We start from the raw sequence: 144179 nt of genomic DNA, 5'->3' as shown, positions 1-144179 counted from the left end.
ATTCCAAGTTTACAGCTACATGCTTCTGTGTCCTTCTTCTCTGTCAGCTCCCTCCAACTCAGCACACATGTACAACCTCGTTTCCTGGCTTCTAATTGCCACTCTCTGCGTCCTTGAGTAGCATGCTTATCTGGCATGATGTAGCCTTTATGACTATATGTGGCCTATTGGCCACCAAGTTATTATCTAAAGCATCAGTTCGCCATGCCTTCCGTAATGGGATGGTATGTTACAACAACGTTTTGGGACCCTTTCCTATTGTTTTCATTATGCTTCCCCTCATGCTGCCCCAATATCTAGCCATTAAGAAAGGGAAGGTGGTCACACCTCCTCCTTTTTACCTGTTTGCAAATCCCCATGTTAGGAAGCCCTGGTCTAAATGTTTACAGATCAATCCCTTTTATTATCTGCTCTAATATTTTACCAGGTATCGAAGTGAGTCTCAGTGACTTTAACTCCCACCACCGTTCTCATTTATTACCTACTTAACTGATAGTAATACCTTTGCTGTCCTTCAGTCCCCGGCACCTCATCTGTTTTTAATGAGTTGTTAAAAATGACTGACAATGGCTCTAGTCCTCTCTGCCTGTTCTTTAAGAACCTTTGGCCGAACATGAGCTGACCTTGGTGATATGTAAGTATTTAATTCAACTATGGATTCATTCACCTATTGTTGTCTCAATCCTTTCCACCAACCTGACAGGCTCTTATTTAAGTATCTCACTGTCCCTCCTACTGGTTTAAAAGTGCTTTCATTAAATACTAGGGCTGTCTACATTAAAGATGTCTGCCACTGTAGCTGTGTTGGTCAGGGGTGTGAAGAGGTATGATTCTTGACTGACAAATTGTGCTGGCAGAAGCACATGAGTAGATGCAGCCGCACTTTTACTGTACAGCTTGTTTTGTTTGGCAGTGGTGGGAAGATTTGCTGGTATAAGCTGTGTCCACAATGGAGAGTTCTTTGCTGGTATAAAGTACTGGTATAGCTATGCTGGCAAAGTGCTCCTAGTACTGACATGGACTAAAACAAATTCTGTGCTTACACTGCCTCTTCCCCCATGAAATCCCACTGAGGTCAATGAGATTGTGCAGGGCAAAAGTCAAAGCAGAATTTAGTTTTAGTGAAAAATAATGTGTGTGTGGTTCACTGAAGGCCCAAGGTGAGCTTTGATCTGGTGCTTTCAACTGATGTGCTAACCTCTGGGTGTAACCTGGTGCTCCTACTGATCTCAATTGGAGCTCAGTTTAAGTATAGAAAGGCAAAATCCATATTTAGGATGAAATAATTGGTGGTTTGGCTGCTATGGAGCATTGTACTCAAATGAAGAGATGCAGTTATTTGGTTCCAGTATAACTAAGGGAATTCATGGGTGTGCATTTTGTGTTACTTAGGAGGAAATATCACCAAAGTTCTGTGAGTTCAGCTATATCGCTTCTGATTCAGTCAGGATCCTGAGAAGAGCTGGTTGAAATTTTTTGGTTAATTTTCTTGTTTCAACACAATTTTTCATCAACAAATTCAAACTTTGAGGAGAAAGGTAATATATTTTTTCATGTTCCCCTGCTGTTGAATTGTTTGAAATTTAAAAAACACAACAACGTTTTTAACCACAAAAAAGGGCCTGGTATTTAGCTTGCTGTGGTTATGAGTTAGAAATGCATCTCAGAAACCCTCATTTTTCATAGAATGCATCAAAATGACAGCTCACTGGTTTGTTCCAAATGACTGGAAAGGCCTTAAATCAAGCCACTGAGTCTCAGCAATAAGGTACCTGTGTACCTTTTACTAAGGACCTCAGCCAGCTCTCGCTGAAGTCTCTGGGACTGTTTTCATGTAGTTTAATGGGAGCTGGATCAGGAATCTATCTGCTTATGTACCTACCTAGATAGGCATTTATACCATGCTCATCACCATGTTATTAGTGAAAAATAATTGGGTATATTGATCATGCCTGCACTATCTGGATTCACAGAACATTGAGCTCCCAGAGTCTGTCTTACTATGCACATTGTTTAGTGTAAAACCTGGAATGGAATATCTGGAGGACGGGCTCTTTTTTGTCTATTCCAGAGTCGTGGTCAGAGTCTGGAGGGGACGTTGTCCTGATCATCATTGACCTTCTGCTGTATTTCCTACATCTGTGGGAGAAGAAAGTAGCTTTTAACTGTGTGAGATAACTATATGGTTGCTAATACTCTTGTTGCCCTTCTAAAAGGGGGGCAAAAGTAGAGTGCATGACTATTCCTGACCTTTTTAGCAGAGCTCTTTAGAAAATGATTCTCCCAAAACCTACATTTGAATACTGTTGCATGGAACACATTGTCACTGCTTTGCACTTTTCCTTAGAAATTGCATTGTGTGAATTGTCTCTTGCATTTTCTAAGCATGTCACCAGATAGCCATAAAATATAAAATACTAGAAAAATAAACATGGCACACCAAGAAAATCTCTGAAGTACAATAAACTAACAATGCAGAAGGTGGTTCAAGTTTTTATCAACAAAAATGCAATAGACTTTAGAAGATCCGTTTCGATAGTTCAGATGGAGCCATGTGAAGAATATCTGTACACTCAGTTCTATTGATTTGGTCACATAGGGTCAAATTCACCCATCCCAAGAAACTGGGCTTTGTGTGTGGATTGCTGCAGAGGCTTTTGGGGAATTCACCACCTACCCACAGACATGGCATGGGCCTGCAATGTAACCACTTTACCAGTCTATGGGACAGAATAGTGGTTGTTCCCTCTCCATACCTACTACATGTGTTGGTTTGGCCTCTGTAACCATATAATTCCACACGCTGTGCTTCTGCATCAAGCCCCTCACTAAATCACCCCACCATGCCAGCCGAGTCCCAGAGCCAGCACAGAGTGGCACCCAGCTTCCTCTATCTGTGCATTCCTTGGGCAGCCCTATTGGGATGCTTTAGTACAGATGGCCTTGCATGTACACCTAATGCCAGTGTGAATTTCATTCACAGATTTTTTCCTCTGAATTAGGTGTTACCTGGAAAAGCACATTAAGATGCTGCTGTTGCTTGGCAGGGTGCCACAGAAACAGTTTGCCAGATATGTAAACCATTTGGCATAAGCAGGAAGAACTGCCTGAAGTCATCAGCCTCCTATTTTGTCATTTCATGAAGATGAATTTCACTATCGTTATTCACGTGTAAAACTCACACGAACATGCATATCTAGCAGTTTTTCAGGGCACCATTGCTCTTTATTAGTACAAAGATATATCTAAATATATTTCAGGTACATTAGCTCATACACATAGGATATTTAAGTGCAGACTTATTTCAAGCACTGTTGTTTCGCCATCAGATTTTTTTTTAAGTGCACTGTTGTACAAATGTGCTGTGAAATTAGTAAAGCACATAGTAATGCTTTCTTTATTCATTTAAAATATTGGTCACGAACTTAGTAAGTTTTTGTTTTCTTTTTGCATGTGCAGATTTTGGTAGGTTATGAATAGATGAAATTAGAAATGGCACAAATCTACCAAAGTGAAACTTTCCTGAAGTTAGAAAATGTTGGGTAAGTTTTCATTTTCTTAATGGGGTTTGGTGTCTGTTAGATTTGGCAACAAACAAACAAAGCTGGAATGAAGAAAAGATAGTTTAAAAAAACACCCAAACTTTGGATAATTTTGATTCATTTGAAGTCAGGAAACTTGTAAAAAAGCCAGTACTTCTCAGATACCCAGTTTAACTTCCAACCCAAAATTCTCTAAAGAAGCATTTGAAATTTTGGGTGATTTTTCCAAAAGACTGTGGTTCAGCCATTGCTAGCTGAGGCTTGTAATGGTTTCAGGTTCCATCTTCAAGATTTCAGGTCATTTTATTATATTGTGTGGCTTTGTTAAAAGGTATTTTGGACAACTGAGACGTCTATAGGGAAACCCAGTTTAAGATTCTCTGACTAAAATAGGAATGCTCAAGATAGTAACTCTATTTTCCCTCTGAACCAAAGATGTTTCCATTGGAAAACAATGACTTTTACTGGCACCATTTTAGCAGAGTGAGTCACTGAGACCCAATGTGATATTATTAGAATGATTACCGTTCATGTATTGTGTAAGGCATTGTTCTCAGGAAAGTATCTAGTGGCAGAGGGCTTCAATGGAACTATGACAATTTACAGCTGAGGAACTGCCTCTTTGTCTATAGGTTAGCCGGGTCTCATTGGATATTAATGAAGCCATTGACACATTCACTTTAAGTCAGATATTTTGGAGGTGATCTCTAAAACTGTTATGATTTTCTTGTAACGGATTATAAGAGTTGTTTAGGTACGTTGGGCTAGCTCAAGAGGTGACTCGTCTACAAGTGCCTACACAGGGTAAAGATTTCTGACAATAGAGGGCTCTTTAATCTATCAGAAAAGAAGTAATGAAATCCTGTAGAAGCTACAGAAATTCAAATTAGAAATAAGGTGCACGTTTTTAACAGTGAGGGTAATTAACCATTGGAATGACTTACCTAAGGACATAGATTCACCATCACTTGAAGTTTTAAAAGACGGTTACTCACCTTTGTAACTGTTGTTCTTCGAGATGTGTTGCTCACATCCATTCCAGTTAGGTGTGCGCGCCGTGCGTGCACGTTCGTCGGAAACTTTTTACCCTAGCAACTCCAGTGGGCCGGCAGGTCGCCCCCTGGAGTGGCGCCGCCATGGCGCCCAATATATATCCCTGCCGGCCCGCCCGCTCCTCAGTTCCTTCTTGCCGGCTACTCCGACAGTGGGGAAGGAGGGCGGGTGTGGAATGGATGTGAGCAACACATCTCGAAGAACAACAGTTACAAAGGTGAGTAACCGTCTTTTCTTCTTCGAGTGATTGCTCACATCCATTCCAGTTAGGGGACTCCCAAGCCATACCTAGGCGGTGGGGTCGGAGTGAGAAGTCGCGGCACGGAGCACTGCAGTTCCGAAGGCCGCATCCTCCCTCGACTGCTGGACCAGGGCGTAGTGGGAAGCAAAGGTGTGGACCGATGACCAGGTCGCTGCCCGACAGATTTCCTGGATGGGCACACGGGCGAGGAAAGCCAGCGACGACGCCTGCGCCCTGGTAGAATGCGCAGACACACGGCCCGTAGGGACATGGGCCAAGTCATAACAGGTCCTGATACAGGACGTAACCCAAGAGGATACCCTCTGGGAGGAGATAGGAAGCCCTTTCATACGATCTGCTACCGCCACGAAAAGCTGGGGGGATTTTCGGAAGGGCTTAGTCCTCTCTATGTAGAACGCGAGAGCCCTACGGACATCCAGCGAGTGGAGCTGCTGCTCCCTGCCTGAGGAGTGAGGTTTTGGGAAAAAAACCGGAAGGAAAATCTCTTGGTTGACGTGGAAGGCTGAGACCACCTTGGGCAGAAAAGCAGGGTGTGGTCTCAGCTGCACCTTGTCCTTGTGGAAGACCGTATATGGGGGGTCTACCACAAGAGCTCGGAGCTCCGACACCCGTCTAGCTGAGGTGATAGCCACTAGAAAGGCAGTTTTCCAAGAGAGGTAGAGCAGGGAGCAAGTAGCTAACGGCTCAAAGGGGGGCCCCATGAGCCGGGACAACACCAGGTTAAGATCCCAGGTTGGAGCAGGGGGACGGACGTTAGGGAATAAACGTTCCAGCCCTTTAAGGAATCTCGACACCGTCGGGTGAAAAAAAACGGAGCGACCGTCCGCACCCGGGTGAAAGGTGGAGATAGCTGCTAGGTGGACTCGCAACGACGATAAGGCCAGACCTTGCCCTTTGAGGGACCAAACGTAGTCTAAGATTTCGGTTATCGAAACTTCCATAGGGCGGAGATTTCTCTCTACGCACCAACAGGAGAAGCGCTTCCATTTCGCCGAATATGTGGCTCTTGTGGACGGTTTCCTGCTGCTCAAGAGCACCTCTCTCACAGGCGTGGAGCAGCGCAGCTCGGAACCAGTCAGCCACGCAGGAGCCACGCCGCTAGGTGCAGCGACTGCAGGTCTGGGTGACAGAGGGTCCCGTGGTCCTGGGTAATCAGGTCCGGATGAAGGGGCAGGGGAACTGGGTCGGCTATGGCCAAGTCCAGCAGCATGGTGTACCAGTGCTGCCTGGGCCATGCCGGGGCCACCATGATCACGAGAGCCCTGTCTCTGCGCACCTTCAGGAGGACCTTGTGGACCAGAGGGAACGGGGGAAACGCATAGTACAGGTGGGTTGACCACTGGATGAGGAAGGCATCCGCTATCGACCCCGGCTCCCTGCCCTGAAAGGAGCAGAACGCTTGGCACTTCCTGTTCCCCTTGGACGCGAAGAGGTCCACCAGGGGATAACCCCACCTCCGGAAAATGGAGAGAGCGACGTCCGGGCGAAGGGACCACTCGTGTGACAGGAAGGATCTGCTCAATCGATCCGCCAGTGTGTTCCGTACTCCAGGGAGGACGGAAGCCCTGAGGTGAATGGAGTGGGCTACGCAAAAGTCCCAGAGTCGTATCGCCTCGTGGCACAGGGAGGAGGACCTGGTGCCGCCCTGCTTGTTGATATAGTACATGGTCGTCGTGTTGTCCGTGAACACGGCGACACAACGACCCTGAAGCTGATGACAGAACGCTTGACAAGCAAGGTGGACCGCTCTCAACTCCCGCATGTTGATGTGTAGCCCCACCTCCTCCTGGGACCACAGGCCCTGTGTCCGCAGGGCCCCTAGGTGGGCCCCCCAGCCTAGATCTGAGGCATCCGTTGTCAGGGATACCGAGGGCTGAGAGGGGTGGAAGGGAAGACCCGCACATAATACGGACTGGTCTAACCACCAGCCAAGAGAATCTAAGACCTTCTGGGGGATTGTGACTAACATGTCTAACGGTTGCCTTGCCGGCCTGTAATGACTGATAAGCCACAGCTGGAGAGGCCTCATGTGGAGCCGAGCGTAGTCGGTCACAAAGGTGCACGCCGCCATGTGGCCTAACAGGGTTAGACATGTCCTCACTGACGTCAATGGGGCTGACCGCAAACGTTGAACGATCGCCGCCATGGTCTGGAACCGTTGCAGAGGCAGCGAGGCCCTGCCCACAGTGGCATCCAGGACGGCCCCGATAAATTCCACCTTCTGCGTGGGCCTCAGGGTGGACTTGTCTGTGTTTATCAAGAGGCCCAGACTTGCAAACATGCCGGTGATCACACGGACATGGCTGTTGACTTGCTGTTCCGACGTGCCCCGAATCAACCAGTCGTCCAGATAAGGGAACACGTGGACACGGTTGCGCCGAAGATGTGCCACGACAACTGCCATGCATTTTGTAAACACCCTCGGGGCCGTGGACAGGCCGAATGGGAGGACTGCAAACTGATAATGAAGAGCCCCCACAACGAAGCGGAGAAAGCGTCTGTGGCGCGGCCAAATGGCAATGTGGAAATACGCGTCCTGCATGTCGAGGGCGGCGTACCAGTCTCCCGGATCCAGGGATGGAATAATGGTCCCCAGGGATACCATGCGGAACTTCAACTTCACGAGGTATTTGTTGAGTTCTCGCAGGTCGAGGATAGGCCTGAGGCCCCCCTTGGCCTTGGGGATCAGAAAGTAGCGGGAATAAAACCCCTTGCCTTTCTCGTTTTCCGGAACCACCTCTATAGCTCCTTTGCTGAGGAGCGTCTGCACCTCCTGCCGAAGGAATTGCTCGTGAGAGGGGTCCCTGAAGAGGGACGAGGAAGGAGGGCGGGAAGGAGGAAATGAAACAAACTGCAGGCGGTATCTCGTCTGTACCATGCTTAAGACCCAGCGGTCCGATGTTATTTGGGACCACGCCGGGAGGAAAAACGAAAGGCGGTTGGAAAACGGGGGGGGAAGGATCCATAGGGGAAACTGTTACCGCGCCCTCGGGCGCACCTTCAAAATGAAGGCTTAGGACCAGGCGGGGGTTTTGAGGAGCCTTGGTTCTGCCCCCCTTGGTTCCCCGACTGCCTGCGCCTTCCGTTCCTGCCGCGGCGCCTGTAAAGGTCCTGCCGCTGGCGGAACTGGGAAAACGGCCTACGTTGTTGCTGTTGTTGCGACCTAAAGGGTCTACGCTGCGTCACGGGGGTGTGCATCCCGAGGGACCGCATAATGACCCGGTTGTCTTTTAGACTCTTGAGTCTGGGGTCTGTCTTATCAGAAAACAGGCCCTGGCCTTCGAAAGGAAGGTCCTGTATAGTATGCTGGAGCTCCGGCGGAAGGCCGGAAACCTGCAGCCAGGATATGCGACGCATCGTAACTCCTGATGCGAGGGTACGGGCAGCCGAGTCCGCAGCGTCCAAGGAGGCTTGTAAGGCCGTGCGTGCGACCTTCTTGCCTTCGTCCAAGATGGCCGTAAACTCTTGGCGAGCATCCTGTGGCAGCAGCTCCTTAAATTTGTCCACTGCCACCCAGGAATTAAAGGCATATCTGCTCAGCAGGGCCTGCTGGTTGGAGACCCTGAGCTGCAGCGCCCCAGCCAAATACACCTTACGGCCAAGGAGGTCCATCCGCCTGGCTTCTCTGGATTTGGGGGCTGGAGCCTCCTGGCCGTGACGCTCCCTATCGTTCACTGATTGCACCACCAGTGAACCCGGAGTCGGGTGTACATGGAGATATTCGTATCCCCTAGAAGGGGCCATGTACTTCCTCTCGACTCCTTTCGCTGTCAGAGGGATGGAGGCCGGGGACTGCCAGATGGTATTGGCGTTGGTCTGGATGGTCCGTATGAAGGGCAGGGCGACCCTGGTGGGAGCATCAGAAGAGAGGATGGTTACAATTGGATCCTCTATCTCCGAGACCTCCTCTGCCTGCAGACTCAGATTTTGAGCCAATCGCCTGAGGAGGTCTTGGTGCGCCCTGAGATCCAGCGGGGGGGGACTGTTGGAGGAGGTACCCGCCACCGCCTCATCCGGGGAGGAGGATGATGAGACCCCAGGCACGAGAGTGTCTAACTGAGGGTCTTCCTCAGCCCTCGCCTCTGCCTCCGGAGCCGCAGCGGAGTCCTGCTGCTTGGACCCTTCCTCCCCTTCCGGGGAGGGAGGGGGGCGAGACAACGAGGCTTCAGGGGCCCTACGCTCCGCAGTCGCCGGTCTAGCAGGGAGCTGCTGGGGGCCCTGGGCCTGATGGTATGCCCAGAGTGTCCAGAATCCCCACTGTTGTGGGCCTTGGTCCTGCAGCGGCGGATCACCGAACAGCGCCACCTGCCGGTCGGTGCCCAGCGCATACCCGCTGTCCGTCTGGGAGGATACGGACGGCTGTCTCGAGGGCCATGGTGGGGCCGACCCTGGATGGTAAGGGTCTGCGCGGGCCGGCACGGAGGATCGTCTCGGTGCCGGGGACCGGTGCCGGGAGTCATATCGGTGCCGAGATCGGGATCGGGACCGGGATCTGTCACGGTGCTGGGATCCTGATCGGTACCGGGCGCCGCTTCGGTGCCGGGACCTGCCACCAGCTCGGTGCCGGGAGGTCGACCGGGACCTACCACCAGCTCGGTGCCGGGAGGTCGACCGAGGCCGGGACCTGCCACCAGCTCGGTGCCGGGAGGTCGACCGGTGCGGTGAGTAGCGTCGGGACCTGCTCCTGGAATCGCGGTGCCGGTGTCGACGACTGGAGCCTGACCGCGACCGTCTCGATGCCGACCGGTGCCGCGAGTGCGACCGGTACCGCTGAGGGGAGCGGTGCCGGGACTGCGAGCGGCGTCGGGATCTGGAGCGCCCAAGACGTCGGGACCTGGATCGTGAACGACTGTCTCTGGGCGGTGCCGACATCATGGGCTTGCCTCTGGACACGACCCGCACCGGAGGTACCGGGGGTGGCAGCCGAGTGGGCTCAGTCAGGGCAATAAGGTCCCGAGCCGAGGCGAAGGTCTCCGGTGTGGATGGGACCACTATCTCAACCCCAGATCTCATGGGGGAGCTCGGCGGCACCGGACTCAACGGACCCGCCGGGCCCGGAGTCAACGGTGCTGACAGTGCCAGCGGCGCCGCGGCCGATGTCGAGGCCGGGCGCTCTAGCCGGGTCTGCCTGGCCGGAGTATCAGACTTCGACGGCCTTGGCTCTGACTCCAGTGCCGGAGAGGGTCGGTGCCGAGGAGTCTTCTCGGTGCCGGAGCGATCCGGTGCCGGTGCCGATACCACGGCCTGCGAAGCCGTCGGGTCAAGTGCCGCCTCCATTAGGAGAGTTCGGAGCCTTTGATCCCTCTCCTTCTTTGTCCTCGGCTTAAAAGCCTTACAGATGCGGCATTTGTCGGATCTGTGCGATTCCCCGAGGCACTTCAGGCACGCTTCGTGGGGATCGCTGGTAGGCATGGGCTTCTTGCAGGCCGCACACTGTTTGAAGCCCGGCGAAACAGGCATGAGCCTGGCGCCGGGTGCCGGGAAGGGCTAAGCCCCCGGCGAAGAACTACTTAACAACTATTTAAGTTAACTATCTACTTAACAAACTAATTAACAACTATAATGGAACTAGAGATGAACGATAGATAAACGATAGATAACTAGGAGAGCTAGGGACGTGGAGGACAGCTATGCCGCGCTCCACAGTTCCAACGACCGACACGGCGGTAAGAAGGAACTGAGGAGCGGGCGGGCCGGCAGGGATATATATTGGGCGCCATGGCGGCGCCACTCCAGGGGGCGACCTGCCGGCCCACTGGAGTTGCTAGGGTAAAAAGTTTCCGACGAACATGCACGCGCGGTGCGCACACCTAACTGGAATGGATGTGAGCAATCACTCGAAGAAGAAGAAAGACATACACTCTTGATTCAAAGACAAGCTCAAGCACAAATTATCGGCTTGATGCAGAAATTACTGAGTGAGTTTCTATGGCCTGTGCTTTGCTCAGAGGCAGCTGTAGCCATTTCGCCACCTCAAGCATGGCGGCACGCCGCGGGGGGCGCTTTGCCAGTCGCTGGTCCCGCGGTTCCAGTGGACCTCCCGCAGACGTGCCTGCAGAGGGTCTGCTGGTCCTGCGGTTCCGGTGGACCTCCTGCAGGCACGCCTGCAGATGCTCCACTGAAGCCGCAGGAGCAGTGGCCTCTCCGCAGGCACGTCTGCGGGAGGTCCACCGAAGCTACCTACCACCCTCCTGGCGACCAGCAGAGCACCCCCGGCAGCATGCTGCCCCAAGCACACTCTTGGCGTGCTGGGGCCTGGAGCCGCCCCTGGCTCTGCAGGAAGACAGACTACATTATCATACTGACCCCATCATGCTTAAAATCTATGAAATCTTGGGCTCTGGTACAGTTCCTATACTAGAGGGGCAATAGACATTAATATAAATTCTGGTAGCACATGTCCAGAACAAAAAATATATTAAAATAATTGAAATAAAGATGATGAAATATTCTGGACTAGTTTTCTTAATGAACATGCTCCTTTTGGGGCACAATTCTGCAAGGTGCTGCTTAGTACCCTCAAGGCTCACTGAGTTAATGTGAGTGGATGGTTGTGTTCAATGGAACTTGAGGGTGCTCAACCGCATCAAGCGTAGTTCACCACCAGCAGAATTGAGCCCTCAGTAAATTATTTGTGCAACAATATTTTTTTTCCTGTGTGCAAACTCCAAGTCTTCCTCTGCTAATTGCAAATTGTTTTTTAACTTTTGGCAGATTGCTGCTACTGTGATTTTGCGAAAAAAGACTGGAAATATTAGCAGAAAAGTAAATATTGCTGAAAAGGCAACTGTGTTGCCATGAAAGGACAGCATGTTATTAAACTATTTGCGTGACTGAAGTACTGTTGAACTCCAGCGCTTTCTTATTTAATTAAACTTGCCCCTTTCAGCTATGAAGCGCAGTGATAGAAAGCAATTATTCAGATTTGCTGACTAGAAAAAAAGATTTCTTTTTCCATTCATCTTACAGTAAACCAGTCAGCCAGGATAAGAAGCAGTGGTGAGCGTGAGGGAAAAGAAATGCAGTAAGTGAGTAGCTAACATGGTGGTATTGCTAGTGCAGTTCCTGGGAGACATAAGAAGACAAGAATGGCCATACTGAATTAGACCAAAGGTCCATCTAGCCCAGTATCCTGTCTTCTGACAATGTCAGGTGTCTCAGAGGGAATTAACAGAACAGATAATCATCAAGTGATCCATTCCCTGTTGCTCATTCCCAGCTTCTGGCAAACAGAATGGCCTTCAGGTAGCCCAGGAAGGCTGGAAAATGACAATGACAAGCTTTCTCTCAGAAGTTCAAAATGATCTTTTATTCCTGTGTTATGATTATCACAGCATGATAGAATATCTGGGTTGGAAGGGACCTCAGGAGACCATCTAGTCCAACCCCCTGCTCAAAGCAGGACCAACCCCAATTAAATCATCCCAGCCAGGGCTTTGTCAAGCCGGGCCTTAAAAACCTCTAAGGATGGAGATTCCACCACCTCCTTAGGTAACCCACTCCAGTGCATCACCTAGACCTTCCCCACTACAACTTGAGACCATTGCTCCTTGTTCTGTCATCTGCCACCACTGAAAACAGCCAAGCTCCATCCTCTTTGGAACCCCACTTCAGGTAGTTGAAGGCTGCTATCAAATCCCCCTCACTCTTCTCTTCTGCAGACTAAATAACCGCAGTTCCCTCAGCCTCTCCTTGTAAGTCACGTGCCCCAGCCCCCTAATAATTTTCGTTGCCCTCCTCTGGACTCTCTCCAATTTGTCCACATCCTTTCTCTACTTGGGGCCAAATTGGACACAATATTCCATATGTGGTCTCACCAGTGCCGAATAGAGGGAAATAATCACTTCCGTCGCTGGCAATTCCTGCTGGCAATGCTTCTACTAATGCAGCCCAATATGCCATTAGCCTTCTTGGCAACAAGGGCACACTCTTGACTCATATCCAGCTTCTCATCTACTGTAATTCCCAGATCCTTTTCTGCAGAACCGCCGCTTAGCCAGTCAGTCCCAAGCCTGTAGCAGTGCATGGGATTATTCGATCTTAAGTGCAGGACCCTGCTCTTGTCTTTGTTGAACCTCATCTGATTTCCTTTGGCCTAATCCTCTAATTTGTCTAGGTCACTCTGGACCCTATCCCTACCCTCCATCATATCTACCTCTCCCCCTAGCTTAGTGTCACCCGCAAACTTGCTGAGGATTCAATCCATCCCATCATCCAGATTAATGAAGATGCTGAACAAAATCAGCCCCAGGACAGACCTCTGGGGCACTCCACTTGATACCGGCTGCCAACTAGACATTGAGCTGTTGATCACTACCCACTGAGCCTGATAATCTAGCCAGCTTTCTAGCCACCTTATAGTCCATTCATCCAATCCATACTACTTTAACTTGCCCACAAGAATACTGTGGAAACTGTGTGAAAAACTGTGATGAAAAGCGTAATGAAGCAGTATCATTAGCAGTTTGATTATGGAATGTTGTCATGTCCTCTCTCTGCTCCCTAATCCAAAGCCCAGTGAAGTTAATGAGAATCTTTCCATTGGCTTCAGTGAGTCAGGGCCTCTGACCAGATCCTCTAGGAATGAATTCTGAGAAACAGGCTGTGATTCATAGTTCAGATTCTCACCCTACCTTTGGGATTAAGCTGTTTATTTTGGGTGAGACATGACTGTGTGAACATGTTCTTGTAGCTATGAACCTATGAGCATGTAAGGGCTATTTCCCATCACAGATGCAGAGCAATTGATGATTTAAACTGGGCTGGTTGATTTTAAATGGAACTGGGGGAAATGTCTTGTTGGAAGACTTATATTGCAACATGCATATGCAAGTGGTGGACTTGCAGTTCAGAGAAATCCTAGCAGTTAAAAGTATTGCTAAAGGATTTCTTTAATATAAATGTCTACTGTGTAACACTATAGAGCAATCAGAAATGATATACTATTCCTAGATATGTCAATATTGGTACAGTACTTCAAGTTCTCCTATTTTAAAGCATGATCCAATGAGGCCCACAGCTGTCAATGGGAACAGGATTTTGGGTCACAGAATAATAATCTATTTTATTCAGGCTTTTAAGCCATGCCCGCCACCAAGGTATCAAAGCGCCAACTCTGTTTGGGGATCCAGACAAATTAGATTTAGGTTTGTAGTAGCTCCAGCTCCATCGTGGGTTGTAACATGCAGAAATGAGTGGGGCACAGTCAAGCAGAGCCAGGCTTTTAGCGTACGCTGGGGCCTTTTTTCTGGCTAAGACAAAATAAAGATGAACCAGCGCTTTGCAGAATCCTACTCGACTTCTTAATAGCATTAAATGTAGTGCAGCCAGTGCACGGGTAGTAGTCACGGTGATATCCTATTTCAAGAAGAGTCTATTCACCACTTAGCTCCCTGATAACTCAGATGTGAATTCCTTCGGCAATATATGTAAAACTAGTCACCCCTCATGATAACAAGTCTAGTTTTGCACTGACACAGGTGCTTCATCATTTGTTTATTTTTAAAGGATAAAAATACAAACAAACAGTTCTCTAAGAAGAAAACATTACATTGCACAAGTATAGTCACCTCCTACAACATGTGAGACAAACAATAAACAGAGAAGAGGTCAGATGATAAATAATAAAGACATCGCCCCAGAATCCCGTTTCAGTATTAATCAAACTCTGCACACTGGAGCCTGTGAGTTCTAGATGTTCAAATCTGATACTGTGGTCTGGATTCTCAAAACTGAGTCTCTTTGAAGGTCAGATGCCCACTATTTCATGCCCCACTGCATGCCTCTCACATGGCAGGCCAGTTCTGCTGGCAGGTGATTGGGACCGGAGAACAGGCCATATCCCTGACTGCTTCTCACCTCCTTTGGCACATTTCCCTAGGGAAATAGGGAGTAGGGGAACAGAGTGGTGCAGCCCCTTAATGGAGTAAATTCTGCCTGTCTTTACATGGAACACATGAGCTAGGATTTGGGAGGAGAGGCTCTTTATGTACTTCCCAATCACTAGGCGTGTGTGTAGGGGCCAGGCACAATCCAACCTACAGTAAATATTTGGCTTATTTGGCTAAGCTAGCTCTTGCTTGCACCGTATTTAAAATGAGAAGACAACTTGCCATTAGTGATACTTACATTTTGAACAGGCTCTCTTGTTTGCTCTGTGTTTGGGGTTTTGCTCTGGGCACTGATCAACCCATCTAACGGCATATTTCCTTTGGTGATCAGTGCTCCATCAGTTATCCCAAAGGGATCAAGGGTCATAAACAGAAATTTTATGTTAAATCAGGTAACATTGGAATGAGATGCAGTTAGAATTAATGGCATGAAACAGAAAGCAGTTACTGTGAGAAGCATCCAGAAAACAGTAGAGACAGGAACTCAGAAGAGATTAGGATATAAATAAAAGGACAGGTGTTCTCTTTGGTTGTGTAATGTGATGGAAACTCAGTAATTGATCTATAAATAGAAGAGAACAAAGGCAAAACATTCAGAAAAGTACACTAAGGGCCAGATCTTCAGCTGGTGCAAATCCAAGGACATCAGTGTTATTAAGTGATTTACCCTGGCTGCATATATGACCTTGCAAAGGTATGGTAAGCAGGAACAAAAATAACATTTGTCAGAAAACATTCACCAAAGCGCCTAATGTTATGGACTACGCTCTGTGGACACAGTTGTGATAAACTGATGATAAAGGAAATAAATGCAGACTATACCTGGACGACTAGATTCTTTAACAGTTTCTTAATTAACTCACGTATTCAGTGTCTGTGTCACAGTTACAGACAATTCTAAAAAAAGAAAGGGGCCATCTTTATATTTTGCTTCATGGGTGTATTTTGGGAATGCCAGTAGCTAAATCAGTACAAATACTGAAGTCAACTAAGCTCAGCCTGAGAGATATCTGATCAGGTTACAGTGGTCACCCTTCAAACTTGGCCCGTTTTGCTGTAAATATAGTTACCTCAGTGTTTGCAGTACTACTGAAGGGATGTTATTTAGTTTTTGATGGCAACTGGCAAATTTTTAACAGTGACCATTCTACATGTTGTGTACAAAAATGAACCAAAATGTCAGAGTTAAAAATCATACTTCAACTCTAAAACCATCTGAGTCTAAATTTTAGCTTCAGTGCTTTAAAGTGAAATGCTAGTCTCAATTTTTCCTGTTTTCAAGCCCCTCTTCTTTCCTTTTTACTGAGCTGAGGCTGGGCAATTTTCAATGAAGTGATTAATTCAACAGTATCTTTTTAAACACAGAAAATGAGGTGATCTAATTTTTTTCTTTTGGTAAAGCATTTACTCCAGTGAGCAGTTTGAAGACGGACTCCATTTGTGTTCCAAGATTAGAAAGAAAAGGCGTATGAGAGAAAGAGCACTTCCTCGTTTTCCTAGGCCAACGTCATTGTTGAAGCTTATGCTTTAAGAGCTGACATTTCACTAAGCAGTTTAAAGGAAAAACTGTGTTTTCATTTGAAACTTATCATATAAAAGCTTTGGATGCTGTGTGCAAGTCAGTTTAAATATTAATGTCTATTGAAGGGAGTAATCACAGTCCTGGAGTTTTTCTGCACAGCCCACTTTCATGCAATAGCTGTTATGTACATATCACAGAGCCAGTCTCAGTGTTATCATTTACCTTATTGTCAAAGACTAAGGGTCCGAGCCTCAGCAACTATAAATCAGCATAGCTCCATTGACTTCAAAAGAATTACACTAATTAAAGTCTGCTGAGACTCTGGCCTTAAAACTCTCCCTTAAAGCAGGATCTTTCCACTTGTCAAGTGGTACTAAAATAACTGCAGTTGAAAGTGTTTTCCTCCCAGTGTCACTAAATCTAAAACCCTGTAGAGGAGCTTGCTTCAGATCTATTGGTGTGTCTCAGCATCTGTTGCTCACATTCACAGGTGAGCAGTCTCCTATAAGCCTAATCTTTGCAAAGCTTTATATTTTAGTACAGCACAATAGTAATAAATAGGAAGATCTTTATTTGTATTGTGGAATAGTTCTACTTGGCTAAGGAATGATTTCTACAGCACAGACAATACACATTGTTTAATTTAAACTTATTAATGGCTTTGGAAACATGTATATTCACAAAATTGAATATCAGTAACCTTCCTGAGGATAACTGAAAGCCATGTGAGTGTATTATTTCTGAAAGACTAGCAGAGTCAGAAAGAGTTACATCACTTTAAACGGTATTCAATTAATTTATAAACCAGCTAAAAACCACCCCTTTGGTACATCCTGCCCGTTTTGGAACTGTATAGACTAAAAATCCAGTAAAACTAATGTAAACGTCTTACAGGTTAGTAAACAGAGCCGGGTCCTGACTACGGCCTCTGATGCTAGCCTACTACACATAATAATAATCTGAGGATCTCACAGTGCTTTGGAAATGTTAATGAATTATATTTCACGGCAACCTGGTGGCCTGTGTAATTATTATTCTAATTTTACAGATGGGGAGTCTGAGGCTTAGAGAAGTGATATGCGATTAGAGGAAGTCTGTGGTGGAGCCAAGAATAAAATCTAGAGTGGGGCTGAAAATTTGTCAATATTTTGATAAATAACAAAACAAAAAAAGTTACTAAAATGGTTGCAAAACACTTTTTTTTGTTTTCCACTCAGTTCTATTAGTTTCTGAAAACAGGAGATTTGATTGATGGCTAGGGTATTCTCTTGTACTGAAAGCATTATAAATAATGCCCCTGAGTTGGAAATATTTAATTCTGGCTAGTGGGTCTTGCCCACATACTCAGGATCTAACTAGTTGCCATATTTGGGGTTGGGAAGGCATTTTCCCCCAGATGTGGCAACCAACTGGCACCATTAACGCATGTATTGTTTAGAATGCAGTAGCACCCAAAGCGCATGAAATGTTTTCCAAACACAGATGGAGATAGTGCTCTGAAGAGCATATAAAATATCTGCTGATGTGCAGTAGTTGTTTTTGATTGCACGCAAAGCATGCTACAAGCTTAGCTTCTGATAGGAATTCTTGACAGCTCCCCAGCACTGATCTGCATTATACTTAGGCCAAGGGCTTCAGATTCCCTATCTTCAGGGATTGAAAGCAGACTGACAGAGGGAAAAAATTTGATCTCCATAATAAAAGTACAATATGAGTAGTAGTTATAGAACCCAACTGGGGTTCACTGTGTGGAAGCTAACACTTGGCAAGACTGAACAAACTACACAGAGCCTTGCTGCCTGGTGTGCAGAGATTGCAAAGGTTGCACCTCCTACCCCACCATCCCCTTACACTGGTGGACTCTACTACTCCTGTTGCACTGAACAGATGAAGAGGGGGAATAGAGCTGGGGCTTTGCTATCTCCCTGCCTGCTTTAGTGTGATATGAGCTCCCATCAGTGCAGGTAAGGAGCAACCCCCATGTGCTCCTAAAGGCAGAGACTGTGTTTGTGATCAAGCTTCGGCAGCATATTGCAAAAGGTGGAGAAGGCTTCCTGGGCAAGCCCCACTCTCCCTATAGACTTAATATTTTTATAATGGAGGTAACCATAAAAACATATACCACATTTTAAGTGGCTTCACTTCCCACTGCAAATGTTATATTACAAAGGAAAAAAAGTAGCCCCTTGTCAATGTATGATAAGGAATTTCAAACCTCAGGCTAGAAGTCTTCAGATATTCTTCATTGTTTCTAAAATAATTTGGAAGTACCTAAAACATGATGCAGTGCGAAAACCAAAATGTTTCTTTTTAATTTAAATCTTTTGATTACTGCACATCTGCCTGCGTTATGTATTCATTTTCAAATTATCTTAAAGACTTAATTTAGACAATCTGAAGTTCTTTAACCCAGGTTTTTAATTCCCAACAGTTTCAAGTTGATTTGAGTAATCCATCTATAAGTCTCTGTATTAGGACCAGATTTAAAGTACCTCAATCAAACTTAAAATCTGGTTCTAATACAGAGACTTAGAGCTGCAATTCAGATCAGCTTGAAATGCTTGGGACTTCAAACAAACATATGTTCAAGAGAAAAAACTTCTATACAAAACATTCCTTCCCTTGAAGCTGACCTGCAAAGAATTGCTTCAAAAGTGGGAATTGTGTCCTTTCCCCTCTTTTATCACATATAATGTGAGTGATATTTTTTAAAAAGAAATTCCTGATGGTTATTTACATTTAGAACTACCAGAGAAAGTTTAGTCTTCCCTGGTTTTGCTGAAGAACTACTGAGAGGGCTCTGGGATGTTTATTTTGAGCTTTTAACTGAAGAAGAAAGGGTGCTGAATCTTTAACAATAGGGCTCCTTTACCAAATATGTCGATTAGTCATTGAAGGAAAATAGATGCTAAAAAACAAACCCCAAAGTATAAAAGTCTGACTAAAAATCCCTTTTCCCCTTAATTGCTGATCATTCATTTACTTGGCTTACACTATTGCACTACTTCTCCTGCCATGAGGATCCTGCAACCTAGATGGGATCTGAATTTCTAGTGTGAAAAAACAAAAGGAAAACACAAAACAAAACTTTTTTCAAACACTTTTCCAGGCATCCTTTATAGATCAAAAAGAAAAAAAAGGAGGGGGGGGCGAGAACAGGCATAAACCTAGTTTATTTTCCTTTGCAGCGGACCTTTATCAAAGTATATTTACTTAAAAGGTAAGCACCTCTTTTTGAATGTGCTGTGTCTCTCATTTTACCAGGAATTTCACATTTGTTGTTGATGTCATATACGCTAGCAACAAGACTTCACATCCATGAGATTTAAGTTCAAGGGTGGCAGGTTCCTAGAAGAGGCTGTTTTATAATTATTTCTGGTCTGTCCTCCATTATATTTTCAGGGACTCCTGTAACAACAACAACTTGAGACAGACATTTATCTCCTTGACAATAAGCATCTCAAGCATGGCGAGCCACTCTGTCTGACACAGGCTAGGTCATCATTGCAAAAAAAAAGGGATGAAGTTAGCTCTGAGGATAATTCTGAGGATCTGGGCTTGTACTTTTACTGTCAGAAGACTAGGCAAGGTTAAGCATGGGCAGTATTGACCTTGCCTAGCTACCTCACAGTAAAAACGACATGTCCTTGTCTACACTACGATTTTGCAGCAGGATCGCTAATGGTGTGTTAGTTACCTGTGGTTAAACCAGTTAAAAATGCACCTTTTTTTGACAGAGAAGACAAAGCCCGAGAGAGCTTATGAAAGAGTCTATGATGAAATATTGCTAAGACAAGTGTCCTGACACCCTAAGAATTGCAACGACTGCCAGTGAGGGTATGTCTTCAATAGACTGTTGTATCTAGCATTAACTGATTGCCAGCTAACTTGAGGTAGCTAACACATTTATAAAAGCTAGTATGGACATTCCTCACAAACTTGATCCCGGTACGAAGGTTGGTCTTTTCCCCAGGGTAAAGACACGCGTTAGCTACCTCAAGTTAGCTGGCAGTTAATTCATAGATTCATAGACTCTAGGAGTGGAAGGGACCTCGAGAGGTCATCGAGTCCAGTCTCCTGCCCTCATGGCAGGACCAAATACTGTCTAGACCATCCCTGATAGACATTTATCTAACCTACTCTTAAATATCTCCAGAGATGGAGATTCCACAACTTCCCTAGGCAATTTATTCCAGTGTTCAACTACCCTGACAGTTAGGAACTTTTTTCTAATGTCCAACCTAAATCTCCCTTGCTGCAGTTTAAGCCCATTGCTTCTTGTTCTATCATTAGAGGCTAAGGTGAACAAGTTTTCTCCCTCCACCTGATGACACCCTTTTAGATACCTGAAAACTGCTATTATGTCCCCTCTCAGTCTTCTCTTTTCCAAACTAAATAAACCCAATTCTTTCAGCCTTCCTTCATAGGTCATGTTCCCAAGACCTTTAATCATTCTTGTTGCTCTTCTCTGGACCCTCTCCAATTTCGCCACATCTTTCTTGAAATGCAGTGTCCAGAACTGGACACAATACTCCGCTTGAGGCCTAACCAGCACAGAGTAGAGCAGAAGAATGACTTTTCGTGTCTTGTTTACAACACACCTGTTAATGCATCCCAGAATCACGTTTGCTTTTTTTGCAATAGTATCACACTGTTGACTCATATTTAGCTTGTGGTCCATTATGACCCCCTAGATCTCTTTCTGCCATACTCCTTCCTAGACAGTCTCTTCCCATTCTGTATGTGTGAAACTTATTGTTCTTTCCTAAACGGAGCACTTTGCATTTGTCTTTATTGAACTTCATCCGGTTTACCTCAGACCATTTCTCCAATTTGTCCAGATCACTTTGAATTTTGACCCTGTCCTCCAAAGCAGTTGCAATCCCTCTAGATACAAGAGTCTAGTGAAGACAAGCACCCAGAGACTATGCATGAGATGACAGAAGCACTTGATCTCTGTGAGAGGACAAGAAAACATGGATTCACTAAAAATTACAGCGGGCCTAATGCTGATATGTGCTGATCTCCCACAATTCTCAGTGACTAATCAGAGTTGTGTACTTACCCTTACCCAAGGGTCAGATCTTAAGGCCCTAGGTGTGACTTTTCCAAATTCCCCAGAAATATTATAGTTTACCTGATGCCTCTTCTGAACAATGTGAAGTTGTAGCCTCACCCTTCCTCCTTGGCCAAGGCAGAAATATTAAAGGAATGAGAAGAAGCACTAAAATGTCATAGGACTGGCAAACATGGGTGACAGGCTGAGACTTAGGGGAAATGAACTGGACTGGGACAAGTACCAACCTTTCCATTTTAATTTTCTATGATTTGTTTACTTTCTTAAAATTTATGTAGTGAGAGATTGCCACAGGAATTCGCTTAGCAACAATTACTTTTTCCCTGGTAGAGGCTTCTAGGCATTGCTGAAATACAAATAATTACTAATCACCTGGGCTAAATGTTGCTCCCAATAGCTCTGGTCATTTTTTGCTTGTAGAACTCAGTCAGAGGGTGCTAGAGCCCTCTATCTAGATGCAGTACACTAACCCTACCACCTTTAGGACATGCAATCAAACTAAAATCAAACCTGGGTCAGATCCTCAGCTGCTGTAAATTGGTATAGTTCTATTGGAGCTGCAGTGATCTACACTACTTGACAATCCAGCCCTTTATGGAACATATCCAAGAGGACAGTGCTGAATGAGCAGCTTGGTTTCAATGCAGCTGAACATTTAAGAGGAGAGAAAGCAAAGGGAGAAGCAGGAAATGATGTCTTCATTAGCACAGCTTACACCCCCTTCCCTACACATCTACCCTGTGTTTCTAAAAACACAGACAACCAGTTTAACACTCTGCTGCTGGAACACTGGAGCGTGAACATTATTCTTCTGAGCCAGAGATTTTAAAACAATGCGGAAAAATATCACCTCTCCTAAGGTCAGTGAGGGAAGAGACTGCTGCAGAAGTAGTGATGTGAGGCAGCTGATTAGCTGGGGCCTTTGGAGTAACTCCTGCTTTGTTTAAGCACTAAGCAAGAACTTTACCTTCCCTGCCAAGTCTGAGGCAGGAGAGCTGCTGAGGCATTTACTGTATTACAGAAGCCTTGGATTCATCACTCTGCTCCTCAGAGAACCAGCCTAACAGTTGGGTGGGAAAGAGCAGCAGCAGCTGGAGTGTCATTTGCTGGAGTGTCAGCCTTCAGGCTTGAAGAAACCTCACAGTTGCCATGCTGGTCAATGGAGCCCTGGCCTAATCACCACCTAGGCAAAGTTGTTCAGAGAAACCAGCACTGTTTCAGTGCTAGCGGGGAGGGGTTGGAGCTGATCTGCCCAAAGAAAGGCACAAATCCCCCATGTACATAGGGAGCGGGGCTCACAGGCTGAAAACACTCTGAGGTACATACAGACCAATGAGCTTGTGGGTCAGTCTTGTTAGCCATGTTGAAAGCCTCCTTGGCAGCTGAGCAGCTCTGCTAAGGTGCCTAAGGAAGAAAACAAGGCTCTCTAACTTCAAGTGCAAGACATTGGGGCAGTCTAGGAACTGAGTTAAGTAAAATGTCAGGTGCTCTAGGGCTTGTGGTAGGTAAAATTACTTTTCGTTATTCTGAGATGTCACATGTTCTGGATTGGGTATAATGTTCTCCTCCCGCATTCCCATAGCTGTGCTGTAACCTCACACATGCTGCAGGGACTTCCTTGTAATCACTCCTCCCGGCCACTGCACTGGATTGCTGGACATCTGAACTCTTGCGGGCAGACTGTGGACATGACATGACAAGACAAAGTTTTGCCAGCATAGCTATGTCAAGTTCGGCATGTGAAAACCATGCCCCTAAATGACACAGTGATGCTGGAAATCCTGTTCTCTCAACCTTCCCCCTCGGCACAGCTTATCCTAGCAAGACCGTTCTTTTGGCAGCACAGCTGATGTCATACAGTTTTAACTATACCAGCAAAAGAACTCCTTTTGCCCATATACACTGTGTCTAGCAGGGAATGTTGCTGATATAACTGCACCAGCAAAGCCTTTCTAGGATATACTAGTGCAGGGTCTCCTCCTCCTTCTGGATCCAACAGCATGCTGCAAAAGTCACTCTTTATCATGGGTGAGGAGCAGATTGGGGGTGGAGGGAGGGTGAAATAGGGCTGAAGGGGGACTGCTACAAAAGGGGATGGGTGGGGAGGCAGAGATTACTCCTGGCCTTGCTCAGCCCATCCAATGACACTGGTTACGTCCTCAGACTCTTCTGCCCCTTCTCCTCTCTCTCAACCCATAAAGCTTCCAGCTTACCTTCCCTAGGGGCTGCCTAGATTCCCTCCAATATATCTTGATTCTGACTGACTTCCCCAGTCAACCCTGGCTCTCACAAGCTGCCCCTCCTTCTGCCCAGCTGTCTGTATGAGTTACAAACTTCTGCTAGCCCCTACCCTGTCCAACTGCTTGGGAGGCACAGTGACTGAAAAATAAGTGACTATTTCCCACTGATGGGAAATGTTGTACCTGGAGCTGCACAAAATTTGGCAGATTTAAATTTGAGTGGTTTAGAAGGACCCTGTTGCCATGATGGAAACAAATCTGCCAGTGATCTAAAGCAGGATGATTTAGCCCCCAAGATAAGAATAATGGGTTTGGTTTTAGAGACAGATTACTCCTGTTTAGAACAGGCAACCATGGCAAATTTGCTTGCCTTTTGGTAGCTGAAGCTATTACACAGTGCAGGTGGAATAGCTTGGCAGGCTGAAGCAGAGGCATGACATGCAAAACTTGACTTAGCAACTGAGTACCTGTGTGTTCCAGGAATGTTAGTAATGGTTTCATTTCCGTGCCACCACTTCCACCTACAGAACACATTTCAGCATTACAACATTAATTAGAGAGCATGAAAAACAGATTTATATTGGAATATCTAGAACAGCTTAAACCACTACAAGAGTTTCAGGCTTTTGTACTTAGTATACCCAGCTTTCCCTCCCTAACACACCTCTCTCCTGGATCCCACTACGTTACTGCCACCCACCTCCTCTTCATTTGGACACATACTAATCCACGTTTGAGGCTGCTTGGTTCCCAAGCTCAGGATCGTAAGACAAGTTGCATTGTTAGACACACAATTGAATGAGAGGATAGAATAGCTGAGGGCTTAGTCTGGGAAACCAGTACAGTTCAAAAAAAAAAAAAAGGAAGAAGTTAGGAACCACTGTCAAATGTTCGCTAGGAGCAGCTCCATCAGGTCTGCTAGTAGGAAATGCTTCTCCAAATCCTTGGGCTAGGTTGCATATGTCCTTTCATAGACTTCTGTTTGTGCTGCATTCTGAGTCCACTTCTTTGGGTTTCAATCCAACACCTACAGCAGAAAGAGCATGTGTGTCAGGCACCTACTGTTGTACTCAAATTTTATATAAAAAGCATCTGAATAGTCATAACCCTTACACTTTTACCAGCTAAAAACTGACTGCTGTTCATGCCTGCAATCATTCCAATGTTGTTGTGTCACAACAAATCTAATGGTATAAGAAAGAGAAGCAGTTCAGTATTGATTCAGGATTTACCCTGAGGATTTTACAAATATAAAGCATTTTTTAAATCATTGCAAGCTTTCTCTCAAACCAATCATCAGGTATTGAAGGACTCACTCTTCGAAGCCAAAATGATGTGGTCAATGTTCATGTGCACATGTGATTTATTAATGCAATGAATGTAGTTTAGCTGAGGGATTAGTATCTGGGTACCAGCTAGCTTCAGGTTTGCAGTTCAATCCTTCTGCGTATTTAATTTTACCTCATCTTTGCTAATTAATTTTAACTAAAATGCAGAGGTTATGATGAAGGGTTGTCTCCGTGCAACTTCCTCTTTTTCAGAGGAAAGCTTGAAAATACCAGAGCACATTCCTTCAAAGGCAAACTGTGCTGATTTAGCTCACTCCAGCAGTATGTTCACAAAAAACAAACAAACAAAACCAAAACCAATCCCCTGCTGCTCAGCAGCAGTGACTGTGAAAAATACTGGAGACTACAAGTATTTAAAATAATAATGGCTGTTTTTCCTAGTCTCCTGCTGGCTGCCACAATTCTACTGAAAAGTGACTGTGTGTGAGCTGCTGACTAAACATGCTAGAGCCTTCTGAAGAAAGCTCTTTACAAGAACTGCCTACATATAACTGTAATGTCAGTGAGTACTACCTACCGAAAGAGCAGAATTTGTCCCTTATTATTTATGCACTGTTTAAACTGTACACAAATGAAGTGCTATCATGGTTATCTATTAGAATATTGAGAAGTAATCGCTAACTCCTAGTCTAGTTTTCCAAGAGGGCATGTCTCAAACAGCCTTTTTCTAGCAGGCACAGAGTTTTCTAAGCATGAATCCAGTATTAACCTCTTAATTCCAGCATGTCACCAGAAGCTCTCTGAATACATCTTGATACAACTTATTTTAAAGAGCACATGCTGTGGGTGAAATCCTGACCCACTGAATCAATGACAAAACTCCCATTGACTGCAGAGGCGCCAGAATTTCACCCCCAGGTACTTTTTGTAACAAAGTACATTATGATCAGTGTACCTGGTACATCTGGCAACAGCACTGTGATAAAGCTGAATTGACACTTTTTTTCAAGAATCTGAAATTGAATGTGCAGTTTCACAAATGATGCCTAAAAATGAGCTGCTGTCTGCTGGAGTTTCAGGTTTGTCCTTTCTAAGAATAGTTGTTAAATTATGAACTTTTAAACTGATGAGTTAAGTAGGTAAAGTTTTCTTTCATATGCAGAACATTAAATTAAAATACAGTCAGTTTCATCCAGCTGTTTTAATTCAGTAAGCATTCTGCTTAAGAAAGTTTCAGTGTGTATGCTTCAATTTATTTATGGAATTTAATGTATCATCTGATATAAAGGCCATGTAAAAACTCAAAAAGAGAAGGCATCAAATATAGTTTCATTCATTTACACATTTCCCAATAAAGTCCATCAACAGAAACACAAGAAAAGTGATTTTAACAAATGAGAGACAGCTGGTCGAAGATTAAATATGTGGACAGCTAAGAAAGTTAAATTAAAAGGTTATACAACTTAAGTCATCCAGCAATACTAAATACCAAAAACAGATTAAGGCTATAGTGCGGTTGGAATTAGTGGGGCTGGAGGGGTGGGAAACAACTCCTAAAATACTTCAGGTATAGCTGACAAACAACCTTAACCAATGTGTTCATTTAGACTGGCTGAGAGCCAGATTCTGGTTCCCCACGATTGCTCTGTGCCAGTCTGATGATGCAAAACAGCCTTAACATTGGCTTAACTAATTCTTAGTCACAGGGAAAGCCCTAGGTGTCATAGCTGGCTCCACGCCATCCCGTGCACTCCTGGATGTAGAGAGCATAGCCAGGGACCTGCAATCTCCACCCAATACCTGAGGTCAGACTGGCCCATGGAGCCTAGAGGCAGCTATAAAAAGACAGTCTGTTTCTTTCATGCACTAACCTGACCAGCACCTCTAAGGTCAGGGCTGTGCAAAGATGCCTCCTCTCACCTGCCTGCCCCCCAATCCAGAAGCAGCATGGCCAATTCCCACAATCTTCTTGTAAGCGTCTAAAACTTTAGCATGTTCATAATTCAAAAAACATAATTTCCTTCTTCAATACATTTAATTACTTAACAATATACAGTATAGAAATATCACCAGCAAAAGAGAGCTCATTCGTTGGCTTCATAGTTACATTTCATCTATCAGTTTGAGTCACTTTGGCTAAATCCAGAATAAATGGATTCTCTTCTACTAGTACAAGTAAATGCCGTGTAGAACTACATTTATAAGAGCCTGTCAAGTTTCCTTCCCCACTCTGAACTCTGGGGCACAGATGTGGGGACCCACATGAAAGACCCCCCCCTCCAAGCTTATTTTTACCCGCTTAGGTTAAAAATTTTCCCAAGGCACAAATTTCACCTTGCCTTGAACAGTATGCTGCCACCACCAAGTGATTTAGAGAAAGAATCAGGGAAAGGACCACTTGGAGTCCTATTTCCCCAAAATATTCCCCCAAACCCTGCACCCTTTTTCCTGGGGAAGGCTTGAGAATTATATCCTCACCAGTTGGTGCAGATGAACACAGACCCAAACCCTTGGATCTCAAGAACAATGAAAAAATTAATCGGGTTCTTAAAAGAAGAATTTTAATTAAAGAAAAGGTAAAAGAATCACCTCTGTAAAATCAGGATGGTAAGTACTTTATAGATTAACAAAAGTTTCAAAAACACAAAGGATTTCCGCTCTAGGCAAAACTTTATGGTTACAAAAACAGGGATAAATCTCCCTCTTAGCACAGGGAAAATTCACAAGCTAAAACAAAAGGTAATCTAACACATATCTTTGCAACACTAGATGCTTAGTTCAGATATGGCTTAGGGAGATGTATTTTCCCTGCCCTGTTTCCTTGACGACTCCAGGAGACACAGACAAAAAAAACCTTCCTCCTCAGATTTGAAAGCATCTTCTCCCCTTATTGATCCTTTTGGTCAAGTTTACAGGTAAAAGAAGAATTAATCCTTTACAGGGTAAAGAGGGATTTTATGCTACCCTTAGCTGTATGTTTATGACAGAACCCCTAGAAAAAAATGAAAGCAACTTTAAGATGAGAAATAAAGCACCCATAAGTCAATAAATGTGGTGTATAGGATAAAAGCTCAGCCTCAAAAGGTGACCAGCAATATGATGTATGTGTAAGCAGGATCTGAATGAATGCTTCCCTGACAGCTAGCCAGGCAGGGGGGAGAGACTTTGGGTATGTTTAAGCAGGTCAGGAGCAAACTGGATTTACATAGATATTCAGCAGATAGAGCGGTGTCAAAGTAATCAACTTTGGCTGGTGTTGGGTTACAAATTACCTTAGTACTGGAATGCAGGGGTAGTGAAATATGGTTACCAATGTTGTAATTATTGTAGGAATACAGGAAAGCAGGACTGTGCTTAACCTGTCCCGAATAAGGGGGTCCCCCTCAGTTGAAAGAACCTCATTAAGCCACGGGCTCGAATGCCAGAGCCCTGTGAAAATAAGAGGGGTGGGGGGTAGGTGTTCTAACTAGGAGGCTGAACCCTCCCCAAGGGTTCTTCCTGGACTAGTTAAACCTGTTCCTCCCCACTGTTTAAATAGGCTTCATTAGGAGCCTCTTTGTTATTTTAAATGCTCAATCAGAGCTGAAACCATGTTGTAGTAGGACTGTGTTTCTGCCCTGCTTTCTAAGGCCATGTCTACATCTAAAATTTTGCAGCGCTGGTTGTTACAGCTGTATTAGTACAGCTGTATAGGGCCAGCGCTGCAGAGTGGCCACACTTACAGCAACCAGCGCTGCAAGTGGTGTTAGATGTGGCCACACTGCAGCGCTGTTGGGCGGCTTCAAGGGGGGTTCCGGGAACGCGAGAGCAAACCGGGAAAGGCGACCAGCTTCGCCGCGGTTTGCTCTCGCGTTCCCGGAGCCACCCAGCAAACCGCAGGGAAGGAGACCTGCTTGCTCGGGGTTCCGGGACCGAGAGAGCAAACCGGGGAAGGAGACCAGCTTCGCCGCGGTTTGCTCTCGCGTTCCCGGAGCCACCCAGCAAACCGCAGGGAAGGAGACCTGCTTGCTCGGGGTTCCGGGAACGAGAGAGCAAACTGGGGAAGGAGACCAGCTTGATTACCAGAGGCTTCCTCCTTCCACGGAGGTCAAGAAAAGCGCTGGTAAGTGTTTACATTGGATTACCAGCGCTGGATCACCAGCGCTGGATCCTCTACACCCGAGACAAAACGGGAGTACGGCCAGCGCTGCAAACAGGGAGTTGCAGCGCTGGTGATGCCCTGCAGATGTGTACACCTTCAAAGTTGCAGCGCTGTAACTCCCTCACCAGCGCTGCAACTTTCTGATGTAGACAAGCCCTAAGAGCTTAAAAATCACTGAGAGCTGAAATCACTTGAGAGGGGGCTGTGTCTATCCAGCCTGCAAAGAGCTGAAAATTACTAAGAGACAGATGTGCAGAGGTTACAGCATAGAGGCAGGTGGCACCAGAAGGTGACCGACAGTCAACTGGCAAATGAGTACCTGGTGAGGCACAGCATGCAGTCAGCAGGGCAGCTGGTGGAGAGGTGTGCCCAGCAGGAAGAGCCAGAGCAGGACCTCGCAGAGAGGGGTGGTGAGTAAGTGCTTGAGCAGTGGAGGGAGTAAGGCGCTTTACCTCCCCCTCCTCCACCCCAGGTGGGAGGTGATCTCTGCAGATGCACATCTGAACTCTGGGTCTGCACTGCCCAAGGACAGAAACTGTGAGTGGGGTGCAGAGAACAGTCAGGCACATGAAAGGGACTTTTGGGTTGGTGAACTTGAGGGGAAAAGGCTACTGCCCAACTTACTGGTGGGTGCGGTTTTTGCTCATGGTTTACATTTATGAATCCCGTTTGCAGTGTTTTCCCAACTTAATGCCCAGTTACTTGCCTCCTTTTATTAAAAGTTTCTTTTCTACACTCAGACTCTGTGCTTGTGAGTAGGGAAGTATTGCCTCTCAGAGGCACCCAGGGGGTGGTGTGTCATTTTCCCAGGTTACTGGGTGGGGGATCAAGATGGTTTTGTATTGTATCGATGGAAAGGAAACCCTAGATATTGAACCCAGCCCTGGTTGCTGCTGGCTCCACCTGGCAGAAGGGTTATATAGGTAGAATGCCTGAAACATCTGGAGTTTTTTTCCTCCTAAAATTTTTCCCTGCTGGTTTTTTTTTCCCTATTACAAGTTTACATTCTGTTGTCCACTTTGAAGAATGCTGTGGCCTCTAAGGGAAAAAGGTTCACTTTCAACATGTGTTGAAATCCTTGCATAGACAAAACAGCTGTAGTTTAACATGTTATCTGGTTGAGGTAAAACCTATGGGAGAGCCTCAGGTTCACCTTGACCAGCTCACATGTGTTAAAACTACAATTGCCCTGTGTACAGTAGGATTTTAATGTTTGTGTTAACGTTAAAAATAAACAACAAAAACCTACCATTTCTCCCAATGAAGACAAGGCCAATGATTACTTGAGAACGCCTCACATGATGACATCACAAGAGCAAGACTAACAAGCTGAGCAGCTCAGAGGGGTGGAGATATTTAGATAGACTACTTAAAACTCTGATTTTTTTGTTTTTTCTCAACGTTGACTTAATTCCGTCACTATGATATGCTGGGGACTAAAGATAGCTTCAATAAAAATTCAAGTTTACTGATTCAGTTAAGAGAATGTTCACAATATGTATTTGAGACCTCAAATACATCTTCCACACTAAGATTCAAAATCTTCAACTACTTGATCATTTCTTAAATTTATTTGCAGTGGGAAGGACCTAGACTCTCACCTCTAGCATTCTAGAGCTTGTTGGGTTTTGTCCTTTTAAATTGTGCTGTATACCTCGGTAATTCAGAGCCATCGCAAGAAAAACCAACATCCAAACTATTTTTACTCCCCCAAGAGGAGAAAGGAAAGAAAATGCATAACATCTTACAGTAGATTATATCACTGAGTAAAGAACTCATGTAAAAAAACCTACCCACTGACAAATGCAAAGAAAAGAAAATTAGTCCACAGATACTATTCATAAATACATTTTCACATCCTTGAGTTTTCATAAGTAGGTCCATATTCTAATTATTTTTTAAATTAAGTTTAAAAAGGGTCCATACATTTCACCTAGCATTTTTCCTTCTAGTAAGTTGTGTGCCTCTTTTCAGAGCAGCAGTAGTATTTGGGAAGCTCTCCAATAATTCAGCAAGATGACTAGAGGGCTGAACTCAGGGACAGCATAAGCCATGCTCGTGAACCTGTTATTTTTCATGGCTCAAGCAATATGTCCAGACCATAGGAGGGCAGTCTGAAAGGATATAGATGGAAATGTACTAGGTAGAACAGCTGCATGCATCATGTTTACAAAGCAAAGTGGTTCCAAGATTGACTGGAGAAGAGAGAAGTTCCATGGACTATCTAGAGTGGTTTATGTCCTGTAGATATATACAGTAACCAGAGGTAAGTATTAAGTGTAGATGAATGAATGAAATAAGTATGTATGTATGTATGTTTGCCTATTCAGACATGCACACAGAAACACCTTCGGTACAGTATATACATAGTGCTGTATATACAGAATATAGCCTATACTCATTGATTTGATTTGACTGTCAAGCTCATTGACTGAAGTACAAACAAAACTAAGGACACCTGCATATTTTTCCATGACAACTGACAGAAGTACTCATACTCTTTCTAAATCATCGTTTAAAACTCAACAATTCCCATTTTCACTAAAAACATGCATTTAAGCAAAAGACATTTCCTTGTGAAAAACCAGAACTTTATAAATACATATAGACTCCCTCACTCTTTGAATGGACCATAAACATGGCCAACATGAGTGATAAAAATAAAGCTGCAACATCCCATGTATCCATGAGGAGGTACATAAGTAACCTTGTCATAGTGAAGTCATGAAAAGAATGCAGCCATCGTATCAGTGGTAACTGATAGTGTTTTTCCCTGTAGTTAGCACTGTGAATCATTGAGAACCCACTCTAACCACAAGATGCCATGCTGCTGGCCCTGGGCCTCATGCCCATTCCACCTTTTTGGAGTCTCCTTGTCCACCAAAAGATCTGCTGCTGCTTCAGGGGGAGAGAATGAGGCACAACTGTTTCACTTCTGTTTCTACCAGGAGACACCTCTTCTCACTAACAGTGTGGTCTGGGAAGTGAATTCTTTTCACTGTCAAAAACGTTAGGGAGAAGGAGTGGGCTGGGGTGGAATTAAATTTAAAACAACCACAAAGCCTCTCACACTGGCAAGAATCTAAGCTGTATCACCATGCCTCCTTTCAGCAGTACCAGTGCCTTTACAACCACAGCACTGGTCAATTAACCTGCCCCTTGACAGGCTCTCATCTGAGGGGCAGGAAATCAGTTACTAGACATCCTAGCATTCAGAATGAGTGTCTCTCTAACATTAATATTGTCACATCCAGCTGCAAGCTGCACAGTAAAGATGAGGGGCAAATCAAGTTATCAGAATTCCATCCACTTAAGTAATATATGCTGTATGGTCCCCTCAGCCAGGGAGGAACTCAGTCAGCACATACCACCTCGTAACTCTCCCACCCACCACTTGCAGGTTGTTTTAGCCAACTGTGGAGTGACAGCGCCCCCTCTGCTTGTGACCTCACGGCCACCATGGAACTCAGCTGGAGCCAACCAATAAGGGAGTATTTGCATCGAGCCATGTTTACAGTACAGAAAAAGTTCCATAAGCTAGAAATAGGAGGATTTTTTGGTGTAATTGTTGGGTATATGTTTCCGACTTATGCAAAATTCGAGTTACACAAGGCGTTTTGTGTTTCTTTTCAGTAAAGTAACAGTTGTGACTCAAATTTTTAGCAAGACTTGCAGAACCTGGCCTATATGGCTACTGAAGAGTGACCTGGATACTTTTCCTTGCCAGCTAAATTGTAATTGCAATAAATTGTGTGTTAGTGCAGTGGTCTAAGAGGCAGAAAAAATCCTGCTTTATTTTTAGATTTTAAGCAGAGAGATTGTGCTGTGCTGGCAGTTAAAAGAAATCACCCATTTACTTGTAACAAGACTAAATTAAATACAGAATCAATTGAGGGTGTATGAATATGAGATTATCTGTACAAAAATCTCTTCTCAAAACACAGTTTAACTTCATTTACAGAGGTTTGGGTGGGGTTTTACAAAAAATGAGCCAGATCCTCAGCTGGTATAAAAATCATTGTAGCTCCAGGATCTATAGCACAGAGCTTTAGTTGTACACACTGGAAAAAAACTGAAGAATAAAAAGATTTGTTTATTAATTTATTTGGGGGGGGGGGGAGAGATAAAAAAAGTATGATTCCAATGTGCAAGAAATGAGGGACTCTGACAATTGCCAAGGAGACTTTCTGCTGTTAAAATCATATCTAGTCATAGTCTGTCTACATTGTATAGTATATATTTATAATTAAAAGTAGAGCTGAACAATGTATCAGTTCTGTGTCTGCAGTCCATTCCTTTTTCCTCTCCAAAAAGAAATAATATATGTTTTAGGATCCAATATGCTGCTTGGCAACACAGTAATAGAAATATGTCGAAAACTGGTTCCTAGAGTAACTCTACTGAAGTCAACAGAATTACACCAGGACTGAATTTGGTCCAGCATATACAAAAGGACTACAGATGGTGAGTCTTATGAAAGACATGTCCTATTTCAATGTATTTTTGTATGTTGCTGCTACATTATATAATTTTATCTGTTCTCTTCAGATTCTTGATTTAAATTTGACCCCTCTCATTGGAGGCTGTTTCTAAAGTCAACACTAAGAATTGGTAGCAGTGTTGGGGGTGAGAGTGGAACCTTTGAGTAGTCTGGAGTCTTTGCAAAATGTTTTCTGAAGAAAGAAACCAGTAACATCTAAATGCAACAGGATTCATGCACATTAACACCATCTCACTCCCTAAAAGCCTTTCTACTTGAAAATCCATTGAAGAATCAATTTCTTTAGCTCAACAGACAGCAGTTTAATCTTTTGGCCAAAGAGCAAAATTTAGAATACCTAATAATTCTATAGCAAGACAAGGTGGATGAGGTAATATCTTTTATTGTATCAGAGGGGTAGCCGTGTTAGTCTGGATCTGTAAAAGCAGCAAAGAATACTGTGGCACCTTATAGACTAACAGACATTTTGGAGCATGAGCTTTCGTGGGTGAATACCCACTTCTTCAGATGCATGTGGTGGAAATATCCAGGGGCAGGTATATATATATCTGAAGAAGTGGGTATTCACCCACGAAAGCTCATGCTCCAAAACATCTGTTAGTCTATAAGGTGCCACAGGATTCTTTGCTGCTTTTATCTTTTATTGGACCACTTCTGCTGGTGAGAGAGACAAGCTTCCAAGCCATACAGGGCTCTTATTCAGGTCTGGGAAACTCTCAGCATCACAGCAAAATGCAAAGATTGTTTAGCATAAAGTACTCAGCACATATTGTAAGAGACCATTCACGGCAGAGGGTATGGCTACATTTGGAATTTCAAAGCGCTGCCGCGGCAGCGCTTTGAAGTGTGAGTGTAGTCAGAGCGGCAGCGCTGGAAGAGAGCTCTCCCAGCGCTGCATGTAAACCACATCTCTTACAGGTGTAGCGTGCCCTGATTACACTGACGCTTTACAGCGCTGTATCTTGCAGCGCTCAGGAGGGTGTTTTTTCACACCCCAGTTGCAGCGCTGTAAAGTGTGAGTGTAGCCAAGCCCAGAGAGGCCTGTCAATACCTCTGTAGTCACAGGACAAAAAGAGGGGGTTAGTGGGTTATATACTGTTGTAATAAGCCACAAATCCAGTGTCTCTGTTCAGCCCATTTAGCTGTGACAGTTGGAGTTTCTTTCCCAGACCTGGAGAAGAGCTCTGTGTAGCTTGAAAGCCTCTCTCACCAATAGCAATTGGTCCAATAAAAGATGTTACCTAACCCACCTTGTCTCTCTAATATCCTGGGACCAACATGGCTACAACTGAACTGAATATAAAAATTCTTTAAAATAACTTTCCAAAACTGTTCCATTAAAGAGTACCTAAAATTTATTAGACCAAATACTGTGACTTGCAGAGTCCATGGGAGTAGCAGGTACACAGCGATTGGCCCATAAAGATCACACAAAAAGCCATTCTTACCCACTTTCTGAATACATTAAAAAGAACTAGGAGATCTTTTCTTCATTTGGAATGCATTTTAAGTGAATCATTTGGTCAGCTTCTTGAGAAAAGACTATTCTCAGTAAGTGCCCAATCAAGAAATGCTTAAGCTGACAATGGACTTTGATAGACGTCAATCCACATCTGAGCTTTCCTGGGAATGTGCTAACATGTGAGCCAGGGCATCAGCCTGTAAAGAATGGAGTCATGCATGGACACATGACTTGCTCCTGTGACTCCAAAACTCCATCTTGTAGCTGTGATGCTGCATAGGAAAACACAAAGGGTTTCCACCCACAAGAGAGCGACTATATAAAGCCCTGCGAAATCCCTCCATTTTGTCTTCAGCTGGCACAAAAGATAGCCTCTCTACCCCAAGGAGATGCCTGAAAGAAACTGGAACAAAGGACAGTAACTACAGGGGTGTGAGTGATTGCTGGACCCAGACTAGGAGGAAGTCTAGTCTGTCAAAGAAGCTTATTGGAACATCTCTGAGGGTGAGATTTACCTGCATTTAGTTTCTTAGTGTATTAGGCTTAGACTTGTGTGTTTTATTTTATTTTGCTGGGTAATTCATTTTGTTCTGTTTGTTATTACTTGGAACCCCTGAAATCCTACTTTTTGTATTTAATAAATAAAACTTTTTACTTATTAAATTAACTCAGAGTAAGTATTAATACCTGGGGAGGGGCGCAAACAGCTGTTCATATGACTCCATCAGTCTTATAGAGGGTGAACAATTTATGAGTTTACCCTGTATACGCTTTATACAGGGTAAAAAAGATTTATTTGGGGTTTGGACCCCATTGGGAGCTGGGTATCTGAGTGCTAGAGACAGGAGCACTTCTTAGGCTGTTTTCAGTTAAGCCTGTAGCTTGTGGGGAACATGGTTCAGACCTGGATCTGTGTTTGCAGCAGGCAAGTGTGTCTGGCTCAAACAAGGCAAGGTACTGAAGTCCCAAGCTGGCAGGGAAAACAGGCTCAGAGGCAGTCTCAGCACATCATGTGGCAGTCCCAAAGGGGTTTCTGTGACCCAACCCATCACAACTATACATGTGCTTTAACAGAACTAACTGATGTCCTCATAATTCTAAGAGATTATTACTATTTTAGTTTTTTTTTTAAATTCTTTTTTGTCCTTTAACCCTTGCCTTTCCAAAGCACCTGTTTGTAAATACTTAATCACTAAGGCCACAAAATATTCCATGCTCAGTAAAACTGAATCTATATGGATTCCTAGACAAATATTGTTTTATTATGACATCAGAAATGCATTCTGGTCCATTTGTTCAATCTGAAAAGAGAAAAACATCCTGTTTTTAAAGATTATGGTCCCTTAAAATTTTTAATTTATGTTAAAGACAGTCTATCTGATTTTCTTATTTTTCATACACATTTATTAATAAAACCACCTAAAAAAAACCCATCAGTCCAATATGTAGGACACGCGCTATCCACACAATCACTTATATTGCATGTCCTTTAAACACCATGGCCAAAATTTTTATTCAGTGACATTTGCTTTACAAAAAAACAAATCATTTTTCTTTAAGTTCCTAAATATAGATTTAGGAACCAAACTTTACATATTCAAGTCTGAAAATTTTTGCCATTGCTATCGGGATAGATTGATTTAAATCAAAGTAATTTAAATGAGCAAGCAGGAATTCTTGATGTATATAACTGGTTTTAAATCCTTGATGTAAATAACTGATTTTAATCTTCTTTTGCATTTATAGTTTTTAGTTATTTTCCTAAAGAAATGTTGATTCTCTTTGGTTGGTTGAATGACCAACCGTTAAAACAGGTGGATCTTCAACTAAAGATAGTCTTTATATCGACTATGGTACTTCTTTGTTGCTAACCAGGATACACTATATATATATATATTTTAGTAATTATATGCCTTAATGTACATTTATTCAGATTTGAATTTTTTACATTTTTATCATATATTACTGAATGAAGAATTATGCATTTCTTATTTACTATCTGAGTAATTTTTTTACTCATGATTTGTATCAAGCTGCATTTGGATGAAAATTGAAATTCAATTAAAATGCACAAAAAGTTATTTTAAAATTGTTATTAGTTAAATAAAAACTACCTTAAATACCTAAGAAAAAATAAGTCTATCCAAACAATTATTTATATCTAAAATTAACTGATTTATTAAACAAAAGTATTATCTGTAGTTAGTGAAATGAACTGATTGTTTTTGGTCACCATGTCCGTCAAGGTTTTAGAACTAGTAGATCTCATCTTCTCAGACTTTGTTTTATTCATAGATTGGAAGAGTAAAAGAAGGTTTCCTGCTTTTTCAAATCCAAATGTGTTTCTCAACTTTGAATGAATTTGTCATTGAACTGATCTGGTTCAATAAACTAAAATGAAGATAATATTCTCTCTGTATGCAGAAGAATCTATTACTGGTCCAGCACTTAAACAAACTCTGGCTTCAGGTGCTTATCCAGTGACTACTACCAGCTCAACGGTTTGACTATCCTTAAAACTGGCAGCATACATGTACTGCTTGAATGTTTTAATTTAATTTATATATATTAATATATAATAGTAAGTTTAGGACATATAATATAATTTTAAATGGGTTTACTTTTTAAAAGAAATATTTAATTTAAAACATCCAATTACATTAAAAATCTGAATTTTTTAAAATCAATTTTTATTCATTGTACTAGATTTTCTACATTTTCAAATATATTGATTTCAATTACAACACAGAATGCAAAGTGTACAATTTATATTTATTAAATATTTGCACTGTAAAAAACAAATTCGTATTTTTCAATTCACCTAAGTACTGTAGTGCAATCTCTTTATTGTGAAAGTTGAATTTACAAAAGTAGAATTATGTACAAAAAAACCTGCATTCAAAAATAAAACAATGTAAAACTTTAGAGCCTACAAGTCCAGTCAATCCTACGTCTTGTTTATCCAATCAAACAAGTTTGTTTACATTTGCGGGAGATAACGCTGCCCACTTCTTGTTTACAATGTCACTTGAAAGTGAGAACAGGTATTCACATGGCATTGTTGCAGCCGGAGTCGCAAGATATTTACATGCCAGCTATGCTAAAGATTTGTATGTCCCTTCATGCTTCAACCACCATTCCAGAGGATGTGTGTCCATGCTGATGAAAATTTCTGCTCGATAATGATCCAAAGCAGTGCAAACCGATACGTTCGTTTTCATCATCATGAGTCAGATGCTACCAGATGCTTTCTTTTTTTGGTGGTTTGGGTTCTGTATTTTCCCACATCAGTGTATTGTTCTTTTAAGATTTCTGAAAGCATGCTCCACACCTCATTCCTCTCAGATTTTGGAAGGTACTTCAGATTCTTAAATCTTGGGTTGAGTGCTTTAGCTATCTGTAGAAATTTCACATTGGTATCTTATTTGCTTTTTGTCAAATTTGAAGTGAAAGTGTTTTTAAAATGAACAACATGTGCTGGGTCATTATCCGAGACTGCTGTAACATAAAATATATGGCAGAATGCAGGTAAAACAGAGCAGGAGACATACAATTCTCCTCCACAGAGTTCAGTCACAAATTTAATGAACACTTTTATTTTTTTAAATGAGCATCATCAGCATGAAAGCATGTCCTCTGGAATGGTGGCCAAAGCATGAAGAGGCATCTGAATCTTTAGCGCATCTGGCATGTAAATATCGTGCAACACCAGCTACAACAGTGCCATGCAAATACACCTGTTCTCATGTACAGGTGACACTGTAATGAAGATGTGGGCATTATCTCCCATAAATGTAAACAAACTTATTTCTCTTATCACTTGGCTGAACAAGAAGTAGGACAGGGTGGACTTACAAGAAGTAGGGCTGGGTGGACTTGTAGGCTCAAAACAACGTAAAACTTTAGTTTTCGAGTGCAGTTATGCAACAACAAAAACTACATTTGTAAGTAGCACTTTCATGATAAAGAGACTGCAATATAGTACTTGTATGAGGTGAACTGCAAAATATTATTTTTTTTTTACAGGCAAATATTTGTAATAAAAAATGATGTAAGTGACCATCATGCACTTTGTATTCTGTGTTGTAATTGAACTAGCTATATTTGAAAATGTAGAAAAACCTCCAAAATATTTACTAAATTTAAATTGGTATTCTATTGTTTAACAGTGTGATTAATCACAATTAATTTTGAGTTAATCGCGTGAGTTAACTGCGATTAATTGACAGCCCTAATTAAAATATGATATGTCCTGCATATTATCACAATTGTGTACAAACTGCATACTGTATTTTGGGTGGTTGTAGTTGGTAAATGAACTATTTTTTTCCAACTATTAGTGAGAAAGTCTGCAGACCTGTGCAAGTTAGTAAGTGGGTGTAAGGTTTAGATTACTTCCCCAGACACACTGGTTTAGATTTGCTGGCTGGAGTGTGGAGTGGAGCAGAGCAAAGTCTTTGTCTATACCCTATCCCGATCTGCCCGAATGCACAGAAAAGAGATTAGCAGCCCTCAGAGGCTGCTCAACTCTTTGCACCTTCATGAAATGCAGGTAGCTTATCAAAGGGAACAGTGGGCTTCTCAAAGTAACAATCTGGCTCCTGGTCTGTTCCTGCTACTCCTTGCTCAGGGGTCATGACAAAACCATAACTGAGCCCTTTATCTTCAGGCTTTTCAAGACAAGGACCACATCTTGTCTTTTTCACTTGGCAAAGCAACTAGAATACCTGTGGAAACAGTACACATGCTCAATAAGGAGTATGAAAATATAGACTGCAGTGGTTACAGGTTTATAAGCGCATGGTTTTTCAGACTGTATTCCTGCTTACATTTAAATTCATTTTATCAATCCTTAAGGTTTGGTTTGACACTATTATTTCCATATCTCATTGGTACTTACATATCTGTCCAATTGGCTGTGGCATCCTGAAGTACAGGCTTCCTCATGGCTGCTGCTCCTTAGCTCAGTTGAAGTGCTATTCAGAGCTCCACCATATCTTCTGTTTCTTAAGCCCACGGGAACTTACTGCCTACCTGCTCTCCCAACCTCCACTCCCCTTTCCTTTTGAAAGGCAAACAACAAAAGGGCTACCATTCAGCAGCTCTTCATTTGATTTCCTCCAAGTAAATCAGGAGCAGCCCCTGGCTGTGAACTGGAGTTCCCAGGACTTTATGAGTGTTATGACCCATGGGATTACTACTATTTTTAATCTCATTAATATTCACAAACCAAACAGGTTTAGTCACTAGACAGATTTCCGATCAATAAATTACTCTGTTTAACATGGTTCAAAGTTAAGCTTTTATTCGGTTTTAAATTAAAAAAATAAATTTTGTTATTAAATGGGTCTAACTAATGTTTACATACTAGTTTACTTGCTTTAGAATACCACCAGAGAAACAATTAACATATACCACCCAAACAAAAACCTTTGTTAGAAAGATCAACAATGGCATAATTCAGTTAAACTGAAAAAAAAAAGTCTTAAATGTTTACTTATAACATTCATTGTAAACCTCTGGTTTTAGTGCCATCCAAATCTAATTGCCATCTCAAAGTCAGTTGTATTCAGGATACTATACCACAGTGCTAATGTCATCAGCTTCTTCTGGTTTCTTCTGCCTGCTTGGCAGGGATTTCAAGTACTCAAGGTGCCTTCTTGCATCCTCTTGATTTTGCCGCACATAATAAACTACATAGGATATCACCATGGTGAACCAGCCAAACATGGTGACTAGCATGGCATAATCAGTAGTCTTTTTAGGAAGGTTACAAAGATCTGCATCATTGGCAGCATTGAGGAATGGTCTCCCAGCATGTTCATCTAACACAGAAGTCTTACAGATGACGTTGTTGGCAGTTTCATGGTTGGACGCCATGCTCCTCAGGACCTGCTGTAGAGTACAGTCACAGTGCCAAGGATTGTTTGCAATTCTGGCTCTGGCTTTTAAGTTATTGAAAGCATTTTTGTGCACACTTTGAATTCGGTTGTCAGACAAGTCCAAAGTCTGCAAGGTTTCTGCCACTCCTTTAAAGGCATGTTCATCTATAAATTCAATACCATTTTTGGATAAATTGAGGACTCTCAGTTGATGCAAGTCCTTAAAAATTTCATTTGGGATGGATGTTATCTGATTGGAGTCCAAATAAAGTAAGACTGTTTCAGGAGGAAGATCTCTGGGTATTTCCTTGAGATTTGCATTGCTACAACTGACATTTAAACCTCCAGAATGAGAACAAAGGCAGCCTTTTGGGCACATACTGGCAGAATGAAAGCACAGTATCATGAGGACAAAACTTTGTAAGAACAGACACATGGAGAGGGAACGAGTTAACCACAGGTCTACCAAATGCATGCTGGGATGTCAGCATAATCACACAACCACTTCTCATTTACCCAACAGTGGTGGTAAAAGATTCTGTACAGCCAAAGCGTAGCTTCATTTTCTTCAGCAGAATTAGCAAAAGTGGACTAATAAGTGGACTTCCTCATGGTCAGTATTCGTCTTAAAAATACACCTAAGGAGAGAAGAAAAAGGTTCCTTAGATCGTACAATACAAGACAAATTAGTTCATTTCAAAGGAAATAAACGTAATCTAATTGAAAAGTATTGCACAATGGCCTATTATCCTATCAGCGCGCAGGGGATTTACTCATCTAACTCCTATTAGCATTAATCTCAGTTTAACACTAAAATTGCAGCACATTTTTAAAATGATAGACTACAACAGTTCTGAACTGCAGAGGTTTGGGTTTAATATCAGACAATTATTACAAGAAACAGTAGTTTGTTTTTATCACAGGCTTACTAAAATAACAGCCATAAAATGTAATTACATTTTCTGAGTTACAATAGAAGGCACATTAACAGGATTTACAGTTCAACACCACCAACAGTGACAAATACGGCCAATATTTTTGTAGTTAATGACCTCAAAATGAAATACTTCCTATTGTAAGTCCAAATTAGAGAATTTCCTTGAGGAAACATTTTTCTGAATGAATACACTCATTATAAAACAACGGAAACAAATATTGCTGGAAGGCACAGTACAAATCCATATTTCATGTGTGTATTTCCCCCCTCGATTCCTTTTTTGCTTCTGAATGTTTTGAGTCTTCCAGTTCACGAAATGTTGCTAGATATTTCTGGAGAGTTCTAAAGAAATAAATTTCATCTTCCATTTTCTGCCTAAAAAGATTTATTGTATATAAGTAACATACAGAAAACAGCAATAAAGCAAATACAAAAGAGACCATGTCTGTGCAATAAACAAAAACTCACTCGAGGTATACTATATCCCAACGGAAGATAAGAAAATGATTAATCTCTCTTAAGCCATCTTCAGAGGGGAAAAGATGGAAATATGCAGAAGCATATTACTTTAACAGAAACACAAATGCGGACTATGATATGTTGACCTATAAGGAGTCACAGACCACCTCATTATTCCCCCCCGCCGCATTATGCTAAATCATGAATTGCTAACCATTCCAACCCATTTGTTTTTATTCACACACTTTCTAGTCTTTTAGTAGCTCAGACATTTTCAAGCCTTCTGAGTTATATTTACATATACATGATATTTAACATGCAGGGGAGTCCAATGAAAACTGAAATCCCTATAGGGAGGGATTTGTGAGATTCCATGGAGAACAGAGGATATTTATATTGCAATCTCTTCTGCCTGCAGTTATGCATCCTGCAGAATCCATAAACTAATCACACTTTCCGGCAGCTCACCACAGCATTGACTCTCTAGATTACTGAATATTTTTAACCCAACACATATGGAGTTTTAGTTAACCACTGTGCTGCTGCAGTTACATCAGGACAAAACATGCCTTCCGGTATTGCTTTGTGTATCAGGTATATTACATATGGAGCATTCCATTGCTGCTTCAGTAGAATACTGGAACTTCTGAAGAATTCCACAGTAGCCTCCTGCAGAATATATCTGCAAGACAATTAAACACATTCACTTTTGCACTGGTGAGCTGGGAAAGGGCTTGCACAAGCCGCTTGTTAACAGAGCTGGCATTTGGGCTCCATGAACAGGAATCTCAGTTTTCATTAGAAGAAAAAAAGAATTCTATCCCTTTTTCTTGCTATGCTAGCCATGAAAATGTAAAATGAAGGGGGAAAAAAAAACCCCTGCCCCTAAAAAAACACTAAGGCTGAAGAAAGCAGTAGCTGGGCTCTCAGTCTTCAAAGTGAGGCTTAGCAGAACCTAAATGACCAGACAAACACAAACACTTTATGTAAAATAAGTCTATTATGTTTGGGGTGTATCCTTGAGAATCATCTTGCTAAACCTCCCTAAAAACCTTAGGTCAGTCCTGTGCACAATGCTGTTATCATGGAGGGCAGAAAACACTTATGGGCTGCAAAAAAAATGTGTTTCATTAGCCTGCCCAGAAGAGCTTAGTGCTGATTACAATGTTGAGCCGTTTCTGAGGCTAAGGCCTTGGCTACACTGGCACTTTACAGCGCTGCAACTTTCTCGCTCAGGGGTGTGAAAAAAACACCCCCCTGAGCGTTGCAAGATACAGCGCTGTAAAGTGTCAGTGTAAACAGTGCCACAGCGCTGGAAGCGCGGCTCCCAGCGCTGCAAGCTAAACCCCATCAGGATTTGGAGTACATGCAGTGCTGGGAGAGCTGGGCCAGGACAGCGCTTTGAAGTTTCAAGTGTAGCCATACCCTAAGATAGAACAGGGAAGTGCTAACGTTGGCAGCTCCATAGTGTGGGTCTGCCGCCATGCCTGTGGTGGTGAGAGCTGCTGCAAGAGGATCTCTTCTCCACTAGATTAGTCAGGGCCAGCTCTGGCATTTTTGCTGCCCCGAGCGCAAAAAAAACAAAAACAAAAACAAAAAAACTGTGGAGCAGCCGGAGCAGCAAAGCAAGGGGGAAAAAAAAAAAAAGCAGGGCAGCCGGAGCCAGGGTGCAGGGTGACTCCCTGCACTGCAGACGTGCCCCGGCTAGTGGAGGGGAAGGGGAGGGAGCGGGGAGGAGAAAGAGAAATGGGGCGGCCAGGGCTTGCTGCAGACCTGGCACTGGCTGGGGCAGACGGAGTGCACAGCCCGCTCCCAGCAAGGTGCTCCCCTCCTCTGCGCTGCCACTCCCTACAGGGCAGCCAGATCGGCAAACCAAAATAAATAAATAAATAAAAAGCAGCCGTGCCCGCCCTAGGATTGGGCAGAATGCCGCCCCACAGAATCTGCTGCCCCAAGCACGAGCTTGCTCGGCTGGTGCCTGGAGCTGGCCCTGAGGTTACTTAACAACCCCATGGTCCCTGCCAGCTATTCCAGCAGCACATGAGGAGGTGCACAAACTACTACTGCACTGAATAACTGCAGCCCTCCTCTCCCCACTAGAGCCTGCTTGCCCAGCTCTAGCTTGGAGCGTGAAGAGTTGACACAGGCCTGCACATTACTAAGGGAAAATCGGCTGCCTTGACCTTCCCTGCCCACCCAGAAGTCAGGGCAGGCCCATTTCCCCACCACATAACAGGTAGGAGAGATTTATGTTCCTTCATTTTTTTGTCTCACCATTTGTAGAATTAAAACCTATACAGATAATTCCCATCACAGCAGTATTTGGGCTCAAATTAAATTCAGCAGTGCAAAAACATTCTCCAAAAATGGGGAACATGTGCTGATTCTTAGAATACACCCCACTCTTCACAAAGCACCTCACCCCTCACAGAAACAGGAGGATGCCAAAGAGAACCCTATAAGCAGTGGACACTAACACACACAGTTTCACCATGAACTTGTCCCTTCCTGCCATGTATTTCTTAATTATTAAAATGACTGTTTCGTCACTCCTTCCTGTGAGGCATACCATGTACCATAAACAACCTACTGCTCATACACTGCAACTTTTTACTAATAAGTAATACTGGAATCCTTACTACAAGAATGCCCAACAGCAATAAAACTCCCCCCTCAAGCTGTTTCAAGTGGCCTGCAGGCATCTCAGTTGCTGATTTCACAGCAACATTAAGTATTGTCATTGCCTAAGCCTCAGGCCCTGGTGAGGAGGACAATGCATTTATTAGCCTACATTGAAATGAGTATTCAATATATCCTGGTGGGAAAACAAAGCAGAAATTGATTGCCAGTATATACCTGGATGTACAGCTAAATCAGTCTTTTCCATAACGTGAGTTAATATCATTTATGAAAGTGCAAGAATTAACTTTATGAACTGTGAAGCATTTGATAGTTATCAATCCAACGAAAAATAATTTGTCAGACAACAAATGCATGGCACCAAATTTCTAAGATGATGTTATCTGACTACTGTTTAACGAATGAAGAATATTAATTATAATGGGAATAGTCTGTGAGCAAGGCCACTTACATAGCTCTCCAAAAGGATTCCTGCTGTGTCTCCATATCTAAGATCCTGAGAGTAGTATACAGGAAAGGAAGAGGTGAGTGACACATTTCTAAGAGAGCTGGAGTCCACCCAAGCAAACAGGTTCACAAATGCCATGCTGAACTCTAAGAACACTGATAAGCATCATGGTGCAGAATAGCAGGAAATGTTTCTATCTTTCTGCCCATTGAACTTTACTCTATAGTGACTCTGGCCAGAGTGGTCACAACCGTACAAATTGCAACTTGAGAAATAATGTGATCGTTATTCTAAGCTCAATGTACTCTTGACATTGCTGACAAAGGTTATACAGGAGGCTCGTTATGACTACTACTCAATGTGCTAAGACGGGGTGGGCAAACTTGGAGGGCCGGGCAGGGAAGGCTGTGCTTCCCTAAACAGCCTAGCCCCCACCTCCTATCCAACCCCTCCCACTTCCCGCCCCCTTACCGCTCTCCTCAGAACCTCCAACCCATCCAACCCTCCTGCTCCTTGTCCCCTAACTGCCCCCTCCTGAGACCCCCCGCCCCTATCCTCCCCCTTGGATCCCCACTCCCTATCCAACCCTCCCTGCTCCCTGTCTCCTGACAGCCCACCCCCTATCCACACCCCTGCCCCCTGACAGGCCCCCCGGGACTCCCACGCCTATCCAACCCCCGCACCCGTTCCCCATCCCGACTGCCCCCCAAACCTCTGCCCCATCCAACCACCCCCTGCTCCCCATCCCCAGAAGCCCCCGCCCCTTATCAAGCCCCTTGTTCCCAGCCCCTTTACCATGCTGCTCAGAGCAGCATGTCTGGCTGCCACGCCACCCAGCAGGAAACAGACACGCAGCCTCGCACTTTGCCCACACGGCGGCGTGGCTGCAGGGGAGGAGGGACAGCAGAGGAGGGAGAGGGGGCTAGCCTCCTCAGCCAGGAGCTCAAGGTCCAGGCAGGACCCGTAGTTTGCCCACCCCTGTGCTAAGATATCCTTGTTTTTAACTTTACATCCTCCACACCTCTTCCCTCACCACTTAACCCCTCATTAGTCCATTTCATCCACCAGTTATGTTCTTTTGTAACCTACTTTGTAAGCTCTTTGGAACACGTCCTGACTTTTTAAGTATTCTGCACAGTGTCTAGCATTATGGAGTGATGATCTCTGATTGGAGCCTACTGGTGCTACAGAAATGCAAATAAACAAATAATAATAAAGAGAAAGCATTTAATCCAAGTAGCTGACTGATGTAAAGAACATGAATGCCTTAGAAATGTCCTAAACTTATTAATTCTTATTACTTTATTCATACAAAGAATTTTCCACATATTTGTGTTATTCATTATCAGCTAATAAAAGCAACAATCAACAATCTCAGTGAATGGTATTTCTTAAGATTTAATGACTAGCTAGGGATGACAGTACTCAGCTGTACCTTTTCCTCCCCATTCTCTTCTATACAAATGCTAAAAGTCTAAATACTAAGATGGGTGAACTAAACAGCCTGGCATTAAATGAGGACATTGACATAATAGGTCCATCACAGAAACTTGGTGGTACGAGGATAATCAATGGGACCAGTAATACCAGGGTACAAAATATATATGAATGACAGAGCAGGTCACATTGCTGGGGGAGTGGCACGTTGAAAAAATGTGAACAAAAGCATAGAGTCAAATAAAGTAAAAATCTTAAATGAATCAAACTATACCACAGAATTTCTGTGCTTAAACAATAAGAGTAGAGCTGTAGGAATATACTTCTGACCACCTGACCAGGATGGTGACTGACTGTTAAGTGCTCAGGGACATTATAGAGGCTACAAAGGCAGAAAACACAATAATGGGGGATATCAGCTATCCCCGTATTAGCTGGGAACATGTCACCTCAGGAAGGGATCCATAGATAACATTTCTAGCCACCATTAATGACTGCTTCTTGGAGCAACTAGTCCTGGCACCCAAGGGGAGAAACAATTCTTCATTTAGTCCTAAGTGAAGCACACAGAATGTAGTCCAAGAGGTGAATATAGTGGAACCACTCCGGAAGAGCAACCATAAAGTAATTAAATTTATCATCCTTGTTGGGGGAAAAATGTCAAAGAAACCCACCTTAGCAGCATTTAATTTAAAAAAGGGGAACTAAACAAAAATGAGGAAGGCAGTTAAATAGAAATTAAAGGAACAGTTACAAGGGTGAAATGCCTGCAAATTGAATGCAGATCATTTAAAAACACCATAATAAAGGCTCTAATTAAATGAATACCTGCAATAAAAAAGAAAAACGGTACAAGGATCAAAAAATGCCACCATGGCTAAACATAAGAGTAAAAGGGGCAATTAGGGCAAAAAGGCATCCTTTAAAAGCTGGAATTCAAATCCTAGTAAGAAAAATAGAAGGGAATATAAACTCAAGTATAATAAGAAAAGTATAATAAGGCAGACCAATAAATAATTTAAAGAACAACTAGCTCCGGACACAAAAACTAACAGCAAAAAATTGTTAAAATACATCAGAAGCAAGAAGCCTGACAAATGATCATTGGGGCCACTAGTCATTTGAGGTGCTAAAAGAGCACTCAAAGAAGACCTGGCCATTGCAGAAAAGCTAAATGGATTATATACATTGGTCTTCACTGCACAGGATCTGAGAGCGATTCCCAGACCAGAGTGTGGTGTTGAGAGGTTGCTTGTCATTATTAGAACTGGGAGCACTGGCTGTTGGGAGTCTGAAAGGACCAGAAACAGGAAGGAGGGGGGAGGAGTTGAGGAGGCAGAGAGAGAGTTAAGAGGGTGCAGCAGCAGCTTGGTAAAGAAGTTTCCACTTTAAAAATAAAGGTCTGTTGAAGTTTGTTCGTACCTTGCCTGGTTGATACAACATTTTGGTGACGAGGATGGATCTTCTGCCTCTGACCCACCTGCACCCTTTCTGCAAAGCCCAGGTGAGCCTCCAATTGCTTTTACTGCCTGTATCCACAACACCTTGCAAGCTACACAGGATGTTCAGTGCAAAGCAATGCACATTGAAAAAAATAATCCCAACCATATATACAAATTGATGGGGGTCTAAATTAGCTATTACCACTCAAGAAAGAGATCTTGGAGTCATTGTGGATAGTTCTCTGAAAACATTTGCTAAATGTGCCGTGGAAGTCAAAAAAGCTAACAGAATGTTAAAAACCAGGAAAAAGATAGATAATAAAACAGAAAACATCATAATACCTCCATATACATCTATGGTATGCTCACACCTTGAACACTGCATGCTGTTCTGGTCTCCCCATCTCAGAAAAGAACATTAGAATTGGAAAAAAGACAGAGGAGGGCAATGAAAATGGTTAGGGGTATGGAACAGCTTTCATCTGAGGAGAGATTAAAAAGACTGAGACTGTTCAGTTTAGAAAAAGACAACCAAGAGGGAATATGAAAGAGATCTATAAAGTAATGAATGGTATGGCAAAAGTGAAAATGAATAAGAAAGTGATCTCTGCATATAACAGAAGAACTAGATGTCACTATGAAATTAATAGCCAGCAGGTTTAAAACAAACAAAAGAAAGCACTTCTTCACACAATGCAGTGTCAACCTGTGGAACTTGTTGCCAGGGGATAGGTTGTAAAGGCCAAAACTACAATGTGAGCTGTGATTTCAAAAATTACCAATGATCATCTCATATCTGTTGAGATTAGGGTGACCAGACAGCATGTGTGAAAAACTGGGACGGGATGGGCGGGTAATAGGAGCCTATATAAGAAAAAGACCCAAAAATCAGGACTGTCCCTATAAAATCGGGACATCTGGTCACCCTAGTTGAGATCCTCTACAAAGTAATAAGTAGTTAAATCTAACAACTGATAAACTAAAACAATCACAAATGAAAACTCACAGCGTACGTTACAGGCAGCCTAGAATCAGGAGTGTACTGAAACACTCATTTTGGTCTTGTCTCAAACTTGCTTGTTCCTTAGGTGATGAGCACCTAAATTGCTGGGGCAAGGTTAATTAAAATTAATTGAAAGAGAGGAGTAAAAGAAAAGTAGGCTTCCGGTGGGCTGGCCTGAAGAAGCAGCTTTATCTTCTACTGGAGCTCCAGAGGAGCTCTGAAGGTGAAAGTCACAGTTGGGAGGTGCCAAACAAAGTGCACTCCCTAACCCCACACCCTTCCTGACTAACCCGTTTCACTGTCTGCCATGATATAAGGGATGTTTTGACCACTTTCACATCTTCTGATGGGTCCTCTACCAGCAGGGAACTGCGCCAGAAGCTGTGCTGGTGCTCTGGGACAAACCTAGCCCCCTGGGTCAGATTTTGCCTTTGTTTTATCCATGAAATGCAAATTATCCACCACTGACCTCAGTGAGTGCAGAATTTGGCCCCAAGAGCAGTCGTAATTATGAAAATTAAGGCTCTTTTTGTTCCAAATAAACCAAAATATTTTCCACCTAAAGGAACAAGTTGAATGAGGTCACAGGAAAAGCTAGCGTATCTTCTTATCCTGCCCCCAATACTCTCTCCAAGGAAATGGAAGATGGCAGCATCCACTTTAATCTCAGAAACCTTTCAGCAGATGTTGCACATAAGTGAAAAGCATAAACATAGTGATATCCAAGGTAAGACAATTCAGATTATGAACTTATTCAGGGCCCTTTCACCCAATACTAGAAAGATACCGACAAGGTTATTAGAGATGAAAACGGTAAAACACAAAGCACTAAGTCTAAGATGTATTGTACTTAAGTCATGCCACATGCAAAGGATACTTGATACTATACTTGTGATAGACATAGAATTTATATGGATCATACTTACATGAGGATCCTGGGACTTCTCTCCATCAGTTCTGTTTTTTTTTTTTTCCTTTTCAGGAATGACTAGAATACTCTCCTCCCCTCAACCTGTTTTTACTGAAGAGGTGGATCCTAAGCTGGTGTAAACTGGTGTAGCGCCACTGACTTCAAAGGATCTGGCCCACAGCTTTTATTTGTTCTTACTGATGTAGAGATTGTTACTCAGATATGAGTGGAGTTTCTTATTGCTGAAGCTTATATGCTCAATTACTGACAATACGTTTGTTTCCATAAAATATTCATGAAATTCACAATGCCCTACTAACTCACCTGATTTAGAAAGAATTGGTTTAATCACTGATTTAGTGGTTTAAAAAATTAAACCATTTGATTCTAGACACACTTTTAAAAAACTTGAAAAACAACCAGATGCTTTGCTGTTGCTAATTTTAGACATGGTACTCTAAAAAGTTCTACATGAAGTTCCATGTTTATCATGGCTCACTGATTCCATATCCAATTTCTCTAGTTTAAAAAAAAAAAAAAGAGAGAGTGGGTTTCCTCCTATAACTGATAGCTCTGAAAGAACAGCCTTGTGCTCCAAATGTCAAGCCAGGTTCTTTCCTCCTCACACATTACCACCACCAGTAATAGAGATGTTGAAGACTAAATTATGCCTTCAGTTTTGCTTGGACAACTCTACTGTCTTCTAAATAGACCTTCAGTTACAGCTGTGCAGCCCATTAGCCTTCAATACAACCTAAAGGACCCAGCTTGACTTTTTAGTCCAGTCCGAGTCTGCAGCTGACATTTAGAGAAACTATCCTTTTACGTGTAAATTAATGCTGCACAAAAACAAAGAATCCCACAATGCGATTTTTACAGTCATTTTTCAGAGAAGACTAGAACTTAAAATAAAGCAACAAAAAAAGGTCTGAGAGAATCCATTAAGAAGGTAGCATAGTTAATAAGCTTATTCTTTTACTGGATTTCCAAGTGATAACTGAAATGCTCTTCCCATTTTAAAAGGTACATTATGAGTTTCCCAAAAAAAGGCAGAAAATTAGATATATTGGTAGATAGAAAAGATATGTTCATTAATGAATCTGGCCTATTTTCCCCACTGACAAAAATGGATATTTACCATTGTTCTAAAATTGCCATATTTATTTTTTTTAAAGTTAGCTCAATGGAGAAAAGTTTTATTGAACACAGCTCCAGCCTCATGATGTGAGTATTTTATAGCAAACACACCGTATACCCATATTATCCATATCCAAAGACAGATTTTGTGGCTTCACTTTTCTTTTCTGTCATTAATATTCTTATAAACTATATATACTATCACATCTTTACAAATACTATCTTGTGAGTAGTACTGGTGAGAGAACCACCACATGTAGCTAAAACTCAGAACCTGAATTCAGTAGGGAAGAGCAAACAGAGTTCACTGTCCCCCCACAAAGTGAGATATTTACTTTAATCAAAAAGAGCAAGGAAAATAGGACAAAAGGGAAGGGGAATTTATCCTTCTTAAATGATTGTGGCTTTTAGGCCCTCAGGTGCATTGGCGGGAGCAGTACAGATTTTATTGCAATAGTTGTAGTGACCACAGACATTGTGCTTATGAAGAGCTAGCACAGGCAGAATGTCTGCGGAGGGACTCTACTGACAAAGGGTGAAGCTTACACTCCATCCTTCACCAGACTCAGACCCCAAGCTGATACACAGCGCCAAGGCCCTAGCCATGTCCCTGTCCAACCACAATCCCTCCAGTGTGTGTGGTGCTTTGTGTTGCCCTGTAACTCTCCTATACTCCAGGTTTGAGGGCACAAACATCTGGATTCTAGCTGCCCTCTGAGCCTGTGCACACAGAGAGGGAATATTTCCATGAACTTTCTCACCACTCTGCTTGGGAATAGCTAGAAGCCATCCACAGATGTTTAAAAATATTGGTGAGGAGATATTGAGCCTCCAAGTACAGGCTGGAATCTAGTTCAGGCTAGTAGTGTGCAAATGTCATTACCAACTGACTGTTCAGAGGTTAGTGTACATGAAATAAGTTAATGATTTTAGTTCAGTTCATTGCAGACAGAGGTGCATATCACAAAACCCATCATTATGTTTTGAAAGTCTTAGAAGAGGCAGAAGAATGAGTGGGTACAGAGACTGCATTTCCCCTATGGTTAGGGATGATGCCGTCAAAACGGAGTTGAGGATAACTGGCAGGAGAGTAGAGAAAAGTCTGCATCACTATGTGTTTGTGCTTTACCAGTTCTATGCCTAGCAGACTGTAGTCTCCATATATATCAATCTGGCTGCTTTCACAAGCTATACATTCACTTAAAAGAAAAAAAAGGTTTACTATCTGAGCTGTACAATTCTTAAAGTGCCTGGGTAACACATTCAGGGTACATTTCTGAAGCAAGAACACAGTGCAAGAAATTAGAATCTGGCCTTCAGTCTCTGCATGGAGGGTACTGGCAACCTTAGCTTTGGGTGCAGGTTTCACTGGTGGGTTCACTAATCCTCATATTATTATTTATTTGTATTATCGTAGTGTCTAGAAGCCCTAGTCATGTACCAGGTTCCCATTGTGCTATGCACTGTACTAACAGAACAAAGTGGCGGTCCCCGCCCTCAGGAGCTTACAATCTAAATATAACACAAGAGACAACAGATGGATATAGATGGAGAGGGGGATACAAGTAATCAACATAATAGCCAGTGATCTCAGTACACCAGCAGCCTCACCATTGTCAAGATTTTGTAGACATTTAGGCAAAGGAGAGATTTAAGGAAGGATCTGAAGGTGGATAATGAGATCATTTTGCAGATGTTTGCAGGGAGCACCTCCCAAAGATATGGGGCAGCATGGGAGAAAGCACAAAGGTACTTTTTTGAAAATTTAGCAAGTGGGCAATGGAGTCTGACATCACGGGCTGTTTCTAGATGAGCATCAACAGCAAAGGAGAGAGATGACAGTTGTGGTCAATCCCCACCCTACCTAGCTGATGGCACAAGTGCATGGCTGCCTTGGAAGCAGGTGATCAGTAGCACTACTACATAGGGCAATCTTGAGAGAGATGTCAAAAGATGCTTAGAAGGTGCTAAGTGCCCTAAGCTTCCAAATGAAAGTCTATGACAGTGGAGTATTTTCAGCAGCTTACAGAACTAAGCCCTTAGGCAGTTAGGGCTTGTCTACATCAGAAAGTTGCAGCGCTGGTGAGGGAGTTACAGCGCTGCAACTTTGAAGGTGTACACATCTGCAGGGCACCACCAGCGCTGCAACTCCCTGTTTGCAGCGCTGGCCGTACTCCCGTTTTGTCTCGGGTGTAGAGGATCCAGCGCTGGTGATCCAGCGCTGGTAATCCAATGTAGACAGTTACCAGCGCTTTTCTTGACCTCCGTGGAAGGAGGAAGCCTCTGGTAATCAAGCTGGTTTCCTTTCCCGGTTTGCTCTCTCGGTCCCGGAGCCACCCAGCAAACCGCAGGGAAGGAGACCTGCTTGCTCGGGGTTCCGGGACCGAGAGAGCAAACCGGGAAAGGAGACCAGCTTCGCCGCGGTTTGCTCTCGCGTTCCCGGAGCCACCCAGCAAACCGCAGGGAAGGAGACCTGCTTGCTCGGGGTTCCGGGACCGAGAGAGCAAACCGGGAAAGGAAACCAGCTTCGCCGTGGTTTGTTCTCTCGGTCCCGGAACCCCGAGCAAGCAGGTCTCCTTCCCTGCGGTTTGCTGGGTGGCTCCGGGACCGAGAGAGCAAACCGCGGCGTTCCCGGTTTGCTCTCTCGGTCCCGGAACCCCGAGCAAGCAGGTCTCCTTCCCTGCGGTTTGCTGGCTGGCTCCGGGACCGAGAGAGCAAACCGCGGCGTTCCCGGTTTGCTCTCTCGGTCCCGGAACCCCGAGCAAGCAGGTCTCCTTCCCTGCGGTTTGCTGGCTGGCTCCGGGACCGAGAGAGCAAACCGCGGCGTTCCCGGTTTGCTCTCTCGGTCCCGGAACCCCGAGCAAGCAGGTCTCCTTCCCTGCGGTTTGCTGGCTGGCTCCGGGACCGAGAGAGCAAACCGCGGCGAAGCTGGTTTCCTTTCCCGGTTTGCTCTCTCGTCCCGGAACCCCCCTTGAAGCCGCCCAATAGCGCTGCAGTGTGGCCACATCTAACACCACTTGCAGCGCTGGTTGCTGTAAGTGTGGCCACTCTGCAGCGCTGGCCCTATACAGCTGTACTAATACAGCTGTAACAACCAGCGCTGCAAAATTTTAGATGTAGACATGGCCTTAGAAAAATCATGAATAAACGCCAACAGCAAATGAGGTAGGAGAGATAAAGTTCAGGAGAGATCACTGATTCAATGAATAATAGAAATGTCATGATTAATCAGTGTGAGCCTGAACTTAATTACATAACAGATTCATTATCTAATGATATACCTAATATACCCACACCGTAATATTCTCTTAATACAGGACTTGAAATGTCAATGGACATTCTCAGCTCCTCAAGACTTCCATTATAAATATCTTTTTAACACAACATACCTGTCCACTAAACATTTTTGGTTATAGATGTATCTGTTATAAGAAACAGTTAATAGATCATTGAGTATGAATACTATTTCTTAACAATTACGCAGTAATAAAATAGTTAAGGAGAGCCTGCATGAACATTTTAAGCTATACATTACTTTCTGATAGCAAGATCACTGAATGTATTGCTCCTGAACAGATTAACAGCTTACTTAATTATACTGTGTGGGCAAATGAATCAGCACTTTTAGACTGATAGGTTGGGTTCATGTTAAAAACGTATTTGACTTCTCTTCTTTTTCCTCTTGAAGTAAAAAATTAATTTTATAACTCTGACCTGACAAAAAATTGTGTGAAGCAAATACAAGAAGAGCTCAGTATGGGGAAAAAAGCAATTACCTCTTTCTTCCAGGCTTTGTATGTTGCTTCTAATCTTGGAAGTAGAAAATACATAGGTCAGAATGAGAATTGGTTTTAATGGGAGAAGCACAATAAAAAACAAACGAACAAAAAACCCACCAACCAACCAAAACAGCTACCCAGGTTTGCTGTTAGGGATCTTTGAATCCTGGCAAAGATCGAAAAGGGCTTAATTGATTGTTTTGCTGCCACCATCCTTTACTTTGTAAGCTATTCAGTGATGTCTACCTTTTCCTGATTCTCTCCTGTATCCCTTTCTTATGGTTTAGATCAGGGGTGACCAACCTGAGCCTACGAAGGGGCCCGAATTTACCAATGTACGTTGCCAAAGAGCCACAGTAATACATGAGCATCCCCCACACCAGATCTCCCACCATGCTCCCAGCACCTCCCACCCACCAATCAGCACCTCCCTCTCCCTCCCAATCAGCTGTTTCATGGGGTGCAAGAGGCTTGGGGGGGGAAAGAGGAGCGAAGGCTCAGAGGAGGGGGCAGGAACGGGTGGAGTGGGGGTAGGGCCTGTGGCACAGCCAGGGGTTGAGCAGTGAGCACCTCCCGTCACACTGGAAAGCTGTAACTCCAGGCCCGGAGTCGGTGCCTATACAAGGAGACGCAAATTATCTTCTGAAGAATCGCATGTGGCTCCAGAGCCACAGGTTGGCCACCCCTGGTTTAGGTGGACCATAATAGGCTAATCATCTCTCTCATATCTTCCACAAGCAATATATTCAATAGATAAATAAACATAAGCAAGATTTCATATGCAATTTGACATAAGAGCAGAAATATTAAGCAAGGTAAACTTTTAATACAAATTGAACTCTCACTAACTAGGTTTTACAAATGTAACTCTAATTACCAGGATAAATTTTCAGACACTTCAGCAATTACTCATGAAACAGACTCTAAAAACAGGTTTTCACTATGTTCAGTCACATCAGTAGGGTTCTTTCAGGTGATGGAGAAATGGCCCATTATTAACAGTGATTATAAGTGAGTTTTCTGTTCCCATCTCAACTGCTTCAGAGGACAGTTTCATTACTGTAGTGTAGATGAGACAAACGTTTTCAATACCACTACAGAAGTCGAGACTATGAGGTCTCTGTGATAGGTTCGGTTACAGAGACCCCCTTGAGGCTGTCACCTGACGTGCTGAGATTCTCTCTGAGCCCGTTTTCCACTGCCAACCTGGGACTCCAGAACCCCGCCTTGTTGAGCCAGACACGCTAGTCTGCTGCAACAGAGACCCAGGTCTGGTCTACGCCCTCAAAGCTACAGGCTTTAACTGAAAACCACTCAGCAAGTCACCTACCTCCAGCACCCAAACACATATGCCCTGACTCTGTGGGTGCTCTGGGGCTGGAGCACCCATGGGGAAAAAATTAGTGGGTGTTCTGTATCCACAGGCAGCCAAGCTGCCCTCCCTCCCCGACCACCTCCTTCTCTGCCTCCGCTCCCCCCCCCGCATCCGAGCACACTGCATCCCTGCTCCTCCACCTACCTCCCAGTTCTTCCTGCCACCACCAAACAGCTGTTTGGGGGCTCCAAGAGGGAGGGGGAGAAGCAGGAACATGGCACACTCACGGGAGGAGGAGGGGAAGAGGCGGGGTCGGGGATATGGGAAAGGAGTCAGACTAGGGGCAGGGAGGGGTGGAGACTTTGGGGAAGGGGTAGGAATGGGGGCATGGCAGGGGTGGGGCCTCATGGAAGGGGTGGAGTCAGGGCAGGGCCGGGGACAAAGGGGGGGGTCAAGCACCCACTAGCGGTAGCAGAAGTCAGCACCTATGCCCAGAAACCGAGTTTCCACTGGGATCCAAACCCCAAATAAATCTGTTTTACTCTGTATAATCATTCTACAGGGCAACCTCATAAATTGTCCACCTTCTATAACACTGATAGAGAGATACAAACAGCTGTCTGCTCCCCCAGGAATTAATCACTTACTCTGGGTTTACTAATAAACAAAAGTGATTTTATTAAGTATAAAAAGTAGGATTTAAGTGGTTTCAAGTAATAACAGACAGAACAAAGTAAGTTACCAAGCTAAATAAAACAAAAAACACTGAAGTCTCAGCCTAATACATTTAAGAAACTGAATACAGGTAAAGCTCACCCTCAGAGATGTTCCAATAACTTTCTTTCACAGACTAGATTCCTTCTTAGTCTGGGCACAAGCCTATCCCCTGGTACAGTTCTTGTTAGTTCCAGCTCAAGTGGTAACTAGGGGTTTTCTCATGACTGCACCTCCACTTTGTTTTGTTCCACCCCCTTTTATAGCTTTGGCACAAGGTGGGAATTTTTTGTCTCTCTAGGTCCCCACCCTTCCTTTTAAAAGGAAAAGCACCAGATTTAAGAGGGATAAGAGTACCAGGTGACATGGTCACATGTCCTGTGAGACCACAAGCCTCTATTCTTTCCGGCCTGACTCACAGGGACACAGGAAGGCTTACAAGTAAACAGAGTCATTTACAACTAATTATGCTCGTTAATGAGAACTATTAAAATCCTAAGCCACCAATAATGGCCCACACTTTGCATAATTACAATAGTACCTGAGAGTAATACTTCATGTATTTAAAACTAGAAATAAGAATGATACATTCATACATAGGATGAACACACTCAGTAGATTATAAGATTTGTAATACTTTACAAGAGACCTTTTGCATGAAGCATATTCCAGTTACATCATATTCATCCTTATTAAACATATTTCCATAAAACATATGGAATGCAACATCACAGTCTCAATCATATTTTGTGTAACAATGTGGAAAAAGATTTTGTCGCAGCAATTAAACCCTTTTCAGCAGCATTCTTTAGGTCCATCTACCCTAGAAAAATGACAAACTCCTGAAACAATTTTTTCTAGGGTAGATGAACCCAAATGCCAGTTCCACTCTCAAGACTGGTTCTGAGCTGGAAGTATCTGTGATAGCTAGCCACTGAAGCAGGTTTCAGAAGGATCCAATATACATTTTAGACATAAAAGGTCAATTTCACATATTTGCTTAGCTACTTCTCCTACATGATACAGGAACAAACGCCAAACTGAAAGAAACAAACGGTTCACTTAATCAATACCTACTTCTTATACTGGTCAATGGTGGATGCTTCAGGAAATGCGTAAGTTCTCCCATAATGCACTTAATTCTGCAAAACCATACCATGAAAAATGTCTTCTTGACTTCAGATGGTGATCTGTGTATGCATAAGTATGGAAAGTCCTTGCAATTTCATCCTAGCTAGTGACTGCAGATGCTGTTCTTGTTCATATAAATATCTAACTTTTTTCCAGAATATGTGGTGAGATAGGCATTGTCCCAAACTGATGACTATGTAAGTATATTTCCCTCTGAAGAGAAATGAGAACCAGTTTGTCTAGAGAGCATTATCTCATTTTGAAAGGCACTTATTCCCTTCTTCATCCTGTCATGTTCAGGCCTATCTAAGCCCCTTCCAAATGCTACAGAATCTTATTAGACAGTGAACAGGCTACAGTAAAGACTTGTACAGTTCCATGTCTGGTTAAACTAGGGGACTCGGCATGACCATCTTTTAAGAATGCATTTAAAGATGTTATTGATAAATTTCACCTATGCATGCCATGGTCTCTTCTCTTGAAGGAAGGCAAACAAGGTAAAACATATACAAGTAAAATGAGACAGGAAGAATAATGACAGTCTATGTTTAAGCACTTGCTAGCCTAGTTAGCACAATATTTATAAAGTGGGACTATTTGAAAAAAGCAATGAACAGCACGTATCAGTTACTTCACTGACAGGAGAAGAAAATCAGAAAAAGCATCATTATAATTAGCCTGGGGAAGCTGTGCTGATAAAGTCAGTAAGGCAGCCATCAGCCCGCCAACCTGAAAGGAATATTCAGCAAGGAACACAGTAATGACTATATAAAACTGACTATTGTATAACAAAGCTTCCAGAAAGCAGATCGAACAGTCTACTTCGATTTCCAAACATGGGGGAATTGGCATAGGCCCAGTGTAATAGACCCCACTGTAGAAAGCGTGACTGGGGGAAAAGGAAGCATGGTCAGGAGCTGTAACATCAACCCAATCCCTGGCCACCATGACGGCGACTGATACCAGTCAGTGCAACTGAAAGCAAATAAGGGTTGTTGTGACAATTGGGCCTACAAATTTACCCCAACTGTGAGCTCAGCTGTAAAAAGAATGTAAAAGTACATAAGATGTTATAATAACCTATAACTACAAATACTGATGGGAAAAAGAACAAAAGGGAGGCAGAATAACTGAATTAGTTGATCCTATTAAATAATTGCTTGTTAATTATGCTTGTTAAAAAGTGAAGCGAGAAGTTAATGAGCCAAAATTAGTATGTCAAATAGATATTAGCCCTAACTGGAAATCAAAATAATGAGGGGACGAGCTACTCCACCCATCACTCCCTTTTTGGGGCCTTAAAAGATAACAGTTTTTATGGAGAAAGTACATAAGAATAAAAGGAAGAACAAATGGAGGCTACAAATTGTTGGGCTCAACACGTAGTGATCAATGGGTCAATGTCTAGTTGGCAGCCGGTATCAAGCGGAGTGCCCCAAGGGTCGGTCCTGGGGCCGGTGTTGTTCAATAGCTTCATTAATGATCTGGAGGATGGCGTGGACTGCACTCTCAGCAAGTTTGCAGATAACACTAAACTGGAAGGAGTGGTAGATACGCTGGAGGGTAGAGACAGGATACAGAGGGACCCAGACAAATTAGAGCAGTGTTCCGAAACTTTAACAACCTGTGAACCCCTTTCACTAAAATGTCAAGTCTCACAAACTCCCTCCTAAAAATGAGTATTTCCAGGGATTTTCTCCTTTACCTGAGTATAAATTATAAAAGCAGTGATCTTGGAAAAATAAAATTTGTTTTTATGACATGCTTATTACATTTTATTATTAATCATTACCGTATTTTTATTACATTATGAAAACAGCAACATTCTTCCAAGATTTCACTTTAATACCTTGTATCACTTTGAATAACCCTGTTACAAGACAACACTCCTATGTTTCATCAAGAAGTATCAGATGTGAAACAGCATGAAGGTATTTAAGAAATCAACTCAAAGAGTTTCTCCTACACAAGCATTCAAGTCTTGAGTAGTCCAGGCAAACAACGCACGTTACAACAAAGCTTAAATGTGTTCTTCATCATAATTTTAAAAACAATACTAGCTGCCTATTTAATTTTAAAAACAGCAAAAAATATCCATCTCCATTTTCATTTCTTATAAGGAGTCAAAGCTTAAACCTCCTCGGTGTGATAGATCTGCTTGCTTTGATATGCTTAGCTCTTGGAAGTCCAGGGGCTCCGGGCCGCTGGCCCCGTGCTGCCTGGGGTCCCTAGGGACAGCTCTGTCTGCCATTAGGAATTTTCCCCCCCCAAGAGCACCCTGTAATATTTCATGAACCCCCACGGGTTCACAAACTCCAGTTTGAGAACCACTGAATTAGAGGATTGGGCCAAAAGAAATACGATGAGGTTCAACAAGGACAAGTGCAGATTCCTGCACTTAGGACGGAAGAATCCCATGCACTGCTACAGACTAGGGACCAAATGGCTAGGCAGCAGTTCTGCAGAAAAGAACCTAGGGGTTACAGTGGATGAGAAGCTGGATATGAGTCAACAGTGTGCTCATGTTGCCAAGAAGGCTAATGGCATTTTGAGCTGTATAAGTAGGGGCATTGCCAGCAGATTGAGGGACGTGATCATTCCCCTCTATTCTGCATTGGTGAGGAGTACTGTGTCCAGTTTTGGGCCCCACATTACAAGAAGGGTGTGGAAAAATTGGAAAGAGTCCAGCGGAGGGCAACAAAAATGACTAGAGGGCTGGAGCACATGACTTATGAGGAGAGGCTGAGGGAACTGGGTTTATTTAGTCTGCAGAAGAGAAGAATGAGGGGGGATTTAATAGCTGCTTTCAACTACATCTCTACCCAGATATAATGCGAACGAATATAACATGAATTCGGATATAATGCAGTAAAGCAGTGTTCCAGGAGATGGGGCTGCACGCTCCGGCAGATCAAAGCAAGTTCAATGTAACGCAGTTTCACCTATAAAGTGGGAAGATTTTTTGGCTCCCAAGGACAACGTTATATTGAGGTAGAGCTGTACCGGCAAGGAGGTTCCAAGGAGGCTGGATCTAGACTGTTCTCAGTGGTAGCAGAGGACAGAACAAGGAGTAATGGTCTCAAGTGGCAGTGGGATGAAAAGCTATTATCATTTTTGATACCATCAAAGACATTGTCAAACAAGAGAGTTTTTCCTTTTAAAAACTGTGTACAACTAAAGGGAAAGGGAACGAGAAAAGTTGTTAAAATGAAAGACTTACTTAATACTTTACTTTTCAAATCCTTTAACTCTTTTTTCCTTCTTTTCTGTGTCTTTAATAAAAGGTTAAAAGGATTTTTAATGGTGTGTTTGCCATGGCGCTAATCAGGTCGAGGTCTCTGTATACCAACCACAGACCTTGTTTAATATTATTTAATGTTGGACAGTGACTGGGTTATGTTAACACCTTTAGCCCATATATTCCATCTACATTAGTACAACAGGGTATGTCTACACTGCTCTGGGAGTGAGTCTCCCAGCACCAGTAGAAAGAGTCCACTTAGTGATAGCAGTACAGACACTGCAGCTCAGACTCTCAAGTCCACCTAATCCCACGAGTCTGAACTGGGCTGGCTAGTCTCCGCCACAGCACATCCACATTGCTATTTGAGCACACTAACGCAAGTCTGTCTCCTCGGGCTGGGTGGCTCGCTCCCATGTGCAGAGCTGACATAGCCTCTAGGCTAATTGCACCTCAACACCAATCCCCTCACAGATTTGGATGAAGAGGAAGGGCCAAAAAGGTGGCTTAAAGCCATCTTTGTACTTCCCCCCCTTCTGATCTGATCCTATATCATAGTCAGATCATTATGTTAATTAAAAGAAGGCTAAAGCATAGAAAAGAATGAACAAACTCAAGGTATATAATGATAATCTTTGAAATAAGGAATCTAGAAGTAAAGAAACCAGGAGAGCAGAAACTGTAACTAAACAAACACGGGGATTACACCCAGGAAGAAGATCAGGCCATAAACCAAATATTAAAAAATGAATAAATTCCCTTGGCAGTCCCTGTGTATGATCTTCTGCCAATCTGAAGAAATATGAAAGAAAGAGAAGCCGTTGCCAATTCTACAAGTATAAAAGGGGGCAGCACTTCAGGCCTGGTCTACACTACGTGTTTATACCAAATTTAGCAGCGTTAAACTGATTTAATGCTGCACCCATCCACACAACGAAGCCCTTTATATCAATTTAAAGGGATCTTAAAACCGATTTCTGTACTCCTCCCAGACGAGGGGAGTAGCGCTGAAATCAGTATTGCCATGTCAGATTAGGGTGAGTGTGGCCGCAATTTGACGGTATTGGCCTCCGGGCGGTATCCCTGCACCATTGTGACCGCTCTGGAAAGCCATCTGAACTCGGATGCACTGGCCAAGTAGATAGGAAAAGCCCCGCGAACTTTTTAATTTCATTTCTGGTTTACCCAGCGTGGAGCGCTGATCAGCATGGACTGTACGGGAGATACTGGATCTGATTGCTTTATGGGGAGACAAATCTGTTCTATCTGAGCTCCGTTACAGAAGACAAAATGCCAAAGCATTTGAAAAAAATCTCCAGAGAGAGGCCACAGCAGGGACTCCACACAGTGCTGCGTGACAAGCGTAACGGAAAGCCAAAGAATCAAATGGACGCTCATGGAGGGAGGGAGGGAGGGAGGGGGGACTGAGGACTCCAGCTATCCCACAGTCTCCGAAAAGCATTTGCATTCTTGGCTAAGCTCTCAATGCCTGAAGGGTCAAAAACATTGTCCCAGGTGGTTCAGGATTTATCTCGTCAATTTACCCCCTTCCCCCCATGAAAGAAAAGGGGGAAAAAAAAGTGTCTCGCCTTTTTTCAATGTCACCGTATGTCTACTGCATATTGCTGGTAGACGCGGTGCTGCGGCGCTAAACAGCAGCATCCCCTTCCCTTCCCTTCCCGATGGCAGATGGTACAAAATGGTGGAAAACCATCATCATCCCATGAGTGCTCCTGGCTGGCTTCGGTGAGGTTGGCTGGGGGCGCCTGGGCAACAATGGGAATGACTCCTGGTCATTCCCGGCCGACAGGGCAAAAGGATTGAAAACCATCCTCATCATAACAACTGGGGGCTGAGCTCCATCAGCCCCCACCCCTTTCATGTCTAATGAAGAATCTGTACTGACCGGACTATCACAGCAGCGGGAGGCTGCCTCCCCCTCATTTTATCTCATTAAAAAGTCAGTGTTTCTTATTCCTGCGTTATTACTTCATCACACAAATGGGGGGGACACTGCCACAGTAGCCCTGGAGGATTGGGGAAGGAGGGAAGCAACGGGTGGGGTTGTTGCAGGGGCACCCCCTAGAATGGCATCATCATTTCTGCGGGATCTCTGGGGCTCTGACCCGGAGCGGCTGTGCTCTCTGGTTCTCTAGTACACTTGCCTCATATTCTAGGCAGGACTGACTCTATTTTTTAGACAAAGCATAAAGAAGCGAGAGACCTGGGGAGTCATTCCCATTTTTGTCCATGACCCCCCGGCCAACCTCAGCGAGGCCATCCAGGAGCACCCATCACAGGAGCAGACGGTACAAAAGGACTGATAACCGTCATCGCCAATTTCCAATTGCAAATGGTGCAAAATGGATTGATAAACATCATTGCCAATTTCCAATTGCAGATGGTGCTATACTGGTAACCGTCTCTGCAACCTCGCAAAGGCAAATGAATGCTGCTGTGTAGCACTGCAGTACCGCGTCTGTCAGCGGCATCCAGTAGACATACGGTGACAGTGACAAAAGGCTAAATGGGCTCCACGTTTGCCATGCTATGGCATCTGCCAGGGCAATCCAGGGCAAAAGGGCACAAAATGATTGTCTGCCATTGCTGTCACGGATGAAGGATTGAGTGATGACATTTACCCAGACTCACCCGTGACACTGTTTTTGCATTGGGATCTCAATCCAGAATTCCAATGGGCGGGAGAGACTGTGGGAACTATGGGATAGCTACAGGCAGGGCCGGCTTTAGGAAGTGCAGGGCCCAATTCGAACATTTTCGGCGGGGCCCTGGCTGGGATGACTAAAAAAAAAAAAAGTTTAAAAAAGAAAAAGCCTTTTATTTCTTCCATGTATTATTTACTTTCCATAACTATATAAATAATACAATTATATATTATGTATATTGCATCATATATGCTGTTGATTGCTTATTAATGACCGCCATTTCACATGTGTGGGTCCCTGCCACTCCCTGCGGGTGTGCATGTGTGGGTCCTAGCTGCTCCCTGCCCCTCTCATTGAAGCAGGTGTGCAGGGTTACTGCCCTGGGAACTGCAGGGCAGCAGTGGACATGGGGCTGGTTGGAGGCAGGGCAGGGGCTGACTGGAGGTAGGGTCTGGCTGCAGGAAGGGCAAGGGGTGCAGGGCTGGCTGGAGACAGGGGGGTGTGGGGTGGGCTGGCTTCAGGCAGGGCCGCAGAGGGGTGCAGCAGGGGTTGAGAGGGCTGGAGACAGAGGAGTGCGGAACTGGCTGACTTCAGGCAGGGGAGTGCAGCAGGGATTGGCTGGAGACAGGGCAGTGGGTGCGGGCAGGGCGTGCAGGGTTGGTGCAGGCAGGGCTGTGTGTGGGGCTGGCTGGCTTTGAGCAGGGCCACAGAGGTGTGTGGCAGGGGTTGGCTGGAGACAGGGCAGGGGGTTTGGCAGGGGCTGGCTGTGGGCATGGGGTGCAGAGCTGGCTGCAGGCAGGGGGGGCAGGGCTGGTGCAGGCAGGGCAGGGGGTGCAGCAGAGGCAGCTGGAGCTCCCGCCCTTTAAATAGCCCCCAAGGCTTCCGCTATCCCAGGGCTCTGCGGATTATTTAAAGGGCCTGGGGCTCCCCTGCTTCTACCCTCCCCCCGGACCTTTTAAATAGCCGTGGGAGCCCTGGAGAATATATGGGGGCGGGGGGCGGCTCCGGTGGCTATTTAAAGGATGGAGTGGCAGAGGCAGCTGGAGCCCCAGCCCTTTAAATAACCCCCAGAGCCCCCCACTATCCCAGGGCTTTGGGGGCTATTTAAAGGGCCCAGAGTGCCAGCCGGGAGAGCGGAGCTGCAGGGCGGTTTGCCCCGCTCCGACCAGGGCTCCAGCTGGGAGAGCAGGGCTGCAGGGCAGCTTGCCCCACTCTGGCTGGGGCTCCAGTGGGGTTGCGGGGCGGCTTGCCCTGCTCTGGCTGGGGCTCCAGTCCGGGAGAGCAGGGTTGCGGGTCGGCTTGCCCCGCTCTGGCTGGGGCTCCAGCCAGGAGAGCAGGGTTGCGGGTCGGCTTGCCCCGCTCTGGCTGGGGCTCCAGCCGGGAGAGCGGGGCTGCAGGGCAGCTTGCCCCACTCTGGCTGGGGCTCCAGCCGGGGTGGCGGGGCTTGCCCCGCTCCAGCCAGGGCTCCAGCAGGGACTGCGGTACTGCGGGGCTTGCCGCGCTAAGGCGTGGGCTCCAGCTGGGAGAGCCGGGCTGTGGGGCAGCCACGCTCCCGCCGGCGCTTTGGTCAGGGGAGCGGGGCCATGGAAGACCCCGGAGCAGACTGCAGCCGGGGTAAGTAAAAAAAAAATTTAAAAGGCGCCTAAGGCGCGGGGCCCTCTTAGGCATGGGGCCTGATTCCAGGGAATTGGCTGCATTGGCCTAAAGCCGGCCCTGGCTACAGGATAGCTACCCACAGTGCAACGCTCCAGAAATCGACGCTAGCCTCGGTACATGGACGCACACCACCGAAATAATGTGCTTAGTGTGGCCACGTGCACTCGACTTTATATAATCTGTTTTACAAAACCGGTTTATGTAAAATCGGAATTATCCGTAGTGTAGACATACCCTCAGAACAAGACAATAGCAGGCAGCAACATAGCCCTACATTGAAGGCTATGTTAGCTGTATGATGAGGGTCTCAAAGAACCAAAAGGCATATCAGACTAGAATCAACCAGTAAATAATAGCAAGAAATTAAACTGGAGAATTAGAAAATTTCCAAATGATACCCTTAAAATTTACTTAAAGGCTTGGTTTCTAGATAATCAGAGCCCTCAAATTTCCATTTTAAAAAAAATTATTTTTGCCTTTAAAATTCTTGAAAGCAATATAAAATCATGTGGATTTAAAAAAGTAACCATGAGCACAGATTATGAGATCAATAAGCAATTCAGCAATTTTAAGATGACATTCTAATGACCTTCCAAAATAAAAAGACAACACAATGTGTTAAATGAAAACCTTAGAAGATACTGTGCCAAGTAAACTTGAGCAGATTGGTATTGCCGATGTTTCTCTGTTCACTGTTCTGAAGTTACTTCCACTGTCATGGAATGAGCAATTAAGAGAACAAAAAGCATCCATCTTCTCTCTCTCACACACACACACACACACACCATAATTTGCACATGCTTGTGATAAGAAAAGGTATCACACATCTGTACAATTTGTTATATACCTCTGTTCACACCATCTCCCATGGATTTACCCTACCATTCCAATCTCCTGAGCAGCTTCAAATAGCTACTATTTTTTTAAAATCAACATGCCAAAGAAATGATTCTTTTTCCTCTGAAATTATCTCAGAGTGCGAGGGCCAGCAAGATTCAACCCTGGGCCAGTAGCAGTTTTTTCTTTATCTTAATATGTCACGGCTTTAAAGTTGAATACCTGATAGCCTTGCAGGGTTAGAAATGAGAGGATGCACATCTGACCCCCACACTCACTTCTAGCTCTGAAGGTTGCTGTAAAACTGCAGCTACCAATGGCACCAAGAAGTGATTGCTGCAGCTGAAGATCACTGGAGCACAGACCATGTTCCCCTTTCCCCAGCCCTGCTTTCTGCACAGGTGGCCAAAATGAAGGATAGAGCTGCAATAGTGCTGTTGCTCTGTTTCACCTGAGGCTTTCCTAATGAAGTGAGAATCTACCAGTCACCAGACAAGATGGCTTTAATATCACTTCGTGCTAGCAGTGCTTCACAGATTACTAGATTTTAAGGCCGGGGGGACCATTAGATTGTCTAGTCTGATGGCCTGTATAATACAGAACATTTAATTTTACCCAGTTCCCCCTTGTAATGGGTTTCACGCTGCACCCTGTTGGATTTGGCCCCTTGGCCCCACTCCTTAAAGACTCAGGGATGCTCCCAGCTAGTGCAACTCCCGTGATCTTTGTGTCCATTTCCCATCATCAGTTTCCCGCTATTTACACGGCATGGCCTGACCAGCAACAGACTAGTAGGCTCCTTCCTCCCTGAGCCGAGCCGAGCCTAGCCTAGCCTTCCCCTCCTGGTCTTTACCCTCCCCACTTCTTCCACTTCCTCTCAGCCTTTTAGCTCCTGCTAATGAGGCTGGCAGCTGTGGGCAGTTCCCAGGCAACCACTGGCTATTTATCCAGCTCCAGTCCATTTCCCCTGATTGGGGGCTGGATGGCAGAAGTAGATTAGGGGCTTTCCTAGCAGCGCCCTGCCACACCCCTGTATTAAACTGCATTGGTTTAGACCAGGGGTTCCTAAACTTGGTTAGCAGCTTTTTCAGGGTAAGCCCCTGGTGGGCTGCGAGATGCTTTGTTTACCTGAGTGTCTGCAGGTATAGGCGTTGGCAACTCCCAGTGGCTGCAGTTCACCGCTCCCAGCCAATGGGAGCTGCATGAAGCGGCGCAGGCCATGTCACCACTCCCTGCAGTTCCCATTGGCCAGGACCAGTGAACTGCTGATACACAGGTAAACAAAGTATCTTGTGGCCTGCCAGGGGCTTACGCTGAACAAGCCACGAAACAAGTTTGGGAACCCCTGGTTTAGACTAAAGCATTTCAGTTCGTGGAAGACTACACTGTTGTGTGCCACAGGCAGGGCCGGCTTTAAGCCCATTCGCCCGACTCCCCAGAATTGGGCCCCGCACCTTAGGAGTCTTATAATTTTTTTTAAAAACTCACCTGGAGGCAGGAGGGGGGTCTGCTCTGGGTCCTTGGGGGCATTTTGGCAGCCGGGGGGGGGGGGGGAAGAGTGTCTGCTCCGGGACTTCGGCGGCACTTCGGTGGCAAGGGGTCCTTTGGTGCCGTGTAAGACCTGGAGCAGGCCCCCCCGCCCGGCCTCTGAAGTGCATTTTGCATTTGATTACATTTGTCCAAAGCAAGTCGGTTTTATGGTGTAGGAGTTATGGCCTGTTCTCAGGCTGCTTTTTTTCCAGACTGTAAATGATAAAATAGGAGGTAAGTGGGCAACAGTAGCCACAGGCAACATCCGTTCTTTTGCTGTGGAATATACTAGCAATGGAGACAACCTGTATGTAACACCATGTGCCAGATAAAGTTGTAATCTCATAATCCTCCCATGTGTTAACACGCTTGGAGTGTTGAAAAAGAGTCTTCAGTTTCTTCCAATAGAAACATACTGAAATGGTAGTTAAACCTAGTGGCTACTGACTATTATTAAAATAATAGTCTGTCCTTCACTGTATATAGTTTTAACTTACTCCACATTATCCTACTAACACGTATTTGAATATCTATGGGATTGACACTCACTACAATTTTGTTCTTCAATTCTTATTCAGCAAAATATCTACCCTGATTATAATTTAGCAGCTTTGTGAGGAGTGGTCCTTAAAATGTTTGGTAGGCTAAAACAGAAGGAATTTGACAACAGTTGCGAACTGGTAGGTGTAGCAGTCATCTAAAGAAAAAAAGTTGGTATTTCTAAATGGAAATGAAACTAGCCTTAATCAAACACGAATGTCTTGAAGCATTTTGTAAATACTAACAGGGCAGCAGACAAGCCTCAGGATAGGACCGCAGACTGATAATGGGTGTTATTGACAGAAATCTTAGGAATCTCCAAGGGCTTTGATGGATAGCCACACAGATATTTGCATCCTTTAAGTTGCATACAGCATACCAGTCACCAGGATCTAAGGAGGGGATGATGGAGGCCAGGGTGACTGCTTGGGATTTATCAACTGTTTTGAAGAACCTTCTTCTGTGGTTTTTCTCTCGTTTCCTAGATTGGTCAGTATGATTAGTTGAGAAAAACAGTTATCTCTGTAGAGACCGAAGGCAGAATTGCCTTCTTTTAGGGAAAAGGTGTGTAAATTCCCAACAATTTCAACATGGCTTTCAAATTGTTGAGATTGTAGAACATCTCATCCATTTTCTGAGAGAAGAGGGTAGGACCTCTGAAAGGGAAATCCTGGACCATCTCCTGGACCTCTGACTGAAAGATGTGAACATCTGCATCTAGATACTGCAGATGTCATGGCTCTGGATGCTAATTTTACCCCATCTATAGATGACTGCAGAGATCTAGAGCCCCTAACTTGCTCTCCTCTAACACGACCTGGAATTCCTGTCTGACATCCTCTGGCAACTTGTCTGCAAACTTCAGCATATTGTCCCAGAGAGATAACTGGCCAAATGTGATTAAGACTAAATATAAGAAAGACCGGTTACCACAAAACTGCTCCCTGAAAAACTATTACATTACTAAAGAATATTAAGACTTCACCACTCATAACACTACTCAAAATACACTAATGAAATGGGTTTTAAAATATAAACTTAATCAGTTGGGACAAAGCCTGGAACTCTTTATTCATGTATGTCAATGAAAGTTTTACCTAAAAATTAAGTAAGGACTTGTGGATTTGGCCAAGCAATAACAAACAACCCCTCATAAACAGGTATCAAAAAGCATCAGGAAACTATTTAAAGACCTAGATTATTTTAAAAATTACAATGACTATTTGGATAAGAATCACTAATATGTAATTATGGCCACATTTTTCAAAAACAGGTTGAGCAAACAAATCCATATTTAAGCAGCTAAATAGAATTGGTCTGGTTTTCAAAAGTGCTGAGCACCAAACTCTTATTTTGGTGCCTAATAAATATGGATCTAGGTGCCTAATTTAAGGCATCTTGTTTGGAAAATGTTAGGCCATATATGTTTGAAAATCATTCTGCAACAAAATGGCTACTTAGATGTGCCTAAAAGATTACAGCTTTCATTTGTACTTGTTGTGTCCAAATGAAAGAGAGTCGGGGTCCACGAAGAGTAGCATTCGCCTAAGTCTGCTCTGACTGAAGTCAGTTCTAAAACTGCCATTGATTTCAGTGGGAGCTGAGTTAGGCCATTACGGAGAACTTTTGAAAGTCCCAACCTCGACCTTTTCCTTGAAGTGTATTATTTTTAAAGGCTTAAATTAAACAAAACCTTAAAAATAACAAGAGTCCAAATATTCATTTCCATTTTCAAGTTTGCTGTTTTACTCCTGCTTGTTTATAACACTCAGCGGCAGCTCCAGGCACCAGTGCTCCAAGTGCGTGCCTGGGGCGGCAAGCCGCAGAGGGTGCCCTGCCGGTCCCTGCGAGGGCAGCAGTCAGGCAGCCTTCGGTGGCATGCCTGTGGGAGGTCCGCCAGTTCAGCGGATTTGGCGGCAGGTACACTGAAGCCATGGGACCGGGGACCTCCCGCAGGCACGCCACTGAAGGCTGCCTGACTGCCATGCTTGGTGTGGCAAAAAAGCTAGAGCCGCCCCAATAACATTGCTGTAGAAAACAGAACATTCATGCCCTCCTACAGAAAACCCATCACAGAAGAGAAAAAAAAGAGGAGACCAAGATGGATAAAAACTCATGGAGTTTCCTTTAAATTCTTCTGTCAGGTTTTGTCTCCTTATGAAGAAGCAAGGGTTCTGCCCATCCCAAACCTGCTGGTCCCTGAGAGCCATCCAGAGCTCTGGGATTTGTCGGAGGTATTATGCATTGTATAGTTCAAGGGTTCACAATGGTTTTCTCTCCCTATCTTCCAGCATAGCTCAGATGGAGCCATGTTAGAACTCTTGCTGCACATGGCAGCTTCTGGAATCCCCAACATGGAATAGTCTATGCAGGAAGGTTAATTCAGCCACAGGCTGCTAAGGAGACAATGCAAATTACCCGCTACTCCATTCTTCTTGCACTCTACAGGTTCAGATTATTTGGATTAGGGTGGGGACGGTGTATGGAAGTGGCTGACCATCCCCTTCTGCAGTTACATGCATGGAGGATTATCTCTGTGTACAAACCAATGCAATTCAACCCAATTTTACAGCTAATCGCAAAACAGGTATCTTTAAACTTTACATTTTGTCTAGAAAGGAAACAGAAATTTCTGATGATACAGAATTGTTTAATGGTTTTTACATTACTAGACAACAAAACGAGAGCCTGAAAACTACATCCAGTGCTGGGTTCCTAAAGTTAAAGAGCCATGGATGCTAAGCACCCCTAGAAATAAGGTCATGTAGTTAGATTTAGGTGCCATACTTTAGACACCAAGTTTGAAAACGTTTACCAAGATATTTAGGGCTCATTGTTCCTCAGCCACCTTTGGCTGAGATAAGCTTGATACGGGTTTGGTCTGGGGGATATTATTATTAAGGTTATTATTTGCACTGCAGTAGCACTGAGGCCCCAATCAGGCCCCATTGTGCTGTATGTTGTACAAACATATAAGGACAGATTCTAGGCACCTAATGATGCAGTTAGGTACCTACTGCAATTTTCAGGAGTGCATAGGCACCTAACTCCCATGGCAATCAATGGGAGTTAGGTACCTAGGACTTTTAAAAATCCCAGTAGGTGCTTATCTGAATCTTTAAGGCACCTAACTATCTTTAAATATCTCACCAAAATATCTCTTGGGGTCAGACAGGCCTCTGCTAAGGGGGTGGGGACTCAGATCCTTTCTCTGGCCAGTTGCACCAGGGTCATGTATAAATCAGGGAAGTTCCCCACAATAGCCAGACCAGAACCCCCTGTACACTTGCCCTCTGTACTCATTGCTTCTCTGTCTCTCTTCCCCTCAGCTCTGCTGGTCTCCCTCTGAGCTTTCTTAGCACCTGGCCCCACAGCACTTCCTGCCAGCCAGACACTGCTTGTTCTAGGCCTGTTCCTGTGGATGTGGCTTCTCTCCTGATTCCTGAGGAAAGGATTTGGACCTTAGCATCCGAAATATGGGGGTTAGCATGAAAACCTCCAAGCTTAGTTACCAGCTTGGACCTGGTACTTGCTGCCACCACCCAAAAAATTAGAGTGTTTTGGGGCACTCTGGTCCCCCTGAAAAACCTTCCCTGGGGACCCCAAGACCCAAATCCCTTGAGTCTCACAACAAAGGGAAATAATCCTTTTTCCCTTCCCCCCTCCAGGTGCTCCTGGAGAGATACACAGACACAAGCTCTGTGAATCCAAACAGAGTGACTCCCCCTCTCCGTTCCCAGTCCTGGAAACAAAAAGTACTTTCCTATTCCCCCAGAGGGAATGCAAAATCAGGCTAGCAAATCCAACACACACAGATTTCCCCGATCTCTTCCTCCCACCAATTCCCTGGTGAGTACAGATTCAATTTTCCTGAAATTTCCCAGTAAAGAAAACTTCAACAGGTCTTAAAAGAAAGCTTTATATAAAAAGAAAGAAAAATACATACAAATGGTCTCTCTGTATTAAGGTGACACAATACAGGGTCAATTGCTTAAAAGAATATTGAATAAACAGCCTTATTCAAAAAGAATACAAATCAAAGCACTCCAGCACTTATATTCATGCAAATACCAAAGAAAAGAAACCATATAACTTACTATCTGATCTCTTTGTCCTTACACTTAGAAACAGAAGATTAGAAAACAGAACTACTTCTCCAAAGCTCAGAGAAAGCAGGCAGACAGAAAACAAAGACTCAGACACAAACTTCCCTCCACCCAGAGTTGAAAAAATCCGGTTTCCTGATTGGTCCTCTGGTCAGGTGCTTCAGGTGGAAGAGACATTAACCCTTAGCTATCTGTTTATGACAGGAAGGGTGTATGACAAGGTAACAATTAAGCCAACTATGTTTGATGTAATAAGCAGCAGTCTCATCTCATCCATTACCCAGCCACTGTTGTGTGCTTTGGAAGCAACACAGCGGAGGTGAGTCGTAAGGAGAGGAGAGATTTGAAGAAGACAATATAGATGCTCCATAAGGAGCTCCCCCCATGCACAAGAGCAGACATGTTTTTTCATGTTTCATTTGTATGTTTGCTCTTCAATAGTCACTATACGTATTTAGTAAGTTAAAGTCATCCTTCAAGAAAAATACATAATAAAATTCTTCCAATTTTCACAGCATCTTCCCTTCCAGGGCTGTGAAATACTACTTATCACTACCATTTAGAAATTGACATTATAATAATTAATTTCTGGTCAGTCTTCTTAACCAAGCTAAATGAATTGAGTCTGTCCACAAACTGTTTTTCTGGATGTAATGTATTTGTTTCTTTAATTGACCCTATTCTATTTCTCTTAGTTTCTTTCACTTAACCCATATGCTTACTTCTTCTGTCATATAAACATTTCTTTATTTCACTTAAAACAATAAAAAAACCTGGTTACTAACAATATTACAAAAAAAGAAAAAATGTTTATACTATTAAATAAAAAATGAGAGGGAAAGCAAAGGAAATATAATTGATTTAAAAATGGAACAAGTAATATGAATTATTTTGACCCTTCAATTAAGTTCCAGCTAAAATACTTCTATAGGAGGCATTTTTTAGCCCATAAGTCCATGCATAAAAAATTCAAGAGTTTAGCTAGCAATTTGCAAAAACATTACTTAACATGGTTTATCCATGCATGACTTTATAAAATAAATGAGATTCAATTTTTGGTAAAGAAAAGTAATGAAGTGAAAAATCACTTCCCTTTAGAATGACAAGTAGAAGGCCTACTCTATTTGTTAGGCAGTTTGCTGTCTTTGAAGACATTTTTCTCCACTTTGTCTTTCTAAAGATTTTTATTTAACATTAAAGCAGACTTTAATGCAGAAGGGTCACTCCATGAGAAACTTTCATTCAGACAACAGGACTGCATTTTGCTTTCTTATTTATGTTGTTTTTAACTAATATTTTAAAATATATCTCAACTGCAAGAGCCTGAGTAGAATCAGACAACATATTTGTGTCTTTCATCAGAATATTCATTCATTGTATGCAACTAGTACAATCAAATTTCAGTGGTATTATATAATAAGATTAAACATGCTGGAGGTTTTTTAATAGTTAGCCCTGCCAACTTGCAGCATGGTATGACACTATTATTCTGTATGTACACATTTTAATATTTCAGTTTTCCAAAGAACACTTGGCTGCTTCTCAGTCACTTGTACAGAAACTTGAATGTTATGCCTCATGTTCAATTTGTGCACTTTCCATTTTTTTCCTTTCCAAATATTCTGAACATTTTTCCTATACAGATTCCTCCTGAAATTCAATAGTGACAACTTCTTTCTTTACACTCCCACATACAGTATGCACAAGCTGATAAACAGAATTAGTCCACACTCTGCTTTTATGACAGGCACCATAGGTCAACAAAACTTTTTCAGTAGAATATCATAGCTACACAACAATCCTATAACTTCATGGTTACAAAACCTAACTAAAAGCCTGACTAGTAAGTAACACAGAGAGAAACATGTTGGTAGCAAAAATAAAACATTTTTCCAAGTCACATATTTATATCATTTTTATTTTGGTTACAGGATTATAAAATATTCCTTTTTAAAATCTACAGTAGATTCAGACCTTGATTTCCTTCAGCTTCTATACCCAAGACTGGACACAAGATGAAGAAAGGTTTCCCCAGGGGAGGGCTGTGGCAATGCAAGCCACCTGTAATCTCCTGTATGCTGAAGGGAGAGGGTACCACAGCTCCAGAAATGGATGTCTGTGGTTTGTGAAGGAGTGTGACCACAGCACCTGCAGATATGCTCAGTGGTTGCAGCAAATGGCTTTTCACTTGAGGATGGAGAGATTCTGCCCAGGAAATTCTGCAGAGTCCCAGAAGCCACAGGAAAAGCAAGCAAAATCCCAGGAAAATGATGCAGGGAGCAGCAAAGCCCTCTCTGGTGCTTCTTAACCTTACCCTTCCTGCCGGTATTACACCTCCATGAACAGCCGTGCAGGGAAGCTCTCCACCCACACCTCGTCAGTTTACCTTTTACTTCTAATGAGGGCAGAAGATGTATAGAAAATGGGCATTAACTCCTGTTGGAAATGTAACAACGAGAAGCAGCTCCTTGGTTTCTACCCCTCCCAAACTGTGGATGGAAACTGAACCAAGAGGTCTTCCTTCAGAGTGACTTGCACAAGTTATGGGGTAGCATGCTTTGGACTGCACTGCAACTAGGGCTATCTTCTGAGTTCCCCACTCCAGTTCCACATACACTGTCACCCTTCCCCATGCATACAGCAAGCGAAGGGGCACATCTGCCCCTTAAGCTCCTTCCCATACACTGAATTCCAGAGTATGTACAGTAGAAGAGATTAAAGTGAATCAAAAGTCTATATAGTTTATTTTGTTTCAATAACACAATTTTTAAAGCAAGACAAACCTCTTTGTGGGATTACAAGAACTACATTGAATGTTGTAAACATTTCTTATTAGCTACATATTAAAGCTTTGGTAAAGTACAGATAGAATTATCTACAACAATTCAGTGAAGCAAAAAAGGATGAGTCATCAGTCTGCAAGTTGAATAATAGGCCACATTGTAAATTCAGATGGAGGTAAGCACAGTAATGAATGAAAACCCAGTTCATAAAATTACACCTCTGAGAAAGCATCTAGGAAGGTAACTCAAACATAGCTATCTAGCCTAGAATTAAGCAGTTTAAAGGGACTCCAGTGTGCGGAGGTCAGGAGGAGAGGCACTTACAGAAAAGCCCTACGGAATAAAAGGGATAACCTTTCTTAAACGAGCCAATAGAATTCTATAGCAGGAATATAATTCTCTATTACCTGCTATAGGCTGGTTTACAAATTCTATAGAAAGAATGCATCATTCTGTATTCAGTTTAGTAAGTACACCTCTACTCTAATAGAACGCGACCCGATATAACACGAATTCGGATATAACATGGTAAAGCAGCGGGGAGCCCTGGGCCCTTTAAATCACCACCCGAGCCCCACTGCCAGAGCTCCAGTGGTGATTTAAAGGACCTGGGGCTCTTGCCAGTACGCTGCACTGGACCAAACCCGATATAACGCGGTCTCACCTATAAGGCGGTGAGATTTTTTGGCTCCCAAGGACCGTGTTATATCAGAGTAGAGGTGTAATTTTTATGGAATTCAATAAATTTCATCCCTATTAACATCTGTAAAATTTTTCCACAAAAGAGAAAAACTAAAGAAGGAAAATAACTCAAATATCCTCTCCAATTCTGAAGGTAAGAAAAAATTATTGTTCTTTGATTGAAAGTAGTAACAGAATCTATTATGATAACTAATGACACCAGACTATTTCTGACTAACCACACTGACAGAAAAAGGCTCAAATTCTGCTTTAATTTCAGTGGTCTAAATATTGAGTACTTCCATTATTTCAGTTTATTACTCCAGATTTATCAATGTAACTGTTGTGATAATCTCAGGATAGACAGCTGCTGGGGATGTGGGGGGGGGAAACAGTCCCAGAAGGTTAAAAGGTCCTCCTCCCTATCAACTGAGGAGGGGTAACTACAGGTCAATCAGGTTCAGCTGAGAAGGGGTTACGGTTACAAGAGAATCAATTAGGATCAGCTGAAAGGGAGTTACCTGAAGTCAATTAGGATCAGCTCTTCCAACTAAGGGCTGCCTGAGACCTTTTTAAACCTTCCCCTGTTGGGAGAGGAGGGAGAGAGAGAGAGGAGGAGTCATGCTGCCAATAGGTTTGGAGCAGTGAGACAGCAAGTCTCACCAGGAGGGGAGGATGCATTCCCTCCCATAAGGGAAAAAAAGAAGGCCAAAGCACTAGTGGAGAGAAGGAACAGACTACCCCTGTGCAACCAAGAGGGACTGTTTTACCCAAGTCTGTCTCACCAAGGCTAAAAGCAGCAGAGGCTGATGAGACCAAGAAGGTGCCTTGCCACACCATGCAAAACTTAGACCAACAGGTTCTTATTTTGGTCACTGTTGGTAGATTTAGATAATTCAGCTCAATATTTCAATGACACATGGAGGAGTAGAATGGACAATTTCAGAAGAGACAGTGCATGCTGGTTTCACAGCTATTTATAATTTACCTCTCCTCCCCTAAAGCATGAATCTTTATTAATTTGCTTAGGAGTTAAAGCTGCTTAAAATGTAAATCCCACAAGCACGATTACTAAATAAATCAACAGAACACCATCAATACATTCCCTAAATATACAAACCTTACATAACCAAATGCACTCAGACTCCTCACTGCCACAACAAATTCGTCTGTCCCTTCAACATCTAACAAACCATAGAATATCAGGGTTGGAAAAAGCCTTAGGAGAGCATCTAGTCCAACCTCCTGCTCAAAGCAGGACCAATCCCCAGACAGATTTTTTTTTTGCCCTAGTTCCCTAAGTGGCCCCCTCAAGGGTTGAGCTCACAACCCAGTGCTTAGCAGGCCAATGCTCAAACCACTGAGCTATCCCTCCCAACCACACCACCCATCCCAAAATCCTTTACTTTACACACAAATGCCACACCTTTCCTCTGACCTCTTACTTTTCCCATGAAGAAATAACTCATTTGACTTTATCAGTTTGTTACAATTCCAAAGTTAGCTGTACCTTCAACCCAATCACTCTCCCCCCCAATGGGCACCGTTTCCAAGTGACAGGTCCACACCTGTAATTTTCTCAAAGTGGAATCCCTTTTTAGACTGGATATTCTGAAGACCAAAGTTAAGACTGGTTTAGATTTTTGTTACTTGTCAGCCAACAACAGAACAACCAAACCCCAGAGATAGAGACCCTTCAGAAAATTAATACAGATATCTCCCATATTCTTCACACCAGTATATAGCACGTTTCTCCTTGTTCACACCCTTTTATGATACTCTGAGAGCACCACCAGAGAATTGTGGAACACTGGATCCATGCCCTGGTTTTCTGCTAACTTATGATCACAGCACATTTATCATACAGAGACTTCTATCATCCCTGCCCCACACAGTTAAATTCTACCAAACTACTACTAACCATCTTCAGTACAGAGCACATGGCAGGCTTTAATTTGGCATTTCGGAATACCTACAGTTCACTAGATCAGAAGTGAAGAACCTGCAACAGTAAGCGTCTTTCTTCTTTTTATACCAAAGGATCTTTAAAGACACGGGGAACAATACAAGGTTACCATTCATTCCTGTCCATGGCTTGCTCCTCCATTAAGCCCGGCCTGGTCATGTTCTTGTGAACAATTCCTGGCCTATTTCTCGGACTGATGTTGGTTATCTTTGCATTATCTTCTCTGGCATGCCATCATATCTGTCTGTCTTCGGGAATGTCTTCATCATTGTCCTCTTTTTGATTATAGCCAACCCTGTTCCCTGATTTCATTTTCTACTCTCCAAACTTCATTGGTCTTGAATTAATTTCACTTTATACCTGCCATCTTTCAAAGAACTCTCATCTCTACTGCCTCCAGATTTCTGATGTCTACTTCATTTAATACAGCTGCTTCCAGACCAGATTGTAATATTGTTAGTACAGATTTCATAAGTTTTCACAACACTTAGCAACAATTACTAATTGTCCAGCCCTTGTGACCACTTACATACTTGAATAAATTGCCTTGTAAGGACATTTCCAATTCTACAATACAATAGAATAGATATCTAGGATCACAAAGCATATTCGCCAGAGTGGATAAAAAATCAATGATTTTTAAAAAATAAAATTTGGATTTTTTGTCTTTAAATACATTTTTCTTTTATAACAAATTTATTTAAAATCAAATTTGAAATTATGACAACCCACATCTAGGTCTCAACTTATTATAATCTATCCAGCTCATTTAAATTAATTTTAAAAAAATATTCTACCAGTACATTTTTGCTGCTAAAGTTTTAAGGAAAGTCAAACCACACAACTGGTGAAGTCACAGACAAAGCATGCACAGCTAGAATTTGTGAAAAGTGCTAAACCTGCTTTTGACAGCAGTAGCCTCTTCGGTGGGTGCCAAGAGAATATTTCTTCATTTCAGTTTATTCAATTAGATCAATTTAATGACAAGTTCATTCAAAGTTAAGAAGCAGGAAAGTTAGTTTTCCTCTTCCAATCTATTAATAAAAACAAGGCTAAGGAAATGAGCTCTACTAGTTCATAAATCTTGACGGACATGATGTCCAGATACAACCAGTTCAATTAATTAACTACAGAAAGTACTTCCTTTGTTTAAAAAAAAATTTAGTTTTAAATGCATGTTTTGATAGACTCAGGGTTTTCTCCTTATGTAACCAGCACATTTAAGATTGTTTATAAATTAAATAAAACTATCTGAAAAGTGCTATTTTTGTACATTTTAATTGGATTCCAATTTACATCCAAATGCAGCTTGACACAAATTCTGAGTAAAAAATTAGTCATCTATTAAACAAGAAATTTGAAAATCACCATTTTCTAACTTAATAAAAATGTAAAAATTAAGAATCTGAATAAGTATGTTAAGCTTAAATAAACATGCATATATACAGTATCTTCTTGGTAAGCAAAAAAGTTTCAATTTTAGTAAAAAGGCTGTATTTAGTTGCAAATCAACATGTTTTAAGGGATAGCAATCAATGAGACTCAACCTTTCTTTAGGAAAATAAACTAAAAAGTACAAATGGAAAACAGGATTAAAATAGGTAACTTAAATCAAGGTGACCTTCTTCCCGATTCATATTGTGATTCAAATTGGTGATTTAAATCAGTACACCCTATTAGCTGTAAATTCTCCTCTTTTCACAGTATCTGTATTATGTAACCAAAAAAAAAAAAAAAAAAAATCTCAAAGTGCAAAAGTAGAACATATCAGAATTACTATCAGTAAATCAATAATACCCTCTTGTATACTTTCTTGTGAGTTAATGACTGATCTACCACCAAGCACACAATGATATAACAATGCAGGTTTATGTTCCTGTTCTCTTGGAAATCAGTGCTATGTAAAATGATATGATTAGTTTTACAACTCTCAATAAATTTATTCTCTTGACAGACAGAAAATGGAAAACAGATTTAGCCACCTACAAATGCACAGTGTTATCAAAAAAGCTTGAAATCTAGGGCAGTCTGCAGGTAATTTTTACAGTCTAGAGGGTACTGTCAATTACTTCCTCTGCAAACTCTCTTCTTTGACATCTCTTTTTTGCCTTATATTTTGCCTGCTTCTTCAGCCTTTTGAAAATTCACTTCATTTGGAACAAGATGTCACACTTCCCCTGGAACAAAGTTTGTTAATGACAAACTGACAAATTCAAGTAGACACAAATGTATTAATTTAATAATAATATTCCTGTCATTAAGAACGTAAATTTTATTTTCTTCTATTCTAATAGTTCTTTTTCTATATATGATTTAAAATTTTCAGGATCACATGGTAAAAAGCTTTTCAGCTGCCAGGGTATAGTTTATGTCATTTTAGAGAAAGATATCCCACCCACTTACCTATAAGCTCTTTCAAATAAGGGATTCCTAAATTTTAGGAAAAAGGATTTGTTTTTGAGTTTCTTGTTGGATGCAATTAAATATATAATCTCCTCCTTAAAACTTAATATTCTTCTTGTCCTTCTCTCGTCGATTCCTTTTGGATTTTAAGGATCTCTCTTCATCCATCAAATCCCTCTTATGGCCAGTTATTTCCCCCTTTTACTTGGCATTTCAATCTTCCTTCCTTTCAATCTCTCCCACTCTTGTCTCAGTTCCTTCCCTTTCTTTTCTGAGAGTGTCTAGTGAATCTCCAGCATCCTCTCATTTCTGCCATCGATCCAATCTACACCAATGATCATTCCTCTATGCACATGGCTGGCTTAAGAATTTTGAGGCAGAGCACTGAGATGGTTCTTTATGATACACCTCAAATTGAGATATGCAAATATTGCTGAGCACACCCAAACTGCTTAGGTAGATGGAGAAAACTTAAATGGCATACTTCATGTAAAATGTGTATATGTATGATCTTTAAATTTCACCTGGTCTCCTGCTAGAGAAGTGGATTCCTATTTCTTTTGTTGGGATCCAAGCATTGTTGCAAGTGCTTTACAAAGTTTTCTATGGGACAGCTGTCCAAATAAATAGATGTCTACTAGTGCTTCAACCACTGAATGGTTCAGTACATTTCAGGGTAATTTTAGGATTTATGTAGCACTTTACAAATGCTAACTACTTAATCTTCACAAAAGAAACGTTATTTACCTATACAGTAAATGGAGTTTGTCAAGGTGTGTGATTCCTATCTACAATTCACTCGAGTGGTGCACGTGCACTCCATGAGCCTGAAATCATTTTTTTTTCTATCAATGTATTTTGGTCTGCACCTGTGCGCTTCTCCTTCTTGGGCTCAAAACCGAGTGCATAAAGAGACAGTGTGAACCACACCCTTCCCCAGTTGCCTTTCTACCACAAACAGCCCGAGGATATGCTTTGCAGCAGAGGGGAAGGAGGGTGAGTAGCGGATTATAGACAGGGACCACACATCTTAAAGATAGATAACCTCTCTTTCTTCTTTGAGTAATGACCCCTATGTGTACTCCATTTGAGATGACAAAGCAGAATTCATTGAGGAGGATGGTGCAAGGAACCCTACTGTATCACCTACTGCAGAACTGCCAAAGAACGTGTCTGCTGTAGAAGCTTGTACCAGGACATAACATTTTGAAAAAGTGGGAACAGAGCCCCATACTGCTGCTCTACATATCACCAGAAGAGATACATCTTGAAGCAAAGCTACTGACGCAGCCTAGTTTCTGGTCAAGTGGGCCCTCACACCTTATGGGGGGGGGGGTCACCATTAACTCATAAGAAAGCAGGATGCAGCCCAAAATCCATCTGGAAAGTCTCTGTGAGGAGATCACTTTCCCTCTTATTTGTTCTGCAAAGGAGACAATTTAGGAGATTCCCTAAAAGGTTTTGTTCTCTGCAGGTAGAATGCCAAGGCTTGATGGACATCCAGAGAATAATTTCTTGCGCTTTTTTGATGGCGTGCAGCTTTGAATAGAAGACAGGGAAGGGGATGACCTGGTTCAGGATTAAATTCTAAAATTACTTTGGAGATGAATTTGGGGTATAAGCTCAGGGGAACGTTGTCCTTATGGAAGACACTATCAGGCAGATCAGCAATAAGGGCCTCCAGCTCTCCTACTCTTCTGGCTGAGAGGATAGCATCAAGAAAGGTAACCTTGGGCAAAGGAACATGAGGTTAACAGTTCAAACTGAGCCTTCATTAATACCGACAACACTAGCTTTAGGTCGCAAATTGGGGTAGCTTTTAGTATCAAATGAAAGGTACTGACAAGTCCCTTCAGAATCCATACTGCAATACGATGGGCAAAGATCAAGTGGCCGTCCAACATAGGCGGAAAGGCGCTAACAGCTGGCAAGTGCACACACAAGGAGTTGATAGTCCCGATGTTTTTAGAAAGAGGAGGTAGTCCCAACAGTAGGGATCAATGGCACTCCTCTGAGTTTATTCAAAGATGCTGGCACAAGGTAGAAAATCCTTTCCATTTTGCATTTCCTCGTACAATCTTTCCTACTACTGCTAATGATGGATTGTAGTAGCTCTGAGCATGACTCTTCCAGGTCACATTCAAATACCAAACTGTTAAATGGAAGAATGCTGGACTGAAATGTCTGATCTGAGTCAATATGTCTGTAAGAGGTGAATATTGATGCACAAACATGAGGATATGTGGAGAATGCTCAAGAACCAGAACTGCCTGGGTCACCTAGGAGCAATCAGGATCACCAACCCTCCATTTTGTTCAATTTTCCATGCATGCCATAGGTTGCCTACCCCTGCTCTAATCAATCTTTTTGTGCGGGGTGAGGAATGAATGCCCTCTCCCCACCACAGTCTCCTTTTTCTCTCACCAGGAGAAAGTTGACAGAACTATGAGGGGAAGTGAGATCAGTTTGTCCACACTGTGCTTGCTTGGTAAGTAAACTGTCCATAACCAAGCCAATAGACTTCCAAGATGAAGTTTTGTGAAAGGTGTCACATAGGTCTATAAAGCCATGTGACCCAAAGGATGGGATAGGTTCAAAGTGTCACCTGGGAGCTTAAATGAGGCGGAGTGATGAACTCCTTCATAGCCAGGCCCAGAATGGACATATCTGTCTATATCTATATCTATATCTGTGTGTGTGTGATATTACATTATATATATTGTGACAAAGTTCCTCCCCTACCTTGGTGGGTCCTGCGCTTATTGGAGAATTTGCTCACCTCAGAGATTAACCATGTGGGTCAGGAAACAGCCTAGAGACTTTCCCCTCTGGTAGAAGCCACAGTCCAGGTCAATTCCTCCTGTGTCTGATCAGAAGTTGGGAGGTTTGGGGGCAACCCAAGCCTGCCCTCTACTCCAGGTTCCAGCCCAAGGCCCTGTGGACTGCAGCTGTCTAGAATGCCTCCTGGTACAGCTGCGCGACAACTACAACTCCCTGGGCTACTTCCCCATGGCCTCCTCCCAACATCATCTTTATCCTCACCATAGGACCTTTCTCCTGGTGTCTGAAATATGCGTGCACTCCTCAGTCTTCCAGCAATATGCCTTCTCACTCTCAGCTCCTAGTGCCTCTTGCTCCCAGCTCCTCGCATGCACACTACAAACTGAAATGAGGTACTTTTTAATTCAGGTGCCCTGATTAGCCAGCCTGTTCTAATTGATTCTAGCAGTTTCTTCTTAATTGGCTCCAAGTGTCCTAATTAGCCTGCCTGCCTTAGCTGGTTCTAGCAAGTTCCTGTTTGTTCTAGAACTGCCCCATTACCTTACCCAGGGAAAAGGGATCTAATTAATCTGGGACTAATATATCTGCCTTCTAACACTCTCCTGTAGCCATCTGGCCTGACCTTGTCACATACATACATACATATAAAAAAAAATAGTGATTTATTTGAAAAAAATTTTAAAACTGGATTTTTTTGATTTTCTTAATTTCAATAATAAACATTTTTCTTTTTAAAAATAAATCTGCTTAAAATGAAATCTGAATTTAAACATAACATATGTCAAAGCTTAAATTTATTAAAATCTCTTAAAACATTTAAATACAAAATAAATACACCTCTACCCTGATATAACGCTGTCCTAGGGAGCTAAAAAAAACCTTACCGCATTATAGCTGAAATGGTGTTAGATTGAATTTGCTTTGATCCAATATGGTGCGCTTCCCTGCCCTCCTGGAGTGCTGCTTTACCACGTTATATCCGAATTCATGTTATATCGGGTCGTGTTATATCGGGGCAGAGGTGTATGCTGAATCCATGAGCCTCTATCAAAAACTTTGAGTTAGAGGCTGCTTTTCTATATAAAGAAAGAGTCAGGGAAATAATGTTTAACTTTTGAGGTCAAACTTTACAACAAAATATCATTTTATATCTATAATTGTAACAAAATACTATCTAGTAAATTAAGTTTAAATTTATTATTCTTCAATATGTGTGTCATCTTTTGTCAAACTGGTAACTTATTACACTAAAATAATTGCTAATGAAGCTCACAAAAGACACTGTTGGATAAATTCAAAAAAATGAAGCATAGTACACTGAGGGATTATCTTTTCAGGATTGTGTAGTAAAAATCCTGGAATGAATGCAAGTTCTGAGTGCTTGAAGAAAAGAGCATATTCACTGTAATTATTTCAGACTACATGCTGACCATAAGATATTAATATAAATAAAAATTGATTCTGTAGATGTTTCTATTCTTACTAGCAAATCCCTTGAATATGGGGAAAATAATTAAAAATTTAGGAACTCTCTTTGTACTAAGGCATTAGATGTCTTCTTTTATTCTTCTACATACAGACTTCAGAGTAGAATAGTTTAAAGCAGTTTTTTCATCTCTGGGACTGAAGGTCAGAGTAAATGTGTGTAAGAGTTCCCATACTTCTAGATCTGACCATATGCTTATGAAAACTTTCCACTTGCTACTAGCTACCTACCTCTCTGAGCAGTTTTTTGTTCGTTTGTTTTTACAACTGGATGGCACAAAGCTAAAGTCCAGCGTTTACATAACCCATAATTGGAACCATAATCACAGCATAGTAAACTTCCTAGTCAGTAGAGCTTTTCATATCCTTTCTCCCGCATTTACAGCAACAAATTGGAAAAATAAATAATTCATTTCTAATTTCTACATTTCATTTGCCCACTTCACAGTCCCAATTAAGTGCTTGTAAAAAGTCACATACTCTCAGTTGATTCAACCTGAAAAAAAAATACACAAGGAACAAATTTTGCACATTTTCCAAAAATAAAGACAGATAAATATTACTTATCCTGGATACTTGAGTAATGTATGCTTCATCTCATTACAGCCTTTGCTCCACTTAATCGCTTTTCATCATAAGCACTGTTGTCTTAATAGGATCACAATGGATGAAAACTGAGAAGGAATCCAAATTTGGCTCAGAGCTGGGTTCTTTGAACGTATTTTTAATCTGTTCAAACTTATGAATATATAACTCACTGAGAAAAAAGCAACAACCTGCAAAGATACAAGATATTCAAACAAATAATCGTTTATAGTCGTTCATGAGCCTCACTGTGGGAGGTGATGAGTATTTCCCAATTTCTATTGAACTCAAGAGGAGCTCAGGGTGCTAAGTGTCTCAAAGGACTGGGCCTTAAATACTTAATACAGGGTTTAGATTAAGGCTTTGTCTACACTGGAAACTGAATGACAAATCTTTTGTCGTTCAGGGGTGTGGGAAAAAAACACAGCCCTGAATGACAAGTTTTGCTGACAAAAGCAATGGTGTGAACAGCGCTTTGTCCGCAGAAGCACTCTCCTGCGGACAAAGCTTCTGCTGCTCATTGGGGGTGGAAGTTTTTTCTCCCGCCAACAAACAGCGGCTACACTTTTTAGTGGCATGGCTTTAGTGGTACAGCTGTGTCGTTAAAAGGTGCGTAGTGCAGACAAATCCTTGGATAGAGACAAGGGGACCAACTTCTGTTGGAGAGAGACAAGCTTTTAAGCTTCCAGAGACTTCTTCAGGTCTGGGAACTGTACTCAGAGTGTCACAGTTAAATACAAGATGGAAGAGATTATTTAGCATAGCATTGTTTAACTGTGACACTCTGTGTTTCCTAGATCTGAGGAAGAGCTCTGTGTAAGCTTGAAAGCTTGTCCCTCTCACCAAGTTAGTTCAATAAGAGATATTACCTCACCCACCTTGTCTCTTTAATATGCTGGAAACAACACAGCTACACCACCATTTAATACAGGGCTTTTAAGTTATTGTGCAGAAAGCCAGGGTGTGAATCTACAGCATACCAATCTGCCGCAGAGCAATGTCTCATGTGGACATCGCTATTGTTCACTCACAGCCCCAGAATGTGGCTACTTAAAAGCATAGTAAGCCCAACTGCACTCTGGGACTTTGCTTCACTGTGGACATTGAATGGTCACATGCAGGATGGACAAATAATTTTTTTTAATAAAACAAATGGATTTTTTGTATTTAAATCAGATTTTTTTGATAAGATGCTTTTTGAGGAAAAAATTATCTAAAAGATAGTTTTAATTAAGATACATTATAGCTCAAAGATCTCATTATGGAATACGGATTATAAATTCTAATTCTATAGTATGAGACAATATATTCATGTAATGTTTAAGAAAAGCTTTGTAAATGAGTTCCAATCGTTCATGGATTAGGGACCCAATCTTATGGGGTTCGAGGGGCTTCTGTATAGATTATTTAGGTTAATCTTTTTATCTACTCAATGGGACTCAGTGCTAAGTCTAGAAGATACCAGAGATGTTTAGTTTTGCAGTTCTCAAACTGTGGATTTGTGTCTCCAGAGATAACATGCCTATTAATAGCAAACTTATTAACAGCAAATAAATAAATAAATAGAGGTGAGAAATAACAGATCTCAACACTATTGTCCCTCTGCAAATTTGTGTACACAGAGTCAACCCCTTACCTCTCTCTAAAAGTGCAAATGTTGGGAGCAGAACAGATCTGGACAAGAAGAAGTCTGGAGATCAATGTAAGAAGAGAGGGACATATATTAGTAACAAAAGTGAAACTGTTTAAGCATCATATTCCAGAAGTCTTGAGGTCTTTCTGAGTGTAGCCTTCATTGATTTGAGATCTACGGTACCATTCTCTCACTAGAAGGGAAAACCTCTCATGGCAGCAAGCTGTAAAAGAGATCCAGTTTGGAATATTTTAATGAAGTTCCTCTATTGGTGGGTAAGACAGGCACGCGTGCAAAATGCAAACAGTGCAACAAAGAAATGCAAGGCCTGGTTGCCCGAATGAAACAACATCATTAGAAGTGTTCCTTCTCAGGAGGAAGCTGCACTGAAGATGATGAAAAGAACATGCAGGATCTTCAGGCTTGTAAACTTTTTTATTTCACACATCTTTCTTAAGGACTGCCTGTCTTCCTTCTGGACTATTCTTGAATTCTCATGTATGAGCAAAAAATATAGTTGTGACTCTATGGTACTATCATTTTAGATGCAGTTGTGATAAAAAATAAATAGGTGAAAGAGGCAGATCTTCCTTTTACAATTTCACCTTTAAAGTAGTACTGAGTGTCAGTGAACGCAATGAGTAATACTAAATGAGCAGTATGGTAATAATAATTAAATAACTGCATTGACTTATTTTGTTTAGGAGAATCCATCCTCAACATACAGGAATCCCAAGATTATCCAACTTTAAGATCACCATCATTTTCTATAGTTTCAGAGTTATCTGCCAATGATAGTGTTTCAGTCACATCGCCACAGTATATCACCTGTAGCAAAAAGAGAAAAAAATATCTCCATCATCCAGAAATAACCATAGATAAGTTTGTGACAAGAACCAGCAGATTACAAAAAGAGGTAATTGATGAAAAAATTGCTTGGGGTGTTTATGCAACACACTCTCCTTTCCATATGACAGAGAACCCATACTTCATTAACATAGTTCATTCAGTTATTAAGACCAGGATACAGTCCACCCAACAGAGCAGATGTCGCAGGCAAATTGCTGGATAAAGTGTATGAAACAAAAACTGAGCAGTGTGCAAAAGGTCTAGAGGGTAAAATTGTTAACCTCAGTCTTGATCAGTGGAGCAATGTCCACAATGATCCTGCTGTATGTGCTTGTGTAACAGAAGAAGGGAATGTCTTCCTTACAGAAACAATTGCTACCTTAGGAAATGTACAAACAGCAGAATACTTACAAGAAGTAGCAGTAAAAGCTATAACAAAATTAAATGTCTAGAACGCAGCTTGGTCACAGACAATGCTGCAAATGTGTCCAAGATGTAAAGAAATTATTTAAAAGAGAGAGAAGAGAATCCCAAGCTAATAACACATGGTTGAACTGCTAAATTGATGCACCTCCTAGCCAAAGATTTCAGTGTTCCATAAATAAAGGCTAATGTTTTAGAACTTGCAAAATACTTCCATAGCAACCACTTTGCAGCAGCTACTCCGAAAAAACTGTGTGTGTTGGGGGCCAGGCGGGCGGGGGGGACCAAGCTGACTCTCCCACAAGATGTGCTATGGAACTCAGTAGTGGACTGTTTTGAGCATTATATCAAGAACTGGCCTAATCTGATGACAGTTTGTGAACAAAACTGTGAAAAAATGGATGGCACTGTCATAGCCAAAGTTCTCAGCATTGGCCTTAAGAGAAATGTTGAACACATGCTGAGTACCCTGAAGCCTAATTCTGTAGCCTTGAACAAAATGCAGTGAAATAGCTGTTTTATTGCTGATGACGTTGAAATTTAGAAGGAAGTGAGTGAGAGCTTAAAAAGAGAAATATGCAACAACAGAGTTAAATTACAAGCATTAAAAAACCAAATGGGACAAGCACTATTTCCAGCTCATTTTCTTGCAAATATTCTCCAAACTCGGTCCCAGGGTCAAACCTTAACTGCTGAAGAAGAGGAGTTGGCTATGACATGGACATCCAGCATTATCCCTCCATAATGCCAACTATAATAAACTTCAGAGCTAAGGGTGAACCATTTAAGACATATATGTTTGCTGGTGATGTTTTAAAGAAAGTAACACCGGTGAACTGGTGGAAGTCACTTAAGCACTTGGATTCAGAGACTGTTGAAGTGATACTCTCACTTTTAACAGCAGGAACTTCTTCTGCCAGTGTAGAAAGAATATTTTCTTCCTTTGGACTAATTCATTCCAAACTGAGAAATAGTTTGGGACCTGAAAAAGCAGAAAGCTTGTTTTTCTTTTCCAGATTGTGAACAAACAGGAAAATGAAGGTGAAGACGACTGAGTTAGCTGCAGAAGCCAATATTTTAAGTTTCTCATGTTGACCTGGCTGCCAGTCGATTTAATTTTTGCTGTTTTTTAAAAAATATTTCATTTAAACTATTTTAGTTAAAAACGATTTTAACAAACAAATCTGATTTTAAAAAACTTGAATATTTAACTAAATTCAAAAATTCATATGCTTAATTTTGTTAAAATATTATGTTTTCTGTAGAAGAAAAAAAATCCAGAATATGTAACGTTGTTGTTTTAGTTAAAGAAAACAATTTAAATGTCTGTCTGGTGATGTTCTCCACCTAATACAGCATGGCAAGACAAATATTAATGATTAACCTGTTGAATTGGAGATTTGAATTGGAGTCACCTCCCGATGACTTCATAAATATCTGCTTCAATTACCTTTGGTAAATGAAATAACCAAACAATCATTCATTTTCTGATATATCTGTAAAACTAATCTGAAATTTTTTTCAAAATAAATCACTTAAAAACGTATAGTGTGTACCTTCTAAAAATGAAACCTACATCTATCCATGAGTTGTGAAGAATATGTATTAAGGTTATAACAACCAAAAAGAATTTGATTGTTATAACCTTAAAACCTTAATGTATTAAGGTTATAACAACCAAAAATCAATCTGATTTAAATCAAATCCACCCTAGCCATATGGGACGTTACTGTATGGCAAGCTGATGCATAACAGATTCATACCCTGGCTTGCTGCCCAATAACTTGCCATGTAGACAAGCACATATTATCTATATAAGGTTGAACATTGTTTTATATCACATAGTGCCATGTATGACATGAAAAGGGTCACACAGACATACAATCTATACTAAGTACCCCTTTCAAACCACCTATTGTCACATAACCTAGTATATTCCTCTTCAAAAGTCATCCTCTGGGATTGCTGAGAGGGGAATCCACGTGTCTGCGGTTTGTATCCTCTGGAGTATGTTAAGCCTGTAGACTGCCAGCAGGTTCCTCTCTTGACCTTTCTGACACATTTCCTAGGCACTGCCTCTCAGTCAGCTACCTCTCTCCAAAATGGGGCTCCTCAACCCACCTGCCACAGGCCTCCAGGACCAGCACTGACCCCTGAAATACCTCAGTTACATAAAAACACCCCTCTTCCACATTAAAGACGTAAAACGTCTGATTACAGTTAAACTGTGTCAGGGGCATGCAGCGGTTGTGTAGAAGTCAACACAAACATGCCCTCTTTGCACAAAATTAATACCTTTATGCTTTCTTATACTTAATCATGTAAAGCATAGGTTGTACAAAACAAACATCTGAAATAGCAATACCCCTTACTTTCTATCACACTCTTTGCTTGTGAGTCCTTGGGAAACCATCTAGGGTGCACAGAGATTTGCGGGTGCTGGGGGACAATCTGAAACTGAATCCCTCCACTCTTTAAAAAAAAACAAACAAACCATCATGGAGACCTAAGTCCTTCTAAGCTGTGTGGTTGCACAGCTGTGTATTAAGCCCCAAGCAGGCGCTCAGGACTGCAGCGGGAGAGATGCCTGTTCCCCAGTACGGACCTGCCTCTCCCAACTGACACTAGCATGGACCTGCCATAACAGCCTAGGCCCAGCCCAGGCCCAGCGGAGCTGCCGGGGAGCTGCCGGGGAGAGAAGTCCCTCCTCCAGGCCAGCCCAGTTCCACCAAAGCTGCTGCGGCTGGGGAGAGGCATCTCCCTGAGCTGCTGTGGCGAGAGAGGGCTGGGGGGGGAGTTCTCACTCCCCACCGCAGCCCAGTGTCAGCCTGCACCCCAAACCCTTCATCCTTGGCCCCACCCCCAACCAGAGCCTGCACTCTCCTGCACTCCAACCCTCTGTCCCGCCCCTCACGCCCTGAACCCCTCATCCCCAGCCCCTCCCCAGAACCCAAACCCGAATGCCTCAGCCCTACATTCACCACATGAATTTTGTTATGTGCACCAATATGGAGGTGATGCATCACACATCAACTCTATATTGGTCCAAACAATAAAATTCATTCCACACATGGAGGTAAAAAATTAGAGGGAACACTGATGGAGACCAAAGAGGCCTCAATGGGACAGGGGAGGGTGTCTTGGAAATCGAGCCTGCTCACCACTCATCCACAGCCAAATTTGAGTGGTGTTGCGATCCCGAGTGCTAGATCACAGTACCACCCACTCAAATTCCCTGGGTTGGGGGCCCTCTCAAATGGGCGTCAGGCCCATGTGTCACCCTCACAGGGCAGTGGGCAGGAGCCCAGTGGAGTGTGGGGGCCTAGGCTCCCCTACACATCAAAGGGCATAAGTCCTGCCTATTAGGCAAAACTTCCCACAAGCAAAGACCATCACACACTCATGAAAAGCAGCATCACTTGCCCCATAACCTCAGCCGTGCTGAAGACAACGCCATCAACACCCTCAAGAACAACTCTGACATCATAATCGAAAAGGCTGACAAAGGAGGTGCTGTCGTCATCATGAATAAGCTGGAATATGAACAAGAGGCTGCTAGGCAGCTCTCTAACTCCACATTCTACTGGCCATTATCCTCTGATCTCACTGAGGATTACCAAATTAAACCACACCATGTGCTCCAGAAACTCCCTGAAAAAGCACAGGAAGAGATCTGTACAGATACATGCCTAGAACCCCGACCAGGAGTATTCTATTTGCTACCTAGGATCCATAAACCTGGAAATCCTGGACACCCCATCATCTCAGGCATTGGCACCCTAACAGCAGGATTGTCTGACTATGTGGACACTCTTCTCAGGCCCTATGCTACCAGCACTCCCAGCTATCTTTGAGACACTACTGACTTCCTCAGGAAACTACAATCCATCAGTGATCTTTAACAAAACACCATCCTGGCCACTATGGATGTAGAAGCCCTCTACACCAACATTCCACACAAAGATGGACTACAAGCCATCATGAACAGCATCCCCGATAATGTCATAGCAAACCTGGTGGCTGAACTTTGTGATTTTGTCCTCACCCACAACTATTTCACATTTGGGGACAATATACACCTTCAAGTCAGTGGCACTGCTATGGGTATCCACATGGCCCCACAGTATGCCAACATTTTTATGGCTGACTTAGAACAACGCTTCCTTAGCTCTTGTTCCCTAACGCCCTTACTTTACTCACGCTACATTGATGACATCTTCATCATCTGGACCCATGGAAAAGAAGCCCTTGAGGAATTCCATCATGATTTCAACAATTTCCGTCCCACCATCAACCTCAGCCTGGACCAGTCCACACAAGTGGTCCATTTCCTAGACACTACTGTGCTAATAAGCGATGGTCACATAAACACCACCCAATACCGGAAACCTACCGACCATTATACTTACCTACATGCCTCCAGCTCCCATCCAGGACACACCACACGATCCATGGTCTACAGCTAAGCTCTAAGATACAACCGCATTTGCTCCAATCCCTCAGATAAGAGACAGCACCTACAAGATTTTTATCAAGCATTCTTAAAACTACAATACCCACCTGCTGAAGTGAAAAAACAGATTGACAGAGCCAGATGAGTACCCAGAACTCACCTCCTACAAGACAGGCCCAACAAACAAAATAACAGAACGCTACTAGCCATTACCTTCACCCCCACACTAAAACCTCTCCAGCGCATCATCAAAGATTTACAATCTGTCCTGAAAGATGATCCCTCACTCTCACAGATCTTGGGAGACAGACCTGTCCTTGCTTACAGACAGCCTTCTAACCTGAAGCCAATACTCACCAGCAACTACACACCACACAACAAAACACTAACCCAGAAACCTATCCTTGCAACAAAGCCCGATGCCAACTTCGTCCTCATATCTATTCAAGTGACACCATCACTGGACCTAATCACATCAGCCACGCCACCAGGGACTCGTTCATCTGCACATCTAGCAATGTGATATATGTCATCATGTGCCAGCAATGCCCCCCTGCCATGTACATTGGCCAGACCGGACAATCTCTACACAAAAAAATAAATGGATACAAATCTGACATCAGGAATCATAACATTCAAAAAACCAGTAGGAGAACACTTCAACCTCTCTAATCACTCAGTAACAGACCTGAAGGTGGCAATTTTGCAACAGAAAAGCTTCAAAAACAGACTCCAAGGAGAAGGTGCTGAACTTGAATTAATATGCAAACTAGATACCATTAACTCAGGTTTGAACAGAGACTGGGAATGGCTCGGTCATTACACTAATTGAATCTATTTCCCCACATTAAAGTATCCTCACTCCTTCGTGTCAACTGTCCAAAATGGGCCATCTTGATTATCACTTCAAAAGTTTTTCTCCCCTGCTCATAATAGCTTCTCTTAAATAATTACCCTCTTACAGTTGGTATGGGTACTTCCACCTTTTCATGTTCTCTGAATGTATAAATATCTTCTTACTATATGTTCCATTCTATGCATCCAATGAAGTGGGCTGTAGCCCAGGAAAGCTTATGCTCAAATAAATGTGTTAGTCTCTAAGGTGCCACAAGTACTCCTGTTCTTTGTACTCATGACACTGCAGATTTTCATATTACAATTTCACAATATCAATCAGAATTCATAAGCTGCACAAATACAGCTCCAATTCTTCACCCTTGATGCCAAGTACAAACCCCCTGAAACCAGTAGGTAGGTCCTCAGCATTGCTAAGTCTTGCTGCGGTCACTGCTACCATGGCTATATTACTACTGATGCTTGCGCTACCTCTCAGGTCAGCCGATCTGCATTATAGAACCCAGGGCTCGAGCCTCAATGCTGATTCTTAACTCGACATTGAGAATTTTTTAACCCAGGCTAGAACCTGAGGCTCTGGATGCCACACTGCAGCACTAAGACCCGAGTCAAACCACCATATTCAAGACTTCCTAGCTCCCTCCCAAAACATGGCTGCTCTAGCCCTTTGACCTGCATGCACTGTGGGAAAACTTTACCAACCACCCGGCACATTATAGCAATTTTGAACAGCCTGTCAACACATCCTGTTGAGCCACATGGAGGAAGCCCCTTTTCAAGTTCTCTTGCTTGCACTTTCATTCCTGTGTCGGAAAACGGGCAGAGTTTCCATGAGGTACTGGTGGACATTTCAGCAACGTCTTCTGACCCGCCAAAGGCACCTAACAGAGCTTCAGATGGAAGAGTAGAGGAAGTTCAAAAGCTGTATAGCTATGTGGGGAAAAGATCAATATTTTTTTTCTTACCATGCTTCCAGGGACTTCTCCAAAGCCTTCAGAAATCTTGCATCAAAACTTTCATCAAACTTCATATTCATAGCAACTATGGTCATTGGAAAGAACTTTAATCCACAATGACAACATTGAGGCTGAAAATTCAAATGATATCTTAATTGTGTAATAAACTTAATTTTAATTATGAAATGTTGCCGGCATGTTGGGCTGAAAACTAATCAACATGTTTCTCACAACCTAGCTCAGTCCCCCTCTCTGGAAGGATGCCACTCAGTTGATCGGACCGAACTGCTGGATTCCCTATGTGGTATGGTGAGAGCATCACTCTTCCTCACTCTGGGTCTCTCAGGCACAGTCCCAAGTGCAGACCTGTGTCTATGCCCCTTCTTTGGCATGCAGAACTTCTCAGCTCCTTAACCCTCCTGAGCCCCCAGTTGCTTATTATATATGTTCTGTTAGAGTTCTATCTTGTTGCATTATGAGTTTCTTGATTAACCCCTTCAGGGACAGCATGGAAGGCAAGGAAAGCTTAAAGGAATTTCTTAACCACAGGCACTTTTCTTTTAAATAGCACAAGAGAGTTATAGACCTTTGGGAAGACAACACATACCCCACACGTCAGATCTCACCCTCCTTTGAGTTGTGGGTGTGGCCAGCACCCATCCGCTAGGCAGCCATTCTGCCTTCTCTCTCCTTAGCTTGGCCTTTTTGCATGGGGTGGTGATCTGGCTCCCTTTCAAAGAAAGCATTCCCCTTACAAAAAGTAATTTCTCTCTGTTGATATTCACTCCTTCTTTTCAACTGTTGGGAATGGGCCACATCCACCCTGATGGAATTGGCCTCATTAGCACTGACCCCCTCATTTGATAAGGCATCTTTTGACGTGCTCTATATTTATACCTGCCTACTGTATTTTTCACTCCATGCATCTGATGAAGTGAATTATAGCCCACGAAAGCTTATGCCCAAATAAATATGTTAGTTTTTAAGGTGCCACAAGGACTCCTCCTTGTTTTTCCTTTAAACATAGTCTTTGATCCTTTAGGCTGCATAACCAGGCTGAAGAACACCTGCCCCTTTCCCACAGCCAGGTTTCTGTACACAGTTCACTGTTCTTGTGGATGGGCTACTAGTTAACAGACAATCACAGCTGATGGCCCTAAATTGCTCTGTCACAGCTTCTAACACATACCCAGAGAAAAGGCTACCAATACCCTACTACAAAATGAATGCATTAACCCACAAGGGAGGCTGCAATACAACATAAGGGTCACACTCCAACATGAAGGTTACAATACATAGCGGAGCTCCGGAAACAAAACAGCACTCTAAAACCAAACGGAGTTTCGTAAGCTGATACACACATATCCAACTACGTCACAGTACCAACATCAAGGCATACTGCAGCCACCACGAACACACTGGAATCTTGGGCACACATTCCAGAACTAGGATCCACATCCTGACATCCACTAAGCCACTGGAATCTCCAGCACAGCAATGCAACACCTATGCTACTTGTGTACAGTTAGGGTATCGATCTTTCAATCTAAGGTGACAATGTTTTTTAGTCACCACACTATTTCCCATATCTTTATAGTACAATAAGGAGCATATTATACAGTATTCTCCAATTTTCACAAAGTGAAGACTGAAAAATAAAGAAAGGTTTCAGGTTTTCTTTTAAAGTGTGTTGCCAACCTGGCATCTAAAAGGGGGAAAAAAGCCAAGTAAGTACATTTATTTTACACTTCATTTTAAAAAAATCTGAATGTAATACTGGATATGCTCACTATTAATTTCCTTATTCCAGGTAAATTCTTTCTTCCAAAACACCTTTTTATAGGTCTTTACTAAATTATTGTATTTTCTCCTGACTTATTCAAATCAAGCCAATTATTTTCAAAACCAGTTTAGACACATTTACTGAAGTGTTTGCCATACTAAAAAAAACCACCAAATTTAAAGAATACTAAATAAAATGGAAATACAGGGGCCAATCTCTCCGACTTTAATGGAGCTACTTACAGTAGCAAGCTCCTTGTTGAATGATATTTGTATGACTGGGCTCGTAAAGAGAGAACTACAATATAATAATAAGGTTTGTATCTGAGAATAGCAAAGTTGATATAACAATACCACTACTAAAGCCCACCTGATCATAGCCATCAAATTTCTTCGCCAAGTAACCACCTACCGTTCATGGTAAAGAGAGATTTCTATCACAGTAGTCAACCCAAGTTACTAATATTGACTAAGGCTTTGTTTTTGTTTTTTAAATCAAGCAAACCCAGCATCAATGATTACATCAAATGTGTGTTACCTCTTGATAGTGTGATGGCAAAGACAGGGAAACTGTGGAGTATCCCGGAAAATGGGTACATGGAAATGAAATGCTAAACCACTGACAGACTGAAAAGTCTCCCTGTCATTCCACAGATTACTATTATTGTAACAAACGAGCAACCAAAGGCTCCAAACTGAAAAGTACAAAAACAGACAAACTGAAATCAGTCGGCTGCTAAAAGTTGTCTTGGTTCTTTCACATGACTATCATTTTTGCATTTTAAATTAATATCTAGAATGCATTCTACATCAGAAAGAATATATAGCTCCTATCACAAAAGAGGTGTTTATTAATGAACAGTAATAATAATAACAATAATATCAACAACGATCTTCAGCTATATATCTTGAGATGCTTTTAAAAGAAAGGTGTTACCAATATTCTCATTTTAAATGGGGAAACTGAGGTGCACAAGAGTTAAGTGAATTCACACAGGAAGTAAGGTGTAGAGCAGACTCTAGGTCTCCAATTCTGCAGACATTTATGCACATGCTTAATTTTACTACTATGAGTAATCCTATTAAAATTAATGGGCCAACAGAAACGTTTTCACAATTTGTTTTTAAAAATTCCATTAAAATTTAGTTTTTAAATGTACACCACTTTGGAGTATTTGATACCCAAATATTACAGTATTAAGAATCTGAAAGTGATTATAAACAAAAGTGAAACTGACTGTCCTGATTTTCATTGTCCCAACAGAGAAATAAAAAAGGAAATAATAAAAAAAAACAATGACCAGTAAACTGCATTTCAATTTTATCTTTTATTCATCTAATGTAATATATACTAATATATGATTTTTAGTTTCATAGTAACCTAAATGATTAAAAAAATCTTATGTTAGAGTTCTCTTTCCAATATACAATAACTAGTCTGTAACCTTCCTGAAGAATCCAAGTATAGGATAATTCATAAAAGCAATGATGATTCTGTTTCTTTTTAACATAATGTCCCCTATCAAGCTCAACCATATAAATTCATTCAAATGTCAAATATCTTTACTCTTTGCTAAATGTCATACTTGGGCTTTAAGCAATTCTTTTCAATTTATGCATAAAACTTAATTAAAATAATTTTGAGGGGGAAAGACTGCAATATGCCCAAGCAATCTGCATATATGTACTCTCCAGTTTAAAAAATTAAGACTCTTTCATGTGTCCCATTAGCCCCCAATAAAAACACATTAATGGCTCAATCCCACAAGCACAGCTGTGAAGCAGAGTGCTCTCAACTCCCACTTTCTTTACACACAAAACCATTTTCAGTCACTTTCAAAAATTTACCCAAATTGAACCAAATCCTTTTTGATTAAAGTATTTCCACGGAAGACAATGGAACTACTTGAATGCAACTTCACTGCAACCTTGACATAATACTGTAAACTGTTTTACATTATATTCATTGTAAGTGCTGATGAAGATCATTTTAACAATATCCACAAAAATATTTCTTTAAGATGGCCGGCTACTAGGGCATGTCACTTTAAAAAATACATATCCCACTAACTGACTTATGTGACCAACAGTAACTATAAGCAGAAATGTGACTCGACCCCTGACAGCAGAACAGTCTGTCAGCCTTCCACAACACGACTGAAATGTGGGCCATCTGTTACTATGGAAGTACTGCAATGTGAGTAAATAAGGCAACATTCTCCAGATTAAAACTTCTATAAATCTTTTCTTACTTTTCTTTTTTTCTCTCCAGCCATCTTTTTCCACACACTTTCTTTCTACTACTTTTTTCTTTTTCAACTTTTTTATATTCTCTGGCCTCTTGCTGTTGGGTCTCTTTCATTCTGATTCTTCGTTTATCTTTCCTTAATTAATACTTTGTGTTTTATTGGCTGTTTTCAGGCCAAGTAGCATCCCATTTTCATGTTGTCTCTCACTTTCCTCTGTTTTCTCTGTCTCCTTCCTGCTCCACTTCTCCCTGACCCAGCCACGACCTTATCCCTTGTATCTATACCTTTCACATCAACTTAGCTGGCTGAGGTGGACTCTACGTTTCCCCTAAGGCCTTGTCTAGACTAAAATAAATGGTGTATTTTGTTTGTTTAATGTTAGTTAACACATTTTTTTAAAAATTCATGTTTAAAATACAACTTGCCCTGGCCACGTGTTAGCTAGTTGAAATGGGAGCCTAAAGTGGACCTGGCCAGATAACTGAGGTAAAAACTGTTAACACAAACCTATACTAAGGAAAAGGACATGCTATATCTATATCTCTGGAACTTACATGGCCCCCATTACAATAGCACTCAAGCACATTGCAATCTTTAACGTATTTTAGCCTCACAACACCACTATGAGGTAGAGAAGTACTATTTCAGACAGTGATCTGAGGCATACAAAGATAACTAACTTGCCCAAGGCCCAAGGTCACAAAAGAAATCTGTGGTAGGGCAGGAAACTGAAGCCAGAACTCACGGCTTGTACCCTTGTATGGCTTGTACTGGACCATCGTTCTTCTCTAAGGATTAGATAATAGCGTAATAAGGTCATAATCTCTTTTCCCAAACTAGACAACTCCTGTGATCTCTCACTTTCCACTTTTCTTCGTCTTCTATTGCCACGTCCCTTCCCCATTCCTCTCCCAGTCTCTCTTATCTTTCCTTCTTTCATCCTAACAAGAGGATACCATCCAGAGACAGAACAGGCATTTTACTTTGGCTACAGTCTTTCCCTTGGCAACAGAATACAGAACTTTGGAGTTGTGCCCACCCTTATGGTGAAAGAGTTTTCCCACGTCCACTTTTGAAATCAGTGTGAAAATAAACCAAGCTATAATCTCTATGTGATGTAAATACTCAAAAGAGAGCACAAGAAAAAAGCTGGTAGAGACTGGAATAATGTATGTGAACTAGCAGCAAATGCTGTGCATAATACCTTTCAAGTTCAACCTAAGTCCCTACATAAAATATGCTTGTGGTCCAAGTCAATCGATACTGTACAGAAGTCTACAACGCAAATCACCAACTATACTTACAGACAACTATTACATTCACAAATCCTAATGAATCAACAGCATGTGTCTTAATCATTGTTAAATAAGGAGAGCCTCCCCTATGCTGGGTTTGGCAATTACTACTTGTGTAAATGAAGAGATGAAAAAGCATTAAGGGAAAAGGGATACTGCATCTGATTGAACGTATGTTTTGTTTTGGATGAGTTCATGTATGTGCTGCACATCCAGAACAACCTTCACAAAGTGGCCACAAAAATGGAGAAAGAAGAAATAATTTACTTTATCAAATGAACTGGACTAAAGCCAACAAAATAGAGACACAGAATCACCAGAAAAAAAGACCTCCAAATTCAATAGTGTTCTACCTATGATGTATTATGTTTAAATACTACTATACAAACATTCATGTATGTATTTACAAAGTTAGCCATAATTTTTAAAAAAAAGTTTATTAAAATAGTTAGCAGGTTTCTTAATTTCTTGCATGTAGTATCTGTGGACATGCTGACTTTTGGTTCACACAAGAGCACAAATGTCCTACCAAAGCTGTATGTTCCACAAGTAACTTTTTTTTTAAATATCAGAGCTTGTTTGGTAAAACTGTTCAAGAAGGCCAGAATAAGTGACTACAAACTCCATGAACTCTGCTAATTCATTCTTGGTTCAAAGCAAAATGTTTAATCATGGTGTTTGAGAATCATACTATCATTTTAAAAATCAGATTTCTTTCTTCCTTTTGACATTTATTTTAGGAATTTTATAGCTACAGACAAATATGAATTGCACAGCAAGACATTTGCTTTACATTTACTAACTGATTATACTGGGAAAAACGAAATGTATAAAGTATACATGTATATAAACAGTGGAACACAAATGAAGTTTCTCTCAAATGGGAACTGATCTAAAGTCCACTGAAGTCAATTAAGCTGACTTCAATTGGCTACAGATCAGCCCATAATAAATAGATAAATCATATTTAAAATCATGTACATACCTTTAACTGATTCCAAAAAGGTACCACCAACAGTTGTTCCTCTCACTACATTAGGCAGTTAGTGATAACTAATGTTTACAAATGTTTTGCATCTTCCTTTCATTCTCAGTTAGGTTTAGAATCTTTCCAAATTTACCTATAGTGAGCTAAATCATGCATGCTTTGTTTACACAAGTGACCCCCTTAAGTCAATGGGACCCACTACGTAAGTAACACAAGCAGAATTTGGTGCCTTGATTATTAAATCCAGTAAGACCATTTTATATTACATTTCTCTTGGTTCAAACACCAATGTTGACACTCACCACAGTCATCTTTAATGTCTAGATTTCTAGATTTCAATTCTACAATTGACAAGCTATGTGAGCTTGCTCCTGATTGCCCTGAAGTCACTGGCAATCTATTATGACTTCAGTGGGAGCAGAAAAGTACAGTTGGAATAGCTCAAAGTCTAGAGCTATGTCCTTTTTTCGTTTTTACAGTACACAACCAACGCAATATATGTATAACAAAACCAAAGTAAATACATACAAGCATTGATCTTGCTCCCATTAATATCAATGACAAAGCTCCCATTGACTTCTGTGGTTTAGGACTGGGCCCTCCCTATGAATACATTCTTATTTCTTGCTAATGAAATGTCTTGTTTTTCCATTAGTCTCCCACTTGAGGCAAATCATGTGGCTTAAGAGTAAATATTTCTCACTGTCAAGAAAGCTACAGATAGGATATTTCTGCTAGTAAACAAAAGCTCAATCTTATCAGGCACTGAACACCTCCTGCAAGCCTCAATGCCACTAAAAATCAATGGAAATTAGCACCCTAAGGATCACATCGTGCTCACATTAAAGTCAATAAAAGTTTTGCATCTGACTACACTGGGAGCAGGACTGGGTCTCAATTCTCCATCAGCAATATATGGACAAAGAAGAGAAGGTAAGGACTCAGCCTCACTTCTCCTTCTACTTAAAGTCAAATGAGAGACTTCTCAATAGTTTCAACAAAATCAGGTCCCTATTTAACACCACATCATAACTAGTTGACAATAGGCCCAATCCTTAGTCAAGTGAGTAACCCTTACTCATGTGAGTAATCCCACTGATACCCAGGACTACCTGTGTGAATAAGGATTACAGAGTTGTTCTAATAATTCCTTCAATATTACTGATACTCTGAAAAAGATTACTTCTAAATTAGATCCTACAAAAGAAAATTAAGAAATCAAGTCACTTTGAGAATGAACGTTTTTGTGAGTTAGTTTATATCATAGTTTATGCTCTAGCCTCTGTCTCCAAATCAAACTATAAACTCATTTGCATGTTTCTTTCCTGGGTGACATTATTTAAGATAGCAAAATATAAGCTATGTGAACACTCTTGTACTCTGTAAAAGAACCACTCCCAACAAGGCATAACAGGCATCTTGCAATCTGAATTTATAAATCATTAAATGGGTTAGCACCAAGGCATTATTGTAGCCAATAATTTTTCGGTATTGAGATGAGTTTTGTCCCATCCAAAGTTTTATACTCAGAGGTATTGTTTTCTCTTTTGGTGCAAGTATTTGGAGCACTTTCCCAAGACTATTACTTTAAAAAACAACATCTTTTTAAAAGCAATAACCCAGTTGTCATTTTTACAGATCTATGAATTGCTGTATGCTTAATTCCTGGATACCAGCCTCATATGCTATTTGACCAATTTCAATTCAGTTGTGCAAATATTTGGTAAATTGATGTATTTTTGTATGCGGTTATTTTTATTTTGTAATCACGCCATATCTTCTGTCTAGCAAAAGGGACTATTTGGCAAATACTGACTGTTAACTTGCAGTCCAAACTGCCTGGGTATTTTAAAGAAATAATAATTCTAAAAATGTTTTATTTTTTATGGCAAGATGCCAAAAAAAAAAGGAAAGAAAAATACCATTGCATTTGACTTAGTATTGAGTTCCAAATTTTAAAGAAACAGTTTTTGGATATGGACACTGTCATTAAAGTAACAACATACAGAATGATGTTATCAAATTTTAAACATACTCCCACAATTTTCCACATACTGACCATCTCTATACCTGCTTAATACAAATAACCATGAAATTTCTATCTAAACATTAAGCTTTAAGGTCATGACAGTGTCCTGCTCAGGGTACTGCCCTACCCTATTATTTTACTGCATCACAGAGATGGGGTACACATTAGCACTAACTCCACTCTCTTCCTTGGCTTTCCTGTACAAGGGGGTACAGTGCAATATGCAAAGAGCAAAATCAGCAGCACCCACAAATCCCTTGGTCACTCACAACTAGACACAGACTAACCCCATATGTTAGGAAAAGGGCTCCCAGCTCAAGTGCCTTAGGGGGTACGGGGCTGAGGGTGAATCAGGAGCAGAATGCGAGGCGCACCCATGGAAAGCTGCAGCTTGCAGCCTGGAGCCTTTGCAGCTCACCTGGGAGTTGCAGCTGCTGCTGCTGCAGCCCGGCCACAGCCCGCTGCCATTTGTTGCTTGTATTCTGAGAGAACTGCAGCCCGATCATTTAGAAACAGCCTTTCCTCATCATCACAACCATCACCGCCTGCTTCATGCTTCGTAGCACCTGGTCCTGGTAGGTTTCAACGTGGAAAAATCCCAAGGCAACACAAACAGCTTCTTCTCATCTCTCTCTCTCTCCCCATGCACCATCCTCAGCTTCCACTGCCAGTTGCACGCGCCCCTCTCACTTCACTTTGCTCACTCATCGCCACTTGAATGCTGATCAGCTTGACACTCTGCAACCCGTGCGTGCCACCAGCTTGCAAAAAATGTAACAAGACACGCCTTGAAAATGTTCAGGGGGGGCGGATAATCTCTTCTTGCTCCAAGACCGGTGATGGGGGGTACCCCTAGTTCCTGCAGCCTCTGCTCTTTTCTTCAGCCCCACCCCACCCTTTCAGCCCACCTACCGCCTTTGGGCCCTTCCGGGGAGATTCTAACCGCAGTCCCAGCTAGCTCTGGGAAGCAGCAGGGCTGGCCGGGGTTCCCGCTGCAAACGCGCGGATGGCTAGTTAGATGGCCCGCAGAGCTGCAAGCTGCACTAGTCGGCCAGTGGGTGTCTGACTCCACCTGCTCCTCTCCCCCGAGCCTTTCACTCCAGGTGGGGGGATGTGCCCTCATCACCCCTCCCAGGACACGCTCTCCTGCCCCCTTCCCTTCCCCCCCGGCCGCTGCTAGAGCTGGGGGGAGAGGGCAGCAGCCCACCCACTCCCACAGCTCCGGGCTTCGCTCTTCTCCCCTCCAGCCCAACTCCCGGAGTTGCTCTTCGCGCACCCCCACTCCCCGCTTAGCGACCCAGCCCCCCTCCCCCGCCCAAGCCTGCAGGTCACAGAGCCCTATTCCCTGCTATTGCCCCCTTCCCCCGACGCAGCCCCCAGCATCCTCCCCGGCTCACACGGGAGCAGCCCAGGCACAGAGGGTGCAGCCTCCCCCGGGCTCGCCTGGCTGCTACTGGTGGGGACCGGTTAAGCCCTGCTAGCCCTTGGCGAGGCCAGCTCCATTTCCTTGCATCGTCCCCCTGCCCCGCCCAGCCCTGAGCATCCAGCCTTCCCCAGCAGCTCGCCCGCCTCCCGGAGTTGGGGCAGGACTCGGCCACCTTCAATTAAGAAATAAACTGAAAGCAGCAGCGGGGGGAAGCGGCGCCCCGGGGCCAGCGGGCGCAGCGAGCCGAGCCTGCCTGCAAAAGTTCCCGGAGTTGCATTGCGAGCGCCCCCCAGCGCGCGCTGCGTGCCCGGGACAGGGCAAAGGACGCTCGGGAGCAGGCAGGCAGCCAGGCGGGGCAATGCAACAGGCGGCGGCGGCGGCGCCTTACCTCGCCTGGCGCGTCCGGTGCCTGCCCAGCCGCGGCTCCATCGGGGCGGCGGGGAGCCGGGATGCAAGGGCCGCGCACGGGCTGCCCCCGGGGCGCAGCCCCCTCAGCCGGCCGACGAGCGTGGCAATGCGGGCAGCAGCAGCCGCGCTGGCATCTTGGAGGGCGGGGAGCTGCCGCCGCCTGCAAGCGAGGGAGGGAGCGAGCGCTGCTGCAGAGCCCGGACCCGGCGGCGGCGATGGAGAGGAGCCTTCCTCAGAGGCTGCGGGCGGCACGCGCTGCTTGCCCCCCGCCTGCCACATGCCAGCGCCCGGCTGGCTTTGGGGGTGGGGTTTGCTGGTCCAGGCTCCGGAGGTGATCGGGGTGCCAGGAGCGCCCCCTGCGGCTCCCCAGGACCGTGCCTGCTCCGGGAATCACCTCCTCCGGTTCCCCCGGGGGAGGGGAAGGATTTCCCCGCTAACCTCACGGCACCGGTGTAAAAGCGGTGCAGGTGAACCCGAGCCCTGCTGTTCATCCCGCTTCCTGAGTCCATTCCCGCCTGGGATGATTTTCAGCCCTAACTCCTGAAAATACTTTTAAGGGCATTATTTTTTCCCTTTGAAGTGCACCATCCATGGCCCATCACATGGCGTGGCTTACCAAAACACTGGACATTTTTTCTCTTGTGTTCACTGTTCCCAATAAACACTTTATTTCTCCCTGACTTCTTCAAATTATTACTCTGTACCGTGCAATATAAACCTCATATTTGCCATGTTTTGCACAGCCTGGTTGGAAATTTTGTCTGAGGCTAATTTATTGCATCTGCCTAGAAAGGGCTGAGGAAGATGCTTTTTTTGTTTGTTTTTAAGTGTGCTCTTCACAAAATGTGAAATAAAGTAAATGGGAAAATTTATTGGTTTGGATACATACAGTTGATTTCCTCTAGTCTAATTATATAATAATTGTATTAAATATACCTAGGCCACTGTTGAGAGAGAGGATGCTGGAGTAGATAGACCGCTGCTATGCCAAATTCCTATGTTCCTGCTGACTAGAGGACAAGGTATCCCAGATGTTAGATCATATGAACTGGATCTTCTCTCTTCCTTCATCTGGTTATTGTATAATTTAGAGGTCACTACTGCCAATCTTTACACAAGTTATCATGTGAGTAGTCCTTCTGAGTTATCTGAGCAATGGTTTGCAGGATCAAGTCTCTAGATTGTAAATTCTTTCTGTCAAAAACTGTGGGATACATACTTGACTCTTGTGAAGAGTCCTAATTAAGTCAAAACTGGCCATGTGTCCTCTCTTACGTACACTAAAACTAAATGATAAATAAGAGGGGCATTGATATAACTTTTGTCAGCTTGCATGAGAAATAAGAAATAAATTCTTAGGTCTTCATACTCCTTGCCTTCATTTATCCCAAAAAACTTGCTCAGTATAAAAATACATGAATATGCATTCTCATTTAGAACTCTGTTAGATTTTGCCTAGCTGATGTGCTTTGCTATAATTAAAACTAAAATGCTTTGGGGAATGCCTATTCACAAAGGGCTATAGATCCTTTCAACCTTCAATTCACCTCTTCAGTCCTGGTTCTAGGCAGGTAGTGACCAAAAGTGGTCATCATTTGATTGAAAAAAAAAATGTTTAGGTGACTAAATGTTAAATGATTTTCAGACCTGCCAAGCTGCATTCATTTGGACTGACACTCACTCATTTTGAATCAGTTTTAAGACAATCTTGCAAGTATAGAAATATTAATCAAAATTGAGAACAACAAACCAGAAGCTAGCATACTGGGACAATTGCAGCACAATCCAGCTTGTGTTTATGTTTTCAGTCTTCAGGATATGGGCACTGGACAAATGTGCACCACACCCATTATGTATGTATGTATTCAGTTGGAATGCCTGTTCATGCTTATGTCCCTGGTATTCATGTCATAGACCAGTGGTTCTCAACCAGTGGCTCGGAGCTCACTGGGGGGCCTGAGCTGGTTTCAGGTGGTCCACCGCGCAGGGCCAGCATTAGAATTGCTGTGGCCCAGGGCAGAAAGCTGAAGCCCCACTGCATGGGACTGAAGCCTGGGGTTCCAAGCCCCGCCACCCAGGGCTGAAGTCAAAGCCCGCGCAACTTAGCAAGCAGGGCAATTGCCAGGGGCCCCACACTAAAGGAGGCCTTGGGCAATTGCCTTGCTTGCTACCCTCTTAACGCTGGCCCTGCCTTTTATTTGCAGAAAAATAGTTGTTGTGGCACAGGTGGGCTGTGGAGTTTGTGTGTGTGTGTGTGTGTGTGTTTTCTCAGGAAGAAAAATGTTGAAAACCGCTATCAAACATTTCAAAACTCTATTTTAGTGTGGCTTAGTGATAGGCTTGGCAGAATTCAATTTGTATTTTTTAAAATAATTTTGACATAATATCAATGTTCATATTTAGTTTTTAATCAATTTTTATCAATTTTAATGTTCACAGTAGCACAAAATTATGGGGTTTAATTTTTATTTTTATCAATTTAAATTTTCACAGTTGTGAAAAATGGGGGGGGTCAGACATCATTTAATGATAGACATTGAGATTCAAAAATTTTAAAGCTTCATAACCATTAAAACACAAACTGTCAACATCCTAGGTCAAATTTTAGCCTTAGGTCAAATTTTAGCCTTAAATCAAACTCTAATAAGTTCTCAAGTAGCATTTTTCTTACTCTGCCTATCTGTAAATTTTGATCATCAATAAAATATTTGTCATTTGGTTCCTGTGTTTATAGTGAAACTGATGTTTGACATTTACCAATAAAAAGCTAATCCTTCCAAGCCAACTTACTGTTGAATATTTTAAGTGGAAGCCCTTCACTGTGAAGAAACAAATCATCTATGCTCTTTGCTGGTTGAAAAGAAATAGTTTCTTTGAATGGTAAAAATATAATTTACCAATGTGGCAGTGTCCCTTTGAAAGGGCAATTCTGCCAGTATGCTGCGATCTAATCAACTTTTATGATTTTGTAAAAAATAAATAAAAATTAAGTGGTGACACACCAGATCCTGCAAAATTTGACTCACCAGATTAGTACTCATACAATTAATTCATGCAATTAATCCAGTCACTTGAATTGATTTTATTTGCATGAGTAAGGTCTTTTCACATGAGTAGAAATAGTCAAAACTAAATTAATTATTTCTGCTTCTATTGTTGAAATTTCAATTCAGTGAAAATATTCTGACCATCTCTACATGAGTGTAGGTTTCTCAGGGTTGCACTCCAGGACTGCTCATGATAGGAGCTGAGCATTTTAACTTGAGTTGAAGTTGATGAGCATTCAGCACCTCTAGAGAAAAAAGTAATTTGGGGATATTACTAAGTGTAAGCACCAGAGCTAGCTGCTGCAGTGCTAAAAATATCATATGGATTTTTAGTAGTTAAATATGGCCCATGTCATGATCCCTCCTTTGGCTCTGTATGGAGTAGATGGAATATGCTGTTCTTTTAGGCAGAAGAAAATACTTAATTTTTAAGAACATGATCCTTGAGTTGAGCCTCTTCGAAGATTTAGTTCATTAGCGCATCAGCTAGTATGTTAATTTTATGCCATTGTTAGAGGTGAAAGGATTAATCCTCTATTAAAAAGAATATAAGTTTAATGGATCAGGAGAAGGTCATTTGGCTTCTCTCAGCACAGGAAGAAGCTTAATACATGTTGACTTCTGCACACATAACTATGAAAATTAGAGAGGATAAAATAATAGATAGTATCAGATGGTTCTTTAACTTGCCTCATAAAATAATTGTGATTGCTGTTTATAAATATTCAAGGGTCCAATCCTGCAAACCCTTACTCTAATGAGTAAGCTTTGCTCATGTAAATAGTTCACATCAACAAGGCTACATGTAAGTAAGGATTTTTCATATGAATATGGGTTTGCTGGATTGGTCCTTAACATTTTATAAATATTAACTAAAATTATTTCACAGGGTAAATTAAGGAACTATCTAATACAATCTATTCTATTAGCCTCCCAAATATTCATAGCTATGGGTGCGAAAGTCAGCAAATAATACAGCTTTTTCCTGTGCTGAGAAGCCAAATGACCTTCTCTTTATTCATTAATTTTTGTTCATTTATAACAGAAGCTTAATCCTTTCACTTCAAACAATGGCATAAAATTCATATTCTAGCTGATGCATTAATGAACTGAAACTTCTAACTGGCTCACCTCTAGAAACATGTTCTCAAGAACTTGGTAGTAATATCTCTTCTGCTTAAGGCCAAGATTGGAGCTCTTATACCACAATCCTGTACAGGTGGCAGTGCAAAGCCATGGTATTCCAGGAGGAGCACCACAGAGATTTTGCCTAAGATGGGCAAAGAAGGGTTTGATCCTACAGTCCAGCATTAGGTGCCTAAATCATGAAGCATGGTGCCACTGCAATCCATTAAATTGCCACTTGGCTGCTGCCTAACCCTGTAGGTGCCTAAACTCACTCAGCACCTAATGTTCCATTGTAAAAAAAATTTTAGGCCCTGGGGCACAGGCAGTGCTGCCTCACTCTAGATGTCCTGACTCCTGTTTCCTGCCTAAGCCCCAGATTGATTCACCAACTGGGAGAAGATAGGCATTCAGCTGCTTAAGTCATTTGTAGGGCCAAGCTGGTAGGCCTACATGATAAGGCCCCAGTCAACATCTGTCCAAAGGAGAAGCTGATGCTGCCCACATAACTTTTAGCCTTTTAATATATCCCTTCTCCCACTCTGGCAGAGAGAGTGGAATTGAACCTTGGTGTCTCACATCCCAGGCAAGAGATCTCACCATGCGTCTAATAATGTGGATTGTGGCACAACCACCTCCTTGTCCTCCAGTCATTTTGTGTAGAGCAAGTCAGGCACCTAAGTCGTTCCTGCAGGAAGCAGCTTTGCCAATTCTCCAGATAGCAGGTTCCCATTCATGGATCGCAAGCAGACATAGACAGCTCCTTGCAGCCTGGACTTAAGCATCTATCTCCATGAAAGTGGGCTTAGCATGTACCTCAGTCATCAGCATCTCTCATTGGCTAGCTTAGTGGCTTCATGGCTAGCATGATGGTTTTTATGGCTCCTATTCTAAGGCATCCATCTCTCCCCATTCACTGTATATGGAGCCTAACCAGGCTTTGTGGATCACAGTTTGTACCCGTGATTGTGTAGGTCCCTAAAAGTTAAGTGCTATGATGCTCAGCATTGTAACTCCTAAGTCGTTTCATGGATCCCAGCCAATATCCCTAGGTGCTGCTCCATTTCCTAGGGCCCTGGCCTACAAGAATAACAGAATAACATGCCAAGCCATTAGAGTAAGAACCACAGAATGTTGTAATACTGGAATGCTAAAACTCCTTCTAACGCTTCTAATGATGAGTAGTTGTGGTGCCTGCATTGTAGCCATTTTCCCAAATAAAATTACTTGCATGTCTGCTCCTGCGAGCTGCTCTCTAACTAGGCTCTTAACTTACAACCATAATTATGGTATCTGAACATTCATTTCCCTGGGAGCTACAAGTGCTCCGGACTTCTCAGAACCAAGCCATTGCGCACCAACTTTCAAAATGCTTCCTCTCACGTGGAGATGGTCAGAAAAGATTCATCCAATTCAAGTTTTTCCATAAAGGAGCAATAAAAATTGCCTTGTAATATTGTCCATTTTCTGACCAGCTCTACTCAAGTGAGTGATATTAATCCTATTGATGTTAGTGGGGGCTGATCCTCAGATGATGTAAATCCTAATGGAGCAATGATAATTAACACCAACTGAGGCTCTGCCCCAGTAAGACTAATTTTGAACAAAATCCACCCTTGCAGAAGGCCAGCACAAATCATCTACAGCACTTAAATCTCACTTAAACCTCCTGCTGAAGAAGAATTAAGGGCCCAATACTATGAGATGTTGAGTGCCTGCTGTGAGATGCTGGGTGTCTTCATTACAGTCAATGACAGCTGAGCGTGCTCAACAGTTCAGCATCTCTTGATGACATTACTGACACCCTCTTGGAGAAGGCATTTGAATAGAGGATCTTGTGTTTTGCTGTGGCTGCAATCTACAAGTCAATGGCAGCCCCAAATAGAGCACATTACAACGTAACAATTAAGCTCTGTCCTTGTATTTATACAGTTAGTGAATGCTATTTCTAAAAGCCCATCTACAGGATTAGAGGAGGGGAAAAACAGCTCTGACTTGTGAAATGATGCAGAAAAAACAGCTACAATGAACACCAATACAGTGGGGCACCTAAATGACTCATTATTTCTGAATAGTATAATAGTATATAAGTGTAAACATTGCAGAATTGTATTGGTCATTAAACACATTAAGACACTGTAAATAATAAATAATAGTATGTAAGCCTGATTTCTGAAGCTGGAATACCGATGCTTTTGCTACATTCATTGTGATTCATGAGAACTGATCATGAACTAAAAGAAAAGAAGAAAGTTGAAGACCAGAGAAATACAGTAGATTCTGCTTATTAGCCCTCTATGCAGCTCCCCAGAAGCAGCCAGCATGTCCTTGCAGCCCCTAGGCACAAGGGTCATCAAGGAAGCTCCATGTCCTGCCCCCAGCCCCCACTCCGTAGTTCCAATTGGCAGGCCACTGCAGCCAATGGGAGCTATGGGGATGGTGCCTGCAGATGCAGGCATCACACAGAGCTGCCTAGCCATACATCCGCCTAGGGGCTGGACATACCAGCTGCTTCTGGGAGCAGCGCGGAGCCAGGACAGACACGGAGCCTGCCTTAGCTCTGCTTTGCCACCAACCAGGAGCCGCCTGAGATAAGCACCAACCGGCCGGGGCCCACACCCTGAACCTTCCCCTGCATCCTAACCCCCTGTCCCAGGGCAGAACCCTCTCCTGCGCCCTAACTCCCTCCTAGAGCCTGCACTCTGCATCCTCTCCTACACCAACCCTCCCTACCCCAGCTCTGAGCCCCCTCCCGCACCCCAAATCCCTGACCCTACCCCAGAGCCCGCACTTCCAACCAGAGCCTGCACTCCTTCCTGCACCTCAACCCCCTGTCCCAGCCCTGAGCCTACTCCCGCCTGGAATACTGGCTAACTGCTTGGGCCAAAGGGACTACAGTACTATCATGATTCTCACATTAACAATATTTGAGCCCAGAGCCTCAAAGATCCATTGAAATCAATGGAAGTTAGGCACCTAAACACCTTTGAGGCTCTGGGCCTAAGATAGCTAAGTTAAATTTTAAAATGGTCCCAGAGAAGCAGCCGAGGAGAGATTTGGAGGTTGGGGGGAAGAAGAGAAAACAAGAAAGGAATGTATTAAAACTAGATCTGATTAATAAAATGAATACAAATCAAGTAGTACAACTGGGGTTTTATACAAATATTTAAACAATAGTAATAAATTTTTTTCTGCCTCTGGACATATTCAACTTTAAATCTTTCATCTGATGAGACAATGTATTAAAATTACTTAATGAAGGACCATTTTGAAAAGATCCCTAAAGTTATGTGTGATAATTAAAATGAGGTTCAGCATAAATCCCTCTGTCTACTTCAAAAGTGTTATCCGCTTACAGACTGCTCTCAGATGGCAAGCTAGCAGCCTTGATCTGGCAAAATAATGGTCCAGTGATGATGCACTATATGTGCCTACAGTAACTCAACATGATCACAGTAACAATAGATCATACATTTGAACAATATAGTGTTAGAAGAAAAACAAAATACAGAATTGTTATATTAATGAGACTTTTCTGAAATAATGTTATTTGCCTGAAAGCCAAGGCATCTCTAATTGAGAGGTCAAGAAAAGCAGGTAGATGAAATTACAAAGTCAATTGCATTGAAATTTTCCATCTTGGTAAGTGTTATCATTAATTCATGCTAACTAAAACCAAGGCACTATGAAAAGACACAGGTCATATTCATGATTAGGAGAGATTTGAGAGTTTGAGAATATTAGGATGATGAACTCACCAAAAATCTCCAGAAGGTCATGATCCTAGGAAGAATGTAATGAAAAAAAAAATCCGCAAGGAAAAAATTAGGGCAGGAAGAAATACATTAATACAAATAGAACTATATACTGAGACCAGTGCAGGAACGGCCAGTGAGGAGTTGATATCAATCATCACTGAGGCAAGGGGTAAGATTATGCATGTCGGACATGCAAAGAGACAAATTTTCACAGCCAAGTGTCACTGTTGCGTCTGCAAAGATGTACATGTCCTCTGTAAGGGTAAAATCCACCCCTGTGCAGAGGACCTGCACAGGGCCAGAGGGACAGCAAAGCCACACTTATGTCCCACTTAAGCCCTCAAGATAGGACTTAACACAGAGAGCTTGTGGTGGCCCTATGTATTTACAGCTTTGTATTTTCACATGCAAGTGGATGTAGGGCAATTTCCACGAGATTTGTGTGTGCAAATGCAGGGTTTTGCACATACAAGTGGATGCATGCATAAATATTACAGGTGCTTTAAAGGAAGCCAGCTGACATTTTGGTCCAGATTACCACAGGAGAACTGTAATGCAACAACACATCCTCTTTTATCAGTGTTGTATAGGCACAATCATGTTTATTACAGTTAAGTTTGAATTATTGCTTTTATTATAAACCAATTAACTCAAGGCTTTAACAACCAAGCACAGTTGCTTCAGGCTATTATTTGGCATACTTTGTCACAGGAGTAATGGTTTATTTGGATAATTTAAAATTCAGCATCTCAAGCTCTGAGGTAGAAACTTTGGTGCCCAGGGAAGTTTCACTGTAAAAACTTAGTTGGTAAGCAACTTTAGGAGCTTACAGGATTAGATGGTAGCTAAGAGAGAGCTTTGCAGATCCCACCATGGCTGTTATAAACATGACTCCATGGAGAGCCCAGGTAGTGGAGTTATGTGATCTTCAGTTTTGTTTTTCTATGTGCAGTTTTTTGTAAAACCGTGTTCACTATAATCCCTGGTGGAATGACTTTTACAATGATCTATTGTGACACCAGTTCTTCTGCACAAACAAAAAAAAGGGCTTTATATACTTAGTCCCAATTAGGATATGGTCTTCTGTGCAAATTTAGGCAGGGGGATAATGGAAGACTCAGGAAACTATGTACAGAGCACTGAAATGAAACCACAAACTTTAACTTCTTGTCGCATATCTAGGGCAAGTATGATGGAGTACTGATCATATGGAGCAGGAGAAAGAAGTGGGAACCCTGTTGGGATTTCCTTGGAGACCTCCTTTTACTCTGATTCTCAAGTACTCAGTTTGAGTTCAGATTTTGTGTCTCAGGTATCTCTATGTGGCATACAGCAAAGCTACACTGAGTTGATCAGACTCCAGCCTAGGGGGTGGATGCAGGATACATCACAAATCCAAAGTTGCAGAGAAACTGTATACATTTATATACATTTACACAGACACATAGCATTACTATACATTGCATGACATGTTTTGGGATTGGCTTGGTTACTTGGTAGGAACCAATCCCTGTACAACATCCTCTAGCCATGCACAACTTACTCTTTACCTCATCTTACATGTCCAATGTAAATGGTTCTCTGGGTGTATTGTAGCTAGTACAGACATTCTGTCTTACTTACTGACCATTTATCTATCTTAGTTAGCACAGATATTCTGTTTCCAACCTGTTGATCCACTTACCTCCCTGTCTCCCAAGAAATGAGGCCTCCCCCTTCTCTAATTATTCATATCAAAGCAGATCTGCAACCTAGTCAGATCCACTAATGTGGATCTCCATTGCAAAACAGATAGTTGGAAGATGATCATTACTATTAATAGTATGCTAGACTGTAACAGGATTTTGCCATTTTGCAGTAACACCTGGAAACTTTAATGGACAAAGTTTAGCCTTTGTTATTCAACATCAGTTTGGGTGTCATGATTTAGCATCCCATGGCATTCTAAACTTTATCTAATTGGTCTGGAAGGAAAAACAAATCAACAAGTCTATTTGTTATTAATTAATTGTATTACCAGTTTGGGAATAAATGAAAATCAAATATCATGCCTGGAATACTAATTCACCATCTGCCAATCATAAGAGTGGGCTGTTAAGAGCAACCAAGAGCTATACAATTCAGGAGGTCCATTTTCTTGACAACAAAGCTTTTAGAATAGTCATGAACTATTAGTAGTTAACCCTACTCACCAGTGTCAGAAGCTCTAGCCATATTTGTTGCAATGCTGCAGCCCATTTAGTGAATGGAGCTGCACATCTGTGCTGGCTTTTAAGAAACTTTCAGGTGGAATTCAAGGTGTTGGTTTTGATCTGTAGAGCCCTAAAAGGCTTGGGGATCTGGCTACCTGAGAGAGAGCATCTCTCTCTGTGGCACGCTTCCACAGAGGAAATCAGTAGAGGTGCTACAGCTGGAGCACCCTCTCATTATCAACAAGAGGGGGCTGCTGGCAGGGAGATCTATGAGGGGTCCTTGGCTGTGGCACTCAATCCTCAGCTTGGTTTGCCAGAGCACACATTTGTTAACCTTCTGAAAATGCTGTAAAGCCTTCTTTCCCCACACCTCTGTGTTGGTAAGGCTGTTAAGGAAATGGCAGGCTATATTTCTGGGCAGCCCTTTTTTCTATGTTTGTGTTGCAATTTTTAAGGTATCCAGTAGGAGCCTAGAACTAGGGAGGGGCAGCTAGAGATTTGCAAAAATAGCCTGTTTGTTTCTCTCTTCTGCTTTTCATACAGAAGACATAATAGAAGAACAATGGAAGGAAAAACCTTGTTAGTAGCAAGATGGATTCCTTATCTCCCTCTCACCAATCCTGAAACAACTGGTATACCGCCTATATGGCAAATAGATCTGCAATGGCACTCACAGCCCTATAGCAACATAGCTGGTGCACAAGTACTTGATTAGTTGTTTGTTAGCAACTATACTTGTTAGCCAGCATCAGCCAGATTTTTTTGGTAAAAGGTTGGGGAGGCTAACTCAGAAATTTTGCATGGAAAGAAAGTAGTCTAGTTGCAACTAACCTCCCTCAACAGTAGACCCAAGTGCGTGCAACAGAGAAACAATGCTCTCTTTTCTTCTCTGACTGAGACACCATTAAAACAACAAGGAGTCCGGTGGCACCTTAAAGACTAACAGATTTATTTGGGCATAAGCTTTTGTGGGTAAAACACCCCCACTTCCTCATTTCATTTTTACCCCCAAAAGTTTATGCCCAAATAAATCTGTTAGTCTTTAAGGTGCCACTGGACTCCTGGTGGTTTTTGTGGATACAGACTAACACAGCTACCCCGATACTTGAGGCACCGTTGTGTTCCATATGCCTCTCCACAGACAGGGTAGGAGATTGTTTTGGCTGGATTTGGGCAGAAACAGGTGGCACCATAAAGCTTGATGCTGCTTCACAATGGAGAGCTGCTACTTTCTTTAGGGCTTGTCTTTGCAGCTTCCCTCCTTTTTATTATCATGCTTTTATTGTGAAGATGAGATGTCCTACTTATTTTGAAATAACAACAAACACAGCAAATACAGACATAACAATCAAATAAATGAACAGCCCTTAGTCATTTTACAGTTCCCTCAGAAGAGAAGGCCAGCAGGACTGTTGGTGATGTTCATTAATATCTGTTTTCCAAAGACTGTTAATCAGTGGCATATTGCAGAGAATCCAGACATAGATGTAGGATATCCATCAGTAAATGCAAACTGCAGTAACTGCATGCAAAAAATATAATTACATAGTAGTATATATATTTCTGCAGATGCAGCAGGCCTTTAATCCACTGAACATTTGTTCACAAGCATTGATAATTTTTTAAATTATAACCAGTTATCCTTTCTTTTTCTTCTTCTTTTTAAAGATCTTATTGCTTAAACTTCAGGCTAGATTTGAAAGAAATTAGTTCAGCAATTTTAAAGAGAGAAGACATCTAGATTTGGCAAATGCTTTCTCAGATGGGATAGTCAATATCAAGATCCTGGATTTTCTTCCTACTTGGCTTGATTTTTTTAAGACTCAGTAAGATCTACAAAAATGTCAAGCTGGAAAAAAGTACATTCTATAGTTTTAAAATTTAATACAAAACATTTTGAATTTTGCAACTTGAAACTTTTGCATTCAGAGTTAAGGTTTACTCATAATCCAGGATATATTTGCTTCCTTCACCTGCTCATAACTTCAAACTACTGAACTGACAGTCTTCAAACTTGATTTGTTTTGATACTTGAAAATCTTGTAAATTTGTGTGATGAACTCATTGGATAGAATGCTTCCTTGTGGCTGGGAGTGGCATAGCAGTTCTCTCTTCATCTGACATCGCCTTCTGACAGCTGCTCTGTTCCTCCGGTGGTCTGCTTCTTCCCATGACCCAACCAGATCATGATTTAGTCCACCCCTTTTCGGGTAACAAAGTCCAAAGGTCCCCACAAAAAGTCTTTAGCACCAATTCCAAGCCCCATCATTCTCACACTTCTCCAAGGGCTTTCTATTGTCTTTATCCCCTTATAGCAGAAGGGCTTCATGCCACCTTCTCTGTTAGCTATTGGGGAACAAGCCCTCCCACTACATCATGTTCTAGATGAGGGACCCAATCACCGGGAGCCAGAGTCTGGTCCATCTAACTCCTTGGTACTGGCTCCCTGGGCTTCTTCCTACTGTGCTTTGTCTCAGGCCTTCTCTCCCACAATCTCTCTAGGTTCACCTCTCTCCCAGGTCCCTCCCCTAGATTCCCCTTAACAAACCCAAATGAAAGTTATACATTCAAACCAAGGTACCCCACCCCCTCTAATTTAACCTTTCACACCATTTATCTGCTATGTTTCCGCTGCTTTTTTCCTTAACTGAACACTTCTCAGGGCTCCCTGCCTGGAAGTCTAGATCTGGCCATTTATCCAGGCTTACCATTGGAGCTTGCTGCCTCTGCCACTTAGTCCCAGTGGCTGCTTTGTCTCTCCTGATCTCTTGCCCAACTCCCCTACCCAGGAGAGGATCCCTCAGGCTTTCTCCTCCCTCCCAAAGAAGGACTGCACAGAATGAAGGTTAGAAGTATCGCCAACATCAGGAGCAGGGATCACTGGGCTTCACTCTCATTATAACAACTTCCCAGGGAGCCCTGCTGCACTGCGTTTTTACATATTAATTTGTATTCTATAGATCAGTGAGGAAGAGCTGTAGGTTCTTCTGCTTTTTCTTAAATACTATTTGGCTGCTACTGGAGCTAAAATGTTATGGAGGAAATGCCCTGGCTCTGTTTTGCACGCTCCTTTCTCAGACTTCTAACAATGTCGTTAAGGCTCTCAGAAGTACCAACAAAAAGATGTCATAGTTTCAGTGAATTATTACGACTAGTGGGGGGAGGGGAAGTTGGGCATCTATGTTAAAATATCACTTATTAACTTAGAGATGCAAAATCACAGAAATAAAGTTAGATGGAACATTTGTGCCTTGGGCTATCTTGCAGCAGCTGCATTTAATATAAATAAACCCCTTTCACTTTGATTTTCTTATTACCAAATCTACTTGAGAGCGAGCTGGGGAAAAAACTGGGCTTGTAGGATTGACAGAATCTGCCTATTAAAACTATTTCAGTCAAGATCCCAGCTGCTTTCCAGAAAATTGCTAGGCCATTGAAATTTATATTACAAGGTATTTCCATTTATAGTTCATCCCTGAGAATACTGCAGTTCAACACAGAGGGATTGTCAGCAGCCAAACTCAGCAGTCCATTCAAACTCCAAATTTGTTTCTGCATCGTTCTCTATCTGGTTATAGCATATGTAATAAAAAATCAAGTATTATATAGTAACAGACAAGTAGAAAACAAAACAAAAATAATCAGGGGAGAATCCTTTTCATATACATATTTCTGTGGCACAGCAACTTTTCTCGGGGTGGGATGTGTATGCGTTTGTAATTTATTTCATTTAGGAAATTTGTTTAATTGTTTCAAAGCCTCTGGAATCTTGATTAAATGAGTTTTAATAGGGTCTCTGTCAATCCAATAATGCGCTTACAGGTCCAATGTTTCACTCTCTCTCTTTCTGTCAAGTTGATTTGATTATAGGAAAATCAAAGAGAAAAGGGATGGCAGTTACTGCCATTGAAATAAATGAACAAGACTAATTTTAATAGCAGCAAGGCCATTCATATTTTCAGTTTAATTCTTTAGGAATGAAAGACGCTAGCGTTCCACTTTGTCAGAAGTAGAGGCCATTGGAAATGAATAGAAAAGCTTCCATTTATATACCTGCATTTCAAACTCCTGTTGCTGGAGAAAGCAAGGAAGAAGTGGTGTCTTGATACTGCTATTTAGCTTGGGAAAGACAGGAATTTTACTTCCATAACTACATAACTCATTCCTCTGCTTGCCATGCTGTAAATTGCAAATATAATTTCACTTATGAAGAGGTTAAATATTAGGGTCTAAATCTGATAGGCCAAAAGTTTCAGGTCTGGATGGCTAAGCATAGGCTCCTAAATCAATATATCTAGGTATCTGAACATGAGTGGCCTGGTTTTCAAAGGTTCAGAGCATCTATAGCTTGCATTAACTTTAATGAAATTTGGGGGTGCTCTGTTCTTCTGCAAATCAGATGATTTTAGGAGGCTAATTTTAAACAGCCAGCTTTGAAAATTTTGGCCTAAAGATTTATGAGACTGGGGCTAGGAAACAGCCTACTACCTCTGGATACTAAGGGGACAGCAACAGGTGGAAGAGATTGACTAGGTAATTCTTTTGGTTCTGTGTTTGTATAATACCTAGCACATGGGGTTCCTGGTCCCTGACTAAGACTCCTAAGTCCTACAGAAATAAAGACAATAATATTCTATCTGTTGGTGATTCTAAGGCACTTATCACTGTGATACCTACTATATTCCTTATGCAGGCTCATTATGTGTGTTATGATGTGTGCTATGATTGATACAACATTGCACTGTGTGACCTGTGGTTCCTGCGTATGATCTGTTACCTTCCATCCTAAAACGGATTAGTGGTCTGATCTTAGCCGGTAGCAATTAAATAGTAATAAAGCTTGATTGCCTTTATTAATAACAAAAATGTTAGAAGGGGAATGTGCACATCAAACTTTGGACCAAAAGCTTCAGAGGTATCTTGAGAACCTGGCTTGCTGTTAATCACAGATGTCTCTCTAAACACTGGAATGAGAGTACTTATTGTTTGTCCAATCAAACTATGGCTTTTTGTCACGTAAAACGAAAGTTTGAAACGATGACATTACATACACAGTCCCCATATGTATGGGTTGTTCTATTAGTAACCACACAGGATTGACCATTCATATTATAGGTTACCCTCTTAGCAGCTATTCTCCATTGGGTTAACTTTACAGGACATGAGATGGTAGCAGCTAACTCACCAGGCTCATTTAGCTGGTCCAAACTTGAGTGACCACACACTGGAGTAACAACATAAAAAACCATTACACCGGCACACATACCGCTCACCCTTCAGAGAGCAATAAACCATGTGTGGTGCTTTCCAGCAGCTGAGGAAGGTCGATTTGTCCCTCATAGATTCCTTCTTTGAGATAATCTATAGAATGGACAGCTGCTAATTTATCAAGTACTGCTGTGTCTAGATCCAGCATGGTCAAGGACACTTTAAATAAGAATATAAGAATACCCACACTGGGTCAGACCAATGATCCATCTAGCCCAACATCCTATCTTTCAACAGTGGCTGGTGCCACATGCTTCAGAGGGAGTCAAAGGAACAGGGCAATTTATTGAGTGATCCACTCCCTGTTGTCCACTCCCAGCTTTTAGCAGTCAGAGCTTTAGGGATTCCCAGAGCATGGGGTCACATCCTTGACTGTCTTGGCTAACAGCCATTGATAGACCTATCCTCCAGGAACTTATTTAAGTCTTTTTTTGAGCCCACTTATATTTTTGACCTTCACAATATCCCCTGGCATCGAGTTCCCCCGTGCATCTTGTGAAGAAGTATTTCATTATGTTTGCTTTAAACCTGCTGCCTATTAATTTCATCAGGTGACCACTGGTTTGTGTGTTATGTGAAGGGATAAATAACACTTCCTTATTCACTTTCTCCACAACATTTATGATTTTATAGACCTGTAGACGGGCAGACTCACCCCTGCAGCACCTCCTGCTGGTGACTTCTGGGAATTAGCTCAATTCAGCTCTGGAGCGCCCTCTGCAGGCTGGTGATCCACCTGTCCTCTGGCCCCCATATCCCTCCCTGGACCCAGTGCCCTTTTACATGGGGTGCTGCTCCCTGGGAACCCCCTTTCTCCTCCCCAGGGAACATTCACCCTCTATCCCCACCTTGCCTCAGTATATGGCTACTGCCAGTCATTGTCTAGCCCCACACTCTGGGGCAGACTGCAGTATCAGCCTACTCATCACTGGCAAGGTGGGGTTTGGACCTGCTGGGCTGCCCTCTGCACCCCCCAGTACCTTTTAGCTCAATGCTAGGCCACAGCCGGGGGCTTTCCAGGCTAGAGCTCCCCAGCTCCTCTGCCTTTTCCCAGCCCTGCTTCACTCAGGTACCTTATGTCCAGCCAGGGCCAGCTTTAGGAAGTGCGGGGCCCAATTCGAACATTTTCGGCAGGGCCCTGGCAGGGATGACTTAAAAAAAAAAAAAGCCTTTCATTTCTTCCATGTATTATTTACTTTCCATAACTATATAAATAATACAATTATATATTATGTACATTGCATCATATATGTGTTGATTGGTTATTAATGACCACTGTTTCACTTGTGTGGGTCCCCGCCACTCCCTGGGGGTGTGCCCATATGTGGGTCCCAGCTGCTCCCTGCCCCCCCTCATTGAATCAGGTGTGCAGGGTTACTGCCTTGGGAACTGCAGGGCAGCAGTGGACATGGGGCTGGTTGGAGGCAGGGCAGGGGCTGACTGGAGGTAGAGTCTGGCTGCAGGCAGGGCAACGGGTGTGGGGCTGGCTGGAGACAGGGGTGTGTGGGGTGGGCTGGCTTCAGGCAGGGCCACAGAGGGGTGCAGCAGGGGTTGGCAGGGCTGGAGACAGAGGACTGCGGGACTGGCTGGCTTCAGGCAGGAGAGTGCAGCAGGGGTTGGCTGGAGACAGGGCAGGGGGTGCGGGGCTGGGTGTGGGCAGGGGTGTGTGTGGGGGTGGCTGGCTTTGGGCAGGGCTACAGGGGGGTGTGACGGGTTGGCTGGAGACAGAGCAGGGGGGTTGGCAGGGGCTGGCTGTGGGCAGGGGGTGCACAGCTGGCTGCAGGCAGGAGAGGCGGGGCTGGTGCGGGCAGGGCAGGCGGTGCAGCAGAGGCAGCTGGAGCCCTGGCCCTTTAAATAGCCCCCAAGCCCCCCGCTATCCCAGGGCTCTAGGGTTATTTAAAGGACCCGGGGCTCCCCTGCTTCTACCCCACCCCAGACCTTTTAAATAGCCATGGGAGCCCTGGGGAATGCATGGGGGCGGCAGGGCTCTGGCAGCTATTTAAAGGATCAGGGTGGCAGAGGCAGCTGGAGCCCCAGCCCTTTAAATAGCCCTCCAGAACCCCCACTACCCCAGGCTCTGGGGGCTATTTAAAGGGCCAGGAGTTCCAGCTGGGAGAGTGGGGCTGCAGGGTAGGGCTTGCTGTGCTCCAGCCAGAGCTCCAGCTGGGAGAGCGGGGCTGTGGGGCAGCCATGCTCCCACCAGCACCCTTGGTCAGGGGAGTGGGGTCATGGAAGACCCCAGAGCAGACTGCAGGTAAGTTAAAAAAAATTTAAAAGGTGCCTAAGGCAAGGGGCCCTCTTAGGCGGGGGGTCCAATTCCCGGGAATCAGCTGAATCGACCTAAAGCCAGCCCTGTATCCAGATCCCTGCAGCCAGGCCCATCTCCCTCTATAGCTAGAGAGAGACCTCTGAGCTCCTGGCTCCCAGCCTCTTTATACAGGCCAGCTGTGGCCTGATTGGGGTGTGACCCAGCTGCAGCCACTTCCCAATCAGCCCAGCTTAGTAGCTCCCAGCCACAACCTTTCCCCAGGGCTGTTTTAAGCCCTTCAGGGCGGGAGCAGGTCCACCCTGCTACAAGACCTCTCTCATATGCCCCCTCAGTTGTCTCCTTTTCCAAGCTGAACAGTTCCTGTCTTTTTAATCTCTCCTCACATGAAAACTGTTCCACAACCCTAATCATTTTTGTTGCCTTTCTCTGTCCTTTTTCCAAGTCTACTATATCTTTTTTGAGATTAGGTGACCATAATTGTATGCAGTATTCCAGGTGTGGATGTACCGTGGATTTAGATAGTGTCTTATTATCTAACTCTTTCCTAATAACTCCTAACATTCTGCTAGCATTTTTGAATGCCACTGCACATTGAGCAGATGTTTTCAGAGAACTACCCATAATGACTCCAAGATCTCTTTAAGTGGTAACAACTAAATTAAACCCCATCATTTTGTATGTAAAGTTGAAATTATGGTTTTCACTGTGCATTTATTTACATTTATCAACACTGAATTTCAGATGCCATTTTGTTGCTCAGTCACAAATTTTGTGCGATCCCTTTGTAGCTCTTTGCAGTCTGCTTTGATCTTAACTATCTTGAGTGATTTTATTGCATCTGCAAACTTTGCCACCTCACTGTTTACCCCTTTTTCTAGATCATTTATGAATATATTGAACACCACTGGTTCTTGGAGGACTCTGCTATTTACTTCTATCTACTGTGAAAACTGACCATTTATTCCTACCCTTTGTTTCCTATCTTTTAACCAGTTGCTGATCCATGAGAGGATCTTCCTTTGCATCCCATGGCTCCTTACTTTGCTTAAAAGCCTTGGGTGAGAGACCTTGTAAAAGACTTTCTGAAAGTGCAAATACACTACATATATAGATGCTCCCCGGGTTATGCAAACCCGACTTCTGGAAATCCGGACTTACGGAAAAAGTTCTGTAAGCTTTTTTTTTTAAAAAATTTTTTTTGCATAATTGTCAGAGATAACGTTCCCGACTTATCCAAAATTTGACGTACGCAAGGCGTTCCAGAACAGAATGTTTGCGTAAGTTGGGGAGCTTCTGTACAGTAACTCCTCACTTAATGTCCTCCCTCTTAACATTGTTTTAAAGTTAACGTCGCTGCTCAATTAGGGAACATGCTCATTTAAAGTTACGCAATGCTCCTTATAACATCATTTGGCTGCCTGCTCTGTCCGCTGCTTGTAAGATTCTGTGGAAGAGCAGTGACTTTACAAAGGAGCATTGCACAAGTTCCTCTTCTCCTCCTCCCACTCCCTCCCAGAGAGTCCTAAGCACTGCCAAACAGCTGTTCCCTGCTGCCAAACTGCTGTTTGGCAGCAGGGCAGTGCTGGGAGGAAGTGGGGAGGAGCGGGGATGCAGTGTGCTCCGGAAAGGCAGTGGAGTGGGGCTGGGAAGAAGTGGGCCTGGAGTGGAGCAGTGATGGGAAGAAGGGGGCCTGGAGCATCCCCCAGCAAAGTCAGCACCTGTTCTCTGGGGAAGCTGCTGCTGTTGCTGCTGTGAAGGTGCTTCCTCGCATCCTTGCCTGCAGCAGGCTGTGCCTATGTGAGGTAAGCCAGGGGCACTTCCCAACCACACTACAGTACGGTACAGTATATAATGCCTTTTGTCTGCCCCCTCCAAAATTTCCTTGGAACCTAACCCCCCACATTTACATTAAATATTATGGGAAAATTGGATGCGTTTAACATTGTTTCACTTAAAGTTGCATTTTTCAGGAACATAACTACAATGTTAAGTGAAGAGTTACTGTACTAGATCACCCTTGTCTACATGTTTGTTGACTCCCTCAAAGAATTCTAGTAGATTGGTGAGCATGATTTACCTTTACAAAAGCCATAGATTCCTCTCCAGTGTATCATGTCTGATAATTCTGTTCTTTACTATAGTTTCAGCCAGTTTGCTTGGGACTGAAGTTAAGCTTACAGGCCTGTAATTGCCAGGATCAGCTCTGGATCCTCTTTAAAAAAATCAGTGTCACATTTGCTATCCACTAATTATGTGTAGAAAAAGCACCTTGTGCCTAACAGTCAATCCGTCCAACATGGTTATCCCAAAGGAATCAGAGAATGGCATTTTCAGAATAAAGCACAATGATCCTCTGGGACAATTAACTAGCCATAGGACACCAACCCCTCCACACCAATGGTATTAACATATATGTTAACAGAGGATTGCCCTTACACTGACTAGGGTGATCCTCCCTGAGCGAGTTACACTAGCTTTAGGGTCAGATCAAGCTGGCAGTACGACACATGGTGACTACACCTCAGTGGATTATCTGGCTTTATGAGTCTTTGTCCATTTCCCCCATAGGACATCCTGTCCAATCAGAGCTAGAAATTAGGTTTGCATTGTTCTCCTGAACAGTTCTGAGACAAACGTTTCCAGGCCAGCTTCAGGAAAATACTTCAAAGTAGATGAAATATTGATTATAGAAACAGCCTGCAGTAACCCATCCAACTGACATCAATGGGAGCTGGCTTGGCCCCGTGTCTCCAAATGGCCTCACATATCTCTTAGGGTAGCAAAACTGTTATTATTTGTATTACTGTAGCACCTAGGAGCCCTCATCCTGGACCAGGGACTCACTGTCCTAGTTGCTGTACAACCACAGAACAAAAAGACAGTTCCTGCCTCAAATCGCTTACAAACTGTCAGTAGATCAGCACTGCTGCATTTACTCCATTCTTTAGTGCTAAGACCGATACAGACACACAGTGAGTTGATGACAGTGCTGGGAACAGAACCAAGGTGTCCTAATGTTCACATTTTCTCCTCTAACTGCTAAACATGCTGGGTCAGAACCTAAACTACTATAAATCACCATAGCTCCAGTGACTTCAGCTGAGTATTGGTGATTTACAAGAGCTGGGAGCTACGCAACTGGCAGAAAAACCAACAGCTGCCTCTGTTATTTTTAATTGCAGGCTTAATATAACCTGTTCTGCAGCAGTCTAGGTTTAAGTCTGAATATTTTTCAAGTTTGCTGTTGCTGGAAACGTTTTAAAAAAATAATAATCCTGGATCTTAACTCAGTTGGGAAAATTCACAGACCATTCTCTTTAATTAATCTAAACATCATTCATTTAAGCCTCTAAACTCTCCTGAAGAATTCTGGAAACAGCACTTTAAATTAATGCTCCTGTGAAAAGCTCTACGAATTCAGAGAATGATCAGAGTAAATGTTTTTAATGTCACCATGGAAAAGGATGATTGTCTCTATTGTGGTACCTGTGGTAAGTCCTGATCTTTTAGCAAATGAGAAAAAGTGAGATATTAATAAATACTGGCTGAAAAAAGCAAAACTTTTATTTAGATATTGCATATGACTTCTCGTGGGAGTCCAAATGGAAAACACCAAAGGAAAGAAGGTTTCTCCCAACAGTAGGACTTAAAACTGCTGCCTTATTGCATCATTAGTCACATAGTTGAGTAGTAGCTATATTCATTTCATCATAGCTATGTTTTGAAAGTTTTTTTCTAGTTAAGATTAAATATATTGACAGCACAATGGCGAGAATCCACTGCCCAGCATGGTGTGAAGAGTCTCCGGTTTACAGATTCTTATACTTTCTTCAAGCACATCATATCATAAATTACACCAGTTTAGTTTAGACCTAACTGAAGGCAATTGTGTCTGGCTTATATATCACTTCTGAATTTGGCCCTGTGAATGGAAAGTTGCTGAGTTTTTGACCTATCCTGCTGAATGTTTTTACACAGGAGGGCATGATCTGGCTCTGTTTCAATGGTCCCTGCTGGAGTACCAATGCTGTAAGAGGAATTTCCCATGAACAGGAGCTGAAAAGCACTAGAAAATTCTCTTGTCATGGCAGATTAGATATTAAAAGGAATTCTTTCAACAGATACCAGTATTTCTATGTCTTTCACAAGTTCAGAATTTCCAGTGCAATTAGGTTAGCAATGTCTTGGCTTCTTTGATTAGCATGCTGTTTTTCCAGAGTAATTGTATCTCACTGCCACGTCTGAAAGAATCATTCATCAAAGGAACCAGACTGTGGATACGGATGTTTGGATGTTCTTGATTAATTGTCAGTTATGTTTGTTTATGAAACTAAATATACAGATTTGCATCTGGAAAAAGAAATGTCAGCTATAAGTGGACTTATTAAATGCCATCAGATGATTATGTGGTGTTTAGAATATGTACACTAAAACAAAGAGCAATATCCTTTGCTGGAATAATATTGATAATTGATTGGGTTAATGAATTGTTAAATGGGCTTTTCATCATGGTTTGATTAAAAGGAAATTAAGGAGTACATATTATTTGTGTGGTGTTGGAACTACCAATTCCTTTCTATCAGAGGTAGGATAACCTATTCTTGTCTGTTGCCATTGTAAGCCTTCTGCCAGTTACAGTTGGCAGCAACAAGGGCCAGGTTAAGTATCTAGGGGTTCCTTTTCAACGATACAACACAAAGCCAGCTGCAGACCCCCACCCAGTGACCTGGGACAATTACACACCACCCCCTTGGTGCCCCTAAGAGGCAATACTGCCCCTCTCACAAACACAGAGTCTGAGGCCTGGTCTACACTACGCGTTTAAACCGATTTTAGCAGCGTTAAACCGATTTAACACTGTACCCATCCACACTACAAGGCCCTTTATATCGATATAAAGGGCTCTTTAAATAGGTTCCTGTACTCCTCCCCGACGAGAGGAGTAGCGCTAAAATCGGTATTACCATATCGGATTAGGGTTAGTGTGGCCGCAAATTGACGGTATTGGCCTCCGGGCAGTATCCCACAGTGCACCACTGTGACCGCTCTGGACAGCAATCTCAACTCGGATGCAGTGGCCAGGTAAACAGGAAAAGCCCCGCGAAATTTTGATTTTCATTTCCTGTTTGCCCAGCGTGGAGCTCTGATCAGCACGGGTGGCAATGCAGTCCCAAATCCAAAAACAGCTCCAGCATGGACCGTATGGGAGGTACTGGATCTGATCGCTGTATGGGGAAACAAATCTATTCTATCAGTGCTCCGTTACAGAAAACGAAATGCCAAAGCGTTTGAAAAAAAAATCTACAGGCTACACAGTGCTGTGTGACAAGCATAACGGGAAGCCAGAGACTCAAATGGACGCTCATGGAGGGAGGGAGGGGGTAGTGAGGACTCCAGCTATCCCACAGTCCCTAGCAGTCTCCAAAAAGTATTTGCATTCTTGGCTGAGCTCCCAATGCCTGTAGGTTCAAACACATTGTCCAGCGTGGTTCAGGGTATAGCTCATCAATTTACTCCCTCCCCCCACCACGTGAAAGAAAAGGGAAAGAAATCGTTTCTTGATTTTTTCAATGTCACCTTATGTCTACTGAATGCTGGTGGTAGACGCGATGGTGCAGCAGTGAAGAGCAGTATCCGCTCTTCTCCCCTCCCCGATGGCAGACGGTACAATATGACTGCTATCTGTCGTCACCATCAGCCCGTGCTTGATAAATGCTGAATACCCCTGGCTGGCCTCAGGGGTGCCTGGGTAAAAATAGGAATGATTCCTGGTCATTCCCAGTAGATGGGACAGAACGGCTGGTAACCGTCCTCATCAAAGCAACTGGGGGCTGAGCTCCATCAGCCCCCTCCCTTTCCTGTGTAAAGAAAAGATTCTGTACTGCCTGGACTATCATAGCAGCGGCATGCTGGGCTCCTCTCCTCCACACCGCTTAATGTCCTGCCTGGACTATCATAGCACCGGGAGGCTGCCTCCCCCTCATTTTATCTCACTAACAAGTCACTGTTTGTTATTCCTGCATTCTATATAACTTCATGACACAAATGGGGGGCACACTGCCACTGCCACGCTAGCCCAGGAAGGTTGGGAGAGGAGGGAAGCAACAGGTGGGGTTGTTGCAGGGGCACGCCCCCGTGAATGGCATGTAGCTCATCATTTCTGTGGGATCTGACATGGAGTGGCTGTGCTCTCTGATACACTGGTTCTCTAGTACACTTGCCCCATATTCTAGGCAGGACTGACTCTATTTTTAGAAACCATAAAGGAGGGATTGACTCGGGGAATCATTCCCAGTTTTGCTTTTGTGCCCCCGGTCGATCTCAGCCAGGGGCACCCATGATAGCAGCAGACAGCACAGAAGGACAGATAACCGTCATCTCATTGCTAAATTACACTGGCAGCAGACGGTACAGAATGACTGGTAACCATCTCTGCTATCATGCAAAAGCAAATGAATGCTGCTGTGTAGCGCTGGAGTATCGCCTCTGTCCACGGCATCCAGTACATATACAGTGACTGTAAAAAAAAATGCTGAACGGGCTCCATGGTTGCCATGCTATGGCATCTGCCAGGGCAATCCAGAGAAAAAGGGCTCAAAATGATTGTCTGCCGTTGCTTTCCCAGAGGAAGGAATGACTGACGACATATACCCAGAACCACCCGCGATAATGATTTTTGCCCCATCAGCCACTGGGCTCTCAACCCAGAATTCTAAGGGGTGGGGGAGACTGTGGGAACTATGGGATAGCTACGGAATAGCTACCCACAGTGCAACGCTCTGGAAATCGACGCTAGCCTCGGACCATGGACACACACTGCCGAATTAATGTGCTTAGTGTGGCCGCGTGCACTCCACTTTACACAATCTGTTTTATAAAACCGGTTTATGTAAAATCGGAATTATCCCATAGTGTAGACATACCCTGAGTGTAGCAAAGAAATGTGTAATAAAAAGGAGGGAAGTAACCAGGCGTTACATTTGGAAGACACCACAAACAGCGTTCATAAACATAAACCATAAGCAAAAGACCTACCTCCAAGTAAGTTGGGCTCGTCCTTTTCCCTCAGGTTCTTAAGTCCAGTAGCCAAAAGTCCCTTTAATGTTCCTGTCCCTTCTCTGCACCCCACTCACAGTTGTTGTCCTTGGTCAGGGCAGACCCAGAGTTCAGAGGTGCATCTGCAGAGTTCACCTTTCACCCTGGGTGGAGGGGGATAAGATGAAATCTTACTCGCTCCACAGCCCAGGCACTTGCTCGCTTTTTCTCTCTGCCAGCTGCTCTGATGGCTAATCGACACTCCGCTCCTCTTCACCAGTTTTCTGCCAGCCGACCACCATGCCTGTCTGCCAGCCATCCTGCTGGCTGATCGCTGCAGCTCTCTGCCGGGCTCCGCTCTGGTCCTCTCCACTGGCCACCTTGCCAGCCACCCTGCCAGCCAATCACTGATCTGCCAGGTTGTCTTCAAGTCTCACCACTTAACACAGACCTCAGTGATTTCAGCTGTTCGTGCCAGAGGAGCCTCACTGCTGGTGCACACTGGGCAGTCTCTTGTATCAGAGACACCTGTGATGATCTCCCAAAATCCTAAGAACTGGTTCCCTACCGGGCCCTCAGTGGTTCAACGGCAGGGGGGGTCTTCATTCGCTCTGGGTTTTCGGTGGCAGGTCCTTCACCCAGAGCGAGTGAAGGACCACTGCTGAAGTGCCACCGAAGACCTGGTAGGGAACCGTGTGGTGAGTACAAGCCCCATGTCTCCCTCCCGCCACCCATCTGTCCAACCCCAACCCACATCCTGCCCTGACTGCCCCCCTCAGAACCCGCAACCTATCAACCCCCCACTCCTTGTCCCCTGACCATCCCCTCCCAAGACCTCCCATCCTAACTGCTCCCCAGAACACCACCCAACTCGCCCCACTCCCTGTCCCAACTGCCCCAACCCCATCCACCACCACCCCGACAGACCCCCCAGGACTCCCACGCCTATCCAACCCCTCTGTTCCCGGTCCCCTGACCATCCCCCCATAACCTCCACCCCCCCCACCGCTTCCTACCCCTTATCCAACCCCTCTTCTCAGCCCTGGCTGGCCCCCTTACCATGCTGCTCATGCCACACAGCCACTCGAACTTGCAGCCCCATCCCCTTACTCAGAGGTGAAAGTAAACCGGGTGTACTGGCAAGAGCTGGTGTGCCATACCGGGGTGACCTGGATTCCCTAGGGGGCAATTTAAAGGGCCTGGGTCTCCCAGCAGGGACTAGAGCCCCAGGCCTTTTAAATTGCCATGAAAGCCCCACTGCCAGAGCCCTGGGGAAGCAGCAGCAGGGCTCTGGGGGCTATTTAAAAAGTCCAGGGCTCCCACTGCTTCTACCACCTTGGCCTTTTAAATAGCTGCCAGAGCCCTGCCGCCATTACTCCAGGGCTCCGGCGGCTATTTACAGGGCCAGAGCGGTAGAAGCAGTGGGAGTCTTGGGCACTTTAAATAGCCCCCAGACCCCTGAGGTAGCGGGGGGCTCCAGTTGCCTCTGCCTCCCCGGTTCTTTAAATAGCCCCTGGAGCCCCGCCAATACCCCAGGGCTCTGGCGACTATTTAAAGGACCAGAGCAGTAGAAGCAGGGGAGCCCTGTGCCCTTTAAATAGCCCCCAGAGCCCTGGTAAAGCAGCGGGGCTCCAGCAGCTATTTAAAGAATCGGGGAGGCAGAGGCAGCTGGGATCCCTGGGGTAGCAATGGCAGGTTTCTGGTGGTGATTTAAAGGGCCTGGGGCTCCAGCTGCTGTGGGGATCCCTGGGCCCTTTAAATCACCCCTGAGCCCCAGGGCTCCCAGCCGCCTCTGCAGCTGTTAGCTCCGGGGGTGATTTAAAGGACCCCGGGCTCCCAGCCACAGCTGAAGCCCCTGGGCCTTTAAATCTTGATTTAAAGGGCCTGCCTCTTCCAGTTGAGACCACACCTCTCCCAGTTGAACCCAGGCCCCCCTGCTCAGGACTCCAGCATACCAGTAAGTCTTTTAAGTTACTTTCACTCCGGCTAAAAGGCAACTGGCTGTTAGCTAAGGCTATAGAACAGCCTCATTAGTCTCCCTCTCTCTCTGTAAGTGGTCTCAGTGCCACTAGATGGGACAGAACACCACAGCCAGAAGGTGTGTGGGTTACACTTACACCATCTTTCTGCACTTTTTTCTTGGCTTTTCTTTAACATTTTTAGAAGTCACTTTGTATAATTGTTATCATCATCATCTGAATCACTAGAAGTGCTCACATTTTCCATCCCTTCTGATTGCTGATGGCCTGCTGATTTTTATTGGCAGTTTGTCAAGGCATCCAGTATACAAGTGGGTACGTGTCCTGGATAGAAAGGAGGCATGGCGTGTAGGACTGTTACATTAAGATGTCTCCATTGTCACACACTTGCCTGGTACCATTTATGCTACTTACAATGCAGTAGACATTTTGAGCCTGATCTTGTTTTCATGGAAATCAATAATAAAAACTCATTACATTAAATGAGAAGGAAACTTTTTTTTTACCCCTCCCTCCCCAAATATGGTGTAAGGGCTTTTCAGACCAGGGGTTTCTTTTTTATTTTTAATCAGGACTGCATTCCTCTCCCTTCACTTAGCTCGGTAATCAAGTTTTGGTTTGAGTTTGTTGCTTCTGCAACAGGCAGGCAGAAGAGACCATGGAGTGACTCTTTTCTTTTTCCGTTTTAGACAAGTTAGACCACATTAGTACCACAGCTTAGCTGAGTTTACTTCTAAGTTCTTCTCTGACTAAGGGAAAAAATCCTTCCAAGTCACTTTCCTGGGAACTGGATGTTACTGCAAGGATTTCTACATTAAACTTAGAATCATATGAGCCCCAGAAAACAAATATTGGAATTAGAGTATTTTCTTTTAAGTGTAATGGTTAAGACCTAAGCAGTTAGACCAGGTTTAAGAATATTTGGGGCCAGATACTCAGCTCATTTAAAACATCATAGGTAGGGCCCTACCAAATTCAGAGCCATGAAAAACACATCACAGACCGTGAAATCTTGTCTCCCCCGTGAAATCTGGTCTTTTGTGTGCTTTTACCCTCTGCCATACAGATTTCACAAGGTGAGACCAGTATTCCTCAAACTGGGGGTCCTGACCCAAAAGGAGATTGCAGGGGGGTTGCAAGGGGGGTTATTTTAGGGGGTTGTGGTATTACCACCCTTACTTCTGCACTGCCTTCAGATCTGGGCAGCCAGAGGGCGGTGACAGTTGGCCGGGCACCCAGCTCCAAAAGCAGCGCCCCACCAGCTGCAGCGCAGAAGTAAGGATAGCAATACCATCCCATGCCACCCTTATTTTGCACTGTTGCCTTCACAGCTGGGTGGCCAAAGATGGCAGCTGTTGACTGATGGCCCAGCTCTGCAGGCAGCAGCACAGAAGTAAGGGTGGCAATACCATACTATTTCATGCCATTCCTACTTCTGCGCTGCTGCTAGCTCTGGGTCTGCCTTCCAAGCTGGGCTCCTGGCCAGCAGCTGCCACTCTCTGGCCATGCAGCTCTGAAAATAGTGCCACCACCACCACCAGCAGTGCAGAAATAAGCGTAGCAGAACCACAATCCCCCCAAAACTCCTTTTTGGGTCAGGACCCCTACAATTACAACACTGTGAAATTTCAGATTTAAATAGCTGAAATCATGACATTTAAAATTTTTAAAATCCTATGATTGTGAAATTGATCAAAGTGGACCATGAATTTGGTAGGACCCTAATCATAGGTCCATTGACTTGAAGTTAAGACAAATTAGATATATTCTTACCCATAGCCCTGTAAAGGTAGGTAATACATCCACAGTCCTTTGCATTTTACACCCTATATCTCTTAGCTTACAGAATATGCTTAGATATTATTTTTTAGAGGGGAGTATCTAAAAACTACACTTCAATCAATGGAGCTGTACTGATTTACTCTCTGGCCCATTTAAGTATGAAATCCTAAATTCCTCATTCAGGCAGAATTCCCTTAACTTTTACGGTAAATCCTGAAATTTAGGGCCAGATTTACAGAGGTATTTAGGCCCCGAAAGGTTCAGATAGCACCAATTTGGATTTTCAAGTGTGCCTAAGCAAGTTAGATGCCTAGCTCCAGCTGAGTCTCAATGGGACTTCAAGATTTTCAATAGGAGTTAGGCACCTAACTCGTCCCACTAGACACCTATCTGTATTTTTAGACACCTAAATGGTAAATCTGGCCCTTGGCCTTCAGAATAAAGTTATGATAGAGTCTGATAGTTTCATGTGAGTGAGGACTACATGATTTAGTCCTAAGACAGAGACAGGGGGATTTATATTTATATACTTTAAAACAAAAACAAAACAAAACAAAACAAAACAAAAATAGCTGTACCAGCCTGCAAATACAGTACCTACAATACAGGTTCTAGGTATTCACATTTAAAAGTAATAGCTAAGCACATGCTATGAGTTACTAGTCCAGTACTGTGTAACATATAACAAACGGGATATATTACCTACCTTTACAGGACTATGCATCTGAAGAAGTGAGCTGTAGCCCACGAAAGCTTATGCTGAAATAAATTTGTTAGTCTCTAAGATGCCACAAGTCCTCCTGTTTTCTTTACAGGACTGTTTGTCAGAATACATCTGATTTGTCTTGGTATTTGAAATATATTTATAGCATACCCCTTTTCATGACAGGCTGAATACAAATATGTGAATGATTAATTTTTCTCCTATTGGTATCTAGAGAAATGAAACTGGTGCCTTGAGCCATGTTTTCCACCAGCAACCATTGTTACTTGAATGTAATAGTGCTTTAAAAACCTATACTGCAAGAGTTTTTAAGAAACCCCAGTATCCGCTTTCCTCTTTCCAGCTGCTGATTTGATTTATTGGTTGGAATAGATTTCTTTTTATTTTTGGTTGTTTCCATCGGAGATCAGCTTGGACAGGAGTCCAAAAGAAATCCAGCCCTAAAATATGTTACCTTTCAAATAAAATCACTTTGGAGTACACTGTGTTGCAGGCATTGCCTGAGTGCATGGAACATCCCATGTAAATATTCATAGTGTACTGTAAATGTTTTTATTAAAATATCAGTGCACCATTTCTGTATATATAAAATAGTCACCTGGGTTTAGTTTTAACAGCCAGGACATGTGGTGTCCCTGTGCAATGAGAAAAACAAATATAATCCTTAAATTATTTTTAATCAAAGGTATAATAACAGCAATTTCTTCTGGTCTGAAATTGTATGTGTATCAGTGCTGTGCCTCTCCTATTTCCTTTGCTGTGATTTATGTTTTAAAAAATGTATGGTTGTATGTTCCTGTTGAATTGAGCTCCATGACAGTATAACTCAAGATGAGCTCAGTAACTTAGTCTGCTGCTGCTGTCTTGCTTTTGTAAAACCTCTGTGTAAAGTGTCTGCATTTTGTATAGTAATTAATTTTTGGTCTGGTCATTCAGTTCTTCCAGCAAATAAAAATGGGAGTTTTGTACGTGAAAGGACTGCAGGATCAGACATCGCAATAGATCACAGGCCAGTTTTTATGTAGACATATGATAGCTGGCCAAATTATGCCTTAAGTATATGTGTTCAGATGGAATGTCACCAAGTTCAGAGGCAACAGGGAAATTTCCAACAGGGGGCCAGGACTTGAAGACCCTTTGAAACTCCTGTAATCATTGACAGGTTAACCACAGACCCACTGATCTGTGGCTGAAAGCCCTAAGATGTCCCAGCAAAACTTTGATCCACACCTAGGTTAGGTGAAGAGGGCAACTCCACCGAAGAATAAGAACAGGGGGTGAGTATGTGATAAATTGGATAAGAAGAACATGGAGGACTAGACAAGAAGCCATGGGTTTAAATTGCTGCCATGGAAATTAAGGTTAGACATTAGGAAAATCTTCCTAACTGTCAGGTTATTTCAGCACTGGAACAAATTGGCTAGGAAGGTTGTGGAATCTCCATCATTGGAGGCTAAATACTCAATTCTGCCTCAGTGCTGGGGACTGGACTAGATGAGCTATCAAGGTCCCCTCCCGTTCTACATATCCATGATTCTATGGTGTGGAAGGAGGTAGAACAGAATTGGCATAACTTCCCTCTGCTGCCTCTTGTGTTTGACTTAAGAATGATATTATGCTAGACATGATCTGAGAAAGTGCACTAAATTCAAGCACAAGATGCAGCAAAGGGCAGCAAGGTAGCTTTTGTGGCAGGCCAAACATTGAAGCACCTGAGCCTGCTGGAGAATCACGATATGAAGAGGCACATATAACCTTCACATCAGGAGAAATAAGAAAATATGTAACCACCTGAAGCCAGTGGGAGTTTTTGCTGGTAAGCAATGAGTAAAATGGGACTAAGGTCTTCAGGATTTAGCCTATTGTATTAAATTCTGCTGAAACAGAAATATCCCATGTAGTTCACATGTTATGTTGTTCTTGTTTTCTTCTCTTGTGTGTTATTTATATGAATTCTCATGGAATTCTAGAAATAAGAGATGGGAAAGAACCAACAGGTCAGCTCATCGTTTTCCCTGCCGATATTGGAGTGTTCCTTAGAGTGTGCTTTCTAGTGGGTCGTGCAATCTTCTTATGTGTCAAGCAGTGGAGATTTAGTACTTCCCTCAGGAGTCTTTCCACTAACAAACCTCAGTGACAGGAAACTTTCCTAATACGTACTCCTGGCTAATGCAGCACAGGAGTGTTTGGGTTTATTTGATTTTTTAAAATCAAATTGGAAGAAACTTCATAATAAAAACATTGAGCATTCATCCTCAAACTAGATTATTTAAATGAAAATCCAATTTTAAGGTATGACAGGGCAAGAATGTAACACATTGACTGTACCAGACATACCCCACGAGTTAAAGGTGGAAGCACTTTATCCCAATGCCAAGTGCAACTTTAAAAGGTGAGAGACAAAATGACCTAGTTTATTTGTCCAGTTTTAGTGTCTTCATGTAGTTGGAGGTAAAGAAAAAATGGCCTGGTAAAAGCAGAAGGTTGGAGGCACAGCAAATTGTAATGGGAAAATTGATGCCCTTAAAACAAAAGAACTTTATGGCATTTCCCTTTCTGTCGGTAATGCAATAATTTTTGTACACTGCATTCATTCAATTCCAAAATTTCAGGGAAGGTTCTAGGTATCAATGGGCAGATCTAGGGGGTAATCGAAAAACCAGAAGGGGGAATATTGGAGACACAGGCACCCTCTGCCATCAGTTCAGCACAGTCACAGCTTCAAGCACCTCTGCAATTGCCTGTAGATCAAAGAACTGATTGATGGCATCCATTAACATCTTCTAGCATAACAATATTCCCATCTCATCTGTGCCTGTCCTCTCAATAGAATTGAACAGGTTGATAGCCTGAATGATCTATCTCCCAGACGGAAAGAGGAGATAAGTTGGAGGAAGAGGGGAATGCAGGGAATGGGAGCTATACAGAGCCCCTGACATTGCGGGGGAGGGAGTAGGGGGGACCCTGGATTGTAGGTATGGGAGCACAGAACCCCTGTCATGGTGGGAAGTGGAGGGCATAGGGGGAAGGAGAAAATGGGAGCGCACACAGAGCCCTGATATGAGTGTGGAGGGAGGCAATGGGGGGGTATACAGAGCTCCTGTCATGGTAGGAAGTAGAGGCCATGGGGGGAAGGAGTGCATAGAAAGCACCTGGCATGAGTGCAGAGAATGGGAGACACTGGTGGGCAGGGATGGGGCACACAGAACCCCTGATACGGTGGGAAAAGGGGAAGGGAGACCTGGCATGGGTGAAGAGAAAGGTAGGCCCTGCTATAGAGGACATGGAGCATCTGGTATGAAGGAGGTAGTAGAGGGGTTGCAGTGAATCCCTAAAATAGTTGGGTATGGGAGGGTGGCGCATAGGAAACTTGTAGGGGAGACTAGAGAGATGCAAGGAGCCCCTGGGGTATACAATGTGTTTGGACTACAGACGCAACCAAGTGTGTGAACATCTAGTATCCATACTGTAAGGTTTACTTGCTTCACAACAGAGTTTGTTCTAGTATTTGTGCAATGCATATTCAGAGATCTTTACATTAACATGCAAAACCAATATGCTACCTGCAGAAGCATTCTGGACTCCGAAGCACACCAGTGCAAGCCAGTCCAGTCTTGTTGACTTATATATAACAAATCTTGCAGGCTCCTGAAACTCATGAATTATTATTCATTATCTGTACAGTAGCAGGATCTGAAATGTGTAAGGCACCGTCTGAACAAGATGAAGACACAGTCCCTGCCCTGCAGAGCATATAATCTAAAAAGATAAAGACATAGGAGGAGTGCAGGAAGGGGATACAAGGTATAAACAAAGCGATCAGGGTTGTGATCCATGGGGATTGTATTAAGTTACTTTAGTTGTTGTTTTTTAAAAGCTAAACACACAAAGTCCCCTTTCTCCACCTTCCCAGCCCACAACCATTCAGCTCCTTCTGCTTCCTCCACATCAATCCAAACTGCAATTCCACTTTGAGAGCTGACCAAGCAAAGACCTTGGTGAGAGCAATGGAAGTGGAAAAGAGAAGGCAGAAGCCAGGTTGGAAGAGATTCAAGTCAAAAACTGGAGAGGAGGAATGTGAGGCAATGGCTGCAAGCTGCTCGCTCATTGAGTTTGGAGTTAGAAGGAAGAAGGGGAATGAGGAGAGAGTGGGAATTGGATGGGCGAGGGTGTGATTTGAGGATGGTGGCTTTTTAAGGATGAGAAAGACTAGAGCATGCCTGGATAGTGAGAGAGAGTTAAAAGGTGAAATTGGGGACAAGGGAGGTCAAAAGAAGTTGGAATCATTGAAGCAGGTGAAGGGCATAGAAAAGGAGACCCAGGAAGAAAAGTTGGTGTTGATGACAGTGGATATCATGTCCCAGATGTGGACTGGTCACAGAGCTTCCAGCCCATAGAGATACATGAAGATGTGTTCTCTTTAAGACACTTTAATGCACTGCTGGGTCTAGCTATTACCATCTCGGATAAGGTATGTTACACAGGACACCATCTACTGGGTAAACATTAGACTATAGTTTAACATTCCATTACATCCCCCTTTAAATGTTGTAAGTGATAGGAATGTAAAATTTACACTATCATGCTACCTTTAAAGTTCAGTACAGTTCAGTCTGTTAAATGTCTCTGAATGTTACTTTTTTTTAATTACGCAAACATGTAACAACAACATTACATCTGGCTGTATAGTAGTTGCAATGACGGCAGTAGTCCATGTGGAATCTTTGTGTTATCTTTTGCATCTGTCATCTGTAGAGCTTGCTCTGTTGACTGTTCTTTCCGAGGAACAAACTGTAGAAGTCTACCTGTTTTGCTGAACTCTCCATTGTTAGTCTTGAACACATCTGATCCAGACAATGAATTTTTTTCTTTATGACAGCTGGAGTTCTCCCTTCTTTTTTCTCCATCAAGTTTGACACAAATACGGTCACTAGATTTTAGAGCCAGTAGTTCTGTAACTGAGTCACATCTGTCATAAAATTGTTCATAAACGTTTTGCCTTTTTATCTGATTTGGCTACTCTCTTCATATTTGGCCATGTTGGAGATTGGAAAAGAAGAAACAGTAGTTCTGAGTTGTCTTCTCATCAGGCATTGTGCTGGACTATATCCAACAGCTATTATTGGTGCTGATCAGTAGCTCGGAAGAGCAAGGAATGTATTTTCCTGCTGTAGGATTTTCTTGCCTGTCTGTACTGCTCTCAGCCTCTGCATTTATTTATTGGTAATATAGGCTGCTACTAATGTGATCAAAATCATATTTCCTTTGGAATGACTAAAATTCTGCTGTGGTGAACTGTGTGGTCCATTGTCCATCACTAGTTGTTCTGGAATATGAAAATAAGCAAAAATGCACATCAATTGCTCAATAACATTGTGACATGAAGTATATTATTTCTATATATCTGGAAAGATAGTCCACTGTGACCAGGTGATGATGTTCCCTGAATTCACATAAATCTGCAGCTGTCTCTTCCCAGGCCCATCTGGGAGAAGTGCTATGAAAGGCTTTTTGCATTGTGTTGTTCTGTTACTTCTGAAACATTCACATGCAGATATTTTATGTCCTTGCTAATGCCTGGTCACCACATTGACTGGTTGGCACATTCATAGCATTTAGTTAGTCTTTGATATGTCCTTCATGGATGAGATTTAGGATTTCTCCTCTCATTTCATTTGGAAGTACAATGCAATTGTCTTTAATTATGAGTCCATTTGTCTTGCTTAATTGTCCACATACTACAGAGTAGTCTCTTGTCACTCATTGGTATCCTTCGCATACTTGAGCCAGCCAGCCCTAATATAATTTAGAACTCCTTTAAGTTACATGACTGTCAAGGTTACTTGTTGTGGCTGGTGAAGTTTCTTTTCAGTCTCTTGTCTTTCACAGCATCCATGTACCTTTACGTCCCCTCTGAGTTGAGTGCATCGCTGGGTTCTGTAACAGAGTGTTTGCTACTATTAGATTTTTCCCAGGCATGTATTTGGCAATTGGGTTAAATTGCATTAACCTTATCACTAGACCTTGGCATCTCAGTGGTGCTCAATCCAGGTCCTTTCCATAGATGAAGATGAAAAGTGGTTTATGATCAGTGTAAAATAATCCATTCCACACAAATCTCTGTAGAAGTTCTCACATGCCCATACACTTGCCTGGCACTTCTTTTCAATCTCTGCATATCATCTTTCTGCTTCTGTGAGTATGGGAGAGCAAAAAGCATTTGGCTTCTACTCAGAGCCATGTTGTTGCAACAATTCACCATCTAGCCATAGCTGCTTGCCTCTGTACTGAATATTGTGAGTTTGTTCACATCATAGTACTTGAGAACTGGAGCAGCTGAGATCATTTCTTTTACCTTTTTGAAAGCAATTTCTTGATTTAGCCCCCATAGCCACAATGTGTTGGACTTTAATAGTTCATTCACTGGTTTTGTCATCATGGAAAGGTCTTGTAGGTATCAACCAAGGTAATTTACTATCTCCACTACACATCTCAGTTCTCATACATTTGTTGGTGCATTCAATTCTCAAATAGCTTTTACTTTCTCAGGGCAAGGATGGATTCAACCTTAGTTTATTGTCTGTCCCAAAAAACTTGATTTGGGGTAGGCAGAAGACACATTTTTCCTTTTTTAGCTTCAGTCCGCACTAACTGACTAGGATTAGAGCTTCGATAAGGGTTTTGTTTGTTCTTCCATCAAAGACCCATATGTCAAAATATTGTCCATGCAAACTACACTCCATTTGTGTTCATTAATAATTCTGCCATCTTTCTTTGGAAAAAATTTCAAGTGCACTAGTAATCCTAATAGGTAACTTCAAAAGCAAAATCTCCGGAAAGGTCTGATAAATGTAGTCAGTTCAGCACTCTCTTTGGCTAAATAAATTTGCCAGATTCTGCTTGAGGCATCCAGCTTGAAAAATACTGTAACTCCTTCCACTTTGGGGAGGAAGTCATCCTGTGTTGGGAGGATATATTTTTCTTTCAACTGCCACACAGAATAATATTTTCCATATTTCTTTATAACTTCTACCATTGGGGCACACACTGCTGTTAGCTCAGAGATTTTTTTTTGATTATGCCAATCTGTTTCCTTCTCTTTAACTCAGTTTCCACTTTATGAAGCAATGTGATAGGAATCCTGTGAAGTGTATGTACACTATATGAGTGGTTTCCAAACTTTTTCCCCACAAGGACCCATTTGGCAATTTAGCAAGTGTCACAGATTCCTTTAATTTCTTGTACTACTGGAATGTGCCCGCCAGTGTGGGATTACCCCTTCCAGTGTGACTTCTCAAGCACAGTGTATGCAAGGTCACGCTGGCACAGGAAGTGCATGAGAGGTCACATCGTTCACAGGATGCCATTTTGGGAACAAGATGGCATCCTCAGACCCCACTTTGGGAACCACTGCACTATATAGTTCAACATTATCTCAAAGTTATTTGTACTGGATCTCCTTCCAAAAGTCCATCATCACCATATACTCTGAGTTCTTCCACCTCTCACTAGGTTGCTACATTGCGGTGGAGAAAGTTGTTGATCTTTGATCACAAACTCTGAATGCAAATCTTTTGTCTTTGTAAGTTGTTTCTATGGTGAACTATCCCATGCAGTTCAGAACACCTCCAGGGCTAGTCAAGGCTGTGTCAGGTAATTTCAGCTTTGGGAGGGGATGAAGGTAACTGTAAGTCCCATCATGCAGGGCCGTCCTTAAGGTGGTGCAGGGCCTGGGACAACCCCCCTGTCTGACCGAGGTTCCACCCCCAGTCCACCCCTTCCCCCAAGCCCCCGTTCCATCTTTTCCCACCCCTGCTCTACCCCGCTCTGCTCCCATCCTCATTCCACCCCTCCCCCAATCCTCCACCATGGTCCCACCTCTTTCTGGCTTCCGCCCCCTCCCCTTAGTGATGCTGGGAGCTGGCAGGGTGGAGTAGGGCAGGCTGGGTTGCTTGTTCCTGCCAGTGCCAGGCCTCCCGATAGCCTCCCAGGCTGCCCTGGACACTGTGTCCCGAAGTGGTTGCCCCTGGTCTGTCCTGTGGACAGGATGGTTCTGCTGATATGACTCATGTCTGCTCCTGAGTCAACTTTACATTCAATAGTCTTTCCATGAATAGTCAGTTTCACTCTCCAGGCAGGGTCTGTCTCAGCACACATGATAGATCCCAGAAACAATGGCTCTTGATTGTCTGTAACATGAGTCAGCTCCCTGGCTGCCCTAGTACTGCAAACAGATGCAAAATGTCTATAGTTAGTGCATTCATTAAATTATATTCCTTTGGCTAGACATACTCTTTTGGGGCTACAAATTTTTCCACTTCTTGTACATTTCATCTTTTTAGTCAGCCTGGCAGTTATCATTCCTTGCCTCAGGGGGTTTATGATAATGACATTTAGGACACATGCTGTGTCTGTTTACAGCTGCTAAACTAGTTTCTGGTTTGGCAAGTTTATTTTGCTGTTTCACAAGTTCAGATTGCTTTTCTATTTGAATGGCTGTGGGTAAGGTTAATTCTGTTTTTAATTATAGCCGCTGTGAAAGACCATTGTCTGTCAGGTTAATAACCAATATATTTCCCATATTTCCATGTTTTACAGGCCCCCCAACGTATCACTTTTTCCAGCTAATGCAAGTAAATTCAGCAGAGCACCCTGGTTGTTGAATTCTCTGGTGAAAACATGCCCTTTCATAAACCACATTTCTCTGAAGTATAAAGTATGCATCAAACATAACCAGAACCCTTTTTATAGTCCTCTTTGTGGCTGTCTTCAGTAAAGGTAAAAGACATAGATATGTTCTGCCTACTTCCCAATAGCATAAATTAAAGAGCATACCTGAATATCTCCAGTTTCCTAGCGGAGTTTGGCTGCAATGTGAAATCTTGCAAAATGCTACTTCCTAGTTGGTCCATTCTGAAGGTCTGTCAAAACTGACATTCCCTGGGGACATTGTCAATTGGCATGTTGATGAGCACAAACCTTAGTGTTCTCTTCTTCTGCTTGCAACACTGTGTTGCTAATTTCCATCCACTTCTGTTCTCCTCTGGTATTAGTTAGGCTGCCTTCATATCTGACACCATGTCATGTGCCAGATATGGACTGGTTACAGAGCTTCCACCCCAAAGACATATATGAGGATATGTTCTCTTTAAGGCATTTTGGGTATGTCTACACCACAATTAAACACCCACAGCTGGCCCGGGCTATCGGGCTGTACAATTGCAGTGTAGACTTTTGGCTCAGGCTGGAGCCCAGGCTCTGAGACCCTGTGAGTGGGAAGAGTCCCAGAGTGTGGTCTTCAACTCAAGCCTGAATGTCTATAGCTCAGTTAAACAGCCCTGAAGCCTGAGCCCGTGAGCCCAAGGCAGTTGACACAGTCAATCATGAGTGTTTAATTGCAATGTAGACATACCCTTAAAGGCATTGCTTACTCTAGGTATTAGCAGCTTGAAAAAGGTATGTTACACATGATGCCACCTAGAGGGTAAACATTATAATAGTTTAATATTCCATTACAGTGGAGAAGGAGGGAGTGCCTGTAAATAACATTAACAGATGAAGTGGGTAAATATTTTTGAAAATGCTCAGGGAAAAGGTTCTCCATTTTTCAACAAGCTCAAATTGACACTTTCATTTCATCATGTCAAACCCAAAAATTCTTAGAAAAATAAGACAAATGTTAGAAGGAGGGGTCATTTGCAGTGCCACTTGGGAAGGTAGTGAACTGATATTTAACTGGTGCATGGTTAGTGCTTCTTTGTAGAGCACAGAAAAGGACCCTAGTTCATTTTGCAGGCGGGGTACCCATCCAAAGGTCAGAACAAGAGAATTTGTTTGTGTGTTTTCAGTGGTTAAAGTCCCAGCCCTGTACCGGTGGGAGTCTGTGCATGGGTGTTACATCATCAATCCCAATCACCAGCTGGCCAGTCAGAAAATGGCTTTGCCATTTGTAATATTTCACCCAGTGCCCAACACATTCGTCAAGAGTGGCCTCATCTGGAAAACTACTGACTGCTCACCGTTCGAAACACAGCAATTTTCTCAGGAACAACTGAAAAACCTGCTGCCACAAAATATTCCTTCATTTGTCACTTTGAGTTCTCTGTAGGTTCTTGATAAACAGACAGACCTATTCTCTTGAGCAAGGCAGAGAAACTGGGTTAAACATTTTTGCTTGACAC

At 43.0% G+C, this 144179-nt stretch overlaps 1 protein-coding gene across 6 annotated transcripts; it reads right to left on the bottom strand.

The window, feature by feature from the left end:
• Nucleotides 1-40283: 40283 nt before the first annotated feature.
• LRRC3B (leucine rich repeat containing 3B) lies at nt 40284-104868 on the bottom strand. 6 transcript variants are annotated; one of them, XM_030550985.1, is made up of 3 exons: nt 104800-104829; nt 103404-103746; nt 40284-41499 (listed from the first exon to the last, which is right to left on the bottom strand). In XM_030550985.1, exon 3 carries the CDS (start codon nt 41334-41336, stop codon nt 40557-40559), a length of 780 nt encoding a protein of 259 aa, XP_030406845.1. In that variant the 5' UTR covers nt 41337-41499; nt 103404-103746; nt 104800-104829; the 3' UTR covers nt 40284-40556. The 6 variants fall into 6 exon arrangements, with proteins under 6 accessions (XP_030406845.1, XP_030406844.1, XP_030406843.1 ...); XM_030550984.1 differs by lacking the exon at nt 104800-104829 and adding an exon at nt 104584-104659; XM_030550983.1 differs by lacking the exon at nt 104800-104829 and adding an exon at nt 104383-104452.
• Between the last annotated feature and the right edge of the window lie 39311 nt (nt 104869-144179).

Source organism: Gopherus evgoodei, chromosome 2 (assembly GCF_007399415.2).
Source record: "Gopherus evgoodei ecotype Sinaloan lineage chromosome 2, rGopEvg1_v1.p, whole genome shotgun sequence".
Classification (NCBI taxonomy): domain Eukaryota; kingdom Metazoa; phylum Chordata; order Testudines; family Testudinidae; genus Gopherus; species Gopherus evgoodei.
The sequence above is the reverse complement of the archived record's forward strand: the minus strand, read 5'-3'. Positions and strand labels throughout refer to the sequence as shown.

Excerpts from the sequence above, each read along its gene's own strand:
- LRRC3B (XM_030550988.1), bottom strand. The coding sequence starts at position 41,336 with ATGCATTTGGTAGACCTGTGGTTAACTCGTTCCCTCTCCATGTGTCTG.